This window comes from Chelon labrosus, assembly GCF_963514085.1.
Source record: "Chelon labrosus genome assembly, chromosome: 14".
In the NCBI taxonomy this organism is placed as follows: Eukaryota; Metazoa; Chordata; class Actinopteri; order Mugiliformes; family Mugilidae; genus Chelon; species Chelon labrosus.
In genome coordinates, this window is record NC_140347.1 from 5243706 (window position 1) to 5362464 (window position 118759).

Sequence of the window (118759 nt, forward strand, 5' to 3'; positions counted from 1 at the left end):
GTGAATCGGCCATGTCCGTAATTCCTCCATTATCTGTTACAGCTTATCCTCCGGAGGTTTGCAGGGAGGTAAGGTAGGTAAACCCCAGACATGTCACCAGGGATCATTCACACTCACGGCGCTGCACACCTCCATTCAGAATCCACCAATTAACCCACCTGGGGACGTCAACTTCTGCACTGAGAGTTCAAACCCGGGGCATCAGCGCTAACCGCTACGCCACCGTGCCGCCTATGTCCGCGACACTGCAAATCCTGCCGTATTTACTCCAAACACATGGAGGTCCCGTGATAACACTAATCCAGCGTGAATCCACAGCTCTGTGATTTTTTTTTTTTTTTTTTTATTGCTTGTGCCGGCAATAAATGGATAGAATTCCGGAGAGCTGGATTTCCCTAACAGGATGCAAAGTGGGACATCCGGAGATCTGGTCACGGAAAAGGAAAAGTAAGCTCAAGAGCGTCAGAAGAGCGAAGGACGGCGAGACGGATGTCGTGCAGGGTGACGCTTTCTGACAGGTATTATTAATCCGAATCTGCAAAATGACTAAACCTGCCAAAAAGTATAGAGGTACAAAAGGTAGAAATAATATTGCAAATGCGCCTCACACAACAGAGATGTAGCGGGGTAACTGTAATGACGTCCTCAGGTAACACTAACCCGGTGCACATGGTTTGTTAGCCACAATATGAGTCACAATTTCATTAGCATCTGTGTTTTTGGGGGAAATTTGAGTAAGAATCATCAATCAGAGGTTGGTTGATGCACCTTTGGTTTAACTTTTGCACTTGAGCAGCTGGTTAAAACAGGAAAGTTTAGTCGAGGTTCAGCCTATACTTCCACGGACCACACAATGACAGTCACAGTTGGGAGCGGTAAATATTATGTATTTGTCTTGGAGAGACACCGCACTCAGTCCCGGGTGTATTTACACAGCTTTTTGACATCCGAGAAGGTCGGGTGGGTTCTCGAAGGTTGACTCTGAGAGCGGCGTAGACTCTAAGCAGACTCCAGTCGGACCTCCATCCAGGGGTACGCCAACATATCCAGTCTGCACACGCCCTCCTTCTCCGCTCTGCTGCCCCCTTCACACGCCGATCAAAAACTAAAGCAGCATTACCTGACTCTTAAATGTGCACATCATTGCACGCACTAAAACCGCCTGCAAGCGCCCACATGTGGAGCTCTCTGTTGCCCGTGGACGTTCACACATGTCCGCGGAGCAGCCTGCATCTCAGGAAGTGGAGCAGAGAAAATGCAGGGCTGTTCTTTCCACAGCGGAGTCTCTCCGCAGCAAAGCACCATGGGAAACGGTCCCTGGGACTTTTCTGTTTTTGACGGCCAAAAGCGGCGCGCAGGACTCGTTCGCGTCTTTCTTTACCTCGCGTTTTACCCATACGTCTCACCAACGCCGCAAACGCGCGGTTTGTTCCCCCGTAAACTGTTTACATCGATTTATTTGGCAGCGATAAAAGCGTTGTTCCGATAAAGCTTCACTTAACCGAGTTGGGAGAGACAGAGAGAGAGAGAGAAAAGAGAGGGACCACTTTAGCCTCTAAGCCACAGGGGGACCCAGTTGAGTGTTATGCAACTGAGCCGTGCCAACACACACATAAACACACACACGCGAGCGCGCACACACACACATAAACACACACAGCCAGCTGTCCCTGATTCCTATCTATCTATCTGTGTCTATTTGTCTATCTCCGCTTCCCCGTCTTTTCATCCCTTCCTCTCTCTCCTCCTCCTCCTCCACTATCTGTCAATCTGACTCTGGCTGTCGTTTTTTTTTCTCTTCGCAGCCAAAAGTATGTGGACACCAGCGTCCGTTTTCACGCCCGGACTGAGCCCCTCCGCTTTGATGGAGGCAGCGCACAGTGTCATTCAAACTTCAGCTGCAGACCTAGTGTTCGTCTTGTGTTCCTTTTCATGTTCTTGCCTCAGCATGTGCGAGTAAGTCCCCTGTGCACAAAGTCAGATAACGCTGGACGTCACCAAAGCTCCGTTGTCTGAACTGCAGCAGATCCCCAGCTTCTTCTGCAAAGTTCAAAAGAGTAGATGCTGTAACGTCTGATTAGATCTTCATGATTTAAGAGCGTTATCTCGCGGCGGCATGATGTGTCCACATACTTTTGGACACGTATCCTCCGAGTCAAAGGTTTCCCTCTCTCTCCTTAGATTTCCTCTCATATTTTCACCCACATCTTCTCCCTCTTCCATCACTTCACACCTTCTCTCTTTCCCTCACTCACCATGTTACTCTGCAGGGTTTCGTGTTGCCGGTGGCACCTGTCGCCCCCTGGGGGCAACACAATGCGTGCGCACACACACACACATCGACGCACACACATGCACACGGCTCGACTTACTTGAAAAGACAGTGTTCATTATTAGAAGTCTTGCTGTGTGTGTGTGAAGGGGGCTTCCCAAGCATAACAAGGCAACACACACACACACACACACACACTCCTGCATGCCAGCCACCTTCCCAGCAGGCCCGACCAAGACCGGGCACAAAGCTTCGAGCTCGCCCCTCATTAATTCCTGCCTCTCTCTCACACCGCACAGCAGTGGTCGGCCGGGCAGGTACAGCAGACAACAGCGGCTGACGTCAGCCCCCGAAAGGTTACCATAAACTTCCCTCCGTCGGGGGGCGAAAACGCAGCGGACCCGGGCCCCCGATCGCACGGAATAAGGCGCAGTGTTTACCCCAAACTTCTGTTCATTAAAGTTAACGAGTCAAAACACAAAAGGTCAGCCGTGGTTTTTAATTACCGAACGTCCAGGACGGACTCAAACTGCCCTTTGTTTCTGGCGACACCTGTGACATAATAGACACAACTGAGCACGCGAATGTGTTTTTCCACCCAAAGCTCTCAGCGACTTGTTGATGCTTGTACTTTTACTAAAAGCTGGAACCCTTCTTGCACCTGTTTGCCATGAGAACCATGGAACAAGACTTCTGTCGGCATGGGAGCTGTAGCTGTTTTATAAAACATCATGTCTCTAGACCAACCATTGCTTTAGAGCAGGGGTGCCCAATACGCCAATGGCGATTGACCGGTAGATCACAAAGGCAGTTCTGGTAGATTGCGTGCCATTCAAAACAATATTCTAGATGTTAGTCTATCATCTACCCTCTCTGTGACATTTGACACTTGGTTTGACGTACAATACAACAACGGATTGGCGAGCGGCTGCTGCAAAAGCTACTTTGCGATGCAACCCTGGTTGACCCTGGTTTAAGATACAATGAAATTCTTCTTTTGCCGTCCACCTAAATCTTAGAAGTAGAATATAAAAAAGACACCTATACTAGGAAATATGAAATAACTAGTGTAAATATCCATGTGCAAAGGGAGTGTAAACAATGAACTCCAAACAGAAACTGAAAAAGGGAACAGCGCAGTGTATGACATGATTATAGTCCATGATTCTGATTATGCAAGTCGCCAGAGAAAGGTCAGTGACCATAAATGAATTTATTGCGATGTGTCATGCATACACACACCCCTACATATCGTCTGGTGACTGACACCAGATCAACATCTGATTTCTGGTACAGCTGTACAGATATATCTAATCAATGTTAGATTAAAAAGTTTTACAACAGGCCATAGAAACGGACAAACCGGTGTCACCGGGACACAAGTTCAGGCTGGATTGTAATCTGTTATGTAATGTTTTAACTTCTGGTCCAACAGAACGACGCTATATAAATATAAATACACACTGTATCGCCAAAAGGATTCACTCATTCGCTCTATCCTTTACACGCATGTGAATTTAAGTGACATCCCATTCTTGATTGATTGAGTTTAATATAACATCGGCCCAACCTTTGCAGCTATAACAGCGTCTACTCTTCTGGGAAAGCTTTCCACAAGGTCCACAAAGTCCAGTGTATAACCCAACATTTCTTTGTAACTGGTGGAGGTAGAGCAGAGCGTAGTATTAATTAAACTAAACCATGAGTGAGTCTGGAGGAAGTGTGGGCGGGGCATCGATATCGCGGCTCCACGTGGCTCCACCCTCGGACCGTACTGATTAGACTCTGGCTCCAAACTCGCAAGATGGAGCCGCCCGTATCGCCAAGAAAATAGCGTCAGTTTGACCAATGAGAGGAAGGAAATAGGGACGTATTGTTCATATTTATATACAGTCTATGGTATAGCTACATTCTATAGGAAAGGTAACCTTAGATAACCTGAATGACCGTCAAAAGGGGGTGGGTGGCGCAGTTGGGAGGGCGGGGCGCCCCCCTAATATAATGGTAGTAGAAACACTGTGGTTCACCAACAATCGCCCAAAGTTGAGTTCTGCTTTACTTAATGATTCTCAATGTTTTCATCATCTTGGTCGAACCTTAGAGACGGACATCTGTCTGCGACTTCGGCCATTTGTCTGTCTGCGTGTCCTCCAGGCCAGGAGGCTGCCCCACAAAGCTAAAATTATTCAGGGCTGTCCCGAAGGACGCTCAAGCTATGCATCTGATTCAAAGAAGCCACTTTGGTCCCGGAGACATCAGGGGTATCCAGTGTAGTGTTACACCATCAAACTATGCCAGCACACAAACACACACACATATAGATATATAAAGTCTATGATTAATAGCAGTGAGTCAAGGCGATGAGGGCAGAGCTGTCAATCACAGCCGGCTGATTCTGAGCCTAAATCTGCAGATCACGTTTACAGTTTTCTCAGCTGAAGACACAATGAGAACAATTTGACTCCAAGCGACGGTTGGGTTGGTGAAATCAGAAACGAAATACATCTTTGAAATGATTGCTACATCCACCACTTAATATCAGTCGTCTCTGAGTAGAGTGTTTGTCGACGTAGCGCCAATTTTCTGATGCTTTTTACAGCAGAGTGAAAGCTGCAACGACTATAAAGAGGCGGTGAGCTAGCATGATCCAGTGAGCTGATCAGGAACATTCAGACCGAAGCCACATCGCTATGTGAAGCCAAAGTAACAAAATATGTGTGAACGTTTCGGTAAGTGCTACTTAGCTTAGTCCAGAGTGAGATAAATACACCTGCCAGCACCTCTAATGCTCACCGATACACCTTCGCAGAAAGCTAACCTGCTAAAATTAGCGCAAACCAGTCATACCTGGGATCCAGCGATACTGCAAAGTAATGGTGGCATAAATCTGTCAACATCATCTGTTGCTCTTGTAATTAATTATATCTGATGTGCTCATTTAATATCTTTGAACTTTGACTAGAGCCCTGGATAGTGTTTCCCCTTGTGTCTAATCTAATGCTAAGCTAAGCGAATCACCTACACTGGCTCTGCGACAAACACACAAGAAGCAGCTCCTTGTTTAAAGTCTCAAGACTGATGCAAAAGTACGAAAGGTTGCACACGTAGGTAAACAGGACTGCATTTGCTCAACTATTGCGTCAATGAGTTGGACAATCTGATTGACTCTGTATAGCTTAAGATCTCAGAGAAAATACGAATCTGACGTCATAAAGGCCCCCGTTCAGACCTTGGGTGATCTGAGTGTCCAGGTGTGAACACACCCATGATGCACTGTGGATGCGTTTGACTGATCTCAGACCACCATCAGTCCACATGTGGAGGTGGTCTGGGACACATGTGACCTCCTTCCTTTGGTAGTGTGAACACACAACGAGCCCTGGGTCACATTAAAGACCACCTACCCAGCCAAGCAGAGCCTTGCCGCATTCATTCAGAAAAACAAACACGACCACAACTATAAACTAAATAATAAATAAATCTAAACAAGCTGGAACGAATTAAATTACTCCAGGGGTTGAGTTATAGCCTGAGCTTTTTGATGGTCTCCGAATTAGCTAATGTGATGGAGGAAGTAAATAAATAACAGCGTGTGTTCTTTTAGTGAGAGTGAGAGACTTTCCAGCTTGTTCGAAAATCTGGATCAAGTCTCCAAGTCAACAACCAGCTGTTCATGGTTCTGATACAGCAGCATGGTGCTAAGACAGCAGCTGGTACAATATTCTACTGACCACATGATGGCGCTGCTTATTTACAGACACACAAACTGAAATCAGACCTCAAGTGCTGGCTGGGGACGCATGTGGAGACACAACTAAGAGATGGTGACAGGTGTTAACGCGAGGTCTGAATGTCACTAAAGAGATCATTTGTAAGGCGAGAGGAAATTCACCAGAATAAAAATCTGCACGCGAGCTCGTGTGCAGGCAAATTTGGCTTCAAAAAGAGTCGTTCAAAGACCAAACTGTAGCTCTGATAAGATCTCCACCGGCGAAGCGATGATAGCACTTCCAGCTAAGTGGTTATTCTGGGTCCATTTTCAACAAAAGGCTGCTTTTCCAGATTCAAATGAGACGAAATGTGTTTTACTTTTACTTTGGGACGTCTAACTTTCTCTTCGCCTGAGCTGACAGAGGTGGAAGCTGCCAGGCTGGCTCTCTGTGCTCTTGTGTCAGTCAGATAGTCAGCCAGCCAGCCAGCCAGCCAGCCAGCCAGCGGTTCCTTAACTAATTAGTGAGCTCATTTATCTCATTAGTCTCTGATTGATCTGCCAGCTGATGGACTGGCAACCGAGCGCCCTGTGTGTGTCTGCTGTACGTCAGACGGAGCGAGCTAATCGATATTAACAACACATGGGAAGAGTTTAACTGTTACACAACCTCATTATCTGGCAGCGGCTGCACAAATGGGTTGGGGGGGGGGGGGGGGGGGGGGGGCTGGGGGTAAGTATTCCTGCGTTACACCAATGTCACCAGAAGGGCAGCGTTCCTGTTAGCGGCAGGAAATTAGCTCAGATAGCATGGCTAGCTGGCTAGCTAGCTGGCTGGAGGACGGCATGTGATGTCCAGACAACACACATTGCTCGAAGACACATTGTTTTCTGTTCTCGTTGATCTGGATGTTTGTGCACATTCAGTTCAAATGTGAACCCTGCAGCTGCGTCTGTGTCTGTGTGGTCGGGTAGTTTAACAGAATCAACTGTCTCTCTAGCGACAACAGAGTTTGTGCTATGTGTAATCTCTTTCTCTTTTCTGTCTCACCCCTCTAACCCTCTAACCGTGCAGCCGATCGGGACAAACAAGCGATTCGGAGACGTTGCATTAAACTTATGGGCAACCTTCACTACTTTAGACCTTTTACTAACTGCTATTATTTTAAAATGTGAACTCTGCAGCTGTGCCTGTGTTTGTGTGGTTGCATAGTTTAACAGAATCAAGTGTCCCTAGAAGAAAACCCACAGAATTTGCATTTTAAATCAATTATTCCTCTTTTTTTCGACTCTTTTCTTCTGTCTTTCAGACTTTGCATCAAACAAGCCACTGATTTTATTATTTTTCAGTTAATTTAGTCTGTGTTATTTAGATTTTCCACCATATAGGTACTGTAGGGTTAGGGTTAGGGTCCTTCAAATAAAGGTGTTTGGTGGTCACTAGGTAACCCTAACCCTAAGAGTGCATGTGTTTTGTTTGTACGTATTCAGTTAAAATGTGAAGCCTGCAGCTGTGTGTGTGTTTGTGTGGTTGCGTAGTACAACAGAATCAACTGTTTCTTTAAAAAAAGAAAAAAGAAAACAGAATTTGTTTTGAATTTTGCCTTATCTTGACATTTTAAGTCTATTTCTTTCATTTTTTTACGACTCTTTTCTTCCATCTTTGTTTCCTTTCTTGCATTAAAAACAGACTTTCTCTGTGTTGCTGATGTTTTCCATCATGTACGTACAGTAGCGCCTGTTTCTCGGTGGCTCAGTTTTTCCATTTCAGCCTCTGCTCGTGTTCTGCAGCGTCCCTACGGCTAACGTCCTCCCAGAAATAAAAGAAGGAAAAAAACAAACAAACAAAGGCAGCGCCAGTCAGCTGACGAGTCACCCTTCCCGACAAGCACGAGTCAAAACAAGCCGTTTACGGGCAAAGCAGGAGGTCTGGGTCCAGGTACGCGGGAAAACTCGAAGCATGTCGGGAAAGATTCATTAAAGAAGTGTGGGAAGGTTTTTTTTTTTTTAAGTATTATTTCTCTGAGGGGTAATTCCACACATTCCCACCTGGGACCTGACCACTATGACCATAGTTGTGCACAGCGGGGTGCTGGGCTGGGTGCTGAACTCATACTCATGTTGTCATTTTCGGTGCAGTACTTGTTTTTCAAGACGGTTATCTTATTATTCATGATATTCATGAATGTCAAGAATACCATCATTGATAAATGTCTGTCACCCAAGCCCTTACCCTACTAACCCTAACCTTACTAATCCTAAGTCCAGTTGTCTTTCTTTAACATTATTGGATTTATACCATGATCTGCATGACTGGGAACCTTCACGGACGGAAATCTTACATAGTTTTCCTTCTCTTACGTTATTTCTGAAAATAAAAGCTTCCTGGAGACAGCGTCAAGGAGAGAAACATCTTCCAGAGAGGGTTAGGGAGTTCATGGCAGCGTTGGATGACCAGAACATTTCTGGAGTAAAGAACACAAGGTACCAGCTACCCTCTCCACACTACATTAACTTTGACAGAAAGATTTATTGGACTGAATCCAGTCGACTCTAGGAGAAGACAAGGAAGACAAGGACAGACTTTAGGAAGCTACAGGAGACCAACTCTAGGAGAAGACAAGGAAGACAAGGAAAGACTTTAGGAAGACACAGGAGACCATTTAAGATCAGATCGGGATTCGGATCGGACGATACTGAATATTAATCGGTAGATCGGTATCAGATCAGAGGGCAAAAGAACTTGATTGGGACATACCTACATCTTTGTGTAAGGTCCTATGGGTAGTGCACTATGGAAGGACAAAGAGTTTTCATTTTCTGCGGGTTGTTGTGTTATCACTGCGCCACTTCACACGTCCTAAGAAAGGGCCAAACAAGCCTGGCTAAGATCATGCTGGCTGGACAACAACTAGCCCTAACCCTCCTAACCCTGCTAATCCTAAATTCAGTTGTCTCTTTTTAACGTTTTTGGATTTATAGCTTGACCTGCATGACTGAGAACCTTCACAGAAATCTTACATATCATTTTCCTTCTCTTACGTTATTCTATTTTGTGTCTAACTTGTATTTCTGCACCTAAACTTTTCCATAAAGTCTAATCTCATCCCAAGACACGAGTGGGCTCAAGTTCCGTAATGGTTCTAAAAGGAAGTTCCCACGGGTAATTCCTTCTTTTCTGAGACACATGTCGAGGCCATTTATGCATCTAATTAAAAAAAAAAAAAAAAAAAAAAGCAGCACTGACTTGCAACGGGGGAAATGCAGGATCTACTATTTGAGTGTCTTGACCTTCATTTCAGAATCAAAGCCTGGATATTTAGAGCCTGACCAGTGCCTTTTTTTCTTTCTTACCCTGCACGCCAGAGAAATTACCCCTTTATCTGCCACTTTAATACTGATAAGAAGAGTAATGTAAGACATTAACTCAAAGGTGGATGCCACTCCTGGAGTGTTACGACGCCGACAAATGTCTTGATCTTAAAGCAGCTGCGAGTCAGCGAAAACTGTAACTTCTTCAACGTCTCTGTCTAATGAAGCGTCTGCAGTCCTTCCTGGCGCATCTGCTCCATTATACGGTATTACTGTACCCTGATGAGGAAACGCACTGATGAGGTGAATCCAGGTAGAAGCCATTAACCTTCACTGATTTCTCTTATCAAATTAAGATCGATCGCAGAGGAGGAAATGGAGAGAAGAAGTTTTAAACTCTCGCTCTGGTTCCCGTGGTCGGGACACTGTTTCGGTTGCTCTGTTGATTCAAGATCTGAGCTCGCTCACATCCTTCTAGATGTGACTGCCCGTTCACCTTTAGCCTTCCCTCTGATGTAACAGCTCGGGGAGGGCAAGGGCAGGCCGAATTGTGAAATAATAAATAAAAAATTCGGGCTCTCCACTCATCTCGCAGCTTTCTGCATCGCCGTTGCACCAATGGGCATCAAATATGCATCAAATTATATAAGAGAGACTCTTATGTAAGAGGCTCTATCCCCCTCTCTACCCCGGTGTGTGTGCCAGTGTGTTTTCATGCTGAGGTCCACGGCTAATGAAGCCATCTTTGCAGGGGCAAAACACAGAAACAGAGGGCGTGAAGGAGGAGGAGGAGGAGGAGGAGGAGAGTGGAGCTAAATATAACTCCTGTGGCCCTGAGCAGCATCCGAGAAACAGAAGGAGAGGAGAGGAGAGGAGAAATCTAAACAGCAACTACAATTTTTAATTTAAAGTTACAAATTTGTTACAGTGTCTTCTTCTATTGTTAAAATTTCATTATGCAGCGAGAGTCATAAACATCCAACCTGACTGATGTACAGAAACAAACCCTCCTACTGTTTCTGATCCTGTTCCAGGGCCAACCTGCGCCTCCAAACAAAAACTAAATCCACTCCCCATACAGGAAGTTATTTGTTATATGTGTATCTTTGTAGGGACGTCCCAGTTGGTATCGGAAGATTGTTTATCAGGGCAGAACAGGTATTTTTAAAATGACCTTTTGTAGTTATTTGTTTTAGGTCTGGCATAAACCAAAACCACGTCCCTGTAGCATCAAAACCTCTTCTTCTTCTTCTGTTTGAACGGTAGTTATCTAGCAACAAAGCTGCCAAAAATCGAAGAAGAAGATGAAGAGGAACTAAAATCATGTCCCTAAACATGTGGTGTGTGGAAGAACTTTAAAAAGTGAAGTGAGTTAGCCGGCAGGTATTAAACAGATGGACGTGGATGTTTGGTGAGGTGGTAGCAGTTGATCATCTAAACAGAATCCATGGAGTCCACTCAGTCAAAGGCTGCATCCAAACAACAACAACAAACACTGAACGTTTAAAAGAAGAAGAGAAAAGTTTCCTGGAGACAGCGTCAAGGAGAAACATCTTCCAGAGAGGGTTAGGGAGTTTATGGCAGCGTTGGATGAGCAGAACATTTCTGGAGTAGAGAACACAAGGTACCAGCTACCCTCTCCACACTACATTAACTTTGACAGAAAGATTTATTGGACTGAATCCAGTCGACTCTAGGAGAAGACAAGGAAGACGAGGACAGACTTTAGGAAGCTACAGGAGACCAACTCTAGGAGAAGACAAGGAAGACAAGGACAGACTTTAGGAAGCTACAGGAGACCAACTCTAGGAGAAGACAAGGAAAACAAGGAAAGACTTTGGGAAGACACAAGAGACCAACTCCAGGAGAAGACAAGGAAAGACTTTAGGAAGACACAGGAGACCAACTCTAGGAGAAGACAAGGAAGACAAGGAAAGACTTTAGGAAGCTACAGGAGACCAACTCTTGGAGAAGACAAGGAAGACAAGGAAAGACTTTAAGAAGACACAGGAAACCAACTCTAGGACGTTTAGGATCAGATCTGGACTCTGATCGGCCAATACTGAATATTAAAAGATCGGTATTGGATCAGGGGGCAAAAAAACTTGATTGAGACATGCCTACATCTTTGTGTGAAGTCCCGTGGGTAGTCCACTATGGAAGCGCCAAGAGTCTTCCATAAAGAGATCATGCTGGCTGGAAATGTGCATTGAGCCAGGAAGGGATTGTGTCGTGTATCTGGCAACTCAGGTAGAAAGCTGTAGGAGGGGTATGGGACTACATGTGTGAGTGCATGTTACTATTTGGCAGAGTATTTGCACATGTGTAAGATATATATATCTGCTGAAAGGAAGCTACGACATACCCATAAATTCCAGACACTAAACAGCTTAAACTGTGCAAACTTCATCCTCCGATAAAGATCAATTGACATGATTGAAAGCCCCTGAGCAGCCACTAAGAGATTCCTGTCAGCCACAGCTTCCAAGATCAAGAATTAACTTTCAACACAGTCCTCCAAGAGCTCAGGAAAAAAAAACAAAACCACTAACTCCATTTTCTTAGAGAGCTCCAGAATAGACACTAGATAGATTCTGAGCCCGTCACGATGAATGCTTCCCTTTCTTTCCCTTTAATTGTGTGAGGTGTCGTCTGCGTCGCTCCCCAAACTCAACCTGACAGATGGGAAACTTTCATCAGCTCCTTGCCAGCATCCTCCAGCTCAGATCAGCGGGCTCAGGCAGCCTTCGCTTCCAATGCGCGCGCACACACAAACACACAAACACGCGCCGCCGACTAAAAAAAGCAGCACCCCCACAGACGGAAACATAACACATACAGCACAGCAATCTGCCACCGCGTACTGTAGCAGCCTCTCTGCCCGGCGCTGGAATCCACAGCTCTGACATTTCTGCCCGCCGCAAACCGAACTGGAAACCTTTAACGGCCTGAGGTCGGCCGGAGCGAGGGATGGAGATAAATTACAGTGTTTGGTTTTGGTGAGCGGAGCGGAGGCAGCGGCGGGGGAGTGTGAGCGGGTTCATGCGCCGCGACTCTTGACTCTGCACGTGCGCTGTGTGTCTTTGCTCGAGTGTGTTTTTATTGTGCTGCAAGTTCCTTCTTTTGCCGTGTGTTGATGTGGGATCGTGAGTGTGTTTCTTTGCATCCAATCTAAGCGGCAAAATATAGAAATCCAACTGTCAAAAACAGCTGAGTTGTGATGAAAACACACAAAGAGTGAAGGCTCTGGAATGTTAAATGCCCAAATAAATACCCAACAATTACAGAGAAGGATGCAAAGCCTAGCTGGGCTGCAGCTTAGCTCCTGCCTAAGTACCAGTGGACGTATAATACATACTATACACACAACACGATGCTACTAAAGTGTAGACTTCACTATATATAAATCATTTCAAGGTGTTAAGAGTAGTTTTGAAGCTCAGTGTGGCGTCTCCGGTTGCCTCCATCTTGGCAGCGACTGACTCCGCCTGACTGCCAGTTAATTCAAAAGCAATCAAAGAGGCGGAGTCTGAGTGGAGCCGAGGTAGACAACTAGCAACCTGTCACTTAAAGCTGCCACGCCCCTTAATCATGCAGAACTTTAAATCTTTGATACATGGCTTGATTGCACAAGGCTGTAAACATGATGATTCGATTAGCTCGGCAGATCTTTGCAGAAGCGTTTTCAGTTCTCAACGGACTGACTCAAGATCAACTTTCCGCCAACGGAACATTTTTTTGGCGGGGAGATTCAAGGCTACCACGGCGACTGAACCACTGGTCACACAAACGACACAGGCGACGCCATCTTGCAAGTTCGGAGCCAGAGTCTTGAGCAGTACTGTCCGAGGGCGGAGCCACGTTATCGATGCCCCGCCCACCAGCTACAAAGAAAAACGTCGGATTATACGCTGCACTTAGCATTATTGTGTTTTGCTACAGGACGGCTTCACAGAGCGGTTGTCAATGGCAACCGTCAGTCAGTGATGTCACATCCTGTTTTTATAGTGTCAAATAGCTAACTGAAACAAATCGGTTTTAGTTTGGCCCATCTGCTAACTTAGGCAAGGGCAGAGCTTATCTGACCTATACTGTAGCCAGCCACCAGGGGGAGGGCTTCACTTTTGAGAAGCTGTCATGGCATTAGCTTTTCCTACAGACTATGGGATTTAATCCATAACTTTTGGAGCCAGCCTCAAGTGGACATTTATGGAATTAAAGTTTTGGCACTTCATGCTTCTTTTTTCTTTTTTTTCTGCTTTGTACGGACCTAGATTTAGTTTAGTTTTAATATTCTAATCATACTACCCCGCTGGTCTTTGTCCATTAGCCTAGCAACATTTGGAACGTATTTATTCATATGCTTAATAGACGTGAAAGGAAAATTATGACCCACTTTAATATATTTCTGTCCACCAAAATGTGGGTTCTCTTTCATAATGTGTCTTGCATTCATGCCAACAATCACATTTTTTTATTACTATTTGAAGGAGCACCGCCACGTTTTCATCATTTTGAACCGAGGCTCATCTGAATACATTAGCATAGATGTGTCTGGCCCTCGGCTGAACGTCTCCGTGTTTAATATCCACTGGGAATTAGGATAGACGGAGGGGAGAGAAATTTACCGATGACACCGAGGCAGCCTGACACAAAATCACACATGCTCGCACGCCGACGGCTGACAGCTGCTTCTGATCCTCCTATGTAGTTTAAGTTAACAGCGAGGTCTAATATCAGCGAGTTGTCAGCCAAATCCCGTCAGTCGAGCGCTCTGAGTCGAGTGTGGAAAACACATTAGGGACAGATACTCTCAAAACAAACAGCGGAATATATATCTAAGTGTCTTTTAATTTCACCCCGGGCCTCGTCAGTTAAAAAGCTTTGAAACCGAAGAGAGAGGGAGACGGAGAGAGACCGTACCACTGACAGCCGAGAAAAACAAAAAAAAAAAAAGAAAAGAAAGAGGAGGATCTGTTTTGAATTTTTTTTTTGGGGGGGGGGGTCTTTTGGAGCATCGGGATGAAAGAGGATACGAAGGGGGAGAGGAGAAGAAGAAAGGACGAGGGAGGAAACAGGGGAGTAGACGAGGATAGGATAGGACGAGAGGAGGGGAAGGCTTGACGGGAAAGTAAAGGGAGGAGGGAAAGAAGAAGAAGAAGAAGATGAACGAGGCCGGGACAAAATATAAGAATGACGGGATGGAGAGAAGGAAGAGAAGAAAAAGGAGATAAAGATGAGATGGAATAAAAACATATATATTAAGAGAGAGGAAGGGATTGAGAAAAAACAAGGAGGAGGGGAAATAAGAGAAGGAGTGAGGTAAAAAAAAGGGGTAGGAAAAGGAGGAGAGGGCAGACAGGTGGGAGAGGAAAGGGGGACACATCAGAGGGAAGACAAACAGGGAAGAAACGAGTCAAGGCAGGACGAGAAGGGATGAGAGGAGAGAAGGGAAGAGAGGGACGAGAGGAAAGAGGGATGAAAGGGAGAGGGGAGGATTGAATCCAGAGACAGATAGACAGAGCTTTGAAGAGGAGGGAGGGAGGGAGGGAGGAGAGAGGGGGATCAGAGTGAGGGAAGGATGAAACAGGAGGCGAAGGGACGGAGTGGTTGAAAGGAGGGAGAGACGGAAAGAGGGAGGGAGGCGCTCGAGAGTGATGAAAGGAGCGCGGGAGTCAGAGATGGAGAGTGAGACGGGAAAAGTTAAAGTCTGACAGAAGAGAGAGAAGAAGATCAGAAATTTAGAGATGATTCAGTTAACGACTAAAAACACGACTATTTTGGGACCATATCTAGTAACTTCAGCGCATATTTTAAATGGCATCCCGGTTCCTCTCAGTGAGGTTTAGAAGAATGTGGTTTTCAATCAGCCAATCAGAGAAGAGCAAGGAAACGTCCTCAGGTCTAATGTGGTCTACAAGGTCCTCCTCTGCATAAACGTTGAGAATAACTGCTTTATTAGGAACCAGGAAGAAGAAGTGACCTAATGTTGACAAGAGCCTGAATCAGCACTGATGTTCTAATGGTCAGAGAGAGCAAAGAACCATATATGGTAACTTCATTGACCTTGATTTGGTGGAAGGAAGCTGGAGTACCTGGAGAGAACCCACACAGACACATGGAGAACATGCAAACTCCACACAGAAAGGAACCAGTCGCCCATGATGGATTAGAACCCAGAACCTTCTGGTTCTGTGAGGCATCAGTGCTAACCGCCATACCAATGTGCCGCCCGTCCTACAACCAATCACAGACAAACTCAACTCAACAGTGTGCATGACAACGTTGCTGTTACTCTTCTGTCCGTCACCACATAAAGCCCCGCCCACATGATCCGATTGGCCCGACAGATCTTTGCAGGAGCAGAATCATATCCCAACGGAGAGACTCCAGAACAACCTTCTGCCCCAAAACAAAATTGACCACTGACAGGAGAAGTCAGTAACATTTAAACCATCTTGTGACAATTCAGTGTTCTGCTGGGAAACTTTTGGACCTGGCATTCATTGGTGTGGATGTTACTTAGACATGTAGCACCCACCTAGACCAGACCAGGCACCCCCGCAAGGTGTTGACCTGGCCTCCAAATTCACGAGATCCCAAACTGATCAAGTATCTGTGGGATGATCCACAGAGGCCCCTCCCCTCAAAGACCCCCCCCCCACCCCCCCGCTAACAACAGGACACCCTCAGAAGGCCCATGTCCATTCTCTGATGAGTCACCACAACAAGGGAGACCTACACAATATTAGGAAAGTGGTCATAATGTTATGCCTGATCGGTGTAAGTGGAGTCAACCACAATGCATCTAAAACCTGTTTCTAGTGCACGTGGACCCACACTACAACCACCACATAGTTCTAACCTTGTATGAGTTCTGGTTAAATAAATCACTCCAGAGAAATGCCTTTGATTTTAGTTTAACCTTGATGGAAGTTTATCCAGTCGAGGTTTCAAAGGGTTTTAAGAGATAAAAAGGGACGTTAGGTTTCTTAAAACTTAATCCGTTTCCTGGAGTTAGTGTGAAGTGTGAAGAGACAATTTTGACAAAAGAGACATCTTTTTTCTTTTTCGATTTTACAAACTAGAATCTATTCAGAGCTCCAGGTGATGCCTTGCTCGTAGGAACCTTAGTGGAACAGAAGCGTTAGACTTTCATTTCCAGGTTGTTTCAACACTCGTCCAGGTATTATGTGCACGGTGCACTTCCCCATGTTTAAATACTTAAGACTTCAGACAAGACAGACATTAAAAAAAAAGCTGTTTTAAGGTCGAGCCAGATTTACTTCCCCTCTTTGAAGCACTAATTCTTAGCCCGCTACACCGCTCTGAGGGCTAACCGTCGTTAGCATATGCTAATCCCCCCCATCGCTTGACGGACGGGAGGCGTGAGGTGCTAGCCAGCTGTGCTAGCTTTTAAGCTTTAATACTCTGAGAGTGAGTGAGTGAGTGAGTGAGCTAGCGTGGAGCTAATCAGTCTTAATGCCATGCATGTGGAGTTAGCTCCAGACGCGGCTAGCTGCTGTAGCAGCAGCGGCAGCAGCAACAGCAGCGGCGGCAACGGCGGCTAATCCGAGCAGCCACAGGAATGAGCTCAATCCCCACGTTTTACTAAATATGTCAATTTCTGAAACTGCAGCGTGAGATTAAGATTAGCGAAAGAGAATGAAAACAGGGCAGAGGAGAGAGAAGGGATGCGTTAGCGTGTTATATGGGAGGGCGGCTAGCTCTTGTTCCCATTCATGCTCTAGTGTAATGCTTGCAGAAGAGACATCTAGATGAAAGGGAACAGAAAGAAAGCAGTTTGAGCAGTTTTCTAATCTTGTTGGATTTAAAAAGCCGCTAAAGAAACAGTTTCAGACTCTTAAGTGCAAAGGTGTCAACAATATGGTTAGCCACATCCTGGCCCACATCACGGGATGAATTTGCAAACTGCCAAATTACACACAAGACATTAACAGCAAGTTTTCAATAGAAGTAACTGCTATTCCTAATTTGTCTACTAGTGGTCGCACGGTTTTGGCAACCCGACGCTCAGGGTACACAGAACTGAACCGAAATTGCACTTATTCTTACTGAGAAATTTGAGGTTGTTCATAAAACGTTTTGTCCTTCTTTCATCCAGCCCCCTTGAGATCAAACTGGGCTGTATGTGGTCCCTGAACTACAATGATACCTCTCGCTCTTGTGCGTCGACTTCCTGTGCGAGGACAGGAAATGACGTCACCCCGACGTGGGCACAGAAATATCTGGGTGGCTCTTATCTTTGAGTGCGTCTGTACGAGTGCTTCAACGCTGAAGCACCTGCTGCTCTCGTTCTCCCTCTCAGCCTCAAAAATCACAGCCTTCAGTTGAACCCCTCCTCCTCCTCCTCCTCCTCCTCCTCCATCTCCATTTCTTCCTCCTCCTCCTCCTCCTCCTCCTCCTCCTTCCGTCCGTCACATGTTATAAGCCGGAGAGCCGGGGCACTGACATTGGCCGACACAGTCGCTGTATCGCTCTCTGGTTCAGGCAGGAAGTCACCAAGTGCCACAACAGAGGCGAGCCACCTGTTCCTCCCTGGCAGAGGAGAGATGGAGGATGGAGGATGGAGGGAGTGATGAAAAGAGGAAGGCAGGGGTGAACGACGAGGCGAGGAAGAGATTAAAGGGGAGGAGGAGAGCAAATGAAAAAGAAAATGCGAGCAAGATGTTGAGGAAGAAAATGAAAGATGCACGGTAAAGACAGAAGAAAAGGCTGGATGAAAGAAAGAGATGGAGATGAGAAAGAGGAATGGTTGGGTTTGAATTAAACGAGTGAAGAGGATGAGAGGGAATAATGGGGAAGGCCGAGGCCGAGGTAGAAACGAGGAGGTTGAGTGGAAGCGGAGACAAAGCGAAGGACGCTAACCCTGACCCTTGACCTTGTCCTCCGTCCATTCATCACTTCATCTCCTCTTCCCACATTCCCACTCCGTCTTTTCAGTCACATCAGTCGACCACTCAAGTCTTTGTCGTCCCCAGAGAAAAGGTCAAAGCTTTCACACTCAGATATTTTTGTATTCAGGTCAAACTTCCTGCTGTAGTTTTTGGACAAATACCCGTTACCTGTTCCTTGCCCGATGCTAATTACCTAATGTTAGCGAGAAACATTCTAAGTGGCCCGTACATGTTAGCGGTGCTAGTGGAAGCCACTGACTCATCAAGATGGACGAACCCTCTAACTTTACTTTACTCCAAGCTAATTTAAAAACGGTAAAATAGGAGGAGAATGAGTGGAGTTGACATGGAGGCCTGTGGGACTTCGGAATCAGCCTCTAGTCAACATTTGAGGAACTGCAGCTTCTGACACAAAGCACTGGCTTTATTTTTCAACAAGTTGCTGCTTAGCTACTTGTAGACAAGTTTATTTTAGCTGCAAAGTTGCGGTTTCACGTTTGGAACTAGCATCTAGTGGACAATTGAGGAACTGCAGCTTCATTTTCCGGCCCCATAAGTTGCTGTTTGATGCAAAAAACAAACAAACAAACAAACACGACTATTAATGTTTCTGTAACTGTGTTTGGAAACCTCTGCTTAGCAACAAAGCTCAACTAAAACTACTGGGGCTAACTTTGAGCCTTGATTTAATTTAAATAGGAGACTTCTTTGAAAATACTCCAATGTACAGTTGTCACGAATGGGGAAAATTAGCTTTAGCGACCAAAACTGTTTCTGTACCAGGCTGTAAACCCGCTTATATTTGCACTAAAGCTGGACATTTTAACATGGAGGTCTATGGGACTCTTGAACCAGCCTCTAGTGGACATTTGAGGAACTGCAGCTTTTGGCGCTTACCATCAGTTCCATTTTTCAACAGGTAGCCGCTTCAAGCAAATATAGCTCTTGCTGCTTCTATGTCTGTGTTTTGACACATTTATTCGAGCTGTAAAGTAGCGGCTTCACTTTTGGAGTGAGCCTCAAGTGGACACTAGAGGAACTGCGGCATTTGTCCTGCAAAGTTGCGGTTTCACGTTTGGAACTAGCATCTAGTGGACAATTGAGGAACTGCAGCTTCATTTTCCAGCACCATAAGTTGCCGTTTGATGCAAAAAGACACGGACATTACCGTTGCTGTGGCTGTGTTTGGAAACCTTTGCTGACTACAGGAGCAGGTTATCAATGAAACAACTGTACAAAGAGAACATACTTGAAACTACTGGGGCTAACTTTGAGCCTTGATATAATTTAAACAAGTTCTTCCCTGTACTCTGGTCATAAATGGGGAAATTAGCAATAGAGACCAAAACAGGTTTACTTCTGCTATAAAGTTGGACATTTTAACGTAAAGGCCTATGGGGATTGACTCGGGGGGACTGACTTTGGAGCCAGCCTCTAGTGGCCATTTGAGGAACTGCAGCTTTTGTCGCTAACCATTGGTTTCATTTCTCAACAGGTAGCCGCATCAAGCAAATATAGCTCTTGTTGTTTCTACGACTGTGTTGTGACAAGTTTATTCGAGCTGTAAAGTAGCGGCTTCACTTGTGGAGTGAGCCTCAAGTGGACACTAGAGTAACTGCGGCGATTGTCGCTTACCATTGGTTTCAACGCGTGGCCGCTCGATGCAAACACAGTCTCTGAGTGCTTCTATGACTGTGTGCAGACGAGTTCATTAGCGTCGACTGCACTTTCCAGCCCCAATAAGTCGTGACACGTGTTATTTCTGCTTCTGCGACTGTCTCAGGAGCCGGTTATCACTCAGACAACTGCACGAACACGATATAGTTGAGACTACGAGGCTAAATACAGAGCAGCTTTTCACACACACAAACCAGCAGACGCACATCGTGTCCAAATACGAACACGGTGAAAATGCAGAAATACACACACTGAATCATAAGTAGAGTATCGCCTCTCTTTCTCTCTCTCTCACACACACACACACGCACACACACACACACACACACTGCATGTACAGGAAGTGTGCAGGCTGCAGAAGCAACAAAGCCGTCGTTTGCATGAGGAAGGATGCGGAAGCGAAACTAAAGCTCTTTATTGTACCGCACTGTAATCAGACTCACCTCTCTCTCTCTCTCTCTCTCTCTCTCTCTCTCTCTCTCTCTCTCTCTGACACACACACACACACATGCACACACACACACATGCACACACACACACACACACTGCTTTCCATGCGACCATGTGATTTGAATGCACAAACAAAGAGGCCAGTGGACTTCTGGCCACTTGGAGGAAATGGGAACCAAACTAACTGCTGTTGTCTCGGCAATATTCATATCCCATAATGCTATTCAAATTCTGTCGCCCTGTTATCTCACACACACACACACACACATGAACACATGAACACATGAACACACACACACAGAGCTGTTCGTCAGTTCCCTGTGTGTGTGTATATGTGTGTGAATGTAAAACTCCCTCTCCAAACGATGCTGTCAAGGGCACAGCTTGCATCCGTTTGTACCGAGAAGCGGTCACCATGGTAACAGAACACTTCCTCTTTACCTCCTCCATGTTTTTTTTTATTTTTTTCCTCCGTCTTTGTTTCTTTCTTTCTTTCCCTGAGTATATTATTTTGTGGGAGTGGAGGTGACTTCCTGGTCTGATTTAGCCGATGACTCAACGCTGAGGCTGATGCGCGGCTCCCATCATCATCCTCCTTTTCAGTGTACTTCTCAGCGGTTGCCATGGCACCTGCGTCTCCATTTGGCCTCTCCGTCGTTTTATTTGGCGCCTCCGTTCGCCGTTTGATGTCGTTTGGTTTTGGTTTCTGGGATGGTTTTGATGTCGGAGGCTTTTACTTGTTTGGTTTCCCTCCGCGTCTCGTGTCCCGCTCCACTTCCCGTTTGTGTGTTCCCTCTGATTGTTTAGTTTCTCCCTGTGTGTTCCTCCCTCTATTACTTTCACCCTGCGTCTCGTGGATCCCTCAGCCCACGTGTGTGTGTGTTAATATAGTCCCTCGTCAAGTCGTCTGTGGAATCGCCCCCGTGGAGTTAAGTGTGCACCCGCTAGTTCACGTCGCCTCGTGTTTCCTCGTGTTTCGGTTCAGCTCCTCGTGCTTTCCTGTTTTGTTCCCAGTTCTTGTTTAGCTTTTAGTTCTTGCATTTGAGTCTCTCTATCGTGATCATGGCAGTCTGCAAATTAAAATACTCGGTGAATCTATTCCTCTATAGATTTCATTTTAAAAAGCAGGCCACATAACTCTATGTTATTAATGTTAATGCACATTACTGCACCTTATTAATCCTTCCTTTGTATATAGGCCTATGTGTATATACCTCTGTCTCTATTTTTTATACATTTGTTCATATGCAAATTTTTGTACATTTTGTGGTTATACTATTTTATTTTATTTGACCAGATTTTTACTTATTTATTTATTTATTTATTTATAATTATTAGTATTATTATTTAATTCCTTAATTATATACATTTACTTAATTCATTTTCATTTTCATTTTCATTTTTATTTTTTATTTTAAAAATTATTTATTTATTCATTTATTTAATTTTTTTTATTTTTTATGATTTCATTATTTTTACTATTGCCCCGTTTTTATTTTTTATTTAAAAAAATATTATTATTAATTAATTAATTTATTTATTTATTTTTATTTTTATTTATTTTTTAATTAAAATTTTCTTTTATAATTTTATTATTTTACTATTGTTCCCCATTTTTATTTTTATTTTTACTCGTGGTTCTCAAGAGTGTTTTTTTTTTTTGTGCCACTGAGCTACTATGGGCCTTGTTGATGAATAAAGTCTAAGTCTAAGTCTCAGTAGGCCCCTCTCCTGTGGAACCAACTCCTAGTTTGGGTTTTGGGGACGCAAACGTCCTCTCTACTTTGGATTTTAAGCTTAAAACGTTCCTTACTGATGAGGCCTATAGTCGGGGCTGGCTCCTCTAGTTGTGCTGCCATAGGCCTAGGCTGCTGGGGGACTTCACGTGATGCACTGACCACCTGTCCTCCGTCTTCTTCTTCTCTCTTCTACTCATAGAACCTAGAACCTGTCCTTATCATTGTTTAGATCATGTTTAGATGCTGCACGGATGCTTTATGCAGATGCACGCATCATCTTGTTCCTTCCTTGTGGTTTCTTCCTGTTAAAAGGTTGTTGTTGCCTTAGCGCTCACTCTGAGGGTTTCTTGTGCAGACTGAATTGTAACTGATGCTCTATGAATAAAATTGAATCAGCACATGGTATGTGTGCAAGACATTAGAGACACGTAGGGAATTAACAGTGTCATGTAAACCCTGACGAGCATCAACAGCCTCTACAACTCTTCTAATTTAATTTTATTTCCCCAGGAATTCCACCTGACTTGGCCTTAATAGGATTCTTAGGGAAAGTCCTGGACTTGTTCACCACATTCATGCTGGCTTGCCCAAACCACTGGTCATCTCTGGTACTGCAGCACACAATCGGCTTCACACCCCTGCAACAGAGACATCTGCACAACAGCTGATAGGAAACCTCAGTCCCTCCCAAACATTTCTGATTATGTTTTTAGTTTTATTTGCAAAACTCTCCCTGATTGAAAAGCGATTCCATGCCAAAATAAAGAGGAGTCATCACCTCGGGGCCTCGCAACGCGAAAACAAAGCGCAGGAGAAAAAGAAAAGAAAAAGAAAAGCCGTTTTTTTTTTTCTTTGTTTCCCCGTGTCAGGCATTCGTCTTCTAAACACAAACCAAGCAACGAATGTTTAACAGTTTCGGTTTGGTTTACTTAATCCGACATTTAAAATGCACATTAAATTATGTGGACGTGAGTGGAGACAAACCTTCTGCCTCTGTCTATTTGTCTCGGGTTTTAAGCGTTTAACAGAACGGATTTCTCGTGCAGCTTGTTTTTTATTGTGATTCTTTTAATTATTTTTGCGTTGTTTGCAGTGTAGGGCCGTGCATTCTCCACCTAGGCCTTCAGTGACCTCCAACTTTGTTCAAAACAATTCTTAATACGATCGTTATCACGCCACTGCTATAGAAACTATCAACAACATATGGATACGCAATAAAACAGGACGTTGCATGGTAGATGGGTATCTCATACAGAGATGAATGACATTATTAAAGCAAGAAACACACTTAGAACAATTCACCGCAGACACCGGCGCCACATATGTCAAATCCAGCAGCAGCATCAATGTCGACCCAATAAAAAGACAGAAATATACATAACAGATGTAAATATAATTCATTTTAATCACCAGAACTAGAAGAAGAAACTATTTAGAGCTCTCCTCTGAGCCTGTCAACCAAGGGTAGCGCTCATAGTTGCTGACCTGAACGCTTCCCCGGCTAGGTCAGGCTAGCTAGCTAGCTCCAGGGTTTGGCGGCCTTTCCTCACAAAATCCAGCTTTTCCTTCAAAGTCTGCCGTGAAAATGTCTTTCTAAGAAGATCTGCAACCAAATGGATAGCCTCTCCTCCTCCTTCCTCCACGGTGGCTTCAACAAATAGCTTTCAAAACGTTAAGCTAGCAACAGATGAAAATGAACCGCTAGCTTAGCTTAAACGGAGCGGCTTTCTGAAAGTTGAGTCAGAGGACAGTAAAACGCTGACGCTACCGTAGGCCACAGAGGAGGACTAAGAATACCAACTTGAATAGTTTCAGTTTTAATTGTGAAGGCCCAGACAGATTTCTCTGACTCCACCAACTCCATGATGGATGAAATATGACTGGATAAAAGCTCTAATGCTAAGCTACACTGCAGCTGAGAGACAGACACGACGTAAATCTGTGATTTTGACAAAGTTTGGGTCAAAAAGGCAGAGAAGGCTTTACTTTTGCACGTCTCTTTGAGAATGAGACGTGCAAAAGTAAGGATTGCATTGCGTGAGCTGCTGGTTTTACTGCACGCGACAACAAACATCTCGAATCTATCTGAAGAGCCCGCCACAGTTCAGAGCAGCCGTTGACATTTGTCCCCCTCAACGTCCTCATAACCCACCTGACGCACATATGCACACACGCACACACACACACAGGGCATGCATGCATTTGACTGCACACCCTCTGCAGACGCTGACGCACATCCTGTGCATGTTTTCTGTTGTGTGAGCGTCTGGCTGCGTGTGCGCGTGCAGCAGCAGCAGCGGCAGCAGCAGCAGCAGCAGTGACACCGTGAAGTTTAAAAGGCCCACGCCATTATGCTCCGAGGCGCCGATAGCGATCTCTGCTTTACATGATCTATTTCTGGGCGCCGCCTGACTGAACCACGCACCGCCGCGCACACACATGGTCGCAGGAAGACTCGTGGGTGACAACGCTCAGTCTGCGAGGGGAAGGAACGATGTGAGAGCGAGACAGACAGAGATGGAAGGAGAGAAAGAAAGATAGAAAGAAAGAAAGAAAGAAAGAAAGAGGATGTTCGGGTGACATAGTTCATCTCATCCTTGATGCCGAGCCGTCTGTTACGCAGGAAGAGGAAGTGACACCGCTGACACACACACACTCACACACACACACACACACAGTGCCAGGTTTCTCCAGCCATCCGTCATATTCGCCACACATCTGAGAAGCACAGAAAGCATCTTCCAGCTTCGCGGCATCTTCCCAATTCATCATTCGTAGTCTCATCTCTACCAGAGCAGCCATTTCACAAGTCCTCCTTCATCTATTATCCTCTTTCTGTTTATAGTCTCTGCTGCAAAAGCATTTTTTATTCCCTCTTCAACCGGTACATCTTGCATTTTTCTTCCACTGCTCCTTACTGCAACATCTTTTTTTTTTTTACCTATATAAATTTGCAATTCAAAGTGGAAACATTTTGTCCCTGACGCGTCCCTGCGTGGAGGTCTTTTCAATCTGCTCAGGCACCTTGACCACTGACCTTCTCATTGATGCTTGCAGCACTGATTACGTCCTCAGAAAGGAGAGGTATTATTCCACTGACTAATGCACTGCTGGGTTTCCTTGGAGATGGAGCGCGACCTCAACCGTTCGCTCTCTGCCTTTCTTCCACATAATTTTAAGAGTGGTATAAGGACGGCAACGGTACAAGTGCACGGATTAGATCCACATCATGTCTTCTAAAGCTGTCTTCACACACTTAAGACTTGAGTCTCCGGACATTAATGGATTATTAGACTCATTGAAGAAGGAAGAAGAGGATTAAAAACAGATCCCTCCAATTATCTGGGAGTTTCAGGTGGACAACGCCCACGGATGCGCATTTAAAAACCTCAGTCACGGTCGTAGACAATTTAGAATCACCAATGAACCTAACCAGCATGTGTTTGGACGGTGGGAGGAAGCTGGAGTACCTGGAGGTCTGGATTAGAACCCGAAAGCAGTGATGCCTCACAGCAAGAAGGTTCTGGGTTCTAATCCATGGGCGGACCGACCTGTCCAGGGTGTACCCCACCTGTCGCCCGATGACAGCCGGGACAGGCTCCAGCTCCCACCCCGCGACACTCCGGAGGACAAGCGGTTACAGAAGATGAATGAATGAATGAAGATCCTGCTAAACCTGGACTGAAAGCCAACGAGAAGAAACGGGTCTCCAACAATGATTTAAAATGATCCAAGGTCTGGGGTAGACTGTTACCGGCTCCATTGCCTCTGTTTTTGAGCCAGGATCTAGGGAAGCCTAGTGACAACTGGTTTGTTGACCTCAATGATCTGGCTGGAGTGTGACGATGCAGGAGATCAGAGAAGTAAGGTGGTGCCCGGCCATTACTGTAAGTGTGACGTGATTACGCCATCTTTTTCCTGTCAAAAGGCAGCCCGTTGCGTTTTTTGTGCAGCCTGCAGGTAGCGTATTGACGACTGGTTAAGTCCAACTTACGAAGAATCACAATAATCTAAACAGGAGTCAAAAATCACACCAAGGTTTCCTACAACAGCGTGACACCAGGAGGCCGAAGGGCTCATTGGCGCTTGGATTGTCCAAATAAAATCATTTCTGTTTCGTTATTGCAAATCTTTGAGACATTCTTTTACAACTGAAGACTCGGACGAAACGTCTCCAAGAAACTCCACAAGTCCAGCTGTCCTTGTTTCAGCTCGGATAAACCCTGACCTGTGAGCAGACATGCCTCAAATGTCTGATTACAGACACATTTTATAACCATACCAGTGCCACCGTTACCATCCCAACACCGTACCCCACAGCTTCACTTATTCTGACTCAGACCTTGATTATTTTTTCTTTTAGTGCAGGGAGCAGAATTAGATCATTTACCGGAACGACTTTGTGCACATACAGTAACAAGGAATGACGGGAACTTTCCACGGGGGCGAGCGTTAACAGCGAGCACCGTCGTTTGCGCTCCAGGCCCGAGGCCGCCAAAGACCGGCCAAGGGGGAGGGAATGATAATAATAAAAAAAAGACGGTGGTTAAATGATAACGGCTGAGTATTTTCTTTCTTTCCCGTGACAAAAGAATCAGCCATTTTGAACGGTGATGACGGTTATTATTCCACAGACGCTCCTTCCTCCTCCCTTCTCTCTCCTCAAGGCGCTCTCTGTTTGTGTAGCGGGAGCTCACCTTAATGAATATTTGACGGCTGAAGACGCTATTTTTCCTTATTTCACCGAAATTTAACTTTTAATTCTGCACTTCAACACGAATCCCAAATGCGCCACAGCTGACTATCATTTACAGCAAACAAATTTCTGTCCACGACACTTCATGCATCCTCAAGTGCAACGTTTCCTGCTCACTTTATGTTTTGGTTTTTTTCCGGCTTTATTTCCTGTTTTGTTATGGCTGCCAGCTACAACCACCTCGCTTCATCCACACACACAGAGGGTTGTTGGCTTGTAGCTCGTACCTGGTGCGACCGCTTTTGTTCCCCCGGTCCAGTTTATCAAGTCCACAAACCGCCCCTGGGGGAGAAAGAAGGAGAATGATATCACTTTTATGTAAATCCAGCTGCCGTAAACACACTGAGCGCAGGGTGAGGACACATGCGTCCAACATGGCTGCCTCCCTGTCACGCCGAGACGTGAATCCCTGAATGCTCCGTCTTTAAATCCTAAAGTGTTAAAGGGTTCAGGCGGGCGTTTCCCGGTGCATTTGCTGATTTTACTTTCAAATTAAAAGCACCACTAAAGTAAAAGTAAACATCTAAAGCTTAACAACTCAGCAGCAACGTCAAATTTATTCACTCCATGCAAACCAGTGGGTGTAAGTATCACTAGGGTCCACTTTGCAATCGGTAACTTCCGGGAGTCGGTTTCCTGGCAACACAAGATATTTGCGGCAATAAAACGTTTCCGGGTGAGCTTCGGGGGAAGGGCACGTTCCCGTTCCAGCATTACAACGGCCCCAAACACGAAGCCGGATCCATAAGGAAATAGCTTTCCTGGCTTGACCTCAATCACTGACAACACCTTTCAGACTCATTTAATTTATCAAAGTGTCCACATACTTTTGGAAATGTTGTGCAAAAATAAAAGATTGTGACCGTGTGTTGAACAGATTTAGAGGTCAAACTGTCACGAGACCGTCCTCACCGTCTAAACATCAGTGTAGAGATTAAACAGGAAGCAGTTTTGCTTTTGTAAAAAAAAAAACATAAAAAGTGACGGCGGGAGCGGCGAGGCCGATCCACTTTTTCATTCTCCGTCGCCTCGGTGGATTCTGAGAATTTCAAAGTCTGCGATAAATCCAGCCACAAACAAACAAAAACAGATGACACCCCGTCTGAGAGACTCAGATCACTGGTGTCAGATATTTGTCATCCTGATTTTCACTTTACTTTTGTCACTTTTTTCCGTTTTTTCTAAACCCGCTGGGGTTTCTGTTCAACTTCTCCCACTGAGATTAGATTTCCTTTCATCCCCTGATACTTGTGAAGTGTTTTTTTGTTTTTAATCTTTTGTACGGATATGCAAATAACTCACCCTAAACCCACAGCGGTAACAGCCTCCACTCAACTCAACAGCAGCAGATAAAACCAGAGACCGGTCTGAGTCGCATGGTTAAACAGATTATTTTTTACCGTTGTTCATTTTTGATGAAAGTCAGTGGTAAATGAAGCAGTGATCGAAGGTGATCTTGGAGAAACGATAGCTTAATTATTTTTTCTACAATAGAAAATAGGGGAAAAATTAGAGGAAATAAATGGAAAAAGCTACAAATTATATGCAAAATTTAATATCAGAATAAATAATGATGCACTGTTCAAATATTTGGATGGAGAAAAAAAAAAAACCCTTAGGAACTTTATACATCATCAATGTTCAAGCTCCTTCAAAGAATCGTTCATACTTAGATGCCGTAGTTTATCATTTTTTGTTTCTTTACTTTCCCTAAAAGTGTGTCACTGGATTGCCTACATTTCCCAATATGCATCTGGACATCCCCAGCCAGAGCATTCTTCAGCAGCAGGGCTTCATGTGCATGTGGAAGACATGAGTGACACACAAAAGTGAGAGTTCCCCGCCGCCACCGAGAGAAAGTGGGAGTGTTCAAACCATAACCGAAAAACTCGACGGCCGATTTCGCCGACTCTTGTGACGTGTTCTGGTTCTGGTTTCGTTGCCGTGGGCGCATAAAACCGAGTAGCTCTCCCGGTATGACTGCAGAGCGTCGGTGCAAAATAGCGGCCGTAAATTCTGAGCTTCAGATCATGGGGAAATTATTTTTTTTCTTCTTTTTTTCTAATCACACTGCACCAGAGCTGCTGGGAATATGATGTCATGCTATGTTCATGAGAATGTCCGTGAATAAGAACAAGGAAACTGTTGACTAAATCTAAACCCCATTAAATCCCAGACTGAGTCTGTTTAGTCAAAGTCAAAGTGTCTTTATTTGTCTCCTTTGGTAGAAATTTGTCTAGGGCGTTCAACACATTCCACTCATGCATCCGGAATTAGTAAAAAGAAACGCAAATGGTAGACTTCACAGACGGCTAGTTACTGAAATTTAAATTCATGCACTTGTTTGTTTCGCAGAAGACTGATAACAGCTACCAGGGATGTCCCCATCGGTATCGGGGCCGACCCAGGCCTTCATCCAAGACTAATCTTTTTGACCTGTAGCGTCAAAACTTCCTCTCCTGTTTCAGTGGCGGTCAGCTAGCGTCGTTTGTAAATCGACGAAATGTGGATGTTTCGTGAGGTGGTAGTAGTTGATCATCTAAACAGACTCCATGGAGTCCACTCAGGTCAAAGGCTGCACCCAAACAACAACAACAAAAAACACTGAATGTTTAAAAGAAGAGAAACGCTTCCTGGAGACAGCGTTGAGGACAAAAAGAATCCACGGTGTACCCAAAAGACTGAACCAAGGGCAACAAGACGTGTTGGGTTTCTTGACGACATTTCAACACTCAGCCCTGGGATAGACTGGAGACCTGTCCAGGGTGTACCCCGCCTCTCACCCAATGACCCAATGAATTTCAACACTTATCAAACAGCTGAGTATCCGGTAGTGGTTAATTGACTGTAGTCATGTGAGTTTAAGGTGGGCACCACACTCAGATGTAGATAATGAGACCCTAACTCCCCATCGGTCATCTAGAACAGAAGAAGCTACTTGAATGAAACGTCCTGTTGCCCTTGTTTCAGGTTAGTTGTGATCGACTGATCAGTTATTTGGCATTTGAAATGTCAAAAGGATTGTGAAGATACAGGTTAGGGGTTAGGGGATAGTCAGATTAAGTTTCCATAAGTACTTCTTCAAGTGTCTTGCATTGTCCGACCACAAGCCTGAATCCCAAAGGTGTTCATTCACTGTCAACAAGACATTTAAGAGCCTAGAACACGAGAATGAGTCATTTCTTTAAACTTAATAACCAAAAACAATGAGTCAATGAGTTGTCAACTATTCTGAAATCTTACAGCCAGCCGGTTAGAGAATGTGCAACACTTTTAATCAGATCATCTCTTCCGGCGCTAGAGGAGACCACGCTGACAGCGTACTGTACGACAGAGGAAAGCCGAACGTCGGTCGTGTCAACTGGGATTTCCTGATTACAAAACACTGATTTAGCTCCACTGTCTGATGCATAAATGCATGAAGTGAGACTAATTACAAGCTGTTGAGAAAGTAGGCCAGTTTGGGTAAAGGTCTCTCGTTTTCTCTCCCCGTCTCTGTCTCTTCTTTCATTTGTCTCCTGTCGCCTCCTTGTCCGTTTAATCCGACACGACGCGCACACAGCTGACCTGACAGACCATCCTCCCTTTGAGCGAAGAGAGACTGGGTTTCAATATCAACCTCTTTTTTTTTTTCTTCTCTTCCTGATACATAAATAAACGGACACAGTTTTCAGCAGGCGGCTCGGAGGTGGAAGGAAGATACGAGTGGATAGGAGTAGGGAAGTCCTGATCAAGCTTCTCTGACCATCTGATCCGATACCGATATTCAGCATCGTCCTGATCTGATGTAAATGTCCTAGAGTTGGTCCCCTGTAGCATGTTCTTGGTCATGTGTCTCAGCAGCAGGACAAGCACAGTTAACTCACCCTTGTTAAGCCTCCCATTCACCATCTACTAGGGACGTCCCGATCGGTATCATGCTGCAGTCGGATCTTTTGTAGCTAGTTATTTTAGGTCTGCCACAAAACAAAACCACGTCCCTGTAGCGTCATCTTCCTCTTCTGTATTAATGTCGGTTGGCTGGCGTCAAAGTTTCCAAAAACACAAAGAAGAAGACGATTACTTTGCCCCCGAAAAGACACCGATCTTTTAATTTTCAGTATCAGACAATCTGATCCTAAATGTCCTAGAGTTGGTCTCCTGTAGCTTCCTAAAGTCTGTCCTTGTCTTCCTTGTCTTCTCCTAGAGTGGACTGGATTCAGTCCAATAAATCTTTCTGTCAAAGTTAATGTAGTGTGGAGAGGGTAGCTCATACCTTGTGTTCTCTACTCCAGAAATGTTCTGGTCAACCAACGCTGCCATAAACTCCCTAACACTCTCCGGAAGATGTTTCTCTCCTTGTCGCCGTCTCCAGGAAACTTTGCTCTTCTTGTCGGCAGCTACGAGGACAGACGGCAGCATTTCCCTTTTGCTCGGTTGAGGACGACGCCTTAAACGCAGATCACGAGCATCTTCCTCTTCCTCTCCTCCCACCTTCTTCCCTCTCTTCACCTCATTTCCTGTCCTTTGATTTCTTCTCTGCCTGTTTCCTCAACCCTTCCCTCCTCCTTCTTCTTCTGACATCATATTCCCAGCAGCCGAAACAAGTCCTCTTCCTCTATCTCCGGTATCCCTTCTCCTCATATTAAAGACCACTTAAACTTCCCCTCTCTAACCTTCCTCCTCCTCCTCCTCCTCCTCCTCCTCCTCTCCGTCTCCTCTCTCCTGCAGGTGTATAAAGGTATCAAAGCCAAACCACTGGGGAGCAATTTACCCCAGAGAAGTCGGTCAACCAGCTCATTAGGCTTTGTGTGTGCACACGTGTGGGCGTGTCTTAATAATTTATCCGTCTCAGTCAGGTCCTCGGACGCCGGAGCGCTCTCAGGTTCCTTTACAGCTTTCAGGTGATCGCACACAAACAAACACACAAACACATACACACACACACAGGTATAATTGTGCAACTGCTTTTTAAAAGGATCACAATCCAGCGAGATAAATGTCGGATTAGTTTGATGCGATGTTCTCCACCGCGGTGTTGTACGTGCATTATGTTGCAACGCAAGTTAAGCCACTCTGACAGATAACAGACTGGGCGAGGTGGAGGATGCCACAACACAAGGTGGTGCAACGTTTTTCTCTCTCACGTCAGAGAATAAAGTCAGCAAATGTCAAAAGACGTCATCTTAACGCTTGATGAGTGTTTTTACTAGCCTGGCGTGGCAAGAACATGAGTCCCGCTTACTGAGAACCCATCAAAGACCAAAGCTATCAACGACTTATCCAAGGATTGTTTGTGTATCTATGCGCAACAGTATCTCGTTCCTCTGTCATCCTTATTCTCCGTCCTGGTCTGACTCATTTCTTATCAGCGTCTGACTTTGGTAACATTCATTTCATTATGGGGCGATAAAACAAGGAAAAAATTCCTCTGCATCAACTGGATAGTCCAACAACCAATCAGAGCCATTTTGTTGTAAACTAATTCAACTCCAGGGTGCTCAGATGACGTGTACGACACTTCTGTACATCACCATATTAGAACCTGTGACCAGAATTCTGTGGTCATGCTAACTATGCTAACAATTCAACATCTAGATTTAATAAACTCTAGAACAACTCATCATCTGGATCAGGAGAGGACAGCGCTGTACAACGGTTTGTAGCTCTTCCTAGCCTCCCAGCTAACAGTAGCTCTTCATAGATTCCTAGTCTCTTCGCTAATAATAGCTTCCTAGCTTCCTAACTAATAGTAGCTGTTCTTAGCTCCGTGCCCTCCCAGCTAATAGTAGCTATTCCTAGCCTCCCAGATAGTTGTAGCTTCCTAGCTTCCCAACTAATAGTAACTCTTCTTAGCTTCATAGCCTCCCAGCTAATAGCAGCTCTTCATAGCTTCCTAGCCTCTCCACTAATAATAGCTTCCTAGCTTCCTAACAGTTGCTCTTCCTAGCTTCCTAGCCTCCCAGCTAATAGTAGCTTCCTAGCTTCCCAATTAATAGTATCTCTTCTTAGGTTCATAGCATCCCAGCTAAAAGTAGCTCTTCTTAGCTTTGTATCCTCCCAGCTAAAAGTAGCTCTTCTTAGCTTCCTAGCCTCCCAGCTAATAGTCACTCTTCCTTGCCTCCCAGCTAACTGTAGCTTCCTAGCTTCCCAACTAATAGTAACTCCTCTTAGCTTCATTGCCTCCCAGTTGATAGTAACTCTTCTTAGTCTCCCTGCTAATAGTAGCTTCCTATCTTCCCAACTAATAGTAACTCTTCTTACCTTCATAGCCTTAGCTCTTCATAGCTTTCTAGCCTCTCCACTAATAATAGCTTCCTAGCTTCCTAACAGTTGCTCTTCTTAGCTTCATAGTCTCCCAGCTAATAGTAGTTCTCCCTAGCTATGTAGCCAAGTTGCCCATTAGCTGTCATCTTTGCAGTATGTTTTATGTGCAACTTTTTGGTCCAGACACAGGCAACATTGAGGCAATGTCATAGATGCCCTTTGTTGCTGGGAAGTTGTTTTCTCATTGGTCATATCACGTGCTAATGCTGTTGAATGACACGGAAAAAGTTGGAAAGTTTGCCATGACATCTGAAATGTGTTAATTACAGACAATATTGTGATATCACTTTGTAGGAACAGCTTGTGGACAATTCTCCAAAATCGGCTCAAACATTAATAGAATCAGAATCAGCTCCCAGAAGGAGAGACTCTAGACCCAAAGGTGCACGCGCTACTGTTCATTCTACCAGAGGAGAATAATCTGGACTGGATAGCGTTAATCCTCATCTGCACAGTCAGACTTTCACCAACACGCTCTACACACCAGGGACTCTCTGAGCTGTAATGAAAGCTGCGTGTTTCTGTGTGTGAGAGTGTGTTACCTCTTCACACCACGCCATACATCTGCAGTCATTTCAGATTCTCCAGCCATGACGTGTGCTCCGTGATAATTGACAGCAAATGCAAACTTGACACATGTGCAGCGAAACGAGAGTCAACCCACAGATTGATAGACGGACGGACACGTAAAAGAAGGAGATGAATGTAGATAACCAAACAGATACTTGGGATGAAATCAGCGTGAGATGTGGCTGCTGCTGTTTTGTGTTTTCCGAGAAGGAGATTTGCATGGAAGCCTATTTCGGAACCAAATTGGACGTTGTGAGTCTTAGATTACGGCAAATTGTAGTAATTCTGAGCTCCGAACAAACGCAGACGAACGTAATGTGATCAGACGAGGAGCCCACTTACATCGCAAAACCCCCGCCGTGACAGCTGACAGCGACTCCGTCTCCATGACTACCACGCAAAGCCAATCAAATGAGGACAGCTCCGGGCGCGAGGAGACCTCCGGGTTAACACTGTCATTGTCTGAGTGGTGTAACTCAGGCTGGAAACAATTTCCTTCATCCTCTCGAAAGAAATTTTGCTGCGATCTCGCGGCACTGGCTTTGCACGACTAGTGGAAAGAGATTAGCCCACGTGTGAAAAATATGGGCGTTTGTTAAAACCAGGTACATAAACTACAAATAGTTCAAACATGACAAGTTCGATTCTTTAGTGCAGACTGTCAAATACTATGCAAACACTCTCAAACCCATAGACTGTATATAAATATGGACTACACGTCTCCACTTCTTTCCACTGGCCAAACTGACGCTATTTTCCCGGGGATACGAGCGGCAACATCTGCCCACTCTACAGCCAGAGTCTGATCAGTGTGGTCCGAGTGTGGAGCCACGCATAGCACTTACAACTCTCACGGCCCCGCCATTATGTCACATCCTGTTTCTATAGCGTCAGATAACTAAAACGAAACTTTTGACACTTGAACATTCATCAATATTATATTAAATACCTAAATTGACGTGTATTTTAGTGTTTTAGTTTGGCCCAAGTCCCGCCCACTAACATGGAGGGGGTGGAGCTTATGACCTATACTGCAGCCAGCCACCAGGGGGAGCTCTAGTTGCTTTGGCTTCACTTTTCATGGACGGTGGTGAGGAACCCTAGAGTAGAACCTATAGCTGATGCATGTTACATGAGAGTGACAGCAGTAGTCCTATCACAGGTGAGTTAGCGACTACAATGACTGAATATAAGAGGAATGATAGGCAGGTTGGAGAATGATGCATTCAGGTGCGAGTGGATAACTGCAAGAGGCCGTGAAGACTAGGAATGCTGATGAGACCAGGACCACAAATGAGTAGTATGGAGCTCCACAGATCAGAAACATGCATCTCCAGGGTGGAGACAATGTACCACACAAGCTATCTAGTCATCCTCGCTAAAACAGGAACAGTGTGTTTGGACTACTTTGCACCGGAGCAGCATCTGATGACGTTTCACAAGATAAACGCGTCACGACAGAAGCTCCGACTCTGAGGGCACCGTCAGGCCCGGAGGCTGACTGAATCTGAAACGAAGTATGACGACAGAGAGGGAGAGAGCTGGACGAAAGCAGAGACGCACGAACGGTGAGAAAACTAGAGGGAGAGGATTGTGGAAATGCCGACAGAAATATGGAACCGGCGACCACATTTAGTCGTGTCTCATTCACGGCTGAGTGCAACTGTTTGTAAAACTGAAATATTTACAATTCGGCGGACAAATGTCAAAGGGGGGGGGAGCGCAACCTCACAAAGACTACGACGAAGCTTCACACAAGCATGTAACTTCAGATTTAAAAGATGAAGCATTGCCGGTTTCTGTCCAAAAGGTCAAAGGTCGACTTCCCTGTGAGATGGCGATGCTCTGCGACAACACTTTTATCAAATAATACGATAGAACAAATGAGCGTAAACGACAACTTGACTCACTGGCGGCGACAACGAGGTCAGAACTGTGCTCTCAGTGACTCATGAACAAGTCTGGAAAAGGCCAAGCAGTGTCTCTCACACTGAAGTTGACCTTTGACCTTTTTGATATGAAAACAGCAAGGCTTTATCTAAGGGGGCGGGGCTTATATGGCTTATACTACAGCCTCCGGCCACCAGGGGGAGCCCCACATGCTTTGGCTTCGCTTTTAGAAGTGTGTGGTGGTCAGCACTGATGCCTCAGAGCAAGAAGGTTCTGGGTTTGCATGTTCTCCCTGTGTCTGCGTGGGTTCTCTCCAGGTTCTCCAGCTTCCTCCCACCGTCCAAAGACATGCTGGTTAGGTTCATTGGTGATTCTAGATTAGTGTGAATGGTTGTCTGTCTCTCTGTGTTGGCCCTGTGATAGACTGGAGACCTGTCCAGGTTGGACCCTGCCTCTCGCCCTATGACAGCTGGGATAGGCTCCAGTTTCCCCCTCTTTTCCACAAGCAACATTACAGAAAATGTCATGGCGTCCATTTTTCTTACACTCTATGGTTGTAGCCAAGACAGCCGCCTAGCTACAAGCGGAGGTAACTATCCCTTTAAGACCAGAGTGGCTCAGATACTAACGCGGCCACTTCCAACTTCCTGACTTCCCAAAACACTGTCAGCGTCGGTGCTGCAGTGGTTACTGTCAACAAATCTTCGAGGCATGGACTCAGGGATTGTTATCAGGCCCGCTGGCTGCTGCTGCTGCTGCTGCTGCTGCTGCTTTCACACTCGTAGTGTTCTCTATGTTTGGTGTGGGTACCGTACACAAACACACACACATGCATCGCGCGGACACACACAGAGTTCCCATAAGGCCCCAAAGTAATAAATTAATTGAATGTTTAGCGCAGAACATCAACTCACACCTCGTGCACGCTCCCCGTACGCCTGTCCTGCCCCGGTAACAGCGAGCACGGGCGCCCGCTCCCACGCAAGCACAACACGACGGCCATCTGAGGCGGCAGCGGGACACAGATGGTACGTAGGTCGGCCTTAACCCCTCCCCTCCCTCCTCCTCCTCCACCCTTCCACCCCTCCACCGTGCACGCTCTCAAACACCCATCCACCCAGAGTCGCCGGCGGCAGAACGCAAACTCCCCGCCGATCTCCTCGGCTCCGGGGCTGAAGCCACGAGCAAACACGTCTAAGCCGGGCCCCGCCGAGGCCGCTCCTCTCCTCTCCTGCAGCTCCTCTCCGTTTATTTCACGGCTCATTAGCCTCTTCCATTCTTTGTAATTGTTTCGCAGCGAACACGGTCTCTGTGTCGTTCCCAAAAATAAACATCCTCACTGAGTCCCTCCTAAAATTAGACGCCGACGAAGAAAGAAAACGTGACGTCTCGGTTTGTTTAGGCCAGCTTTAGCGGCTTTTGTTATTTCACGAATCACATATTTCAGGCTTTACTCTCGCAGCTTTAGATCTGACACGGTTACTACTTCCCTATGCTGTTCACGCGTTTGGCTTTTCACGAGAAGCTGCCGGGCATTTTTTTGTTTTTTTTGTTTTGCACATTAAACGAGAACCGACGAACGCCGCGAGGAGCAGAGAGCAGCGCCCTTCATCCGCCCTGCTCCCGGCGCGGGCCGCCCTCGAGCCGGATCCCCGCCACCTGCCCGCATGCACCGTTCGACCCTGACCTTTGACCTCTGGACTTGTGACTTGCGGAGGCAAAGAGGAAAGAGACAAAAATATCGCGACGCAAATAGAAACAGGTAGCGGTAAGACGGCGTGCTGAGATGAGGAAGAAACACTTTAAATATATCTTCTTTTTTTTTCCAAAGCGGGCAGAGGAGCAGAGAGGAGAAGAGCAGGGCCCAGGGCCGTGAGTCGGAGTCTCCCCGGCTGGGGCCCCTCTCTAGACGGCAACACGTCATGGAACATTCCCGGAACCAGCCAGCGCACCACCCACCACCTCTCTCTCTCTGCTCTCTCTGCTCTCTCTCTCTCTCTCCCTTTCTCTCATACACAGAGGAAACAAATGATGAGCATATGAGATAAAGTCACCCCCATCTGTTAAAAGAACTTGCATTGTCCCCCCACCCTCCTCTCCTTGTTTTATTTTAGTTGGGGGACACGGCAGGGATAGAGGAGGGAGGAGGTGGGGGGGGGGGGGGGGGGGGGGGGGGGGGCGCGCAGTTTTAGTCAGTTTCAATATCTGCGGAATGTGACACTGACCGTCCTGTTGCAGCAACAAGGAAATACCAGAGGGAGTGCGCTAAGGTCACAGCTCAAACTTCTGAACACTAACCCTCCGCGGCTCACAGGGAGAACAGCGTTGCGGGGATTTGCAGGTGAAAGTCTGTAGATTAAACCCAGCCCTCCCCCTTCCTCCCTCCCCTCTCTCCACTCCACTCCTGAAGGCTGCACGGTGCGTTTGTTTGCGTCCGGCAGCAGCAGCAGCAGAAGCAGCGGCACCGATGCCACTTTCGCACAGGTTCATATCCACAAACATCCACCTCCTCTTCCTCTTATCGGTAACTCTCTCTCTCTCTTTCTCTTTCTCCCCCCTCCACCACCTCCACCTCCACCGCTATCGCCACCGGCCTTTGCAGAGCAGCCCGGCCGTGCAGTGCAGTGCAGGGCTACTGCAAATTCCTCAGGATATTACGCAACCCGGGTAATCTGCATGCAATGCAATGCGTGCCCGGGGTATTCCCCCTGCATAGCCGTGCCCTTATAAGCTAAGCGAAAGATCAAGTGCCTTGAAAACCAAACATAATGTCCGCCATGGCGCAGGAGGAGGAGGGAATTAAAAAAAAAAAATTAAATTTAAAAAAAAAACCCTGCTGTCTGTCTGTCACTGTGATGTGTGTGTGTGTGAAAGAATATGTCCGGTGTTGTTTTTACCTTCCGTCTGCGCTCCGGCTGCGCCGTCTCCGTGCGCAAAATGACAACAAGCAAAAAGCGTCCCCCCGGTGACAGGAGCAACGACTCCGGCTCCGACTCCGACTCCTCGCTGTTTGCCCCGTTAGAAAACAAGCTGGTTGTTAGAAATCCACAACAGTCGAGAAGAGAGAGAGAGAGGGGGGGAGAGAGAGAGAGAGAGAGAGACAGGGGGTGGTGGTGGTGGTGGTGGTGCTAGTGGTGGTGGTGGTGTTGGGGGGGTCGATGAAGGAGGCGACCGAAAGGAGGAAAAGTTGCGCGTAAAAAAAAAATAAAATAAAAAAATTACAACCAAAAAAAATAAAAATGGAAGGAATCCTTTTTAATTTTTTTTGTCCGAGCGGATCTCTTCAGCTGCTGCCGGAGCTCCGCCACCACTGCGGCCAGGCAGACAGACAGTCAGTCAGTCAGTCAGTGTGCGCGTCTGCCGCCGCCGCTTCTTGCCCGTGTTGTGAGCGCGTCTCCGTGCGCGTGTGTCAGGGTGAAATCAGGAGACACGCACGCACGCACGCACACGGGGGGTTATTCCAAGCGCCACTTCCCAGAATAGCAGCATAGAGGAGAGTGAGAGAGAGAGAGAGAGAGAGAGAGGGAGGGAGGGAGAGACGGGGAGAGGGCGTGTGTATGTGTGCGTCCGCCTCTATGTGTGTGTGTGTGTGTGTGTGTGTGTGTGTGTGTGTGCGTGCGCTTGTGTGACGTCGTCGGATCCCCCAACGCGCAACCAGGGCAGAGGGAGGAAGGGGAGGGGAGGGGAGGGGAGGAAGGGGAGGGGAGGAGGAGGAGCAGTGGCCGAGGAGGAGGCTCTGTCTGCCGGCGCAGGGAGAGCAGGATTCCCCGGTCACCTCTGGAGCGACCTGTCTGTCTCTCTGTCTCCTCTGAGCCTGTCTCTCTGCCTGTCTGTCTGTTAGGACTTAAGACAGGGACAGAATGTATTGACGTTTGCAATATAGAATAGAATAGAATAGAATAGAATAGAATAGAGTTGCAGAACACAGGCTGTGCAGTGCAACCAGATCTTGTTTGCAGCTCTGCAAGATCCTCCGTATGAAACATTAAAAACAGTATTTAAAAAAGGAAAAACATTAAAAAAATATATAAATCTAAATCAGAATGGAATATAAATATGAATATAAATAAAAAATATGGCGGTGGAATATACAGATATATGAATAGTATTATGTAAATTCAGGGTCATCTTTAAATGTACTGTACCCAATATTTATACGCTTCATATCACCTCATATCTTCATATCCATATTTATTCCATTACATATACGTATTCTGTCATGTAATGTATCTTTGTATATCTTATATAGATAAATAGAACGACAGGGTCGAGATAGCAGCACCCCGGGCTTCATGCTAAGCTAAGCGTTCTTGGCTTCCTCCGTCGCAGACCTTATCTCAAGAATGCAAACAAGTGCCTATATTAAAGTTTAGTGCCCCCTCCCCCCCCGATGAGAGGGCGTTGGTCTGGGACAGATACGGCAAACGACACCGCCGCCGTATCAGTGTTACGTAGCTCTGGGTTAGGGTGCAGGAGACGTCTGGAGCGTTTCCATGGAGGATTTCGTGTGAACTTAATTAGACTGGAAGCCAGAGCACACGCACCCCGCCCCACAGGTATTTGGTTACGGAGAGTTGGGTCTGGTGTCTCTCCGTTGGGAGCCGATTGCTCTCCTGCAAAAAAAATCTGACGGCCCAGTCAAATCATTTGGGTCGGGATTAAGGCTCATTTAAGGTGCCTTACGTACGTAGCCGGTGCTAGCCATTTATTCTCGTCAGTCTGTCTCGCTCTGTAACAACTCCACCCAAACACTAGTCGGCGCTGTGTCTTTTTTGCCGGTCGGGTTCATTTTTGTTTCTACTTCCTGCTTTGTTTTCAACAACGGCGACTGAAACTTCGGCAGAAATTTCGCTGAAGTCGAGTACAAATGTTTGTATCTCTGAACCCCCTCAGTTAACCTTTCCTCCATGTGTTCGATCTTTATTGATCCGAAACTATCGATTCGAAAACTGCGGAGATGAAGAAGCAGCCGGAAATACTAAAGCTGAAACACGCTACAACCAAGCGGACCAATCACAGCTCTTGTGGTCTGCGTCGCCACGAGGTGTAGTTACATTTCTGGGGAGGTGCACGTCAGGCTACGGTGTTAGGATAGCGCTATCCGATTATGTTCCGAGGTATACGGCCCGTAATGAAATCCAAACGCTGCGTTCCAAGCCTCGGATCCCGATTAGGAGTCCGGCTACACCAGGTGAAGAGAAGATGAGTGTCTATTCTAACTTCTCTTAACCCTGGGAGACCGAGGGAAGTGGCTGCTGACTGCATCCATCCGGTCTGGTTGCGCGGGTCTTTCAGGTGCACCCTCAGGACTTTTAACAATGAGCCGCCTCCAGCTCCTTTCATCTGTGGAACGCGTTCAGGAATCCAGAGCAGCTCATTTAGGCAGCCGTCCCGCTAATGAATTAAATCAGGCTCAGTGAAATCCCTCTTGGGTTTTTTTTGTTTTTTCTTTTCCTCCCCCCCTTGGCTCAGACGCAGATACCTCTCTGTGCTGGTGAACTACATCAGGTAGTGTAAGCACCTTTCAGGCTGTACAAGACGACTGGAGGGTCACAGGTTCGATCCCTCTGACAGATCCATGCTGCAGTGTGGTAATGAATGGTCTCCACGGCAACCGGACAGACAGATAGATAGATAGATAGATAGATAGATAGATAGATAGATAGATAGATAGATAAAAGGTCAGTGTGTGTGTGTGTGTGTGTGTGTTTGTGTGTGTGTGTGTGTGTGTGTGTGTGGCAAGCAGCCATAAGTGGATTAACGTCTGCCATCTCCCATAAGAGGCTCATCGGGATGTGACCTCATCACCAGTGACCCCGGAGTCCCCATGGCGACGCCGTGGCAACGAGGCACCATGGCGACCGGGGAGCCGCGGATGCTGCAGTTTGCATCTGCTTTTCATATGAGGCTCAGCTGGAAGGAAGGCACACGCAGCCCGAAGCGCCGGACTCTCCCCGCGCCAGCACGCCGTAAAATAAGCGGCGGACAAACGATTTGATCTTCGGAACCCTTTCACCGGCAAAAAGTCTGCGTAGCTTCAATAATCTGCTTTGCTTTTGGGCCAGACGGCATTCTGATTTAGTAGGTGTGAGTTTTTCACATGTGGTGTTTCACTTTAAAGAAACTCCATCAATGGCTTCTTCTTCTTCTTCTTCTTCTTCTTCTTCTTGTACGCCGTCCTGATGTGCTGTGTTGAAATGTCGCTTTGGAAAGTTCAGATAAAAATAACAGCAGAAGAAAGCTGAGTAGCGTTTTACTGGTTGGATGAGTTTCTCAATATCCTGTCAGATGTCACACGGCAAAAAAGAAAAGCACATATTTGCTGAGAGCTATCTGCAGCATCACTGGATTACTAAAAATATTACCAATATTAAAAGGCAGACAGCACTCAAGCGTTTAAAACCTTTGGGTTCTGTTCTGGGTAAACCATCAACTTAAAGCTGAAGTGTTTGATATCTTTGACCACTAGGGGGCAGATAAAATGACGCGAAGCCCTTTAAAACCAGCCTTGGCGGCTCGGACGCACAGAGCAGCCGTAGCATTCATCGTTCGTGCCCTAGGATGAATTTAAAACGTTGTGGTTTCCACCAACGCCTCAGAAAAACATCTTCCCCGTCTTCCTCGGCCGCTAGAAGCTGGTTTCTCTGAAAGATAACGTAAGATAACGGCCTGCTTCACTATCCAATCATTGATGGCGGTCATCAAGCTGACAGAATACGTCCTGGTATTAACTTTAGAACCTTTTTCTGTTCATGAAATTGAGTTTTGAGTATTTTCCGTGACCCTGTTTGTTTTTTTCTTTGAATCTTCCTTGTTTTTTTGTTTTTTTTTCATGTCCTGCTTCATTTCCTGTCATTAGTTTCTCCTTGTAAAGTCTGTTGAAGTTGCCGCTTGTTCACGTACCCTCCCGTTTCCTCGTGCTTCCCCATTTTCCGTGGTTTGTCTAACTTGTTTGGATTAACCTGCCCCACAACTGCAGCTCTTTTTGTTCCTGATTTTGTGAGTTTTCGTCAGAGTTCTCCGTCTGCATCTGGGTCCTACCTCGTCTCAGTCATATTTTCCGTCCCGTGGTCAGGCAGGTCCGTTTGAGATTTGTTGAGTTTTGCAGACTGCACAGATTGCATCACATAGAGGCAATCAAGAGCTAACCCCAATGTATATGAACGCACAAAGAGCATAAACCTTCTCCTGCTCCAGCGAAGTTATAAAAACAGGCTAAGCTAGGCTAGTTACAGTGTTGAAGTGTTGCTCACCCGTGCAGTGTGAAAGAGTGCTGAAAATAGTCCAGATAAACTTTGATTCAGTGCAGGTCACGCTCATCGCACATCAACAATGAACAATGAATTCGAGTTCATTGAGTTAGTAGCTAGAGCTAGTCCCAACACGTCAACACCCGCCCAGAGCCTGGGACCAAACCAACTTCCAACGCCCATGATTCTTTTATTTATTTATGTTTTTGAGGTGGAAAGTTAGTCTGCAGTCTCTCTGTTTGGGAACTGATTCTGCTCCTGCAACGATCTGCCGGGACAGCCCAATCATTTGGGGGGGGGGGGGGGGGGGGGCTTTCTACACGTCAACTGAGAAACTTGTTAACAGCAAAATTTTTCTGATTGGTTGGAGGGCTATGCAGCGGAATGCAAAAGGTATTTTTTTGTTTTCTCTGTATTTTTTTCGTTGAAACACGCCCCGTAATGAAAAAGGTTGATGTGAATCAAAGCAACAAGAGCTGCAAAGTCAAAACAAGGAGCTAAAAGAGGCTAAAGCGGAGTGGAGACTCTGAGCTTGGGCCGATTCTTGATCCAGTTTGTAAATTAAGTCGATCGATACAAGAAATACTGAGCGTATACTGTATATATCCACATAGCATCAGCCTCTCTCTCTCTCTCTCTCTCTCTGTGACGAGGTGATGGTTTCTGGCAGCGGCGCTCTCATTAAAACTATGAGTATCGGTTAAGGCAACGAGCGTGGCCACAATCCCAGGAAGTGAGTCATGTGTCAGGCTCTAATGTTCTGGTTAAAGTCCCGGGACTGGGGCTCCTAATCCTCCCCGTTCACGGTTCGTATTCACTGTAAGGTTTAAAGAAAAACAACCGTCAACGAGGAACCTGCCGCGAGTGGTTACGGGAAGTCGTGATTAATCCATTACATCGGGGAGGTGCACACAAACACACACACACACACAGTGTAGTGTAGACACAAACAGCCGAAGCAGTTGCCTCGAGCTTTTGTCCCGGAGTCGAACTGTAACGCTCTGCAAGACAAAGCACTTCTGTGACAGCTGACTGATTACTAATGCTTACTCATACAAGAAACACACACAGAAACACACACAGAAACACACACAGAAACACACACAGCGAGGCCGCTCCCCTCCCCACCACACCTACTTTCCCACAGACCGACACCGAGTCCTGTTTTGCCCGACACACACTTCTTTTTAGCGTGCACACACACAGGTGTACGCAACCATGCACGCTCGAGTCTTTCCCCTCAGGCAGACAATTTAATCTGTGACATGAGTGTGGTCTCTCCTTGTCCTCTGCACACACTCGCAAACATGCTCATGCACGCACACGGTGAGGCGCTCGAGGTGCGGCCCGGGCGTTATGTAAGAAGCCAAGAGGGCAAAGGTCACACCAACCCCGGGAGATAACGGTTTTTGCAGAGGGCGTCCTCGGAGGATGTGTGCAAGGGTTCAGAAGAGATAGACAGATAAATGAAGAGGGTGCAACACCGTGTCACCGTAGTGCTGGTGGAGGTGGTGGTGGTGGTGGTGCTGGTGGAGGTGGTTTGGGGCTAAACAGCGCCCCTTACTGGTTAACATCAGACTGACACTGGAAACCAAAGGTGCTCACTGTAAAACCTGTTCATTTGTTTCCTTTGCAGCTAAAAAGTGGGTCAAACATAAGCATAGAAGTAATAATAATAATAATCATCGTCATCATTATTCTTATTACTTCTATAGCACAAAGACTTCACAAACAAAGCCTACGCCTCAACTGATCCAAAGAAGTATTATGGTAGACAGGACATGAATTGATGGGTGACGCATGGATGGATAATAGGTTCTGTTGACCATTCTGAAAATTAATTCTTGTTTGCACGTGTTTTGTTGAGGCGGACAAACGCATGAAAAACTGAATGGATCTGCAGGTGACGCGTTAACGGGCAGGTAGACCTGAGTGTCATCAGCGTAAAAATTTAAAGAGGTCTGAGAAGTTTCCAAGAGGAAGAGTGCACCAAAAATAAATGAAATTGGTCCGAGGACTGAGCCCTGAGGCACGCCGTGTATATTATGTTACGTAGAGATGAGTGAAAATTATTCACAGAAACATAAAACCTTCTATCTGACGAGTATGAGGAGAACCAGTTGAGGGCTGTCCCTGATATTCCCGCCCATAATACCTCAGCTTGTTTATCAGAAAGCCGTGATCTATCGTATCAAAGGCAGAAGTACCAGGACTGAGTACACGGCATTGTCAGCAGACATTAAAAGATCATTTGCGACCTTATATATAATGCATGTAAGCAGTAAATAAAAACTGTTAACTGAAATCCCGTGTGCGTGTGTTTTGTTGTAGCAAACTGAATGGATCTGCAGGTCTCACATGTCTGACGTGTTAACAGGCAGGTAGAGCTAAGTGTCATCAGCGTTAAAATGTGAAGAGACGCCATGTCTGAGAATGACATGTCCAAGAGGAAGCATGCACCAAAAATAAATAAAACTGGTCCTAGAACTGACCCCTGAGGCACAACGTATATACACTGCTTGGCCAAATAAAAAGGTCCCACACTCTAATATTTCATTGGACCTCCTTTAGCTTTGATTACAGCACACATTCCCTGTGTCATTGTTTCAATAAGCTTCCCCAATGTCACCAGATTTATTTCCATCCATTAATTTTTCACCAAGATCTTGTATTGATGATGTGAGAGTCTGACCACTGCACAAAGCCTTCTCCAGCACATCCCAAAGATTCTCAATGGGGTTAAGGTCTGGACTCTGTGGTGGCCAATCCATGTGTGGAAATGATGTCTCATGCTCCCTGAACCACTCTTTCACAATCTGAGCCCCATGAATCCTGGCATTGTCATCTTGGAATATGCCCGTGAACATCAGGGAAGAAAAAATCCATTGATGGAATAACCTGGTCATTCAGTATATTCAGGGAGTCAGCTGACCTCATTCTTTGGGCAACATAATGTTGCTGAACCTAGACCTGAGCAACTGCAGCAACCCCAGATCATAGCACTGCCCCCACAGGCTTGTACAGTAGACACTATGCATTATGGGTGCATCACATCATCTGCCTATCTTCTTACCCTGATGCCCCCATCGCTCTGGAACAGGGTAAATCTGGACTCATCAGACCACATGACCTTCTTCCATTGCTCCAGAGTCCAATCTTTATGCTCCCTAGCAAATTGAAGCCTTTTTTTTCAGTTAGCCTCACGGATTAGTGGTTTTCTTAAGGCTACACAGCTGTTCAGTCCCAATCCCTTGAGTTCCCTTCACATTGTACGTGTGGAAATGTTCTTAGTTTCACTATTAAACATAGCCCTGAGGTCTACTGTTGATTTTCTTCCATTTGATTTCATCAAATGAGTTCTGTTGATTCATGCAGTTGAGGTTTTCAAATGTAATTTTTAAGCTGCACAACTAAATTATTATTATTATTTTGGCATGTATTTTGTTATTGCAGATAAACGCATTTAAAACTGAATGTTTCTGCAGAATTACGGTCCATGAACACAAAGTGAGACAAGGCAACACTTGACGTAACGATGCAGCCACAGATATGAGTCTCGGGTTTGAACATGTCCTCGGACTTCTTGGCATCAAAAAGCCTCTAACTGGTGCAAAGACCGCACGTTAGAATATTTTTCCCACTATTGTTTAGAGTTTCCACCGTGGAAGAGTTTGAGGAATGAAGGAGGAAGGCGAGGAGGAGGAGGAGGAGGAGGAAACATGTTCCTATCAACTCCTCAGAGACCCAAATAGCCTGCAGTGTGTGTGTGTCGTTGTACAAGGTTGGAAACTGTCATCCTGGTACAAGAGGTCTATTTCCTCAATTGGAAACTCAGTCACTCACATGCCCCTGACACACAAACACACAAACACACACACACGTTTGTGTGGATATATTTACGAGGACGTGACTGGAGTAACCCCAACCTTTACTTCCAGTGAACTTCATCCTTAAAACAAGTCTGACCTCTCAAACAACTCCCGGAAGGTGTGTCAGAAAGTGAGTAGAACCAGTTAGAGTCCTAAAAACTCGACCTGGTCCTCACAAATATGGTTGTACACCCGTACACCGATCAGCCACAACATTATGACCACTGACAGGAGAAGTCAATAACATTTAAACCATCTTGTTACAGTTGAGTGTTCTGCTGGGAAACTTTTGGACCTGGCATTCATTGGTGTGGATGTTACTTAGACATGTAGCACCCACCTAGACCAGACCAGACACCCCCACCCCATAGCAATGACACTCCTTGATGGCAGCAGCCATCCCCAGCAGGATGCAGCCACAATAACGCTTTAGGAAAAAACATGAAGAACAGCACAAGGTGTTGACCTGGCCTCCAAATTCACTAGATCCCAAACTGATCAAGCATCTGTGGGATGATCCACAGAGGCCCCTCCCCTCAACCCATAGGACCCACGGTCACAAAGTGTCGTCCCTGGTAATATTCTCAACGTTCTTCCTCGTTTCATGGTTGTAAACTTGTCACCTGATGGTAAACCAGCATACTGTCCTCAGATTTTAAGGGTACACTTTGAAGAGGCTCAGCGGGAAAAGAATGAGGTGATGCAGTTGCCACGGAGATGCTGAGCAGTGACTCAGGAAGGGGTGAAGTGCCGTCTCTGCACTTAGCGCTGTATGGGTGGATAGACGTTAGACATTAGCGTATGGTGGAGGCCATGTAATTGGTTTTCTCTTCTTAATGCTGTAACTCTCTGGCTGCAAGACAAACGGTGACTCAGGCATCACCGTGGACGGCACATCGTGACTTCTTGTTTTGGTCTTAGTCCAAGTTGTAACCGGCGAATTAAACTTAATGTAACCCCCTAGAACGTCTTGTCTCTGTCTATCTTATACCAAAATCTTGTCTTCTTTCTTCTCTTATATGTTTAAAAAAGTGGTGGTGGGATGACAGAAAGAAAATGTTGCCAGATCTCCACCGTCTAGTGAAGAACGTGATCAAAAAGTTGACAAAGACGGCCGAGGGCGTTAGGTCTAGGGTGGCCAGATTCTACTCTTACTAGAGTCTGGTGACACACCATCTGTTCCATCATTGTAAAAGTAGCTTGAAGAAAGAAAGAACGAAAGAAAGCCTGACTCCATGTGTGTACTGTTTACACCAATCAGGCATAACATTATGACCACCTTCCTAATATCATGTAGGTCTCCCTTGTGGTGACTCATCAGAGAATGGACATGGGCCTTCTGAGGGTGACTCTGAACTGCCGGGGGACTTCCCATGATGAACTGAGCACTTGTCCTCTAATTTCTTCTGTCTTTGTTATCAATGTATGTGCAGCTACAGGACAGGACGTCAAACTAGATGTGAAGGATGTTGTTAGTGGGGGGGGGGGGGCTTTAAGGGGAGGGGCCTTCCCATGATGCACTGTGCACCTGTCCTGTATCTTCTTCTTCTCACACTGAGCACTTATCGTCTAATTTCTTCTGTCTTTGTTGTCCATGTATGTGCAGCTACGGGACAGGACGTCAAACTAGATGTGAAGGATGTTGTTTGGGGGGGGGCTTTGAGGGGAGGGTCCTTCCCATGATGCACTGTGCACCTGTCCTCTAACTTCTTCTTCTTCTCAAACTGAGCACTTGTCCTCTAATTTCCTCTGTCTTTGTTATCAATGTATGTGCAGTTACGGGACAGGACGCCAAACTAGATGTGGAGGATGTCGTTAGTGGGGGGGGGGGGGCTTCCCATGATGCACTGTGCACCTGTCCTCTAACTTCTTCTTCTTGTCACACTGAGCACTTGTCCTCTACTTTCTTCTGTTTTTGTTATCAATGTATGTGCAGCTACAGGACAGGACGTCAAACTAGATGTGAAGGATGTCGTTAGTGGGGGGGGGGGCTTCCCATGATGCACTGTGCACCTGTCCTCTATCTTCTTCTTCTCACACTGAGCACTTGTCCTCTTAATTTCTTCTCTGTTTGTTGTCCATGTATGTGCAGCTACGGGACAGGGCGTCAAACTGGACGTGAATGTCCAAAAAAAGTTTAAAAGCACAAAAAAAAAATCTACTTCTGTTGCAAAAAGATTTTGCAACTTTTTTTTCCAAATAACATCCAAAATATATAACGTATAGTACCTAAGCTTGTGCAGGTCCCCCTTGTGGTGACTCATCAGAGAATGGACATGGGCCTTCTGAGGGTGACTCTGAACTGCCGGGGGACTCCCCATGATGCACTGTGCACCTGTCCTCCATCTTCTTCTTCTTCTTGTCACACTGAGCACTTGTCCTCTAATTTCTTCTGTCTTTGTTATCAATGTACGTGCAGCTAAGGGACAGGACGTCAAACTAGATGTGAAGGACGTTGTTACTGGGGGGGGGGGGGGCTTTGATGGGAGGGGCCTTCCCACGATGCACTGCGCACCTGTCCTCTATTTTCTTCTTCTCACGCTGAGCACTTATCCTCTAATTTCTTCGCTCTTTGTTGTCCGTGTATGTGCAGCTACAGGACAGGACGTCAAACTAGATGTGAAGGATGTTGGTAGTGGGGGGGCCTTTGAGGGGAGGGGCCTTCCCATGATGCACTGTGCATCTGTCCTCCATCTTCTTCTTCTTGTCAAACTGAGCACTTGTCCTCTAATTTCTTCTGTCTTTGTTATCAATGTATGTGCAGCTACGGGACAGGACATCAAACTAGATGTGAAGGATGTTGATAGTGGGGGGGGGGCTTTGAGGGGAGGGGCCTTCTCATGATGCACTGTGCACCTGTCCTCTATCTTCTTTTTGACACACTGAGCACTTGTCCTCTAATTTCTTCGCTCTTTGTTGTCCATGTATGTGCAGCTACGGGACAGGACGTCAAACTAGATGTGAAGGATGTTGGTAGTGGGGGGGGGCGGGCTTTATGGGGCGGGGCCTTCCCATGGCGCACTGTGCACCTGTCCTCTAACTTCGTCTTCTTCTCCTCAAACTGAGCACTTGTTCTCTAATTTCTTCTGTCTTTGTTATCAATGTATGTGCAGCTACGGAACAGGACGTCAAACTAGATGTGAAGGATGTTGTTAGTGGGGGAGGGCTTTGAGGGGAGGGGCATTCCCATGATGCTCTGTGCACATGTCCTCTATGTTCTTCTTCTTCTTGTCACACTGAGCACTTGTCCTCTAATTTCTTCTGTCTTTGTTATCAATGTACGTGCAGCTACAGGACAGGACGTCAAACTAGATGTGGAGGATGTTGTTGGGGGGGGGGCTTTGAGGGGAGGGGCCTTCCCATGATGCACTGTGCACCTGTCCTCCATTATCTTCTTGTCACACTGAGCACTTGTCCTCTAATTTCTTCTGTCTTTGTTATCAATGTATGTGCAGCTACGGGACAGGACGTCAAACTAGATGTGAAGGATGTTGTTAGTTGGGGGGGGGGGGGGGCTTTGAGGGGAGGGTCCTTCCCATGATACACTGTGCAACTGTCCTCTATCTTCTTCTTCTCACACTGAGCACTTGTCCTCTACTTTCTTCTGTCTTTGTTATCAATGTATGTGCAGCTACGGGACAGGACGTCAAACTAGATGTGAAGGATGTTGTTAGTTCTCATCAGAGAATGGACATGGACCTAATAATTATATCATTTTAAAAAAAAAATCTTTAAAATGGTCCCCAAACTGATTTGTGTGCAGCAACTAAGGTTCCATTAGAATGCATTCACAAGTGTACCTAATGAACTGGCAACTGCGTGTAAAATATAAATAGGCACACAAACAATAAATAAATAAATAAATAAATAAAATAAAATAAAATGCATTATAGGTTTTAAACCAGCTGCAAACTGACAGTCTGCTCACAGCTCTCCCCCCTCCTTCCGCCGCCGTCACCCTTCATCCCTCCCCCTTGCATCATCATCACCATAACACGGAAGCAGTACTCTGGTAGTGGTGGGGGGGCAGGAGAGGCGCGCAGCTCCACGGGGGGAGGCTAACCGGGTACAACAGCAGACAAACACAGAGGTTTTAGGGGGTGAGAAGAGCGGGCGCTGAGAGCCGAAGACAAGACACCTAGACGCGGACACGACGCGAGCATCATGGCGCTGATCCCCTCGCAGGTTCTCCGGGTCGCCATCCTGCTGTCCTATTTCTCCATCCTGTGCCACTACAAAGCCCTGGACATGCCGGCGCACCAGACCTACGGAGGCAGCTGGAAGTTCCTCACCTTCATAGACCTGGTGAGCTTTCATTGTTCTCGATTTATTCGCGCAAAACAGTCGGCGCACATGCACGCAGTGAGCTGCAGCCCGCCGGGCTCAAACGGTCATCCAGTGTTTCCGGGTCCCTGTCCTCGGCTTCGTTTAACGTTAAGGGGTAAAATAGGTCGTAAAATGGCACAGGATTGAATTAATCTGTGTCTGGAGCCTGGTTTGAGGGGCTCTGGGACCTGGTGGTTGGACCGGAGCAGGTGTTGTGCTCTAGAAAGACCCTCCTGTCGCAAACGCCTCCTCTCAGGCGGGCGGGAGCGCGCCGCGCGTTCACTGCGGCGTTGTGTGGAAGCTCTCCAGGTGGACAAGGGGGTTTGTAGTTTTGATTCTTCCAGGATTTGCAGAAGTAGGCCTGCAAACAGTGATGCAAAAGTTAGAAAGTGTCCTCATCGGCGCAACGACAAATGCAGAAATGCAGAAATGCAACGCAAGTACCCACAATACACCAAAACACCGACCGACTGGGTCTCTGCAACGTTCACAAGGCTTTTCAGCCCTGCAGGCCATGTTATAGACAAGAGAAGGTCTTCATGTCCTTCTATTTGTCTACTGGAATTTAAAGTTGAACTACTGTTTTTTACAACCTGGACCTTATTTCTGGCACAAAATACGACCTGGATGATGTCGGTTGACCTTGTTTACCTGTAAGTTGCTACTGCTATGGTTCGTCCACAGCCTCAAAATCGGAAAAACATTCAGCCATGTTGCAAAAAACTAGCAGTAGCAAATTACAGGTAAACAAGCCAACCGTCACGGGTGTTGGCGGCGCTCAAAGATGACATCATCCAGGTCAGAAGACGCCATCCGGGGTCTGTAGGTCAATCTACAGAACCCGGATGATGATAACAGGTAACTCTGGACTCAACAGGGAATAGCACTAGCGTATCATAACAAAATATTGGTGAAATTAACGAGTTTCGCAGCAGATAATGCGTTACTTAAAGGCTGCGTCTCGGTGCCCCAGTCACTCCCGCTATATGGATATACGCAGATCTAAATATCTCCCGAACGACAAATGACACAAAAGTTATATGGGTGAGTAAACGATCGTATTTTATGCCAGAAATAAGGTCCAGGTTGTAAAAAACAGTAATTCCTCTTTAATTTAAAGGAGTAAATTGATATTTGGTGTCATCCAAAGTCAGTCGCACAACGGCTTTTTGTGCGTCTGTAAAAATGTGGTGCATTGCATCGTGGGATTATGGCACAATTTTGTTCCACTGTTATATTATTTGTCATCCTTTAGATTATTCATTGAATGCATCTCTAATATGGGCACTAAACCGGAGCGCCGTGGAGTTGAATTTGTTCACAACAAAATCTGTTCTGATTGGTTTATGCAAAGATATTCTTTCCTGTTTCCTCTGTAATCAGTCGAAACGAGCCCCGTGATGAAATCCAAATGTCGTGTTACCAAGCTCGTATTCTGATAGAGAATAGAGTGTTGCTATGCTAGGCTAACACTGAGGTAATACCAACAACGGCAGTTCCTCTAATGTCCACTCGAGGCTCCACAAGCGAGTCATTCCCCACAGACCTCCATGTTTACAGCCTGGTTCTTTAGCTAATTTCTATATTCATGACATAACTCATCTGTTTAAATGATGTCAAGGCTTAAAGATATAAATAAGGGGGTGGTTGCTAACTCTCTGCCTTAGCTCCACTCAAACTCCACCTATCTGATCTTTCTTGAGTTAGCTGGGAGATTCGGTGGAGTCAAGCAAAGATGGTGACGACCAGAAGTGCCACACTGAGCTTCAAAAATGCTCTGTATGAAACCCATGGGTACAATCAGTGGTCAAAATGGTTAGTATTAGCATTGTTTTCACCATATAAACATTGAGTAAGCTAGTTGAGATAAAGCAGAGCATATGTTTTTAAACTAAATACTCGCATTTGTTGGTGCTCTTTCATATTATTGCTCTACACTTGGAATAGCTTCTCTGTGTATGAGTTGAGAGAGGCCTAATTCAGTATTATGGATTCCTTAATCAAATTGAGGACTTAACACACTTTATTGACCAACAACATTTGGAACACGACTCGACCGCACAAAGCCGACATTCATCCCACACAAAGCGCACATACATTCATTCACAAGGAGGGCTTTCTGCTGGAGACCGATGCACAAACACAGCGAGGCAACGCTAACGTCAGGGTGAAGCAGCTACAGAAAGGGTTTAAGACAAATATTTAGCCAAAGGTTATCTTCTTTTTAGGAGAATGCTGCTGTGTGGCAATGAACTAAAGTGTTTTGTAGGAGATGAGGATAAGTAGTTGGCAGTAATGCTACCTCCTGCTCTGTGGTGTGTTCTGTTTCGTCTTGTGATTATAAAACAGTTTCTGGTCTTTAATCACAAGATTATTCACAACTTTTCCAAGTTTTTCACAATTTCGAAAAGTTTTGTTTTTCCTTTTTTTGTCAATATGTACAGCGTAAAAGATAAAAACATCAACGGTAACAATACGTCACATTCAGGGGTCCAGTTACTGTGACCAGTTACTCATATTTTTTACAACTACCCAGGCATGTGTGACTCGGAAATTTGGATTTTTCTCTTCATGCTGAAAGAGTAATTCCAGATAAGGTTAAAAACCCGTCTGGTAAACGACATAGGAAAGGTTTAATAACTGAAGTTTAGATGTCCAGTCGGGTACCTTCCTCTGGTTCAGAGTAGCCAATCAGATGAGATCTCTGTGTCGATGTTCATGGTCAGAAACTTTGTTGAAAACATATTGTTGAATCAAACTACTGGATATGACTTCAAACCGCTGAGCATTAAATAACCTGGAACTTGTTTTTTTTTGTTGTTTGTTTGCTGTAAAAGTCTGCTAACCGCTAATTTATTGAATGCGAACCTCCATAGAGGTATGCTAACGGTATTAGCATGCAGTTCCTGCCAGCCGCTAAGTTAGTTCCTAAAGCTAATGTTATAAACAACAGAAGGGCTGGGTATCGCTGCTGGTTTCCTGAATCGATTTGAATCTGAATCACAAGGTCTCGAATCGATTCAACATCAGCTCAACTCAAAACAGTTTTACTTGATTATAAAAGAGATTTTCCCAAAACTTATGTTGTCATTGGTTCCAGTGGTTTGTGGTATTTCGACAACATTTACTTTAAAGAGAGTTCTCAGATATCTGTTTGCAGTCTTTAACCGTCAGGGGATCCGAGATGGTTCCCTGAGGAACGCCTTTGAGTTTTCCATGATAGAAACCTCAAACGCACAGGCGTCTTTCAAAAAAAAAAAAAAACACTCCTGATCATATTTCTTCCATTTTGAAACAGTTTTACTTTCCACAATATTCTCCCTCTAGTTTCTCATCTTTCAAGTTTCTTTGCTTTCATGCAGCTCTTCTCTGTCGTCATACTTTTTAAATCCGATCAGCTTTCAGTTCTGACTGTGCTCTCAGATTTGGAGCTTCTGTAGTTCAGATATGTCGATTAATCTTGTTGTGTGGTCTAGTTTCTCAAGGCCATAGTGAGATCTTTAACGAGAGGTTGCAGGAAATGTATATAAAATCTATCCGAGGATTTTATGAATCGATATCGGATCTTTCAAATCAAGAACGATTTAAATCGCAAAATCTTTTTTTTTTAAGTAAAAGTCCAGCCCCGATCGTTCCTTCTGTCACAGTGGTACAGTATTAAGGGTTTTCTGTCATTTCAAAGCTCACTCGGCTGCCTTGTTTATTTCCTTTAGCGTCAGTGGTTGTACATTTGTAAAGCTGCGGTTCTGCCGCTGACCATATCCCTGTGAACTTAGACTTAAAGCATTCGTCAGTGACACAGATAAAAATGTGAATAATTGTGCTGCAGGTCGATTTATAAATGTTCAGTGAGGGGCCCCAGACCTTAGTTCAGCTTTGGTTTAGTATTTTACTTACATGCTACTTTTCTAATAATACGGCTTGAGTGATGATGCATCTAATAGAACGTTAGTAATGGTCCTGAAAAGCTAATAAACATGGTCTCGTTAGCGGTTGAGGCCGTTTTTTTTGTGTTTTTTTTTTTTGAATAAATAAATAAAGAATTCTCTCTCAGAGAACATGTGTGAGCCTGAGAAATAGCTGTGTCATATTTTCCACATTAGTGCTCTCCTCCTGGTTAACGGTGCTGTTAAAGACCTGCACACACCAACAGCAAGCCAGGAAACACACAGCGCTGCAACATCTGGTTTCTCATCATACATATGTGTGTGTGTGTGTGTGTGTGTGTGGGGGGTCCTGTTTTTATTAAGTTGTGGGGGCCAGTTTTTCATGGAATACTTGGGGTTGTGGGGCCATTTTGCCATTTCTGAGGCTTGGATGTAGGGTGTGCAGTTTACAGTTAGGTTAGGGTTGGAGAGAAGGGTGCTAGGGACTGCATTATGTCAATGGAACGTCCTCACAAGAATGGAAACCTGACTTTGTGTGTGTGTGTGTGCCAGTTTCTCGGGAGAAACAAAAACCTGGAAATGCGTTTAGATTCATTTGGCATGTTGTTGTGTGTCGCTACTGCCCAGAGCCTTGGTGCTAGCTGAGTTATCATAGAAAGCCATTGCTTATGTAGCTGTCAAGCTAGGTCCCCCTTCAGACCTTGCATTAAGATTCATGGGGCTCAGATTGTGAAAGAGTGGTTCAGGGAGCATGAGACATCATTTTCACACATGGATTGGCCACCACAGAGTCCAGACCTTAACCCCATTGAGAATCTTTGGGATGTGCTGGAGAAGGCTTTGTGCAGTGGTCAGACTCTCCCATCTTCAATACAAGATCTTGGTGAAAAATTAATGCAACACTGGATGGAAATAAATCTGGTGACATTGGAGAGACTTATCCAAGCAATGCCACAGAGAATGAGTGCTGTAATTAAAGGTAAAGGAGGTCCAACGAAATATTAGAGTGTGACCTTTTTATTTGATGACGACTTTTTTTTGTTCGGCCAAGCAGCGTATATACAGTGTGCCTCGGGTCGGTTCTAGGACCATTTTTATTTATGTTTGGTACATGCTTCCTCTAGGACATGTAATTCTCAGGCATGGTGTCTCTTTCCATTTTAACGCTGATGACACTCAGATCTACCTGCCTGTAAACACGTCAGACATGTGAGACCTGCAGATCCATTCAGTTTTTCATGCGTTTATCTGCAGCAACAAAACACACGCACACAAGATTTCGGTTACGCAGCTTAAAAATTCCAACTGCACCGTGCCACAGAGAATGTGTGCTGTAATCAAAAAACTGCTAAAGGAGGTCCAAAGAAATATTAGAGTGTGGGACCTTTTTTTTTTTTTGGGCCAGGCCAGTGTATGTGGTTAATTATTGATGTGGTCATGTGGCCATGTTGATTTTAAAGGAGGTGTATGGAGCTAGGTATTTCCTCATGTATTTAGATTAATTAGTGGTGATTAAGGGGCGAGGGGAAACTTCCAGGTCTAACTAACGTCAGGGCGGAGATCAATTATGATTAAATGGACGTGTGAAGCCAAAGTCGTGACGCACGCATGTAAAACAGCGCTGTTCTTGGTTCTGGAGGTTTTAGAAATCCATTAGACACAATATGCAACTGCGCCCAAAATTATGTCGGGGTTTATTTGCATGCAGCGCCCAAAAATGAGGTCACATCTTACGTACCTAAAGCTGGTCACTTGCAATAGGATAGCCCAGGACGGATGTTAAATCTAGGTCTGAACAAGGCCCTTAGATTTGATCTTATATCAACACAAATGTCCGGTAGCAGACACACAGACGTACACAATCACCAGTAAGACGTCACTATTCAGACAATGCGATCACACGCTCATATGAACAATTGGCATCAAAACGCCTCCAGCGACTATCTGTCCCAGCACCCAGTGGGTGACACCCGATACTCCGAAGGGAAGAGAGAACGGTGGAGTCTTCCTCCTCCTTCACCTTTCTCTGGTAAAAGAAGGTCCCATCCATCACTGCGAACACATTGATGGGAGTGTTTGATTACACTAAGACGGAGGCTAAGATGCCGAGCTGGTCCGCTTCGTGTAGCTGCGTCTGGAGTGAAGTATTTTTGGTTGAGAGAAGCTGTGCATGGTGTACTTTTCTCGGGTTTTATTTTGCAGGAAGGCCGGTGTGTCCTGCCGTTGCCGTCAAACTTCCGACTCCTGCAGAAGTTTGACGGCAGCTGTTAGGAAAGTCAATTGTCCGCATTACTGCATCATTAATTAAACATCCCATCGGATATTACTGTGGGACCACTCTTTGAATAATGTTTCTGCATCATTAGGAGACTAATCAGCAACAATAACTGTAAGGCACTGTTGATAAATGATCACTTAGCTTCTCCTCAGGGTCCTCACATCTCACTATGACACAGCAGCAGGTGATGTACAGTAGACTTCGATAGACTTTACTGATTGGTCACAGTAGCTCAGTTGAACATAAAAAACACTCTTGAAAACCGCTAGTGAAATTAACTCTGGACAGGTCTCCAGTCTATCACAGGGCTAACACATTCACACTCGCACCTACGGCCAATTTAGAATCACATGAACCTATGAAATAAAATAAAAGCAAAAAATATAAATGCACAAGATCTGCATATGTACAAATCTATAAGAAATACAACTTATTATACATAGGAAGGTTAAATGATGAGGTGCAGTAATGTGCATGGAAAAAGCATTGACGTGAATAAGATGGAGTTGTAAGAAGCTGCTGCTTTTTAAAACGAGGTTGCCTTTTAACGTAGGAAGTCAAGTGCAGGATGTGTCGGCCGCTCAAGGGGTTTAAGTGTGAGGACACTGTTGCTAGGCGACGGGTAATATCCTTTGAAGACGGCAAATGATTTCGTGGTGATTGGACCTTGACGTTAAGGAAAAGAAGAGGAGTAAATCACTAATAGTGGGTTTAAAATTCTCCAATTCAAACTGATCTGCATAATTTTTGTTTTATTTTTATTTATTTCTTTACACATTTCCTTCATCTTCTTGTTGGACTGTGCTGCGGTCTTGTGAGACTGGTTTTGCAAGAAAAACGAGAGTAGTAGGAGATCCAAAGCCTGATTGAAGCTCAACAGGTCTGAAAGGTGATCGGATTTAAAAAGTGTGACGACAGAGAAGAGCTGCACAGAAGTAAAGACATGTGCAAGATGAGCCGACAACAGGTAGAATATTGTGAAAAAAAAAAAAAAACAAGTTGCGTATCATCTGCATAACGTAACACTTTACTGGCTGAGAATGTGCCGTAAGGCGAGAATGTCGCAGCATTTATAAAGTAATCTTAAAAATCCAAACTTTTGGCTGAAGCTGTGTTCATGAATAATGTGAGAAGGTTTAGAGGCGTCTTCAGTTTTACGTAAAGTCAATACAGCTGTAGATCTGAAGACCGAAAGTAAAGACGCGTCAACGCAGGTCAAACATTTGAATGAACATATTTTAACAATTGAAGATCATCTATGGAGTAAACTTTGTTATACAAACACGGAATAAGTTCAGTTTGCAGCTAATGTCGGTACACTGGTGGTTTGCAGCAAATTAGCACAAATTAGGAAACTGGTTCTCCAGATGTCTTACGTGCTCACCCTTTCTTGAACACTGAAACTCATTCGGTCATGCATGAAATTATATATAAGCCCTCTTTTGCTTCGTTCAGCCTTTATTTCTTTCTTTCTGTCTCTTCGTCTCTTTGAAGTGTTTGCCATGTGAAAGCACTGCAGCAGCGGCGGTTAAGTTAGCGTGCTGAGCTCTCTCTCCCGTTCCCCTCCCTCTGCAGGTGATCCAGGCGGTGTTTTTCGGGCTGTGCGTCCTGATCGACGTGTCCAGCCTGCTGACGAAGGGCGGCGACAGCAGGGAGCAGGAGCGGCAGCTGAGGAAGCTGATCGGCCTGAGGGACTGGATGATGGCCGTCCTGGCCTTCCCCGTCGGAGCGGTGAGGACGTGGACGCACACGCAAGCACACAAACTGCTAATCAATGAGACTTTTTAGTGTCAGTGGTCGTTTTTTAAATCAACGCATGGGGAAAGAGGATACTGATATGCATTACAGTGTTTCTCTGGGAACTCATGCATCTGCGATGGAGACAGTAGAGACAGAAATAACATGCCATCGTGTAAATAACATAAATAACGTTATTTAATAAAAGAACAAGGTATAGACCTGTTCTATAGGTAACCTTAAATGTCTTCTGTTGTGATCTGGGCGGGTGGCCCCGTTTGGGGCGCCCTTCTAATATAATGATAGGGGAACACTGCATTATTTCAGGGTTGTAACAGGTCCCGGGAGCTCAAGGCGTTCTAGTAAGCGGTTTAGGCCAGACCCTACGCAGACTGTAACACCGTAGCCTGACATGTACCACCTCAGAAATGGTGCTGATTGGTCCGCTTGGTAGTAGCGTGTTTCCTCTTTAGTATTTCCGGCTGCTTCTCCGTCTTTGCAATTTTCAAATTGATTGTTTTGGATCAATAAAGATGGAACCCATGGAGGAAAGGTTAACTGAGGAGATTCGGAGATACAAACATTTGAAAGACTCGTCTTTGGTGAAATTTCGTCGAAAGTTTCAGTCACCATTGTTGAAAGCGAAGCAGGAAGTGGAAACAAAAACACAGCACCGACTAGTGTCTGGGTGGAGTTGTTACAGAACGAGCCCATCAGCACCGGCGTAGGCTACGTACGTAGGTTACGGCATCTAGTCCCGCAGTACCTTAGAAGAACCTTAAGACAGTTTTGAGGCTTGTTGGGTTACTTAGCAACTATTATTAACTTGAGATTAGGGCCTTAATTTGAAAGGACCGATATCTATTCATAAAATTGTAGGATGAATCTTTTAAGAATACACGCCTGCACCCTCTTGTTAAATATCCAGAGATTAGGTCGACATCTGACGGAGATCCAGAACACGACAGAAGCTCCAACTCTGAGAGCACCGTCCCGACAGAGAAGAGCTGCACAGCTGCTTCTGGTGTCGTCTTTTTTTTCCAGTGAATGAAGAGCCTCGCTAATGTCTCTTTTCTTTTGCACATATTAACCCCAGTTAAACACTAACACATCTGTACGTAACCTTCAGCTGCACATATCGGTTGAATCTCGCCTGTGAAGAAAGAGGGAACAGAGGAAACTGTGTCGATCCGTCCTCCGTCGCTTCAGACAGCCAGACGGTGACCTCTGTCTGGACCTCGGGCTGTTCTCACAGCGCTGGCAGGCTCGCTCACATGCATACCCACTCTTTTATTCAAGATTTCAGTTGGCGGGGTGCCCCGCAGCTGCCACGGCCGGAGAACGCTGCACGACCGTCCGACCGCGTACACAAAGGCATGAATATGCACTCCATACAGCCTCGCAGAAACTAATCAGACACAGTTGATCTCTAACCGCCCCGAGCAACCCGAGCGCCGGTTGGGTTGCCTGCAGTAAGTGAGGCAACGAAACATATCCCCCCCCCCGGACACACACGCCTATAGAAGCCGTGAGCTGGCGCGCTGCCGTGTGTGTGTGAGCTGGGCACACAGTTCAGTTTACACACAGTACAATAGATATGATTATCACCACGGCTAATGTCTGAAACCCAGCCTGACTGATAGGGGGAAGGCTGTGTGTGCCTGTAAACTGTATGCATGTATAGCTGCAGCTACGTACGTCGTATACATGCAGGAGTGTGCAGGTGCATGTATTAGAGGCGACGTGCTTCCCGTTGCGGAAAATCGTGGAAGTTTGCGTATCCATGTACGTGTCAGACAGGAACAAAGCGTGTTTTTTTTGTGTGTGTGTGTGTGTGTGTGTGTTTCCTGCCACCACCGGCCCTGTTGAAAGCAGAGAACACGCCGGTCAGGGTACAATAGTTGGGGGGTGGTTGGTTCAGATCCCTCCAACTGGAACCCAGATGACGGTCAGGTAATTCCACCCCCGTCCCGCGGAACGTGGCCTGGCCTCGGTCCAAAACAAGCGGAGATACTTTAGCTAGCAAGCGTTTGTTAACTTATGGTGCGTTCAGGGCTCGTAGGACAGAAGGTTGGGCGGCTGGGTGTACCATCAGGATGTGTGTAGCATGTCCAGCTGTCCGCAGCCTCCTTATCTACGTTAATAGATGGGTTTTAATGTCACAGATGTGTACCACGGCTGTTGCCTGGAGTAGTCAGACTATCAGAATGAGTCTGGTGACACTCTATTTAGATTTTATTGTTGGGCGTGTTTCAGCTGATAAAGAGAAGGAAATACCTTTGCACACAACTTGATAGTCTTCCAATCAATCATAGACATTTAGTTGCAAGCAAATTCAACTCCATGGCGTTCAGATGACGTGTATGACTACCGTTACTCATCTGTCCATCACCACATTAAGCCCCGCCCAAGTGATTTGATTGAGATCTTTGCCAGATCATAATCGGTTCCCAACGCAGAGGCTCTAGACCAACTTTACCCAACCAAGGCAACCACAACTGGGCGCAAACTGGGAATTTTGTCTAGATGTTGTGACTCAGTACCAACCTTGAGCATCCTAACTGTACAATACATCTAACTATGATGAAGTGCTAACAGTCCAAGCTAAGTATTTGCATGTGGACATACACGCTTTGAGCATGTAACTAGCCTGGAAGGCACATGCACTTCCCTGCCCGCAAATCTTTTCAATGGAAAGTTGATATGAAGTTACCCACTGACGCGACTTCACGCCAACTTTCCGGTGAAAGCATGTCACCTGAGCGCTGTAGAGTTGAATTTGTTTGCAATAAAATGTCTCTGATTGGTTGGAGCAGGGGTTCCCAGACTTTTCCATGCCAAGGCCCCCCAAACAGCATTAGCTTCTGGCCGAGGACCCCCTTTGCAAACCCGCAAACAATGCTACAAAATATTTAAAGAAACGTCATCTTTTATAATGTGTTTTTCTTACTTTATCCAATAACTTTACTCAATTACTTTATTCAATAACTATTAAATTTGTTTAGCGTAAGTGCTGCCTCATATTTTATGATTTTATTTGGCCAGGAGTTCTTAGATTTTTTTGCAGCAGTGTCCACAGTGTCCCGGTTTCGAAAACCACTGGGTTGGAGGACTATCCGATTGCATGCAGTGGTATTTTATTTTATTTTCTCTGTATCAGCTGAAACATTCCTCGTAATCTCTAAGGTGTGTTACCAGACTCAAACAGGCTAGCGTGCAACATTTACCGTACCAATATTTTAACCAGTAGCATATCAGGATGCTAACAGTGGAATTATTTGGCTAAAAGGTGCCAGGGGTTCAGCTTCTGGAGACCATGACTGTGATTTTCCGTTGATTCTCTGTTCAGTAATTTCTGCTCGTTGTGTTGCTAACGTAGCACGGCAAAACACATTCGACCGCATTTTTATTTGGAAGTGACAGCAACAAACTGTGGAAGGACTAAATACCCTCGGTGTAGGAAAGTGGAAGGGGTTGCCTGACAGCACGGCAGAGTTTTTCCAGCTGTTTGGCATCGATACTCTCTGTGAATGCTGCTTTGTTCTGGTTGGTAACTTACCTTCTCTCTCTCTCTCTCTCTCTCTTTGCAGTTTGTGGTGTTTACCTTCTGGAGTCTGTACCTGTACAACAGAGAACTGGTCTACCCCAAACTACTGGACAACTTCATCCCTCAGTGGCTCAACCACGGCATGGTGAGTTGGATTCTCTCCACTCGGTGACTTATGCAGAGTCAACTATATAGATTTTATTTAAGAGCGTGCACAATAGAAAAATGTGAAAGTCTTTGGCGATTAGACCCGATAGAGGTTGTCTTGAGGGGTAGAGGGTAAGGTTGTTCACCCGTGGGTCTTGACATTGGAGGTGGCGACATGACATCTGAAAGCAGCAGAGGAGACGGGTATTAAAACTAGGCAGCAAGGACACGATTAGCTGATTGAGATTGTGGCAAATATCTGATTAGTTAAACTGTAAACTCCCATAAGAAGCTGATTACAGCAGTAGGGGGGTAGAGATAGTTATTAAGAGGAAAAAGACAGCGTATGACAGAATATTAAAATATTTAATCACATTATTTCCATAGTTATTGCAATTTAATACTTCATTTATTTGTTTTAAACGTTCCTTGAAGGGATATTTGTGTAGTTTTATTACTTTATTACTTAGCGACATCTCAGCTGCTCAGTTTATAACCGCCATCGACAGTAAAATGCAGATAACTTTGTTCTCGTTGATAAAACCGTCCGGCAGGACTTTGAGGCCGAACTAGACGTTCAGCGGACACGTTTCTTTATCCGCTCCTGCTCTCTTTACTTTTTCTTCTTTTTCTTTTCTCAGTTCTGACACCACAGAGCGCAACGTTGACCTCTGCAGGGTAAAAAATATTTAGCACTGCTGCACTTTAGACTCTGCTTGCTTTCCGAAGTGTCGCTGCTGCTTCCATCTCCTCCTTGGTTTCCCAAATTACGGTCAGGGCCGAGGTCACGATGACAGAACGTGCAAGAGTTAATCAAAAAAAATGTGTCGTGTTAAAAGAAACTTGACGCAACTCAAATCAATTCAAAGAAATTCTAAAATGTTCTTGTAAATATGTTAAAAAAAACTGGAACACTTGAATATTTAAGACTGCAACTCTTCTTTGCAACTCTAAAAATGTTTGAGATACAGATCCAAAGGTGGTGCATTTTATCTTTTCTGACTTGGTGAGAACTCTGTGTTGAATAATGGCTCCAAAGATATGAAATGTCTGCAAAAATATGCTGCACTTCAGACTTTGCTTGCTTTCCAAAGTGTCGCAGCTGCTTCGATCTCCTCCTGGTTTCCCAAATTACGGTCAAGGCCGAGGTCATAATGACAGAATGTGCAAGAGTTAATCAAAAAAAATGTGTAGCATTAAAAGAAACTTTGACAGAACTCAAATCAATTCAAAGAAATTGTAAAATTTTTTATAATATGTTAAAAATTTTACATTGGTGAACATGGATATATAAGACTGCAGCTCTTCTTTGCAACTCTAAAATGTCTGAGATACAGATACAGATCCAAAGGTGGTGGATTTTATCTTTTCTGACTTGGTGGGATCTCAAAGATATGAAATGTCTGCAAAAATATACTGCACTTCAGACTCTGCTTGCTTTCCAAAGTGTCACCGCTGCTTGGGACTCCTCCAAGTCTCTGAATGGCTTCAAAGTTTTGAAATGTCTGCACGTTTTTACCCTTTACATGCAGCTTTAATGGACTGGCTCAAGCATAGGACTCGTATATTCCTCCCTGACACGGCTCTAGCTCACCCCTAATGGGAAGCTGGAGGATATTTCCATGGAGAGGAACCCCCCATGCCCCCTCCCTCCACCTAGGGAAACCTCGCCCAGACTGCTTTGAATTAAGTGGTGCTTAAGTGATTTATCGATTGATTGATCTCCATATTAGAGTTCTGCATGGCCGGGCATGTAAAGATTGTCCTTCTTGGATCATTACTCATGTCAGCGGATCATAAGCGCCACAGAGCGCTTGATAAATCTTATCAGCGCCCGAAAGCCGATGCCGGTGAAACCTCTGAATTTGAATAGTGGCGGGCTGGGCTTTGATTTGCCATCTAGAGGAAGCAGGTTTAATCTAATGTTTAGACAACGACTCACAGAGCTGCACGCCGCGTCTCCTGACTGATAACTCTGACAGCTGTGTGTGTGTTTGAATCGCGTGAGATAATCGGGAGATTTTTTTCCAGCGCTCCGTCTGCAGCATGCAAAAAACCTCCTAATGAAACTTCCTCCTGCCAGAGCGAGATCCACGCAGGGGGAGGGAGGGAGGGTAGAGGGGGAGGGAGGGAGTCTGCCGCCATCATCGCTTCTCACGCCGCTCGTTTCGATCGAAAGAGACAAAGGCGGCATGTGTGTCCTGTCTTTTTTTTTTTTTTGGTGTCTCTTCTCCTTCTCCAGGAGGTGATGTAATAGAGCGGTTGCCATGGCGCCGTCGCCAAGCACCAAAACAACCGCAGCAGTACCAACAAAAAAGAAAACGTGAGCAGATTGGTGTGTGTATGTGTGCGTGTGTGTGCGCGTGTGGGTGTGTGTGTGTGTGTGTGTCTGCAGAAGTGCGAGGGTGAGTCCAGTCCGGTTGTAAATATTTTGCAGTATTCCATGGTATCGCCGCTGTTTGTTTACCCTCGCTTCCACGGCAACCACGTCGGCATTCCCATCGGAGGAGGGAGGGGTCGAGCGATTCGTTGAAGTGTCCAAAGCTTCTGGATGTGGGAGAGAACAGAACGACGTGCTAGCAGCGGCATCAGCTCGTCCGACGGGGGCAAGGGGCGGCTCGTCCGCTTGTTGCCGCGGCGCTGCACCTGTACCGGGTTGCTACGGGCAACGGAATACTAGTGCGTAATAAGCGGTTAGCATGGGCAGCGAACTGTCGCTGTCACTCTTCCCGGGTGACCTCCTCCTTGCAGGTCAGGGGGCTTCTGTAACCGTGGTAATGTGCCAATCGCGTTTCCCCGCTGCATTGCATTGTGGGATATGTATGCATGGTAATAATATGCATATAAATCGTACATATTTTTTCTTAGGGTACTGTTTTATATTCAATTCATTCATTTTCTGTAACCGGTTGTCCTTTAGAGGGTCATGGGGGGGTTGGAGCTTGTCCCAGCTGTCATTGGTGCGAGAGGCGGGGTACACCCTGGACGGTGGGATGGATTCGAACCCAGAACCTTCCTTCCTATATGTGGGGCATCAGTGCTGACCACCACAGCACTGTGCCGCCCCCCTATTTCATATTTTAGTGCTCAAATTCTAGATGCATTCACTGAATAATGTCACAGTGGAACAAAATTGTGCCATAATCCCACAATGCACTGCGCCACATTTTTGTAGATGCAAAAATAGCCGTTGCGCGACCGAGCTGCAGACTTTGGATGACGCCAAATGCCAAATATCAGTGTACTCTTTTAAATTAAATTCAAGTAGACTAATATAAAGGACATGAAGAAGAAGAATAAACCGTCTACTTCTTGTCTACTATATGACCTGCAGCGTTGAAGAGTCCTGTGGACGCTGCAGAGAGATAGACTCTGCAGGACGGCCCCGGTCCACAAGAGCATGACGTGTCACTCCCCTCTTTTTTCTTTTTTTTTTTTATTGCTTTCGCCATTATAAATTACACGATTCAGGGGTGGGGTCCTGCTGTTACCAAGAGAGCGAGAGCAATCAAAACAAAATACACAGATTTTTCAGATTTTTTTTTTTGTGTTTTATTTAGTTTTATCCTCGAGGGAGCTTTTGTCCTACTTCCACGTTAGCTCAGACTCTTCTGAGCGAACGCACAACAGTGTCCTCGCCGGCGTAGCAAAACCTGCAGAGGGTCTAATGGTGCGAATGTGAGTGTGTGTGTGTGTGTGTGTCACCCTTGCAGTTCAAAAAGGCAAAGACACACACACGCGCACACACACACACAGCATGGGTTCTCCTAGCAACAGAGGATTATAGTCTCACACTGGGTCTGACGCCATTGACCTGTGTGACACACACACACACACACACACACACACTCGTCTCTGCTTTGCTTATTAATGCTCCGCTGGCCAGGGATCAGCTGTTTGTTCACATCTGGTGAATCATTGTCGGCTCTGGGAACATTCACACTCACACATTCACACTTACAGACGAACCCGGGATCAGCATCGGCGCTTAACCTTCATCTCTGGTGATGCGTTGTTATCGCTCTTTTTGTTTTTTGTGTTTTTTTTTTTGCACGTGCGTGACCCGTTATTTTTACCTCAGAGGTGTTCGGTGACGTATTTCCAGACAGAAGCAGCAGCAGAACGATGATTGTCGACCTTCCTGAGGCAGCGTAGTAAACAAATACCATCGAACGTCGTGATCGGTTAATGAGCACATATGTTTGATGCAGAGAAAGGGAATACCTCAACAAATTCAACTCCACGTTGAGCTCAGATGATGTGTATGACTTGACTTAACCTTCTGTCCATCACCACTTAAAGCCCCGCCCATATCAATCTGATTGGTCGGGCATATCTTTACCAGAATCAGTTCCCGAGGGAGAGACTCCAGATCAGTTTCCCAGCACAAAGCAAATGTTTCGGCATTGTAGCTGCTCTGGCTTCCGGGATACGACTCTGCAGCTTGTTCCAAAATGTCCCCAACGCTTCATGAGGCCCAGTTCATATCAGATATACGAGGCTCAGATGAAGACCCGCCCCCAAGTGATCTGATTGGCCCGTCAGATTTTTGCAGGAGCAGAATCGCTTCCAAATGGAGAGACTCGTTTTAGGTATTAAACTCAGAGCTTCTGGACTCTGAGTTGACATCCATCCTCAGTCTATTTTCGCTACTAAACCAGGGATTAACTCAGCGTCCTGTCTATGTGCCAACACTTGTTATGCACCGTTGGAAAGCTTAATTTCTTGAGATTAGAATGATGCATGCCATCTCAGGATACGGTCATAACTGCCAGCTGGGTGAACACTTACGTTAGACTAGCTGCAAACAAAGAAATCTGAGCCTCACAGTATTCCAGGATAAAAGACAAAACTCCAAAGTCAATGGTCATTTTATGTTGCCAAGGGTCCCGTAAATGTCCTTCAGTAAAATAGTTGGTCCACACCAATTGTTAAGTCTATAAAGCTGCAGCAAACCTTCACAATTTCCGCATGTATTAGCCACACCGTGATACCAAAACAGAACTGAACTTTTGATTGACACCTCGCTTGACCCGACATACGACTGTTTACTATGTCTTTGATACACTCTTGGCACAGCTGGTGCTGATCCTTAGAAAGAAAACTGTGTAAAATACTAATTTTCTGTAGTGTTATTGTCAAATATGAAGTGGGACTAGGTAAGACTTCAAGGTTGTGTTTTCCATTGTGTTATTTGAAGGTGAATATTATTGAAAACATTTTTTAGACGGACATAAAATCCTTCTTTTTCGGTGTATTCAAAGTCCTGTTACTCAATGCCAGTTGCACTTGCGACAGATTCTGACTGTGTTATCTTGCAAAAGTAGCCAAAATCATGGCTGTACACCAAATTGTTCAAGAACAGCTTTAACTTTACTTGGGTGTGCCCTTTTTTTAGCCATTTTAATGACCAAACCTGACCCAACCTGCTAAACATGTTAAACTATATACATCATCTTTCCTGTTGGTAACATGTGTCGTTGTTATTTTTCTTCTCTAAATTCAGGCTGAATGTGAATTGCAGTCAGGAAACACAAGTCTACAACTCCTAGGCCCATGTAGATTTGGATGAAATGAAATTAATTACTTGAATACTTCAACCTTTTCTGCATTCGGCTGCAACAATCAACGAATGGGCCTCAGAATGAGAGAATAACTTTAGGAAATCAGGATATAACTGTGAAATATGTTAAAAAAATAAACTACAAAATCATTCGAGGCTCAGCAGAAGCTCAGCTCGACCAAACACTTGGATTATATGGCCGGTATTACTGCAGGTTTACGCCAGTTCAAAGTCAGACACAATTTGACTGAGTGTGTTTTTGATAGACCCCGGTGCTGGATTGTCCTTGTGTGACATGATAAGCTCCTTATGTCAGACGACCGTTGAGGAAAAAAATGTCAACAGCAGACTTTTCATTTGATTTTTTTCCGGGTTCAAGCGGAGTTCAGTTTATCGGTGCAGGGTTGCGGGGCTGAGCAGCGAGCTCTGCATCAGCTGCTGCACTTTGACCGTTCAAACTCTGGAGAGCTCACTGGTGGATTCTTATCATGTTTTGAAGCCACAAAAGTTTATTTATAATTCTGCTCGGCGTGCAGATGTTTCCAGAGATGTTAAAAGCGTCTGACCTGATCGAATATTTCATTTTGATGTTGTAGCGCAGCCTTAAAAAGTTCTTTTGGACTTGAGTATCACTCCTTGAAGGGTAACATGAAGTGGATGTGATGGTTTGTAGCAAAGATTAATAAACAGATTATTTATTTTAAAGACCTCTGCACACTGGGCATCAAATAAAGTTAGAATAAGTTTTACTGGTTAGAAACAGACATCGGAAACGAGCATTTCACCAGTTTCAGACCGTCTGAACAGGGCTTCGTTCTGATTTGTTTTAGCTCGACAGGAACTTGAAGAATCAATGATAATATCAGGCTTTGTTGAAAAAGTTTAAACATTTGCTGCCTTGAAATGGAACTTGTGATATTGTGGTTTTGACAGGTGAAGTCTTGGCTTTGTGTTCTAGTGATATCGCCAGCTGCAACCGTGAGAACACCTTTGCTAGCCAACAGGTAGCATCTATACGCCATCGAGGCCAGGGACTGTAAAACAAAACTTATCAGGAAAATACTTGAACGTACATCAGCATTATATTAACTACCTAAAATGACGTGTATTTTAGTGTTTTAGTTCGGCCCAAGTCCCGCCCACTAATATGGAGGAGGTGGAGCTTATGACCTATTCTGCAGCCAGCCACCAGGGGGAGCTCTACTTGCTTTTGCTTTGGGCTTCACTTTTCTACAGTCTGTGATCGAGGCTAACAGTTTAGCTAGCTAGCGCAATAATGGAAATGTGTTGTAGTTTATGGAGCCCAAGTCCAATTTGCATTTGCGCACAAAACCAACCCACCGAAGGGTCCAAACTGGCCCGGACGATAAATTTGCATTCGTAAAAGTCCGAAAATGTCGTAAAAGACGTTAACTGCAATTTTTCAGTAAAAGTAACATTCATTCATTTTCCATAACCACTTGTCCTCAAGAGGGTCGCTGGGGGCCTGTCCCAGCTGTCATTGGGCGAGTGTCAGGGTACACCCTGGACAGGTCTTTTAGCTTTAGCTACTGCTAATTCTAATTTCTCCACATTTTCATAAAGTTCTTCTTTGTATTAAAACAAAGGTAAAAGTTATTTTTAAGTTCTGGTGTTATTATGTCACTGGTGCGGCCCCGTTGAGATCAGACTGGGCTGAATGTGGCCACTGAACTATAATGAACTCCAAATGATCTGTAAAGTTATCCTGGGTGTTATGTAATCTGAGTAAACATTAACCTTTATATCAGGCATGGCACTTATGTCATAACACCTTTAATCACTTGTTAAATCATTTGTGAACAAATCGTAAAAATTTAAACCACTTTTGACCACATATCCCATCAGCCTCAGCTGCAGGAACAAGCTGGAAGTCCTTCCTTACTCAAGAGGCCACTCAACTAGAGCATGTAGTGATGGAGATGGAGGAACTTTCTTTGCCTAATTGTTTTCAGTTGACGCTCTGCTTTGGAAGAACCCATCCTGCGGCACATCTTCTATTCCTGATGCGTGACTTTTATAGTTGTTTGTCCTTGTTGAAAGCGCCCTTGGCCATGTGACTCTACCTCGCCCTCTGCGCCCTCCCCCCCCAGCTGCGTATCCCTTGTGTCAAATGGTTTGTCCCGTTTTTAGCCCCAGACCGCAGGATCGAACCACCGCCGTTTGCCGAAGAGGGGGGATTTTCCGCGGAGGCAGAAAGCTGGCTGCCCGAGTGAAACCGCAAACCTCGGCGGTGGAGGGGTGGGAGGGGGGTAAGATGGACGGAGAGAGAGTGAGAGAGAGAGGGAGAGGGCAACAAAGAGAGAGACCTAGAAACCAAAATAGAGAGAGAGAGGGACAGCGAGAATAAAGGGAGCATTATTTACGAGCATCGAGTCCTCTGAGCGGAGACTAAACTTAAACATGACCAGGAGGAAGGAATTCCACTGAGGCACTCTGGGTAAAAGTGCACAGTCAGGAGGTTTGTGTGTGTGTACAGTATAATGATGGGAGGGAAACCTAGAATTTAAGACCCCGGGAGATGTTGTTACTCTTGTCGGTTTGCGCATACTTGGTATCTTCAGTCTTTTCAAATCTGCCAAGAAAATTCCTAAAAAGAACCGATTGGTTGGAGTCAGGTTGTGACCTTTACGAAATAGTCTCAGGAATGTGATGTTGCTCTGGAATCTGCTTTGAATGTTTGAGAACTTGTGTTTGTGTTTGAAGGAACGTTTGAGGAACGTCCTGATCAGATCGGGTCGGTGTCGGGCTTTAGCCCTTCAACGTTAAAATGTCTTCTTCCACTTCGTGACTCTAGCTAGTGTCAAAAAAATAAATAAACGAAGAAGAAGATGACTTTACAAACAACACCGACAAACACTGAACGTTTAAAAGAAGAGAAAAGTTTCCTGGAGACAGCGTCAAGGAGAAACATCTTCCAGAGAGGGTTAGGGAGTTTATGGCAGCGTTGGATGACCAGAACATTTCTGGAGTAGAGAACACAAGGTACCAGCTACCCTCTCCACACTACATTAACTTTGACAGAAAGATTTATTGGACTGAATCCAGTCGACTCTCGGAGAAGACAAGGAAGACAAGGACAGACTTTAGGAAGACACAGGAGACCAACTCCAGGAGAAGACAAGGAAGACAAGGAAAGACTTTAGGAAGCTACAGGAGACCAACTCTAGGACATTTAGGATCTGGTCTCAGGATCAGATCATCCGATACTGAAAATTAAAAGATCGGTGTCTTTTCGGGGGGGCACAGTAGTCGTTTTCTTCTTTGTGTTTTTGGAAACTTTGACACCAGCCAACCGCCATTGATACAGAAGAGGAAGAGGTTATTTTGGCGCTACAGGGATATGGTTTTGTTTTATGGCAGACCTAAAATACTTAGCTACAAAAGCTCAGACTGAAGCCTGACCCATCTGATCGTTGGTGGATTGGGCCCTGATGCCTTTATAGGAAGGTCCCCATCAGGTTAAGCCATAGCTATGGAGTAGAAGTGATGCAACACTAGAGATTTCCATTATGTTACACTGTATGTAATGTATACCCTGATGAGGCATAACATTATGACCATGTTCCTAATATTGTGAAGGTCTCCCTTGTGGTGACTCATCAGAGAATGGACATGGGCCTTCTGAGGGTGTCCTGTGGTGTCTGGAAACAGAATGTTGTTAGTGGGGGGCCTTTGAGGGGAGGGGCCTCTGTGGATCATCCCACAGATACTTGATCAGTTTGGGATCTGTTCTTGTGCTGTTCTTCATGTTTTTTTTAGTTGTTCCTAAAGTATTTTTGTGGCTGCATCCTGCTGGGGATGTCTGCTGCCATCAAGGAGTGTCATTCCTATGGGGTGGGGGTGCCTGGTCTGGTCTAGGTGGGTGCTACATGTCTAAGTAACATCCACACCAATGAATGCCAGGTCCAAGAGTTCCTCAGGAGAACATTGGATTGTCCCAAGATGGATTAAATGTTATTCACTTCTCCTGTAAGTGGTCATAATATTATGGCTGATTGGTGTATATACAGCAAACAACATCTTTTCTTATGCAGTCTACACTGTATACATCTTCTGTGATTAGTGGAATCGTGAAGTAAAAGTTAAAATTAGAAATGGTTCATTCTTAAGTGGAATTATTTCAAATCAGTTATTATTTAGTGGTAAATTAATGAAACGTTTCATCAGTTAAAATAATCACCATACTTGTTTCATGTTCCTAAAAACAAGGAGTTTTCAATCAGGCATACACCGTAATAACTAATAATCACCAACTCTTAACATCTCCTTCATAGTTTTTGCTCTAACGTACCTAATGACAAACTTTAGTGGGAACATTGAAATAAATGAAGCAGTCGCACTGATCCACAGCTGTGCTCCTGAGAGTGCAAATGAGGTAAGAGGTTTCAACTCTGCTGAGACAATTACGCCTCACTGTGTGTATATATGTGTGTGTGTGTGTTTATGTTTGTGTGTAGAATAGGCCTGTGTCTGTGTGTGAGTGCCCCCTGGTGGATGTTGAGAGGAGCTACTCCAACTGGAAGCTTTGATGAAATGATTCATTTACTGATGTTTGGTCTGTGAAAATAAAAATATAATAATGTTGGAATCATGCAGAGAACTTGAGGATTTCATAAATGTGCGCAAACAATTATCAGATGGTGATTCACATCAACACCCATCAAAGACGATCCTCGAGTGTTTGAGTTGCTTGTTTGATGTACAAGGTGTTGGACTGGACTTGTCCCACCAAAAAGGGCTCACAGAGGTCTCAGGACCTCTAGAGGATGAGCATCTGGACAAAATGCTCTTTCTGTAAAGACCAGTAAGATCTAGAACAGTCTTCCACTCTCCATAAGGGAGTGTCCCACATGACAAACCTTCAAAACTAACCTCAACCAGTGGTTGAAATCAAACCAGTGTAGTAACCATTGACTTTCATCTTCTTAGTAATGTCCTGTCTTCTCATGTGGTCTTATTGTCCTGTCCTACGTCTTATCATGTTCTTGTGTTACCTGCCTAGAGACTGTGGATGCAGATTAGCATTGTTACTATAGATGTAGGACGAACTATTGAAAAGTTAAACTTTTACAAAATATGGTGAAATGTAAAAAGATTAAGGGGGGACTTGCTCTCATAAAGCTGCAGTGATTAATGAGTGGACACAAATGACTCAGTGATGATTTCCTGATGAAACAGAAGAAATGTGACCGGGTGATTATCATGATTCACCTTCTTATGAAGTCAGTGTAGGGGTACGTTAACCCTCTGAGGTCTACAGTATAACTGGCCGTTTTTGACTACTTTAGGTTTACTTCGCCTTGTTTGGTGTCATTCTGTTCAGCACAGCGTCACATGTGTGATTTTACAGTTATTTTTTCATTTTGACATCCTGTATTAGCACAGTGGACCTAAAACCACACTAAAAACATAAAATCCAAGTAGGAAAAACTTGGATTTATCACTGTGAAAACCACAAACATGTTTAATAAACCATTTTTATAATTTGGAATCCAAATCTAAACTGTAAATTTGAAAAGCTTATGTAAAAACTTAGCAAACAACAAAGTTATTTACAACTTTTTACAACCATTTACAAATCTGTCAGACGTCACAATAAGTAATGTCTAAACGTCACAAATCTCTCCATAGATTGTATATAACATCATTCCCACAACTTGTCCCTCTTCCTTATCAACCATTGCCATATCATTTTCTGATTGGTTGATGTGATGCATTTTTCCACCAATTTTTGCCTTCGAGCACTTGAAGCCGCCTAGCGCTCTCTGCTTGCTAGCATTTTCCTCTTCACCAAACATGACGACAATATTCATTAAAAAGCATGACATATAGTATTTGTAATGAGTCTAGTTTTACTCGGCCTATCAACACGACTTAAAAACTGGTTTATAGTTTGAAGCCAGCACTTTCCACACAAGTTGAAACGGAGACTCGGCGACACTGCGTCTTGCTGCTACGTCGTCTTAAACTGGTCATGTGATTTGGACGTCGACTCCAGTGGGTTAAATGTGCAGTTCCACAAATTACCACGAGAGGGTGGTCTCTCAAAAAGAAGAGTCTTCTTAAACATCCATCCAAAAAGTGTTTAAGTGTCAACAGTTTGTCTCTCTTCTTCTTTTAATGAGTGTAAAGAGACACTAAGAGTTCTGTTTCTGATTTCAGCTGCTCTCCTGTTGGCAAATTTTGTCCTAAATCCAAGGATGGCCACTAAACGGTCCTTCATCTCTCTCTCCCCCCTCTGTCTCTGTCTCCAGCACACCACTGTTCTTCCCTTCATCATCATCGAGATGCGGACCACCCACCATCGGTACCCCAGCAGGTCGTGGGGTCTGGCCGCGGTGTGCTGCTTCGGGGTTGGATACATCCTCTGGTAATGAACGTTTCCTGCATTAGGTGGTAGTTTATATAAATGGGATGTTGATGTTCATTTTTGGTTAATTGAGACACAGTCTAGGCTAGTTGGGCTTTGTTCTCAGCAGAAAACTCTGGAGTCTGGTTCATCTTTGCTCTGTCAGTTTAGGCCTAATGCAGTTGAGATTTTTCAAGGTTTAAATTCCAAAACTAGTCTCATCCTGTTTTTTTAAATTGTATAAAATCGTTGCTAATATCAAAAAAGATAAAGCCTCTTCTGTTCCCGTCCAGGACGTGTTGGGTGCACCAGGTGACGGGGGTGTGGGTGTACCCGGTGCTGGAGCACATGGCGCCGCTAGCTCGTGCCGTCTTCTTCGGAGTGATGACGGCGGTGATCTGCGTCTTCTACGTCCTCGGAGAAATCCTCAACAGCTACATCTGGGACCAGACACACACAGGTACACCTCACCAAAGATAAAATAAATGACTGGAAATAACAGGAGGAAGCCAGAACACCTCCTGGACAGCCCTGTTAAGTTATGTGAACGTTTTTCTTCTCCTTGACTCCAACAGTCACGATCAAGTTTTTGATATTGAACTCTTTAATAAGTTTAAATTTAAAGTTAATCATTGTCGCGTCTTTAAGTTTTGACTTAAAAAAAGCGATGGAGGAGGAGGAGGATGATATGATTTGAATACTTCACATGTTTTAATTAGACAGAACTATAACTATAAAATGGAGATACCTTTGAAACAAGGCTCTGCAACCACAGTATTACAAAAACACTGGCACCATAAGCGTAATGGACTGGGTAGATCCATGAGTTAGAAGCTGTTTCTCTAAAGCTTTTGGAAAGTGGATCAAATTTTAATTCCCTCCTAAACAACCTAAATAAAATAAATGTTAAGTTTCCGGCAAGACATGAGTTGAATCTGTCTGAAGCTTACAGAAATGTTAAAACTTGTTGTCAAGATGAGAAATTATTGGGTTTTCTTCAGTGGATAATTTAAAGGGGAACTACTGTTTCTTACAACCTGGACTTTATTTCTGGTATAAAATATGATTGTTTACTCACCCATATATCGTTGGTGTCATTTGGAGTCGTTCAGACGTTATTTAGATCCGTGTATATCCATATAGTGGGAGTGAATGGGGCACCGAGACGCAGCCTCTAAATAACCCATTATCTGCCACGGAAATCGTTCATTTCACCAATATTTTGTTACCATACGCTAGTGCTATTCCCTGTTGAGTCTGGAGTTACCTGTTGTCTATTCACGGACGTGCAGAGGTTCGTTGTTCTTTGGCTAGCTGTTCATCCCCGTCAGAGGTTAGTAGGTCAATCTACAGACCCCGGATGATGATAACAGGTAACTCTGGACTCAACGGGGAATAGCACTAGCGTATCATAACAAAATATTGGTGAAATGAACGAGTTTCGTGGCAGATAATGTCTTATTTAGAGGTTGTGTTTGGGTGCCCCAGTCACTCCCACTATATGGATATACGCGGCCCTCTACTGGAGCTAAATATCATCCGAATGACTCAAATGACACCAAAGTTATATGGGTGAGTAAACGATCGTATTTTATGCCAGAAATAAGGTCCAGGTTGTAAAAAAACAGTAGTTTCCCTTTAACGTAATAGGTTGTTTTAACTCATATTATCAAATTAAAATAAGACGTAATCGTTAGTTATAGCTTTGAGTTGAAACAGAGATTTTCTTCAGGTTGGGTTTTAAAGCAGCAGGTGAAACTTTGGTTTCTAAGTTTTATTGACTTGAAATGTTTTACAGTATCTCACAAAAGTAGTCAGTGTACAGCTCGTATAACGGTGTAAATTTGCTGTCACCTCAAAATAACTCAACACACAGTCATTAATGTATGAACCGCTGGCAAAAACCCTAAGTGAAAATGTCCAAATTGTTCCCAATTATCCATTTTCCCTCCCCGGTGTCATGTGACTCGTTGGCGTTACAAGGTCTCAGGTGTGAACGGGGAGCAGGTGTGTTAAACTTGGCATCATGGCTCTCGCTCACTCTCATACTGGTCACTGGAAGTTCAACATGGCTTCCAAGCCCAAGTCGTTCAAGTGGCTCCTTCAGTTCCACATGTCTGGTGTACTGAGGTTAAGTCTTTTTATTGGGGACGCCCGTGGGTGGTGTCCACCTTAAACACACATGACCAGGCTCAGGTAACAGCATTTACAGGACGTTCAGATTAACTCTGTGCTCCTGACGACGAAGGCTGTTGGACGAGAAACATCTTTAAACAAGTTTGCTCAAAGGCCAAATAAAGTTCAGATCTCCTTGGTGTTTGCCCAAAACTTCAGCACACTTTTCTTCGATTCATCTGGAAAGCGATGAAACGCAGAGAGAGACGGATGCAGCATCTGCCGCCCAGCCACCTCCTCCCTCCTCTCCACAGCCACATGCCGACACTCTCTTCTCCTCCCCCACCTCCTCGTCTCCATCTGCTCGACAGGTCGGCAGGTATTTGAATCTCCAGAAGCCTGCAGCCTAAGGCCCCCATCCAGACCTCGCATTATACAAGTGTCCATGTCTAAGTCCCTGTGTCTCCATCTGGTCTTAATTAAAATGTGTCTCCACGTACGTCCCCAACTAGCACTTGAGATCTGATCTCAGTTTGCGAATGAACACCTACATCGTTTGGAGGCGCAGACAGCTGCTGTCTCAAATCAAACTCTACCTACTGCTGTTTCAGAACCAAGAACACCTGGTTGTTGTGCGCGCGCCATGACTTTGGGGAGGTGTTATATATTTTCAAACAAGCTGTAAAGTCTCTCTCTGAATGTACATTGGTGAAGTTATTTGTTTCGTTATCTTCTTCCACGATTTTAGTTACTTTGTAAATTCTTGTCAGTTACAAAAACTAAATATTTTAAAAGGACATTAATTACGGGCTTTTTCCTTTTCTGGTAGGTGGTCTTTAATGTGACCCAGGACTCATTGTGTGTTCACACTACCAAAGGAAGGAGGACACATGTGTCCCAGACCACCTTTAATCTGGGCGCTTGCAGTCGGATGCAAGGCGTGAACTACTCCTCTTCCCCTACCTGTCCTCTAAATCTCTTTCTTTGCTATTTTTTTTTGTCTTTCTCTCAGAAAAGGTCAAAGGTGAGTGAACTGTGTGGACACCTAAATCGGCTTCAGATGACGAGGAGTCGAGCCCCTCCCCTTCCCCCAACCCCAGCCCGCCCACCCAGGACAGCACAAGAACGAAAAAAACAAAACAAAACAAGCGACCTCTCTGGACAAGCAGTAACTGTATCTGTTACAAAAAAAAAAAACAATAAAACAGGAAGAAAAGACGGGAACATCATCAGTTAGATGTAAATACAGAGGAAAGGTGACGGATGGAGGCTAAACTCATCGTGTTTTTGTTTGTGCTCTATTAGCGTTAATTCTGTTGCAGCTAAAGCAGCCGGACGACAATGAACAACAACTATACACGACATAGAAGTACTGAAAACACTCATAACACGTGTACTGTACACATCTGCTTCTCTGGTCTCAAAGTGAATGAATTCCTTCATAAGCTACTACTGAACATCGGTAATGTGTTGGACATTATTATTATAATTATTATTCTTATTATTCCTCATCTTCCGAGTCATGTATGGAAGAAAGTAGACGTTGGTTATAACTTTAAAAATCAATAAAGCCTGAGTGGAAAACATTTCCTGTCTGCTTTGAATTTCTACAGCTGAGAAAAAGTATTTCCATTTAACAGTGTATAACTTCGCTGGGAAGTTGTCGATGGCAACTGTCAATCATCGTGATGTCATATCTTGTTTCTATAGCGTCAAATAACTCACTAAAACGAAACTTCTCAGAAGAATTGACGCTTGAACATTCATCAACATTACATTAACTACCTAAAATGACAGAAACCATCCTTGAAAAAAACATATTTGACGTGTATTTTAGTGTTTTAGTTTAGCCTCAGTCCCGCCCGCTAACATGGAGGAGGTGGAGCTTGTGACCTACACTGCAGCCTCCAGCCACCAGGGGGAGCTCTACTTGCTTTGGCTTCACTCTTAGAGGAGCTGTCATGGCGTCCACTTTTTTTACACTCTATGATCTTTGCAGGAGCATAATCAGTTCCTAGACTAGTATTCTAGTCGTTGCGGTGTGTTCAAGTGCAACTTTCTGGTCCAGCAACGTCAACCTCAACATTATATTAACTATCTAAAATGACAGAAAACATCCTTGAAAAAAAAATTATTGACGTGTATTTTAGTGTTTTAATTTGACCCATCCACTAACATGGAGGGGGTGGAGCTTATGACATATACTGCAGCCAGCCACCAGGGGGAGCTCTACTTGCTTCAGCTTCACGTTGGAGGAACTGTCATGGCGTCTACTTTTATTACAGTCTATGAATGAGAGGCCAATTTACCAGAAAAAAAGTAAAAATTTGTATGCAGGGAAGTTGGTTTAGGTAAAACTCCTCATCTTTTTGGCGGTTTTGTGAGTTCGGGCCTTTAGACATCTGAGAGTAGCCTACAGATTGACGGACGGAGGGAATAAGAAATAATTCGAGAACTTTCCTTTAGGAGCCCAGCAACAGAGAATGTGGTTTAAACTCATGAAGGCAGAGCAGACAGAGAAATAAATAGTGCCATTTGAGAGATGCTATCATGTCACTACCCACGCTCGGCCGACCACAAGGGTGTCAAGACGGAAAGACCCCGGTTAAAAATAACAAAGACGAAGCCACCGCGCGATGAAGCCTCATGCATTTAGCGCGAGGAACCACCCAGAATTAAATCCTCTCAGGCCCCCCGCCTCGTCGGGTCTGAGTCAAAACGAGCGACTGAGCGATGCGGTCCAGACGTGGCAGCGCTCTGGAGGCCTGTGAAAGAGGAACTGATGCAGTCGGCCGGCGCCAAAAGAGGAAGCGGTCGACAAAAATAAGACGTGTCGAGGTGCTCGAGGGCAGGAGGTCACAGTGAAGAAAGAGACAGTAAATTAACTAAAAGGGAAAAAAGAACATGTTAGCGAGTTTATCTAACTTCTGACTTCCTGTCGACACAACCCCAGCTCCCCGTCTGCTTCTCATCGAACAAAAACAAGCGCACCTTTTCTCCTTTGAGGTCACCTGACCACAAACTTCTTTTTTCTTGTTCTCTCACCTCCGTATCATCTCGTATTAAACTGCTCCTTCTTCTTCTTTATTTTTTATTGTTTAATTGAAGTGTGTTTTTTTGGGAGCCTGACGGGACACGCTGGGCTCGTTAGCGCCTAGCAGCTAACGCCATCTTCATTAACACGTCGGCTCCTCAGCTCCGAGGTGACACATTTAAAACGGCCCCGGAAATATTCTGCTCTGCATTCGTTAGCGTTAGATTTACATGCTAACGAGGAGGTGGAGGCGGAGTGGGACGTAGGCACGTGTCCCTGCACAGAAAAATAAATAAATAACACAGGAGCATGTTTCATCTGATTTAACTGAGGGAGGAAAGGAAGGAAGGAAGCGGAGTAATTGGAAATGTGTGGAAAATGAAGTGCTAATGGAATGAAAAGAATATGGGAAGGACTTAAGCAAGAAGGAAAGAGGATGGAGGGAGGGAGGGGAGGAAGGAAGGAAGTGCTGATGAGCGACTGAGGAAATAAAAGAAGAAAGAAAGAAGGGACTTAATCAGGATGGGCCTCTGAAAGAAGAAGGAGAGGAGGAGGAAAGAGGATGTAACGAAAAAGTAGATGCTACAAACCACTGAGGACACGAAAGAAGGAAGGAGGGAAGGATCTGAGCAAGAAGGACGGCAAGGAGGATATAACGGAAGGAAAGGAAAAAAAGATGAGAGAAGGAAGGAAGGAAGGAAAGATAAACAGGAAGGAGGAGGGGATGATAAAGTAAAACGAAATGAAAGAGGAAGAAAAAAATGAATTCTTCTTTCCGTCCTTCGTTATGTCCTGGTTCATATTTGCCACCAACAACAGAAGGAAGGAAGGAGTAAAGCTTTTAGAAACCTAAAATGAAGTGGGTAAACAAGGAACACTACAGGTGTGAAAGAAGAAAGGAAGAGGACAGGGAAAGGCTTGAAAAAAATAAAGGAAGGAAGGAAGGATTGAAGTGAGAAGGAAAAGACGACAGGAAAAGAGAAAAGATGAAGAAGGAAGGAAGGAAGGAAGGAAGGAGGGAGCAAAGCTTTTAAGAATCTAAAATGAAGTGCTAATGAGCCACTGAGGAAATAAACGAAGGAATGAAAAGTGAGAAAATGTGTAAAAAAAAAAAAAAAAAAAGGAGCGAGGATATCACTAAAAATAAGAACAGGAAAAGAGATGAGAAAGTGAAGGAAAGAAGGATGAAAGGAAGGTAAAACAAGAGCTAACGTGATAAAAGAGGAGTAAGAAAGAGCATTAGGAAGGAACGGAGGAAGGAAGGAAGAAGGGAAAGAAGGGAGGAAGGAAGGAAAGAAGGAAGGAAGGAAGGAAAGAAGGAAGGAAGGGAGGAAGGAAGGAAAGAAGAAGGGAAAGAAGGAAGGAACGGAGGAAGGAAGGAAGGAAAGAAGGAAGGAAAGAAGGAACGGAGGAAGGAAGAAGGGAAAGAAGGGAGGAAGGAAGGAAGGAAGGAAGGAGGAAGGGAAGGAAGGAAGGAAGGAGGAAGGGAAAGAAGGAAGGACGAAGGGAGGAAGGAAGGAAAAGAAGGAAGGAAGGAATGAGGAAGGGAAAGAAGGAAGGAAGGAAGGAGGAAGGGAGGAAGGAAGGAAAGAAGGAAGGAGGAAGGAGGAAGGGAAAGAACGAAGGAGGAAGGGAGGAAGGAAAGAAGGAAGGAAGAAAGTGGAGGAGCAAAGCTTTTAAAGACTAAAAATGAAGTGAGAAAAGAAAGAACGTTACAAACCATGTGAAAGAATAAGGGAAGACGAGGGAAGGAAGGATAGAAGCAAGAAGGAAAAGATAATGAAGGAAGGAAGGAAGGAGCAAAGCTTATAAGAACCTAAAATTAAGTGCTAATGAGCCACTGAGGAAATAAACGAAGGAATGAAAAGTGAGAAAATGTAAAAAAAAAAAAGGAGGGAGGATATCCCTAAAAAAAAAGAGCAGGAAAAGAGATGAGAGAGGGAAGGAAGGAAGGATGAGTAAAGTAAAAGAGACTGAAAGAGGAAATGAGTGACACAAACGTGCAAGGAAAAAACAAAAAGAACAAAAAAAGGTTCAAACCAGAAACTCGACGTGTTAATGAACCACTGAGGAAACATGAGAACGAAGGTGAGAAAGAGCTCGTGACACAGGGAAGGAGGAAGGAAGGAAGGAAGAAAGGAAGGAAACAGGAAGTGAGGACAGGAAACGACGAAAAAGACGGCGACGAGATGAAATGAAACGCTGAAGAAAGAAGAAGAGAGGTGAAACAGAAGCAAACGTGACTAAAGACGCGTCGGGCAGGAAACGAGGAAGTGAAGGAGGTAAGAGACGAACAGGAAGGAAGGAAGGAAGGAAGGAAGTGGAGGACACAGGAAGGAAGTGGGGGAAACAGGAAGGAAGTCATCCACTGCTAAAAGAAGGAAGAAGAAGAAACAGAGGAAGAGGAAGGAAGCGTCGATGAACGGCTGAAGAACGAGATCACCGTGTGAAAGAGTGAAGGAGCTCTCTGTGTCGGAGTCGGCGAACAAACGACGAGGACTCTTAGAAACACACTCTCACTGCTTCAGCTCCACCCAGCTGAACACGCTGCACACACACACACACACTCATGAACACACACATATCTACATACTGTGGTGTGTGTGTGTCTTTGAGGAAGTGAAAGGTCTGAGCTGCTGCTGCGTGACTGTTTGTCCGTTACATGAGCAGCTGTGAAGGTCACTCCTGTTGAGAAGAGCTTCAAGACACACACACACACACACCCACACACACACACGACCGCACACACACACACACACACTTCCTCCCCCAGTCTCGTTGTCAGGGAGATAACACAGGAAGTGGTGCGCTTTACATTTGACACTTCAAGAACAAACGGAGCAGATCGGCCGCCGCCGCCGTCGCCGTCGTCGTCGTGGTGAAAGCTGCAGAGCAACAAGATAAAAACCTGCCTCTGATCATCTGGACTCTATTCATTGTGGTTCTGTTTTATTTATTTATTTTTTTAAATGTGCTCACGTCTCGGTTTAAGCCGACGAGAAGACACACGCAGAAGAAGACGAGAGACAAGAGACGTTTCTTCTGTGTGGTTTGATAGAAGAACCTTGATCCGTTGCTCCCCCTGCTGGTGGACTCAGGACATGACCTCATGTACAGATATAGACATATCACACACAACATATATGTATAAAACTTTCATTTATTAAATTTTAAAATGTGTTTTTTTTTGTAAAAATAAAAAAAGTACACATATTTAAAAGAAATGACACATAAAAAAAACAAAGATTCTCCTCTGGAGGTCAGTCCTTCCTCGTTCTGGGTTTAGGGGCTGAAACAGAAGAAGAACGATGAGCGTTAGAGGAAGGAAAGAAAAACATTAATGAAAATATACTGAGAGAAAAAATGGACTGAAAGACGAGATAATGGTTAGAAAAAGAGGGGATAGAAGAAGAAGGAAGGATGGGGGAGATAAAGTATAAGGGGATGAAAAGAGGAAGAAACGGGATATGAAGGAAGGGAGGAAGAAATGACAGAGTGAAAGAAGGAAGGAAAGATGGAAGAAAGGAGGGAAGGAAGAGAGGGAGGGAGGAAGGAGGGAAGAATATAAGAAGGGAGGGAGGGAGGGAAGGAGGACGAAAGCAAGGAAGGAATACAGGGAGGAAGGAAGGGAGGAAAGACGAAATACAGGGAAGGAGGGAGGAATATAGGAAGGAAGGAAGGAAGGGAGGGAGGGAGGAAGGAGGGAATATAGGAAGGAAGGGACGGAGGGGGAAGGAAGGAAGGGAGGAAGGAAGGAATATAGGAAGGAAGGGACGGAGGGAGGAAGGAAGGAAGGGAGGAATACAGGGAGGAAGGGAGGGAGGGAGGAAGGAAGGAAGGAAGGAATATAGGAAGCAAGGAAGGGAGGGAGGAATATAGGAAGCAAGGAAGGGAGGAAAGAAGGAATACAGGGAGGGAGGGAAGGAGGGAGGAATATAGGAAGGAAGGAAGGGAGAGAGGGAGGGAGGGAAGAAGAAAGGAAGGAAGGAATATAGGAAGCAAGGGAGGGAGGGAGGAATATAGGAAGGAAGGGAGGGAGGGAGGAAGGAAGGAAGGAAGGAATATAGGAAGCAAGGAAGGGAGGGAGGAGAGAAATGAAGGAGTGAAAGGAGGAAGGATGGAAGAATGGAATATAGAGAGGGAGGAAAGAAGACATGAAGCAGAACAATAAACAAAAAGAAGAAAATTATTCGATTAGAAAAAGAAAGAAAACAAAAGAAGAAGAAGAAGAAGACATGACCGTCTTTCTTTCTCTTTCTCACCGTTTGGATTTTCCTGTTTGTAGAAAGTCTTCAGCATCTCTACAGCTTCTTCTGCTCTGTGGCCTGAAACACACTGAAAACACACACACACACACCCTGTTAAACACACACCCTGTCCCGTCCCGTGTTCTCATCAAACGTCTCCTCCAGACTCAGACCTTGAACGTGGTCCCAGTCTGGGGCAGGTCTGCAGAGGAGACGTCCAGAACCGAACCGCAGCCTCCGAAGCGCTCGTTCCTGCAGCCGTACACCACGACCGGGACGTCTGACGGGCCGGTGAAGGAACCGCTAACTCAACACAAACACACACACTAACGCACACACAGATAGAGACGGAGGTGTAACGGGGAGGATACGGAGCAGACGCAGGGCGGCGGCGCACATGACGCACGGCTCCACGGTGACGTAGAGCGCCGTCCGCTGGCACACGCTCCTCGCCTCCAGGTTGCCACGGCGACACCAGTCCAGGAGCTGGTCCAGGGCGATCATCTCGGCGTGACGGGTGGCCTAAAAAAAAACAAAAAAAAAAACAGGAGGACAGAGAGAATGATGAGGAGGAGGAGGAGGAGAAAACTTCAAACCAAACTCCATTTAAAAAAGCCGTGTTTTAAGAAGAGACGATTTAAGTCGAACGTCACTTACAAATACTGACTTGTTGAACTTTCAATTCATATCTTATCAGAGTATGAGTCTGGCTGCATAAGACTGCATCCAATTAGACAGTCCTCGACCAATCAGAGACATTTTAATTTAAGCCCCGCCCCCAAAATGGCCTTTCTGCTGGAAAAACTATTTTGCACAGCAGAAGTTTTGCTTTGCTTCCAAGCTACTTTACCACTATAGATACTAAACGTTTTAAGACAACACAAGGTGCCCCATGGTGATATTTGAAGTGTATCATTTTCACAATATTTGTTTTTGTTGTAAAGTTTTGAAAAGCTTCAGCAGAGTGTGCAGGAGCATAATCATTCCCCCAACGGAGAGACTCCAGACCAGCTTTCAGCCACAGACAAACTGTCAACAGGTACGTTTGCTTTCATTTTATGCTAAATGTTTCACAGGTTATAAATGTTTTAAAGAGTTCCTACATTTTTCGTCTCGTTGACTTCGTTCCTTCCCTTCCCCACCACCTCGTCGTCGTAGACCATCAGACACCCGACGGGCACCTCTCCGTTCTCCAGAGCCTCTTTGGCCTGCAGCGACACATCCAACAAAACCATGATCCCACGCTGAAAACTTGACACATTTGAGTGGAAGTCAATGCTGTACCTGACGGTTATTGACATTCATTCAAAATGTCTGTCATGGCAGCTGTGTTGGACAAGTTTTCAGACATTTTTAACCTGAACAGCTGCAGAAAATACACAATATTGCTGAATATTCTCCTCCCAAGTGTGTTCCAAGTGCAGCTGATCCATTATTACTGCCTGCAGGAGGCTAGAAAAACACCTAGTGCATCTGTACATTAAATTTAAGACTTTTTAAAGAAATTTTAGGTCATTTCTGAAGAGCTTTAAGTTCAGTTGTATGGTAAAAATATGATAAAAATAGCTAAAAAAAAACATGTGTTTTTTAATACGAATATTAATAAATAATTAAAAATTGCAAATCTAATGTCTCTTGTCACACTCGCCATGTCGAAAGCCCTGGACATCCACCTCTCGATCTCCTCCTCACTCGGACAGAAACCCTCCGCCGAGTCGGTTTTACTGCCCTCCTCTGTTCCCATGGCAACTGCTATCCCGCAATCGTACTTTTAAAAAGCCATAGTATATACACCTAACCGTATAAACAGGTTTTATACTATATATATTTTATTTTTTGTTAGCTACAGATCGGTCGGCGGCAGCGTCAACGCCGCGCACAAGACACTGGTGGGGGAAGATAATATTGGACGGACCACTTCCTGCGGCGCCTCCACGCTTCTTCCTGTTGCGTCAAGCTGACGAGTGTTGTCTATGTGTAAACCGGAAATGAGTGACTTTTATACGTAAAATAAAAGCACAAGGACAGATGAACGGCTATCACAAACTATATAAAATACGTTCGCCGCCTCTGGTAGTGTCTCAGCTACAGTTAGTCATTTATTTATTTTTGATTTATATCATAATTCAGCGTTTATTTTGCTGAATGTATTCAGCTTTAATTTTATATGTACTTTCGAATTGTGTTTGTAATAAAATACCCAGATACAAAATATAAATGGGCATATATATTTACTTAATCATTAATTTGTTGATTTTTTTCTTAAAGGTTTAATCATGTTACATTTCACCGTAGTCATACCCGTTAAGTCTTATTTTGAAATGAGTAACCGGATGCTGTTATATCAGTTACTCTTCCAACCTTGATTGTAATACTTTGGCACTTTTGACAGTTAGCATGGTAGCTAAGAATTGCTAACGATCCCGAAACTCTTTAGCTAACAATGTCCGTAAAATAGTGCCCACAAAGTTAAACTCGCGGAGTGTTTTTTGGGAGTTTTGGAGCCCCTCGGTGTTGGAGAATGTTTTCGTCTGTGTGGAATTTTGTCAAACGTCACAAAAGGAAATTTATTTTCACCGGAGCTGTAGTTGGAGGTAACTGCTTCGCCTGTTAGCTGCCATGCTAACAGATAAGTAGCAGCACGCCAGACTCCGCTGCACAATATTGATTTTTGGATAATAATTAAGAACGTGTATTTTAAAGATATTCAAATGGCATTTAAGAACCGAAGGGGCTTTCTGTTTAATTCGGCATATATTTTATTTATCTATCAAAAACATTTCTAATAAAACCAGACTGTTTTCAAACACCCACTAGATTCATTTTTAAGGAAAAGAATGACGTTAAAACAACAATAATTGCTTAATTTTACTAAAAATTAAGGCTGCGTTTTGTGTTTGTTGCACACAAGAGTAGTGTACAAGCAACTTTAAACATTAAGTCACATTTTATTTGAAGATTTCTGCAGATTTGCGAGATCTGTTTAAAATTGCCAGAAATTTGAATGGACTTTGGCGTGAAGTTCCACGCTGGAGAACAGCACTTATGGACGCTAACTGCTAGCATATGGAAGTATCTCTAAGCTGCCTTAATGAAACGTGACAGGTGAACGTGAGCTGGAGCAGAACTGCACCACTGATCACATGTGGCTAAGATGATCTTATTGATAATCAGATTATTATTTATTTCAGGTAGTTAGCTTCAGTGTTTTTAAATTCTTCTCAGGATTATACTTCCTGGGTAAATATGCCCAGAAGAAGATCAGGGACATCCAGGAGAAGGAGGCGACGGAGTACATCGCTCAGGCGAGAAGGCAGTACCACTTTGAGAGCAACCAGAGGACCTGCAACATGACCGGTAACGTCCCGGGATCAACGCTAGAGGATGTACAAAAAATAAAATAAATTAAGAGTTGTTGAGCGTTTTCCTCACGTTGTGTTTGTGTGTTCCAGTGCTGTCCATGCTCCCGTCGCTGAGAGAAGCCATCGTCAATCAGCTCAACTCAGAAAGTCTCACTGCGCTGCTGAAGACCAAGTGAGAAGAAGAAGAAGAAGCTTCTTTTGTTGTGTTTTAAACTAATGAAATATAACTTTTATGGGGTGAAACTATTTCACAATCTTCTTTCTTTCTTTGACAGACCAGCCAATAAACTGGAGATCTGGGAGGATTTAAAGATCATCAGTGAGTGTTTTCACAGCAGATCCTTCACACGTCGCTATGACAACACCCAGAACGATCTTTGACCTGACCGTAAAAGCTTGTCCTCTCGTCCAGGTTTCACTCGCACCGTTGTGGCCGTGTACAGCACCTGCATGCTGGTCGTCCTCCTGAGAGTCCAGCTCAACATCATCGGGGGATACCTGTACCTGGATAACTCTGTAGGAAAGAGCGCAACAGTGAGGAACACGTCTAGTGCTTCATCTAGAACGGACGCTAATAGGAGGATTATGGGCGGTGTAGACTTCTGAGTTACGTTGAGGCAGAAGCTTCGGCGACGGCCCAGATCCTACGCAAACCCTAACGGCGTAACTTACATGCACCTCCCCACAAGAGCTGTGATTGGTCCGTTTGGTAGTAGCGTGTTTCCTCTTTAGTATTTCCAGCTGCTTCTCCATCTCCGCAATTTTCATATTGATTGTTTTGGATCAATAAAGATGGAACACATGGAGGAAAGGTTAACTGAGGAGGTTCAGAGATACAAACGCTTGTACGACGCGTCTTCAGAGAAGTTTCGGCAAAAATGTCAGTCTCCATTGTTAAAAGTGAAGCAGGACGTAGAAACAAAAATTAACCCGACTGGGAAAAAAGACACAGCGCCAACTAGTGTTTGGGTGGAGTTGTTACAGAGCGAGCCAGACTGATGAGCGCACAAGTATAAATGGGTCGGACTGACGTAGGCTACGTACGTAGGTTACGGCGTCTATGTCCCGCAGTACTTTAAATGAGCCGTTCAGTTCTATTAATATATGCATCAACACAGAGTGATTCCCCTTTTTAGCTCGTTAACAATCTTTGAGTACGAGCTGACGACGGACACGAGCCAACAACAGCCAGGGTTTTATTTGGGCCTTGAAGGTTAATGAGCAGCAGCTGCTTGGACCGGCCTCATTTTAAACCCAGAGGGTTTAATGATCAGCTCTGGCTAAAATGTGAAGCAGCTTCCTGGATGGTTTTGCTTGGATTAAAGCGGTTTAAAGGCGCTGACAGTCGGTAGCGATGAGCGTCTGTGACAGAGATGTTCCAGCAGTACGACTCCTGTCTGTGACAGCCCATTGAGACGCTTTGTTGGCTTTCTGATTGGTCTGCTGAACCCTTGTTTTAAACCCTGACTATTCATATGTTGCTGTTGCTAGGCACAGCTGAGGAATGCTAAATGAAAACTGGTGGGTTTTACCAATGGCAATCAACGTTAGCATGGTTGCTAATGTTAGCTGCCTCGCCTCCATGTTACCTCTAGACTTTTCAAGGTTTTCCTACGGGACTGGACCCCCATGTGGCTATTGTTTCGACAGGAAGTGGAGACTTGACAGTGGTCAGCAGACCAATCGGAAGAGGCCTGGGTACTGGTTTCTTAGTCTTTGATAAAGTCCTTTGTAGTTGATCATTTTGCCTTATTCTAAATTAAAACAACATAAACAGACAATGTCACTGAGTCAATTTAGACACTGTTATAGGGAGTGAGCGTAAAGACTTGTTTCCATCCTGTCAGTTTCTAGCCCAGTTTGGATTATGAAGCATGTTTCAACTGATACAGTGAGAAAAAAAAATACTTCTGCATCAACTGATAGTCCCTCCAACCAATCAGAGACATTTAAGGCTCATTTAAGGTACTGCGGGACATAGACGCTGTAACCTACGTATGTAGCCTACGCCGGTGTGACCCATTTATACTTGTGCGCTCGTCAGTCTGTCTCGCTCTGTAACAACTCCACCCAAACGCAAGTCAGCGCTGAGTCTTTTTTGACAATCGGCGTAATTTTTGCTTCACTTTCAGCAACGGCGGCTAAAACTTTCGCCGAAATTTGGCCGAAGACGAGTCGTACAAATGTTTGTGTCTCTGAACCTCCTCAGTTAACCTTTCCTCCACGTGTTCCATCTTTATTGATCCAAAACGATCGATTTGAATATTGTCGAGATTGAGAAACAGCTGGAAACAGGCTACTACCAAACGTACCAATCACAGCTCTTGTGGTCTGCGTTGCCGTGACGCGTAGTTACATTTCGGGGGAGGTGCACGCCAGGCTACGCCGTTAGGATCTCCGTAGGAGTCTGGACTGTCTCAAATTTACCTCCACATCTTCTCAGATGACGTGTACGACTGCTGTTACTCTTCTGTCCATCACCACATTAAGCCCCGCCCACAGATGACCTGATTGGCCCAGCAGAACTTTGCAGGAACATAATAGTTTTTGGTCTACAAGACTTTACCTTCTATTCTCACCTGAGACTAAGCATTAACACAGAACTAAACGATGTTTTTAATCATGTCCGTTTTGTGTGTTTTGTCCCAGGCGTCTTTGGCTCCACCGGACGTCCAGCAGCAGTACCTGTCCAGTATCCAACATCTGCTGGGAGACGGTACAGAACACACACAGAGAAACATAGAAAGAACAACACAGTTAAATCTGATCGTCCTCATTCATGTCTCTGTCTCTTGTCTCAGGTTTGACGGAGTTGATGACGGTGGTGAAGAAGGCGGTGCAGAGCTCCCTGGGAGAGTGAGCGTCCCCTCGTTAAATGATTCAGTTTATTTTAAAAAAAATCACTACGTCGCCACGTTTTCGCTCAAAGACCCGACGCCGTCTCTCTGTCGTCCTCAGCTTGTCCCTGAAGCAGAGTCTGTCCCTGCTGGAGCTGGAGCAGCAGCTGAGCTGGATCAGGGCGGAGGTGGAGGCCGACTCCGAGCGCCTGCTCACCTGGTACATGCTGGCGGACGACGAGAACGCTCTGGCCGACCAGGTCGCCGCGACGGACGCGTCACCTATTGAGCAGACTGTCTTCTTTATTTATAACAGAATGATAATAACAAGTCTCTGTCTTCATCTGTGTCTCCGGTGCAGGCGTGCGGGCTGACGGAGAGCGACGTGTTGACCATCAGGCTGTTGAACGAGACCAGAGACATGTTGGACAGGTAGGACGGCACACACCCGTTGATTTGTGTTAACGTCTCTCCAGCTGTGAGGACGAGTCAACGTCTGCTTTTTGGTGTGTTTGTGACTCCAGTCCAGACTTCACCACCGTCCTCAACACCTGCCTGAACCGGGGCTTCTCCCGTCTCCTCGACAACCTGGCGGAGTTCTTCCGCCCGCCGCCCGGTGACTCCGCCCTCAACTGCGCACCCGACAGGTCAGTTAGTTTATACTCCGGCAACAGTTGGGTCAACATGGAGCCAGTGTCCTGTAATTACGCCTCTAAAACACAAGGGGGCGACTAGTGAGCTGTGTTTGAGTTTGTTGGAGTTAATAAATGTGCATCAGCGGCAACTTTCACTGAGGAGACCTTCATGTACCCGTCCCGGAACCAATCACAGTTGGTGCTTGCAGTGCATGTTCACATTTCTGGGGTGTTGACCGTCGTAGACTCTGCAAGGCATGCGTGTTTATTTCCATCTTTTGTGACTAGATGTTCACTAGAACATCCTTCTACTTATTTGGACCGTGATGTTTTTTTTTTTTTCATTGTCGGGACATTTGAGCCTAATCAAGGATCTTTGTACGTCTCTGCTTCCCCAGTCTGTCTGCGGTCAGTCTGCCGCTGGCGAAGATCATCCCCATCATGAACGGACAGATCAACACCATCTGCAGTGAGATTCCCAGTCACTTTGTTCAGGTGAAGTCCAGCTCTCGTCTCCTCCTCCTCCTCCTTCTTCTTTCTCAAATGTCCCAGACGATCTCCAGAACGGGACGCTGGCTTACGTCTGTCAATATTTGACTTTGCGTCTTATTTCCAAGCTCCCATCTATGCTCAACTACTAAATTTCGGACTGAGATAAACCAAAAGTCAAACTCGTAACTTGTCTTTAAAGGAGTTTTATTCGAATGTGTCACAAAAACTCTCAGTTGCCAGTTCATTAGGTACACCAGTGAAAACAAAAGCCTTCTGATGGAGAGCTCTAGATCAGAGGTGTCAAACAATATACCAGAGGGTCTGAATTTGCAAAGTTCAGCTATTACACAGAAGACTTTAACTGCATTTTATATTTATTATTTATATATATAAAAGTACCTGTTATTCTTAATTTGTCCAATGTTTTAGCAGCAGACAAGACGCAGTACCCAGAACTAAACAGCAGATGGCAGCAATGTGCTGCAAAATGCACTTTCTTTAGATATTTCAGGTGTTTCTTTAAATGTTTTGTGAAACGATAGTTCATTAAATATAAACCTTTACATAATGTTCTTCTAGGCACTAAAACAAAGGGAAGCATTTGGAGTTATTTATAGGTTATATTATAATATTATTATGTTACTGATGCAGCCCCATTGAGATCAGATTAAGCTGAATGTGACTCCTGAACTAAAACGAGTTTAACTCTCCTGCTCTAGAGGATATATCTTTACAAAACACGTAATTCAAAAGTGTAAAACTACTATTTAACTTCTATTTTATGTAATGAGGGGAAAACATGTTGCATCTTTACAACTAAAGTCAGAGAGTTTGAGGAAGATTTGCTGCTTTAGAAAAAAGAAAATGTCCAAATACATACCCCTGAGGGACTCCGAGTCATCGAACAAAGTATTTAAACCTGCATTTAAACATATTTAGAGGCAGAAGGACGGTGATTCATCTGCATGATCATTTTGAAAGATGTAGTTTGTGTTGTTTAGACTAAAGTGGGGTTGCTAAAATAATAGGAACACAAACCACACAGCCTCTACAATGAAACCACAGTTGAATCAACATCTCTCTCAGTTATTAGAAACTAAACCAGAACCTTCATGAAGACTAGATCTACAGCCGGACTCTTATATTAAAATATATTGACTAGTGTACCTAATGAACTGGCCAGGGATTAACTACATTATCTGATGGGTGGTTTGCTCGTCTTGACGTCTAGTTGAGTTTTTACTACATTTCTTTTGTGACGCTGTGATGTTTCTCCTCAGGACCTGCTGATGAACGACCAGGTGAAGGAGTTCGCCGCCAACGTCTACGAGACGTTCAGCGCTCCACAGGAGCTGCAGAAGTAACCGAGAAGAGAGGGATGAAGCTAGAAATAATCCAAGTCCCGGACCGTCGACCCCTCCATCCTTTCTTTGAGAAGCTCGGCTCCTCCTCGTCTTCAAGAGTTTTCGCTCTCCACGGGGGAGAAAAAAAAAAGAGACACCGTTGACGGAGGAGAAGAGCTGTTGTACAGCTTGTGATTAAGCTAAGGACCATTGCATCTTGGGAACTGGAGTCTTATTTAACCCGGTAGCGAGGGAGGTGGAAAACGCAGAAACACAGTGAAAATTGTGCAGTGAAGGTTTGGCCACTTCCTTCGTCTCATGTTCAAACGCCGTCGATGATTCAGATTTTACTCTGATTTTCTGTCACTGTCGGTGAGAGTTCACACTTTTTTATCACTTAAACCAGGTGGTAGAGAGACTGGTGGTTTATTATTAATTTTTTTTAGTGTTAATAAATCACTTTTTTATTTTTCTGGCCACTTTGAAGAAAAAAAACTGCAGCTTCGAACAACGATCTAATGAAAGTGTCATAAACAAACTCGAGTTTTTACGGCGCAGACTTACAAACATGTCAAAACCCCTGAAATTTATTTAGTCGTCGTCTCTTTGGAGCGTTTAATTAATTAATTAATCGCCTGCGTCCCGTAGTTCCTTCGTTGGCCAGAAGGTGTCGCACTTCTTCAGCCTTTCTCATCCTCCTCACAGTCCTTTAACAGTTTACATATTAAGTCCTGTTTTACACGGAGTAAAGCTCAACCTTGATTATGTTTTAAATATTTCTATCTGTGGCTTCCACCTCTATTTTTCTCTTTTCAATTCTTGTTTTTCCACTAAATCTGTGTGTGACGAAGCCTGAAACGATTCTAGGACTCATCTGTGAGGTCGTGACAAGACTGTTAACTAGAGACGAAAAAGAAATCTGGACTAATGTGCGTACAGAGCAGGAAGAAAAACAGTGATCGAAACCCCCTGGAGTCACTAAATTAGCCGACAGGCATTTGAAGTTGTGTTTTTTTTTTTTTAATTATGTCACAATTATGAGTCAGTTACGGGTTTCAGTTTTGAGTTTTGTCTCGTTCTCTCGTGTTTTCACACTACAGACTAAACAAAAATGCTCTCATCAGCATTATTTTTACTACTCTGACGTCTGTTCCGTTTCCCAAAAAAAAAAAAAAACTCCAACCACACAAGTTTCTGTTTTTGTGGCCCGGGCCGAGAAGAAAATCCGATTATCGTAGTGGGAAAAAAAAAAAAGTTAGACGTGGTCAGGTTTTTTTGTTTTTTTGCGGTTTCAGGACACATGTGCTCTTTAACCCGCCAGATTTTCCACCAGTTTCCTTCTCAGGTGATGACAAAACAAAAACAAACATCAGTTGACTGTCGGGCTAAACTTAGTTCCTGGTTCCTGGGTTACATAATTAAACACAGTCTGCTGAGAATGTAAAAAACAAAAACCTTGTCTGTAATAAGAGGAACTTTATTTATGCCTTTTTGAAGCACGAATGACAACTAAACATGTTTGTTCTTAGAAATAACAAAGAGATAATAAATGCGATTTCATATTCCCTGTGAAGTATTTGACATTGTATTAGACATACACATCCTAATATTGTGCAGGTCTCCCTTGTGGTGACTCATCAGAGAAAGGACATGGGCCTTCTGAGGGTGGCTTTGTGGCCTTGATCAGTTTGGGATCTAGTGAATTTGGAGGCCAGGTCAACGCCTTGTGCTGTTCTTCATGTTTTTTGTTCCTAAAGCGTTTTTGTGGCTGCATCCTGCTGGGGATGGCTGCTGCCATCAAGGAGTATCATTGCTATGGGGTGAGGGGGGGCCTGGTCTGGTCTAGGTGGGTGCTACATGTCTAAGTAACATCCACACCAATGAATGCCAGGTCCAGAAGTTTCCCAGCAGAACATTGAATTGTCACAAGATGATCGATATTATTTGCTTGTCCTGAAAGTGGTCATAATGTTGTGGCTGGTTGGTGTAGATACTTTATTACAGCCCTGTCTGCAGATACAGCGATTGCTCTGGTGGATGAACCAGACTCTGTACCTCGGCAAACAACGTATAAAAGTCATTCAGGGCTGAAGAAGCTACTCGGAAGTAGCGTCCCTTCAAGAAACTCGGTAGTTACTTCTCCTGTCTTTGGTTTTAATGTTGTGACTGATTGGTGTGTGACAGTTATACTTTGCCTTTTAATTTAATTCTTCATTTCCTGCATCGCGGCCAACAGACACGTGCGACTAGAAGGAAGTACCTGTATTTAAATACCGCTGACGTTTGGAATAATCTGGAACAGCGGTGACAAATAATTCCCTGGTAACCGTTTTTGCAAAAGGCGCAGGCATCGCCGTTATGGGAAGATTTTAAACAAGCGGTCGGGAGCGCTCTTATCGGGAACAAAGGTTTAAGAAGAACAAACAGTGGAAAAGAACAAAAATCACTGATACAGTTGAGGTGATTGAATTGAGGCTCACGTAAAAGCAGACTGAGTGTATGTGTAAGTTGACACACAATGGCATTGGTTTTTCTTCCTGGTGGAGCGGTGACTCAACATGACTTCATCTTCCCTGACCCCGTCTGAGTCTTTACCTTATAAGGAAGACTAGGGAAGTGTTGTTTCTTTCATTGTGAGTGGGCGGATTAAATGGTTAAAAAGAATATAATATTAAACCAGACGGAACTGAGCAGCCTCTTTGTAATAATTTGGACTTTTGCCGTTTGTTCAAAGCTGCGATATTTACATTTATTAAGACGTTTGCTCAGAATCTGTTAATGCTATCATTAAGTACTGGTGCTGAGGTCACCTTTTATTGTCTGCTATATACACATTTATTTTTCCAGTTAAGCAGACAAAGCATTTCATGAGAATCCCCGGGGAGAGCGCCAACGTGTTACAGATTCACCGGGACGCATCAATCATTGACGTATCCTGGGGTCGCCGGTTGTTTCGGGCCTTGCAGCATCATGCACCCTCACCCAAGCGACCCAGCCGGGGTTGATCAGACCCCGACTCGCGTCCCGGCAGCAGCTGGAGGATTTCTTAGCTTCCTCCACTGCGGTCCTGACTGCCCTCGTCCTCTCGTGAACTACATGTTGTAAACTCTTCGGAGAGAGTGGCTTGCAAAACCTTTGTGGCCCCACCTCCGCCCACATCGACAAGGTTCGGCATGTAACCTACACTTCTCTAGAAATGCCTGGTACTCCTCCAGGATTTGATGTTTCCAGGGCATAGTCAGTTGCAAGGCCTCAGAGGCGTCTTGCGATTTTCCTTTCCGGGATCTTCAGTTGCCTCCCCACACAAACATCTTCTGGGCACCAGCCTTTCGTTTCCAAACTAAAGCCAAATTGACTAAGTATGAATCTGTGGACAAGCTGATGGATAGATAGATGGATAGATAGATGGATAGATACTTCCATTTATCTCAAGGCTCTTCTGAACTTCCATTGTCTTCAGGAAGAATTTAGACCCCTTAACTTTTTTGCATAGATTTCAATCCTATCCTTGAGGCGTGTCTGTTTGCGCGTTCGCAGTCTTGAGGGCTTGTCATGGCTCAACGTGTCGATCACTGAAAGTGAAACGGGTGTGAAACCGCAGTGAAAGGCACATCACAACCATTTAACTGTGACTGTGGTTTAAGATGATGCAACAATTTGAGGCAACGATTTATTGCCTCTTCAGGGAAGAGCACCACGTCTCATTGATTGCTAATAGCGTCCCTGCACCGAAGCATAGAGGTGGCAGCGGCATGCTACGGGGTTGCCTTTTCATGTGCAGGGATAGGGAGACTTAGGGAAGCAAATACAGCGAAGTCCTTGAGGAAAACCTACAACGGACTTCAGAGATCCGGATCCTTGGATTGTAGTTCACGTTTTGGCAAGACAAATAACCCAAAGCATGCTGCCAAGACAAAGTGAGTCGCTTCAAAACAAGTCTCAGCCTGTCCTTGAGTGTCCCAACCGAAGGACATGAAGGTGGAAGTTCACAGATGCTTCCATACGATGTGTTTTGAGTTTGGGAGTATCCCCAGGAGGAGTCGAGTGAATTTGGAGGCCAGGTCAACACCTTGTGCTGTTCTTCATGTTTTTTTTGAAGAGTTCCTAAAGTGTTTTTGCGGCTGCATCCTGCTGGGGATGGCTGCTCCCATCAAGGAGTGTCATTGCTATGGGGTGGGGGTGCCTGGTCTGGTCTAGGTGAGTGCTACATGTCTAAGTAACATCCACACCAATGAATGCCAGGTCCTAAAGTTTCCCAGCAGAACATTGAACTGTCACAAGATGGTTTAAATGTTATTGACTTCTGTGTGGCTGCATGATGCCCCTCATGTCTGAGCTTGGGAGTATGTGCAAGAGGACTGGGTTAAACTTCCCCAAATCCAGGGACTTTTAGTTTCATAAGGGAGACAAAAGACAAGAAAGAAAAACTGTCTGTCCTTTCTGTTTTCAAGGCCCAGAACTCCCGTCGGTCCTCACACATAAACACTCTGTTGTGGACATGTCCGACAAACAGCCACATGAGTAGAGATGCCATGTGGTTGATGAGTGTGTGATGAGATTGACCTCCAGTAACTTTTCAAGAGTTTCCACACAGAGCCGCTTGTCAGCTGCAGCCTCTCGACCTTGTGATCTGCCCTGCACAACAACAGAGGCTGAAGTCTGACAGCACTCCTCTGCTGATTGTCCGATACTCGGGCAAGAGACGCGTCACCGGGGACAGTTGTTGCTGACGAAATAATTACTTGCGACCTGAAATAGAGCCAGAGCCCCGCGCAAACATGCCAGATCATACGTCGCGGCAGAATGGAGGCTTTGTTCTGTATTTGCTGAGTAATTGTGTGCGGTGAGGCTGTTTTCCATGAAAGCGCTGCCGGGCAGAGTCACGTTTGACGCTGAAAAACAGGTTTGGCTCAAATTAACCCGCGCCACATGACCGTGTGTCACAGTTTGAACTTTTGTCGCGGTGCTGTTTGTTCTTGCTCCATGCCGAGACAAGTGATCGTGAATTTGCTCGTTTTGTGGCACAGAGCTGGAAATCCCCTTGTTGTTGATCCGCGAGTCTGAGCCGCTGGCATTTTTTAATTATTTTTTTTATAAAGGCTGAGCGGCTGCATGATGCCTCTCACGTCTGAACCACTGACACACATTGCACAAGTGGAATGGGTGAATCACATCTGTCAGAGCAACAACACGTCCCAGGGTCGTGTTGGAATTCATGTAGAATACCACAAATTTAAAAAAAATAAAAGTATTACATAATGACTCTCTTTTTAGTTCAACTGACTTTCAATGCATGATAAAATTAAGCTCAAAACAAGAGGAACAAAGCGGGCAATGAATACAAATGATTGTTTTTTCATATCTACTCTCAGGGCTTGTATCGCCCTACCGTCAACCATGCACCCCGGCCTGTTTGACGATTTATAAACCCTAAAATAAAATGTTAGACTGACTTAGTCAACTTCTTCACTAATTACTATATATTGTACACTTCTTTTCAGGATCCATCAGGGTAGTAGGACCACGATTATTTCAAATTACGTGAGTTGGAAACATCCGGGACGGGCCAAGTTTGACCTGGAAGGACAGTTGGATGGTTAACCAAAAATTCCGCAACGTGATCCCAGCAATAAACCTACATATGTTAATGCAATTTTTATATTTGATTTAAATACTCTTATAAAATATGTCTAAGTTAGTGTTTGTAGAAACTCCTCATCGGGTCATTATACCAGTATTTGCAAGTAAATCCTAGCCTAGAAGCTATAGGAACTTACCTGCACGCAAGTTTCTTGTGGCTGAAAGTTTAGGTGGTACCCCTCTGTTGAGAACTGATTATGCCGGACCAGTCAAATCGTTTGGGCCGGGCTTTACGTAGCGACGGACAGAAGATAAACGTCATCGGAGTGCTTTGGAGTTGAGTACAACAAAATGCACTACCCAATTGCGAGCAGACGTATTTTTTAGTTGATGTAAACTAGTTGTCTAAATAAGTATTCATTTTGAACATGTCTGTGAAGGTTCTCAGTCATCCAGGTCATGGTATATCCAACAAAGGTTAAAAAAGGCAACTGGAGTTGTAGAGTTTTTTTAGAGTTTTAAAGATGGAACACATTGAGGAAAGGTTAACTGGGGAGGTTCGAAGGTACAAACATTTTGGATGACTCGTCCTCGGTGAGCAGGAAGCAGGAAGTACAAAAAGCAGCAGGAAGTAGAAACAAAAAATAACCTGACTGGCAAAAAATACACAGTGTTTGGGTGGCGTTGTCTGAGAGTGAGCCAGGCTCACACCGCCATAGGCTACGTACCTAGGTTAGGGCATCTAGTCCCTCGAAGGCATAAACCGAACTTTATTCTGATAAGAACAGAGTTCTGCTGTGCCGGGTCAGTTCAGTCAATCAGTGTGGATTTTTCATTTTTCCAAAAGTGTTTCCTCCTTCATCCTCTGACTAAGTCTCAGTTCCGGACGTCAATTTCAGCACTAGACGATTACAAATTTCCTTTACTGAAATACTTGTGTAGTTTTTGGCCTCAGGCTTATGACAAAAAAAACTGTTTTACTTCTTTTCAGTCTAATCTAATCTCTTGTTTCACTTTTACAGAGCGGGAGTTATTAATAGCCGCCATGATTTGACTTCCAGTGAAACAGCTGCAGTGTGGAAAGTGTGGCAGTCTCTACGGAATCAGACTTAATCTGAACACAAACACTGAGGTCGTATTTAGTAAAAAATCTCCCCACCCACTTACAATTTCAACAACTTAGTGACGCGGGATGCCTCCCCCTTCGCCCCCACACCCAACAACGGACAAAAAGGAGGAGATTTTATTGTGATGCCGGGGATTCTGGGGATTCTGCTCTTTACTGGATTTACATTCAAAAAGCATGTGTGGGCAAAGAGAAGCACAAAGGAAAACTGTAGTTCCGGCAAAAGCAATTGAATCTGAAGGTCATGTTTCTTCATGCTGACCTTTTTTTTTGGGAAAGTTACAGAGTTACAACACACTACAATTAATTAATGTGCTGACGCAACACACATCAGATAGAGAGATCCCTCCATCAACACAGGAGGACGTGCGTTCCGCAGAGATTACGATCGTCATGGTTGGAGGGAGCTGTTGAAATGACCGGCGCTACGACACCTTTCCAGAGAAGTCAGGCCCAGCAGGGACGTCCTGGCATGAAGCCTCTGAGGAGGTCTGCAGCCTCTACTCAGGGATAATAAATATATGAATACAGCAAAACTCACCAGAGATTATATTTCCATCTAATAATTTACATTAAAATAAAGAAATAAATAGTGGTGCTTACTATTTGTGACAATATGTGTATGTAATATTTATCTACGATGGAGTATGAGGTCAACTTAATGTGCACAGACTGTTTTATTACTAAATTAGATAAGATTTAATCATTTTGAGATTTCTACATGTTAGACTTAGACTTTATTGATCCACAAGGGAAAATGCTTGGTCACAGCTCCGTTGAAACACACTCTTGGAAACCACTAGTAAAAACAAAAATAGGTGTAAGATAGTTAAAAATAAAAAAAATATATAAAAAATAAAACGAAAATGTAAAATTAATTAAATAAAATAAATACAACTATTTAAAAAAAAAAAATTTAAATAAAATTAGTAAAAAATTAAAAGTTCCAAATAAAAAATAAATAAATAAAACTTAAAATAAATAAAAATAATATAATCGTGTAAGAATAAATATACAAGATTTGCATGTGTACAAGTCTGCAAGAAATGGAAATATAAGTAAATATACACTATATACATTGGAAGGATAAATGATAAGTCTGCGAAGGTTCTCAGTCATCCAGGTCATGGTATATCCAACAAAGGTTAAAAAAAAAAGGCAACTGGACTAGTAGAGTTTTTTTTTTTTTTTTTTGAGAAGACGTTTCACCACTCATCCGAGTAGAACTGAAGAAGCTACTCAGCTGAGTGGTGAAACGTCTTCTCAAAAAAACTCTATTAGTCCAGTTGCCTTTTTTTTTTAACCTTTGTTTGAGATAAATGATAAGGTGCAGTAATCTGGATGGAGGAGTACTGGCATGAATGAGATGGAGTTATCTGTTACAGAAAGTTGAGTTGTAGTACAGCTGGATTTGAGTTTGGCGTAAAAATGTAGAAAAGCCTTCAGCAGCGTCACCCAAACATCACTTAGCATTGTCACGTTTCCAAAGGAGTTACAGAAATGATCGGGGATGTCCAAGGTTTCACCTCACAGACTACAAGCCTGATGATAAATAAATAAAAATACAGCAAAACCATGGACAGTTATTATTTTTGTAACAATATGTCAACAAAATGTGAAACCGCTGAGGCAATTTACATGAAGTTCCTATTTTTTATCAGAGTTGCGTTTGCGGGGGAAGTGTGATGTGATGGGTTTCATCATTTTTAGGTTTCTACATGTGGGAAAAATGCAGAAAAACATTTTAGTTTTTGAAGAAGAACAGAAAACCTTGAAAGACAGACAGACTTCTTCTTCATCTCTCATCAGTTAAACCTGGTCATGTTTCCTGCTAACCTTGTCTCGGCCTCTTCTATAAACATTCCTCCACTAGTCCAGTTAAATCATTTCCATCTTCAAATCCAATCTCTAGTTCCATCTAGCTTTTTTGTCTGTTCAGGTTATGTTGCATGTTCAACATTTTTCTTCAACTTTCATTTGTCTGTAGTGGTGTAAAAATCCTAACCCTAGCCCTATAAAATGATGGTGATCCAGAAACTAACACCCCCCCCCCCCACACACACACACACACACACGCACCCAAAACCTGCCCTGTGACACAGTGAATGGAGTCATGTGACGTCTGAGCTGGCATCAGGTCTTTACATAATCTCTGCCTAATCTTGCCCAGAGTTCAAGTGAGGGTGACCTGACGGAAACTTTTATTTTCCATTTGACTACACAGAGCTGAAGATCGGCGGCATCATATCAGGTGTGTGTGGGTTGATCCGTCAACTTTAAGTTTCCACGGTGGCTGAGCAGGTTTACTCACCTTAAAGTTCAACCAGAGGAAAACTCAGAATCCATTCATGTTCACTTAACCGTTACATGTCTGTATTAACATACCAGCACAGATCTATTACAACATGAGGGCACAAAAGAAAACTATGATTCCACTACAATAACATTAATAGAACCGCTGATAAGGCTTCAGGTCCAACTTTAACTAGGATATACACTCACTTGCCAGTTCATTAGGTACACTAGTGACGAGAAGTGAAGGTTCTAGTATTCAGAATTAGTCTAAAATAACTGAGAGTGACGGCGGTTCAACAAAGTGCATGGAAATACTTCACTAAAGATGAAGCCCATACTTCCGTGACATGTCAGTCCTGATATACAACTAAAGTACTACTGTAATGCAACTGAAAAGGCTAATGCTAACGCTAGCAGAGGAACGGTCCAAATCCTCTGGACAGCAGTCGGTTAACAACTTCACCAAACGTCCTGTGGTAACAGAGAGAAGGAGGCTGCACACAGGCTTTTTTTTTTTTTTGTCCTTGATGTCAGTGAACGCAACACGCGAGAGACGGAAGTTACGGTAGAGCGGAGAGTTTGCGGAGCATGTTAGAAATATCAGACTGACGGTGTTAATGGTGTTGATGTGGTCTACGGCCGACAGTAGACCATGTTCAAGCTTCAATTACGCTGAAGATAATCGACTCAACTTTTATCACATATCACATATATCACATAAATTAAAAAATAAATAAATAAAAAAAAGAAAAACTGTTTAACTGAATCCAAATCAATCACCACCTTTCTGACATGTAGTGCAGGACTGTTACATGAGAATGAGTTCACTAGTGTACCTAATGTTTTGACAAGTGAGAGTATTTAGAAACATGTCACATTTAAGCAAGAATTAAGTGAAATAATAAAGACTTTAGAATCAGATGTTCTCCTCAAGAGCAGGAACTGACACAGGTGATACCTTCAGGCGCCAATTTTTTAATTTTTTTATTTACTTTATACTGAAATTACCACAAATATCCAACAACAACCCATGGCCTCTGCCCCTTTTTCCTGAAAACTGTTTAACTGCATCCACAAACTCCATCCCCCCTAACCCCTAACCCTAATCTTAGAGTCTAAGATGATCGTCATGTTGAATCACCACCTTTGAACTAAATACCAGATCAGTCACGGAGGCCGATTTAGAGCACGACTGTTATATTAGAATGAGTTCACTAGTGTCCCTAATGAACTGACCAGGGATAGCATTCTCCTTTTATTGTTGGTGCTATTAATAAAATTGTAGTGCAGCTATTTAAAGGAAAAAGCATCAGTGGTAAAAGTGACTCTGACTAATATTACAGCGTGACTATTGCTAGAACCTCTACTGTACTCGTGCAACTTTCACTACTGCTTTATCAGGAATAGCAGCAGCTGACTATTTCTGACTCCAGTTAGATTTAAGTAAATTTGTCTTTACTGTCGTTGCATATAGTACAAGTACATACACGGCACAGCGCAATACAGTTTGGCTTCTAACCAGTAGTGCAAATAGAAGAAAACCCGATAATAGGACACAAATGATAAGTATTGTACAGTAATAGTGGTGTCTGATCAGCAGAATGTTGAATTGTCACTAGGAGATGAGCTAATTCAGATTTTTTTTAAAGTTGACTAATATGTGGTGAAAGTTGAGTTGACTAAAAACACTAGAAAGTAATGCTTTGAAACAATGAAATCTACGTTCTTGACCTGAATACATATCGTAGCGTCTCACTCTAAAGAAGCTATGGAGGCTTTTCTTCAAGGTAACTGAAGCTTGAACACGGGCTACTGTCGGCTGTAGACCACGTCAACACCATAAAAACTCGGCAAACTCTCAACTCTATCATAACTTCTGTCTCTCGCGTGGTGCGTTCACTGACATCAAGGACAAAACGAAAAAGCCTGTGTTCAGCCTCCTTCTCTCTGTTACCACAGGACGTTTGGTGAAGTTGTTACTTGACTGCTGTCCAGAGGATTTGGACCGTTCCTCTGCTAGCGTTAGCGTTAGCCTTTTCAGATGTATTGCAGTAGTATGGGCTTCATCTTTAGTGAAGTATTTCCACACACTTGCTGAACTGCTGCTAGTTTGCTGCAATGACCCACTGGACTCCTCATCTTCTTCTAGGAGGTGTTCAAGTTGTTATTGGCACGTGATCAGTGATTGGTTGACGTGATGCTTAAAGCGTAGTGTTGAGAGCGCTGTGAAAACTGTGTGGTGAGCAGGTGACCAGGTAATAATCTGAGCAGTGACTCACAGCTACTGGCAATGAATCACCTCTAAAAAGCTGACATCATCCCGTCACTTTACTCTCACTCTTCTTCTCTTTCCTTTTATTTCTTTTTCCCCCTCCTCCTCCTCCTCCCCCTCCTCCTCAGAGCGTCCCTCTCTTCTCTCTCGTACACTATCTGCCCTCTCATCATTTACAGTAACAGTTGTAGGAGCAGAGAGAGAGAGAGTGTGTGGCTGCATTATTGATTCACTCTGAGCTCAGGGGCTGTGTGTGTGCTGTGATCTGATTGGCTGAGAGCCGTCAGGCCTCATTACCTGATAATCCAGACCTCTGCCGATTGGACGCTGAGAGATCCCTTGTTAGGAATTCATGATGATTCAAGGTGAGGTCACTGATCAGAGGACTGAGGTCAGAGATAGATAGATAGATAGATAGATGGATAGATGGATGGATGGATGGATAGAAGGACAGAAGGATAGATAAGATAGACTCATCATCTTTATATTTAACACTCATCGTCTTTATCTTCTGTCCGGCCTCAGCTTTCATGCTTGAAGGGTTTCACATCCTCAGTCCTGCAGAGTGTCTTGATACAGTCTGAACAGTATAAATCACATTGAATGGTACAAACAGAGTGAGGTCAATTAGAATTGAATTATATTTATGGTTCAGTGGTTGTTTGTCTCTCTGTTTCTAGTCCTGTGATAGACTGGAGACACTTCAGGATCAGAAGACACAGATAATACAAACGATATGATACCGTACAAACTGGGTCATGTCCAGTAAAGCCGAACCTTGTCAACAGGCAGGTAGGCAACTGCTTGGAGGCCCCCATGCCAGTAGGGGGCCCCAGAGGGCTGACAAACTATAAAGTTTTCAACACCAGTTACACTCGGTCGTATTAAAACTTATTGCATCTTTATTTCCAACACTTTGGTCCTTCTGTTGTCCTTCCAATGTGGGAACTGTTTAACTTCCTACATTGCTCACGTTGAAACTATTTATGGTTTTATGATGTTTAGCTCAGTGGCAAAATTTAGACTTTGACTCCATCGATCCACATCGGAAATCGCTTGGTCACAGTAGGTCAGCTGTACATTAAATAAATAAATAAATACTCTTGAAAAGCACTAGTGAAAAGAAAGTGTAAGATAGTTACAAAAAAAAAAAAAATAAATTATAAAATAAAATTTATTATAAATTGATTTATTATAAATTGAAATGCAAGTAATTAAAATCTGATTTATTAAATTAAATTAAAACATAAAATAAAATAAAACTATTATAAACTAAATGCAATTAAATTAAATTAAACGTGATTATAAATTAAATTAAATTAAATTAAAAATAAAACTTGATTATGAATGGAATGCAATTAAATTTGATCATTAAATTAAATTAAAGAATAAAGTACAATATTTGATTATAAAATAGAAATTTAATTATAAAATAAAATAAAGCAATAAGTATGACTAAATTAATAAAATACTAATACTACTATAAGCAAAAGATTTACAAGATTTGCATATGTACTAATCTACAAGAAATAGAAGTAAACATAGTTAGTGTCTATAAAGATTTGTGTCCTTAATAAAGTCAATTTAAGTTTAAATTATTATTTATTATTGCCTTTAAGTGAGTTACAAGAAGTTACATGAGCAAGATTTCATCAGCCAGGACCAGAGAGAGGCGTGGAGGATACATGACGGTGCAGAAACGAGTCGGTGCGTGAAACGCGACGTGACTCACGGTTACATGAGCCAAGGACGATTGACATGAAATGATGAAAGGACGACGAGGAAGGTGTCAGGAGGGTCACGTGAGATCCCACAGTGTCATCCAGCCCCAGAAAACATGTGAGCGGAGGAAAAAAACTAAAACAAGTCCACACACACACACACACACACACACATGCAAACAAACACGCTGAGTCACTGTTATCACAGCGAAACATGTGGGTGTTTCCAGAGCTGCTGGTCCTGAGCTCATAGCAAAACAAGAACCAGGAAGCGGCCGCAGCTCAACGTAGTCTGGAGTTAAAGTTTAACCGAGGCGATGGAACGGCAGCGTCACAGGGAACACAAGTGATTCCCCTTCCACTTTATTCTTAGAGGCGGCAGCATTGTAAACGTTAATTGGTCTGTGACCTCCCGGCCTCCAGATATGCTTTGCTGCTTCATGCCGCCCATAGCGCCGCGTCTGATTGCTCATACCCAAACACTGAGCTCATGTCTTGAATAAAGACCCGCGGTGGTTTCTGACGTCACCCCTGTTTGAAGCCAAGGCAGCGTAACCCAGTTTACACATGATCCCAGAATAGCAGCAGACGAGGACGTGACGACACCACGCCTCCTCCAGCCCAGAGAGCGAGCCTGCCCCCCCCCCGGGGGTCTGGGGGAATCCTGGGATACGTCCCGTTCCAAAACAGTGCTCCCCTCTCAGCTCCCTCAGGTTCTGTTTATGTCTTCGACTAAAGAAAGGGAGATGACATGTAACCCAACTGCTAGACGTTTGCAGTATGCAACATATGTACACCAATCAGCCATAACATTATGACCTAATATTGTGTAGGTCTCCAAAACGGTTGCGACTCTGCAGAAAATGGACATGGGCCTTCTGAGGGTGTCCTGTGGTGTCTGGCAACAGAATGTTGTTAGTGGAAGGGGGCCTTTTTGAGGGGAGGGGCCTTCCCACGGTGCACTTGGCTCCTGTCCTCTATCTTCTTCTTCTCACACTGAGCACTTATCCTCTAATTTCTTCTCTCTTTGTTGTCCGTGTATGCGCAGCTACAGGACAGGACGTCAGACTGGACGTAAAGGATGTTGTTAGTGGGGGGGGGGGGCTTTGATGGGAGGGTCCTTCCTATGATGCACTGTGCACCTGTCCTCTATCTTCTTCGTCTCGCACTGAGCACTAGTCCTCTAATTTCTTCTCTCTTTGTTGTCCGTGTATGCACAGCTACAAGACAGGACGTCAACCTGGACATAAAGGATGTTCTTAGTTGGGTGGGGGGAGGCTTTGAGGGGAGGGGCCTTCCCATGATGCACTGTGCACCTTTCCTCTATCTTCTTCTTCTTCTCGTACTGAGCACTTATCCTGTAATTATTTCTCTCTTTGTTGTCCATGTATGTGCAGCTACAGGACAGGACGTTAAACTGGATGTAAAGGATGTTGTTTGTTGGGGGGGGGGGGGACTTTGAGGGGAGGGGCCTCTGTGGATCAGTTTGGGATCTAGTGAATTTGGAGGCCTAGAAATTTTGAGTTGTTCCTAAAGTGTTTTTGTGTGTGTGTCTGTGTCAGGCTGCATCCTGCTCGGGATGGCTGCTGCCATCAAGGAGTGTCATTGCTATGGGGTGGGGGTGCCTGGTCTGGTCTAGGTGGGTGCTACATGTCTAAGTAACATCCACACCAATGAATGCCAGCTCCAGAAGTTTCCCAGCAGAACACTGAGCTGTCACAAGATGGTTTAAATGTTATTCACTTCTCCTGTCTGTGGTCATAATGTTGTGGTTGATCGGTAGAGGTGAGTAAGTCGGTACCAGTCTCAGTTTCAGCTCCTAAACAAAGGTGTGAACTTGCCAGAGGCTTCCCTCTCTCTCCCTCTCTCTCCGTCACTGCCTTTGTGTGTCTGCCTCGCTCGCCCACTGTGTGTGTGTGTGTGTGTGTGCCAGGGCGTGAAGGTGTCATCACCGCGGTAACAGCCGTGTAAACATAAACAGAGTTGGTTAGCGGCGCAGAGCGAGAGGAATGAGGCCTCGGCCCGGGATCAGTTTACATACAGTTAATAATGAATGAGGAGGGTTGGGGGGGGGGACAGGACCAGAGAGTCTCTACTCAAGGACGATATTCTGTGATTTACCTAAACGCTCATTTTTGTTGGTTTAAAGTCGGTGTACTTGATTAATCCTGCAGAGCTCCTGTGGTCGGGACAGTTTGCATCATATCTCAGTTCATCACATGGATTCACGTCTTCACTCTCCTGTTATTTAGAGCTGATTGTGCAGCAAATAGACCCAGAGTGTGCAAGAGACATACAGCTGGTGCATATTTATTCCTCGTGTTCATGCATAAAAGCTGTGATGTGCTTAAATCCTTATTTATTAACAGAATTATTACAGTTACGTCTGTAAAATGATTTTTTTTTTTTAAATTGTTTTCTTTGTTAAATGTGATCGAGAGATGTTTGGAGTCGTGTTGTTTGCTCCGGTCTTTTCTAAACGTGCAGGGTACAATCTATTTATTAACTACAGAGCAAACGGACCCAACATGGTGCACGGTTCAAGTCTGCTTAAAACTATTTGACAAACATGAGCATATTTAAGGTCTATTATCAGACACAGACAAGGCTGTTTAGGCTGTAAACTACAGGTTTCATGCTCTCTGTTACATGCAGAGCTCTCTGTCGGCTCAGTTTCTCCTGGAAATCTAGTTTTTCTGCTTAAATGACATTGTTTGCTTTGGTTTCGGAGAGTTTGCATGGATTTACTTCTTCACTTTCCTGTTATTTATCGACCCGAACTGTGCAAGCAACATACAGCCAGTGCATATTTATTCTTCGTGTTCATGCATAAAAGCTGTGATGTGCTTAAATCCACACATGTTTGACTTATTTATCAACAGGATTATTACAGTTACGTCGGTGAAATGAGTTTTATTCACGTTTTTCTTCGTCAAATGTGACTCAGAGATGTTTGGGTCGCGTTGTTTGCTTTGGGTTTGTGGGTTTTTTGGGAAAGTTTACAGTGTCCATATGCTGGGAAATAGAATTCATGTAGAATATATTTGCTTTTCCTGTGATATTACAGAGCAAACAGACCCAACGTGGTGTACAGTATGAGTATATTTCACGCCTGTTTATTTCTATTTGTCTCAAATGAATGCAGTTTCTTGTGTTTCTGTTTCTGTTTTAATTGTAATGTAACTCCCCCTCGGCTGCAAAGGTAGTTTACTGGTGTTTCCCTTGGTTGAATGTGACCGAGGCACACAAACAGCTCCGCTCTGAACTCAGGTTCCATGCCCTTCGTCACGTCGTACAGTATGATGCTGGGAACTCACCGTGGGCTCAGTTTATCCTGGAAAACTTTTCTCAAAGCGGAAGATGATCGATCAGTTTAGCTCTGGTTGAGTTTGAATCGTTGCGTTAAACGTACATGCAGCGTTACGTAAGAACAGGCCCAAAGTGTACAGGTGAGATAAAGTGTGCACACAGTGATTATGTCAATGTGATAGAGAGACGCTAATAGGGCTGGATAGATGCTGGGGTCATGCTGTTTGCTTTGAATATTTGGCTTTTGAAGAGTTTACATTGTGCACGTGCAGGGAAATCAAAGCTGCATGCAAAATAACTATAGAATAGAAGACTATTTTCTATTCCTTGTTGTCTTGTCAAATTTCCCCGCTGCAGGAAACAAAGGAGGAAACTTTTGCAGATAGCAGAACGCAAACAAACCTTCACTGGAGTCTGACAAATTGACCGAAGGCACGAACGTAATTCAAACAGTGAGCTTGAAACTTTGCTTACTCATCGTGATCTCTCGCCGCTCTGACCGGCAACAGCTGAACAACAACAAAGAGAAAACAAAAGAAGAGGAGGAGGAGGAAGAGGAATACCTCCTTGTTGCTATTTCTGGAATGGAAACCTGTCGAGCTTCATTCTCAGATCACAACGTGTGAGGTCAGAGCTCCGTCTCGGAACAATTCCTAAGAATTCAATTCCGAGAGAAACACCTGACACAAATTGGTGGACTTTTCTAATTATTTCCACGGTGACTGTCAGGTGTTCTGTGGTGGGTTTTGCAAGAAAAAAAAAAAAAAAGTAATCAACTTTATTTGCAAAACTTTATGACCCTAAACCATCCCTTAGTAATGCTGCTGTAGGTCTAGAGAGAGAAGGAATTAGAGGATAAGTGTGTGGTAAGTATCCTCTAATTTCTTCTCTCTCGCTATCCACTTCTGTGACGCTACAGGATAGACAGTCAAACTACTGCTGTACTTGAATGTCCAAAAAAAAAAATAAATAAAAAACTTTCTTTGCAATATTTTAGAACCCTGAACCATCCCTTAGTTACGCTGCTATAGGCCTAGAGAGAGAAGAAATTAGAGGACAAGTGCTCAGTGCGAGAAGAAGAATATTTAGGATAGGTGCTCAGTGCATGATGGGAAGTCTAGACTCTGGACTGCTGGGGGACTTCCCATGATGCACCTGTGCACCTGTCCTCCATCTTCTTCTTGTCACACTGAGCACTTGTCCTCTAATTCCTTCTCTCTTTGTTGTCCGTGTATGAGCAGCTACAGGACAGGACGTCAAACTGGATGTGAAGGATGTTGTTAGTGGGGGGGAGGGCTTTGAGGGGAGGGGCCTTCCCATGATGCACTGTGGGGCTGTCCTTCATCTTCTTCTTCTCGCACTGAGCACTTGTCCTCTACTTTCTTCTGTCTTTGTTATCAATGTATGTGCAGCTACAGGACAGGACGTCAAACTGGACGTGAAGGATGTTGTTAGTGGGGGGGTCTTTGAGGGGAGGGGCCTCTGTGGATCATCCCACAGATACTTGATCAGTTTGGGATCTAGTGAATTTGGAGGCCAGGTCAACACCTTGTGCTGTTCTTCATGATTTTTTTTTTTTTTTTTTTTTTTTTGTTCCTAAAGAGTTTTTGTGGCTGCATCCTGCTGGGGATGGCTGCTGCCATCAAGGAGTGTCATTGCTATGGGGTGGGGGTGCCTGGTCTGGTCTAGGTGGGTGCTACATGTCTAAGTAACATCCACACCAATGAATACCAGGTCCAGAAGTTTCCCAGCAGAACATTGAACTGTCACAAGATGGTTTAAATGTTATTCACTTCTCCTGTCGGTGGTCATAATGTTGTGGCAGTACAGAGATTATAAATGACAATCAGTATTTTAAGATGGGTGATGGGAAAGAAGAAGAGCAAGAAAGGGAAAAAAAAGGAGGAGAGTGATGTGGGGGAGGAAGAAAAGAAGCGGTGAGGAAACGAGGGAGGAATTTTACTCATGTAAACTATTTACAGTGAGTTAGAAATAGACTTAGAAATAAATAAACACTCTTGATTCAAGTCCTTTTTTTTATTTCCACTAAATTAACAAACAAATCATCACATGGAAGATGAGAGGAAGGTTTTTATTGGACGTGACGTTCGCATGTGTTGCATGTCGTGTTACGTAATGATTACCTGAGCAATGCAGCCAGGAAACCAGTGCAAGACATTTCAAAGAAAAAAACACACAAAGATTGCAGGGACTTTTTGTTTTTCATCATCCACTGAATCAGTCTGCAGACCAGAAACAGCTGGTTGGCCCTTAAATGTCTGTGCGGCAACCTGATCTTCCTCTGTTGCTTCATACCAGACTTTACTGCCACATGTTGGCACCATTGACAGTCAGAGAGATTTCTCAGCAGCGACAGGAAACACCAGAAGCGGTTTCCTCACCCTGAAGCATCACCTGTACGAGATGTGCGTTCTTTCCAGCACGTCCCGTCTGTCACTTTGATTTGTCCACGAAAAGCTGCTTCCTGCTTCTGCTGCACACACACACACATGTGTTTAGGTTTCAAAATGTCCCGACTTCACCGCGTTGCACAATTATCAGTTTCGGCCGGAAAGCGTTGAGAAATCGAATCTGACGAAGGATTCTAATAATCGGGTTTAAAGCGGTTTATTTTCGTTCTGTGAACTGTACGATGAAACTTTAATCATCCCTGCAGGGAATCCAGATATTGTGAACGAGGGCGTGTGTCACACTTTCAGCAGCTTTATGGGAAATAGTCACATAATGTGGGGCAGCTATGTGTCATGGTCTAATATTAGCACTTTATTTTTTTTTTTTACAGTAATCCTCTAATAAAGCCGGCTTTTAGTTGGACATTTAATTTCATATCGATTTATCTGGACATTTATTTAGATTTAAATTGATAAAATTGGCACATATGCCCATGTTTTAAAAATTATTAAAAAAAATAAAAAAATAAAAATAATTCAGAAAATAAAACATTCAAACAGAAATTCAAATTGTAACAAATAATCTGCTGTAAAAAAATAAATCAATAAAAATATATAAAATAATAAAATAATTAAAAAAAAAAAAGTTGCACCAAGTATTGATTTGATTTATTTAATTTATTTCTGTTTGCTGAACTTTGAATGCAGCTTGCAAATAAATAAAGATGTTTATAACATTATTTTTTAATAAAACAAAACAAACTTTAAAGTTTAATAATAAAACACATTTATTTTTGGTAGGACGCAAACATCCCCGCTGCACAAAATTCTCAGTTTCTTCCAAATTAATGCTTGAAACATATTTAAAACACCTCAACGCATAATTAGATTCAGATATGCAGTAAAATAAACCTTGAAAAGTATTGAAATATCTCAGAATCCCTTAAAATGATCATAAATCTGCTCAGAAGTTCATCTGACTTTACAGATTTTGCAAAGTAAAATGTCCCCAGGATATTAATAAACACACTTGTTGAAAAAAAATGTCCCCAGGATTCAGACGTTGAAGCACTTTAAGTACAGTCAGCTAAAAATCATTTCGCATTATCTGAAGCTGCTCATGTCGTGCAGGAGCAGGAACGAGTCAAACGAGAAGTCGTCACACCTGAAGAACGATTTGCATAAAAGCTTCTTCAGCCTCGACGGAAAGGAAGGTGGAGAACCAAAAAGCTTCCGCTGTTCGGAACGACTGAAATTAGCTCGACACGGACGTGGTGAACTTCCTGTTTGGAGTTTTCAGCTCGGCCTGACTTCGTGAGAGTGTGTTTGTGTGTGTGTGAGAGAGAAAGAGTCAAAACTTCCATGAAACTTTAATGAGGCCTGAAGTTGAAACTGGGTCACTGCAGCAAACACGAGTCAAACAACGAGAAGTTATTCAGATTGGAGCTGCACTGATGCACGACATCATTCTGACAGAGCACGGCTGTTAATTCAAGATTAAAACCTGTGACTGTGAGCACTGATTTAGTGATTTTCACTCAATCTCTGCGACTACTTCATTCTACAATCATTTAGATTCGTGTTGTACAGACATCTAAAGAAACTATTTAAGCCTTCGGAGGTGGTCGGGGTGGATGGAGGGTGTGCAAAAGCTCTGGATATTTATTCAGGCTCCTGTCTGTGGTTTTAGGCCACAAGACACTCTGGCTTGGCCTGCTGGGTACTTATTCACCACCTGGTCATTTGCTGGCACCGCTATCCTAGAACCCAAAGGATGGCTTTATTTAAAAGAAAACATGTTCATTTCACCGTTGTACCATTCATTGAGTTTGGAAAATTTTAAAACTTTTAAACAAGCTTGTTTCGTCCATCATTGGCGGTTTAGGCGTCTGCGTTAATTTTACACCGTAGTTACGGACCCTAGCGTTACCCAGATCCTAATGTCGTAGCCTGACGTGCACCTCCTCCGAATTGTAACTACCTTCGCGTCACGTCGACACAGAGTCCAAGAGCTGTGATTGGTCCTCTTGGTAGTAGCCTGTTTCCGCAATTAATCAGTTGTTTTGAATCAATAAAGATGGAACACAAGGTTAACTGAGGAGGTTCAGAGATACAAACATTTGTACGACTTGACTTTGGCGAAATTTCGTCGAAAGTTTCGTTCGCCGTTGTTGAAAGTGAAGCAGGAAGTGGAAAACAAAAATTAACCCGACTGGCAAATAATACATAGTGCCGACTAGTGTTTGGGTGGAGTTGTTACAGAGCGAGACAGACTGACGAGGTACAAGTATAAATGGACCACACCAACGTAGGCTACGTACGTAGATTGCGGCGTCTATGTCCCACAGAGGCATGATCTCCTCTTAAATCCCTTCATGGTCTGCTTTTTTAAAAAAAGTTTCATGGTTAAAAACTAATTAAACCTGTGAACACGTGTGAAATCTGATCCGAACTTTTATACTAAATACTACTAAATAATAAAAAATAAAAGTAGTATCCCACTTTGTTAAACTTAGACTTAGAAGGGAAATTGCTTGGTCACAGTTGCTTAGTTGCACAAAAAAATAAAATAAAAAAAATAAAATACTCGAGAACCAGAAGTAATGATGAATTCATTCATTCTAAAATAAAATAAAATAAAATAAAGAGTTCTGAAGCAGTCTTGTTGCTTTCTACAGAAGCAAATTAGCATCTAATCCAGCATATTTACACGTGTCCTATCAGTTGGATTCTCTGTTCATCCAGGCTTAGAGACTTAGCCACTGATTGAGAAAGACCTTCTACCAGAGCCGACCACAAACACAGTCAGTGTCTTATGATCTCTGTCTGTATCAGAGATGACTTTGGCAGTAATGTGACTCTCAGAAGGAAATGATCAAACACACTAGAGTCATCAAAATTTGGTTTCATGTCAAAACCACACAAGACCGACCCATGAGCGCAGAGCCTCCGGAGGTGTGTAGGAGGACGAAAGGAAGAAAAAGCAGAAGGAAAGTGTGACGGAGACGAGATGAGACATCTTCAGTGTAGCATCTCTGGTTTCTGCCATCTTGAACATGCTGGACTCCACTTAAAAGGGGAACTACTGGTTTTTACAACCTGGACCTTATTTCTGGCATAAAATACGGTCATTTACTCACCCATATAACTTTTGTGTAATTTGTATTCCTTCGGGAGATAATTAGATCAGCATGTATCCATATAGTGGGAGTGAAAGGGGCACCGAAACGCAGCCTCTAAATAACACATTATCTGCTGCGAAACTCGTTTATTTCACTTGCTATGGTTCGTCCACAACCTCAGAATCGGAAAAATATTCAGCCATGTTGTAAAAAACTAGCAGTAGCGAATTACAGGTAAACAAGCCGCCCGTCGCAGGTGTGCGCACCGCTCAGAGACGACCTCATCCAGGTCAGATGACATCATCCGGGGTCTGTAGATTGACCTACAGACCCCGGATGATGAACAGGTAACTCTGGACTCAACAGGGAATAGCACTAGTGTATCATAACAAAATATTGGTGAAATGAACGTCCAGGTTGTAAAAAGAGAGTAGTTCCCCTTTAACTCCTAAGTGAATTTAAGGATGGTCAGAGAGGTGGAGAGTGAGTGGAGCTGAGGCTAAAGACAGCTAGCAACCTGGGAGGACATCCACCTGTCACTCAAAGCAGTCACTCCCTTAATCCGGTTTAAGTTTAATCCGTGTTATTTTATTTTATCAGGTGAGGTGATAAAAGATGATCCTCGTGAGGCTGTCATGAATGGAGAAATGATCTCTCAAGACCAAAACAAGTTGTAAACATGTTTATTTCTGCTCATGCTTGACACGCTTTTGGATTTAGCATCAAGTGCCCGTTAGAGGAACTGCATGTTTTGGCAATTAATTAAAGCTACGGATGTCCTGATCAAGTTTTTTTTTCCTCCCCAGTCCAACACCAATATGCGACTACTTCATTATGAAGTTATACAATCATTTAGATTGACGTTGTACAGATATCTAAAGAAACTATTTGACTTTTCAGTCAAATTAATCTCAAATAAGTTCATCTGCTGTTTGTTCCTGCAGTAAAACGTTGGAGGAAGATCATCTGTGGTGAATGTAGGGCCACATTTAAGCCTTTGGAGGTGGTCGGGGTGGATGGAGGGCGTGCAAAAGCTCTGGATTCAGGTTTTATTCAAAGTCCTGTTTGTGGTTTTAGGCCACAAGACACATTGGCAAGGCGTACTGGGTACTGTTTTACCACCTGGTCATTTGCTGTCACCACTATACTAGAACCCCTCCGATCTTTTGATTTTCAGTATCGGGCCGATCTGAGTCCTGATCCGAAGTCTTTCCTTGTCTTCATCTAGAGTTGGTCTCCTGTAGCTTCCTAAAGTCTGTCCTTGTCTTCCTTGTCTTCTCCCAGAGTTGGTAACCTGTGTCTTCCTAAAGTCTTTCCTTGTCTTCTCCTAAAGTTGGTCTCCTGTAGCTTCCTAAAGTCTGTCCTTGTCTTCCTTGTCTTCTCCTAGAGTCGACTGGATTCAGTCCAATAAATCTTTCTGTCAAAGTTGTCAAAGTTGTCAAAGAGTAGCTGGTACCTTGTGTTCTCTACTCCAGAAATGTTCTGGTCATCCAACGCTGCCAGAAACTCCCTAACCCTCTCTGGAAGATGTTTCTCCTTGACGCTGTCTCCAGGAAACTTTGCACTTCTTTTAAACGTTCAGTGTTTGTTGTTGTTGTTTGGGTTTCTGTCTAAATGATGTCTGACTAACAGCTGACTGATCTCTCTCTTTTTTTTTTTTAGAGTAAAGTTCTTCCACAAAGCAGATGTTTAGCCACGTCACTTTTAGTGCTTCTTCTTCTCTTCTATTTTTAGCAGCTTTGACGTTAGCCACCCGCTACCAAAAACTGAAGAGGAAGAAGATGTTTTGACGCAACAGGGACGTGGTTTTGGTTTATGGCAAACATAAAATAAATAACTACAAACAATCAGACCTGATACCGATCTGATCATTTTAAAAATGCCCAGAACAGGCCAGCCCTAATTAAACCAAGAACTGATCTACTTTTGTTTGCTGCCTGGAATGAGGAAAGCCTGATTCTAATTTCCAAAACAACGTAGAGCAATTTGCAAAATAGGAAGTCCAAATTAGACAAAAGCAAGAACCTGAACCTGTAATTCCTGTGTCAGCACTCCTAGCTGACCTTCTGGGTAAACATCAGATCAGAAGCTGACCTTTTTAGAGAGGTGCCTGGTAAACAGGTTGGTAACCAGAACCGGTTTAATCAAAATACACCGCGCAAAGAATGAAATATCATGAAAGAGAGAGCACTCCTCAGTCTGACCGTTCAGGTTCTGTTTGGGACGATCCCACAGTTGGACCAGTCTGGCAGCAAACCGGCACAAAGACAAAAACACTGAATCACTGGGTTGATTGTCATCTGTCACCCTCAGCCTGGTTCCTTTATTACTAAGGACACCAGTCCACATCGTTGTCACTCCACAACAAAAGACACCTACGCAGCCATGACCACTCGCTGGTTTAGGTTCAGGAGTGGGACAAACAAGCTCTTCACGGCATGAAAAAGGAGCCTCGAGGGACGAAGAGGAAACAAAGGGATTTATCGCAGGGATCAAACACAGACTGTAAGCAGAGAGTTCAGGGATGGGGACGCCACGGTCCCTCCAGGAGGCCAGGAGACAACCAGTTCTCTACCACAGGGGGCGCAGATATAACTCCAAGGAGCTCAGAGAGATCAATAAGAGACGCAAAGTCACCAAAAACACATGAAATCTGGGCAAAACAGCAACGATTAGACATTTAATGATACAAAATATTCACAAGAAGTTACCAAAAACAGACACGAAATGACCCCAGATATGTAAAGAGACATAAAATGATCAAAAAAGACACAAAATAAGAAAAAGGAAATATGAAAATATTCACAAAGAGACACAAAAATGACCCTGAAGATATGAAGAATTATCACAAAGACACACAGAATGATGGAAAAAGACAAAAGTCAGGCAAAATGACAATAAAGAGACGTAGAATTACGCAAAATATTCACAAAGAGACACAAAATGAACAGAACCGGACACAGAGTGGCAATTAAATTCATCAAAGACAAGCGTAAAGAGACTCAAACTGGTGCATCAGACACGAAATGCCTCCAAGGAGAACAATTAGAGACACAAAGTCATCAAAAAGACATGAAATCTGGGTAAAACAGCAACGATTAGACGTAACATTACACTAAATATTCACAAAGAGACACAAAAATGACCCTGAAGATATGAAGAATTATCACAAAGACACAAAGAATGATGGAAAGACACAAAAGTCCTGCAAAATAACAATAAAAAGACATAAACTTTCACAAGATGATCTAAAGGAGGCACAATATGAACAGGACCGGACGCAGAGAGATGTTTAAAATGATCTACCACACAGAAACATGATCATAAATAAAATGTGGATGTCGTATATTTCTAATTAGTGTGGCCACTTCATTAGGTACACCGGTGAAAGCCTTCCCCTAGACGAGTCCTGCTCCAGGTTCTAGTTTTCAACTTAATTTTCTAATAACTCAGAGTTTTCATTTTGTAGAATTGCCAAACTGTCCCTAATATTATGACCCTGCAGGCAGCGTGCTAAGCTAACATGATCCTCCAGATGAATCACCAGCTTTAAACAGAGGATCCAGCCTTAGTGTACCTAATGAAGTGGCCAGTGAGTGTGTATTTACAGTTCTAAAGTCAGCTTTCAGTTCAGTTCATTATTCTAAACGTTTTGTCAGTAACTGTTTGAATTTAATGATCTATTACTGATAAATGAATCACGTCTGACTCTCGTGGTTCATTTTCGTATCGAGTTAATTTATTAATTATTCATTAATTGATGTATTTTTCATTTCTTTCTCAGTCAGGACCAGAAGGCAGAGGATGAAGTGATTTTCTGGAACCGTGAAGCTGTTTTTTCTCTCCTCTCACATTTACCGGAACCGAGTGAATCAGTCAGATCGAAAGTGGAAATGATCCCTGCCGGCTCCCGTAACCTGCTCAGCCAGTTTACCACATTAACGCCGCTGCGCAGGAAAGATGCGCATCATCATCAGCACCACCACCACCCTCATCATCATCATCCTCATCATCATCATCCTCATCCTCAGCAGCAGCAGCAGCAGCTCCTCAGCGGTGGCGTGATGCTGGAGGGAGGGAGGAGGAGGAAGAGGAGCAGGAGCAGGAGGAGGAGGAGGAAGAGAGGAGGGGGGTTTCCCGGATGCCCCGTGATGGAGGAGATGAAGGAGAAGAGGAAAGCTTCCCGGAAAGGATGACGTGACCAGGTCAGGACGAAATAAAGAGAATAAAATAAAAAATAAAAGCATCTCAGGAAAGATACAATAAATAAATAAATAAATAGAAA

At 44.2% G+C, this 118759-nt stretch overlaps 3 protein-coding genes across 7 annotated transcripts; 2 read left to right on the top strand and 1 right to left on the bottom strand.

Annotated features, from left to right (window-relative positions):
- The first annotated feature begins 50713 nt into the window (after positions 1 to 50713).
- aig1 (androgen-induced 1 (H. sapiens)) lies at positions 50714 to 78267 on the top strand. 2 transcript variants are annotated; one of them, XM_084560456.1, is made up of 6 exons: positions 50714 to 51023; positions 58785 to 58940; positions 62537 to 62638; positions 74479 to 74594; positions 74867 to 75033; positions 77701 to 78267. In XM_084560456.1, the coding sequence occupies exons 1-6, from the start codon at positions 50883 to 50885 to the stop codon at positions 77718 to 77720; spliced, it is 702 nt and encodes a 233-aa protein (XP_084416582.1). In that variant the 5' UTR covers positions 50714 to 50882; the 3' UTR covers positions 77721 to 78267. The 2 variants fall into 2 exon arrangements, with proteins under 2 accessions (XP_084416582.1, XP_084416583.1); XM_084560457.1 differs by lacking the exon at positions 77701 to 78267 and adding an exon at positions 77518 to 77686.
- Positions 78268 to 82970: 4703 nt separating this feature from the next.
- Positions 82971 to 85851, bottom strand: adat2 (adenosine deaminase tRNA specific 2). Of its 3 annotated transcripts, XM_084560579.1 has the most exons (6): positions 85618 to 85851; positions 85073 to 85177; positions 84341 to 84491; positions 84143 to 84249; positions 83985 to 84057; positions 82971 to 83011 (listed from the first exon to the last, which is right to left on the bottom strand). In XM_084560579.1, the coding sequence occupies exons 1-6, from the start codon at positions 85711 to 85713 to the stop codon at positions 82983 to 82985; spliced, it is 561 nt and encodes a 186-aa protein (XP_084416705.1). In that variant the 5' UTR covers positions 85714 to 85851; the 3' UTR covers positions 82971 to 82982. The 3 variants fall into 3 exon arrangements, with proteins under 3 accessions (XP_084416705.1, XP_084416704.1, XP_084416706.1); XM_084560578.1 differs by lacking the exon at positions 82971 to 83011 and having other exon boundaries at positions 83797 to 84057; XM_084560580.1 differs by lacking the exons at positions 82971 to 83011; positions 85618 to 85851 and adding an exon at positions 85254 to 85507 and having other exon boundaries at positions 83797 to 84057.
- Positions 85852 to 86336: 485 nt separating this feature from the next.
- On the top strand, positions 86337 to 94450 carry pex3 (peroxisomal biogenesis factor 3). 2 transcript variants are annotated; one of them, XM_084559790.1, is made up of 12 exons: positions 86337 to 86563; positions 87195 to 87326; positions 87422 to 87503; positions 87607 to 87650; positions 87744 to 87865; positions 89981 to 90047; positions 90133 to 90187; positions 90290 to 90428; positions 90530 to 90600; positions 90693 to 90815; positions 91202 to 91298; positions 92576 to 94450. In XM_084559790.1, the coding sequence occupies exons 1-12, from the start codon at positions 86491 to 86493 to the stop codon at positions 92657 to 92659; spliced, it is 1089 nt and encodes a 362-aa protein (XP_084415916.1). In that variant the 5' UTR covers positions 86337 to 86490; the 3' UTR covers positions 92660 to 94450. The 2 variants fall into 2 exon arrangements, with proteins under 2 accessions (XP_084415916.1, XP_084415917.1); XM_084559791.1 differs by having other exon boundaries at positions 87744 to 87847.
- Positions 94451 to 118759: the final 24309 nt, after the last annotated feature.

Bases quoted from the DNA above. Each gene is read 5' to 3' on its own strand.
- aig1 (XM_084560456.1), top strand. From the start codon at position 50,883: ATGGCGCTGATCCCCTCGCAGGTTCTCCGGGTCGCCATCCTGCTGTCC. The intron at 51,024-58,784 runs GTGAGCTTTCAT...CTCCCTCTGCAG, and splicing joins TCCTCACCTTCATAGACCTG to GTGATCCAGGCGGTGTTTTT. The intron at 62,639-74,478 runs GTGAGTTGGATT...CTCTGTCTCCAG, and splicing joins AGTGGCTCAACCACGGCATG to CACACCACTGTTCTTCCCTT.
- pex3 (XM_084559790.1), top strand. From the start codon at position 86,491: ATGTTTTCGTCTGTGTGGAATTTTGTCAAACGTCACAAAAGGAAATTT. The intron at 87,504-87,606 runs GTGAGAAGAAGA...TTTCTTTGACAG, and splicing joins ACTGCGCTGCTGAAGACCAA to ACCAGCCAATAAACTGGAGA. The intron at 90,188-90,289 runs GTGAGCGTCCCC...TGTCGTCCTCAG, and splicing joins GTGCAGAGCTCCCTGGGAGA to CTTGTCCCTGAAGCAGAGTC.
- adat2 (XM_084560578.1), bottom strand. From the start codon at position 85,713: ATGGGAACAGAGGAGGGCAGTAAAACCGACTCGGCGGAGGGTTTCTGT. The intron at 84,250-84,340 runs GTATCCTCCCCG...CCGGCCCGTCAG, and splicing joins CGCCGCCCTGCGTCTGCTCC to ACGTCCCGGTCGTGGTGTAC. The intron at 84,058-84,142 runs GTCTGAGTCTGG...GTGTGTTTTCAG, and splicing joins AGACTGGGACCACGTTCAAG to TGTGTTTCAGGCCACAGAGC.